The sequence below is a fragment of the Lissotriton vulgaris genome, chromosome 5, assembly GCF_964263255.1.
Source record: "Lissotriton vulgaris chromosome 5, aLisVul1.2, whole genome shotgun sequence".
NCBI lineage: Eukaryota > Metazoa > Chordata > Amphibia > Caudata > Salamandridae > Lissotriton > Lissotriton vulgaris.
The window spans coordinates 1,542,796,324-1,542,940,502 of NC_141693.1; the positions used below are offsets into that span (position 1 = coordinate 1,542,796,324).

Consider the following 144,179-nt stretch of genomic DNA (forward strand, 5'->3'; position numbering starts at 1 on the left):
CCTGCCTGGAAATTGTGTGAAACAAAGTGAACAACAGCCCTATTTATTTATTTATTCAACATGTTTTATATGGCGCTAGCTGGACCCGGGGATATCAGAGCGCTTTACATGAGTATACATTGTAATATAGCAACATTTACAATGAGGTAGTATTCAGAAATTAATACAGATGATAGGAAGCAATTTAAATATTACACAATCGAATTAAATGAAACAAGTTGCCAAGGGTTACAGCAAATCATGAGGGAATAGGCTAGAGAGAGAGGGAAAGGATGTAAAATAGGGAGGAAGGGTACAATGTAAAGTAGGGGGATAGTTAAGGCAATTTCAAACAGCTATCAACGAGGTGGGCAACACGCAAAGTTCCACCAGTGTAGCAATAGTAGCATAACACAGGTGTGGAGTATAGCCAGCCAAAACGCCATTAAACCAAATTTGGTGTTGCCAAGTTGCGAGCGGAACTTCAAGAGGCATGTAAGGGCAATAGCCCACAGGAAGGGCCGTGCAGTATATTCATGAAACAGATTATCTGTCCCGTTAACTGCCGTAAATGTGACTCAAGAATAAAACACCTTGAAAGGATAAGCTGCGTTCGCCTTAACCACAAAAATGAGCGCAACACCAGCATCAGGGACTCCATATTGAGCGAAAAAGGCTCCGACAGCAGCCCTATTTTGCGGAGGAATATTAACAGCTGCCATGCTCAAGAAATAGAGAAAGACAACTTACGCGTGGCAGCACGATAGTGAGTATAACAAGTAAATGATAAGACCTTTTAAAATTCAAGCTTGAAAAACCTATAAAAGCGTTTACTATAGGAGGATACCCCGTCACAACTGTCTCCGGAAACAGAAGTGAAGGGATTGTGGGCAAGGGCGAGCACTACTCAAGCGTATTGCAGATAAGAACCAGACCAAGCGTTGGCGGCGCCATGTTGCACAGATTCTGCACATATACAGAACTATGCGCAGGAAACCAGGACCTCGGTGTTTAGTGGTGTGCCAACCTATCACCTTAGTGCCCAAAAATCCCAAAAACCGACTAGCTATAGTGTCTCATTCATTCTCCGACAAATAGCGAAGCTACCAATGATTAGACAACCCAGAACACAAACCTCTAGACTCTCTCAGGAATCGAGGTAGCAAGACAACTATTTTGCTCACTCACTCATACTTGTCCACAATAAGAGTATCAGAGTCACTGTATAGTTTAAAATGTTGATTTTAACTAGCGTGCTCTATGGTGCAGTACACGTGCCATTACTAGCAGCAAAATGCAAAAACATAATACCATCAGCATTGTTAAAATTCCATAGAACACAAAAGGGGATGTCATTTTATAAAGACAGTGAAAAAGGGCTATAGTACCTAACCACCGTCCCCGTGATAAGATATAGTTTATTATAAAAAAGAAGACCTCTGGACTTTGTCAGCAGACCTCATACCTCAAGGCTTAGATGAAAGATTTACATCTCGGGACCAGCACAGCTCTTCTCTCTGGAAAGGTATCACTCCAAGTGTGTGTATAACATGCATCTCTGCAATATTAAAAGCACTGGACTTTCAGTAGTGCAGCTGTGTGTCGTGTTATGTCTAAGTGCGAGGGACTGACCAGAACAGAATAACAAGGGGCATTGTTTATCGACCTTGTACATCGTGTGCAGAAAGTGAAAGGCATACAGTTCTCATGTGAAAGGCACAAACATTGTTTTGTAAATAAAGGTGTTTAGTCATGTGCGTAAAAGCAGCCTCATGTCAGCGAAGCTCATGCTAACTTAGCAATGTCGACAATAAACCTACCAGCTGTACCACAACTAAATAAAGCAGGAAAGTATCAGCATTGTAGAGATTCTGTAGAAGTTCTCTAAAATTAGGACTATTTCATAGCATGTTGCCACTCAATGGAAATATAGCAAAGAGGTCTGTGCCCCTCAAAGTCTAAAAGGAATCTGCCCAACGCAAGAGTGTGACCCCCATATAAATCTCAAAACAGAATTTGAGAATCCCACTCCACGTGTTTGAGTACTTTTCCACCTTCTCACAGTAAAGCTTGGCTGTTTCATCCGATTCTCCCTTCTCTTGGTCTGTACATCATAATGTCCCTGGATTCCTTCCGTCTCCATGAATCAGGGTCCTGACGTTGTTCGATAGTGCCTCTCGTCCTTGCCAAAAGTTGTTCTCTTAAACCTCACTATCACTCATACTGAGTGACTTTCACTAACTATGAGACTATGTGAATGCACCTGCAAATAAGAGAAAAATTTAGCGTTTAAAAGCATGGTTATCTATACACATACAATTGTAAAATAAATGCAGGATACTATTCGAATGAATATGTGATTATATAGGAAATACCTATCTTATTAACACCACACAAATGCAGATATATATGAGAACTGCAATTTATTGACACTATAAGGAAAACATTAGTATGCACACTCATTTAAATGTTGGGACTATAAAGTAAATGCACTTTCAGTATCTGGTCAAGTGCATCACTTAACGCTAATGACATTCAATCACACATATATATACATGTACAAATATATATATATGTTACGGTCAAAATTTAAAGGATGGACTTTGGAGCCAAAATTGCGCTGCTCAAAAAAGCAAAGTTCTCAATTTCATATCAATTCAATAATTTCGGAAAAACGTTCAAGATTGAAACCAGAATCTCCACAGAAAGCACATCTCCAAACATTGCATACTCTAAAACAACTGCACATACAGAAAACGCACTACTCGCTAGCAATGCCGAGGTCAACGGACGCCCGGGCAAGCACACCATGAAGCATGCGCAAAAACAACCCAAACATACAAAAAATACACTACTCGCTAGTAATGCCGAGGGCAACGCCCGTGCAAGCACACCATAGAGCATGCGCAACAAAGGAACGTTTCACTTTCAAGTTTTTTTTTCCGAAACACAAAACATTAACACTTCTATAGATAATACCTTTAATACAGTATCTCTCATTTAGCAACGATGAAAACGCCTTAACAATAAATTATAAAATGCTGAGTGCCGGGGCTCTGCGGACTAAAACAACAGGAAAAAGCAGACGTCGACATTGTCGACAGCGCCAAATCCCTTGGTGTCATACTAGACAAAAAACTTAATCTAATTCCCCACATCAATTCCATTGCGAAATCAGCTCGATACCAACTGCGCCTTCTTTGGGGAATCCGTCGCTTCTTCGCGGAGCGGGACCTTATAACCCTGGTGCAAGCACTGGTCCTCTCCAGACTCGACTACTGCAATTCTCTTCTTACTGGCCTCCCCAAATCCCACTTGTCCCCACTTAAGTCTGTTTTCCACTCAGCAACTCGTTTCATTTATGGGGCCAAAAGAAGCGATCACATCACACCGATGTTATCTACCCTCCGCTGGCTTCCCTTTGAGGCTAGAGCTATCTACAAGACCGCTTGTATCACCCACAAAGCCCTGCACTCCTCTTCTCCTCTCTACCTGGCGAATAAACTGAAACTCTCTGGAGGTTCTAGACCTTCACGCAATGCGGAGAATCTACTGCTTGAACCTCCCACTTTCAAGAAGGAAAGAACGATGGCCCAATCCTTTTCAGGCAACGCAGTGAGAATCTGGAACTCATTCCCGCCTCAGCTCCGGACCACCGCCTCCTCCCAGGCCTTTAAAAGGGACCTCAAAGCTCTCCTCCTCCAGAGACACCTCCAAAAGTAACTCTCTTTTATCTGAAGGAAGATCTCCCACTACTGATAATTTCTACTTCTCATGTCCATGGAAGTGCCTTCCCAGTGTGTTCTTGCGGTTAGAGTGTTTGCCTTTTATTGCAGTATTATCCATGTACTTGTGTTTGGTACCCTCTTGCAACTTGCACTCACCACTTTGCCCCTGCAACACACGGTTTGCTTCCTCTCACATGTTTTTTACCTTTGATACTTGCACAAGTGCCACTTTTGCCTACGTAATCGTTTGTTCTTGTGCTTGAGTGTCTAACATATATTGCAGTATTATACCGCAAATTATACTCTATTTTCTCTTGTAGCCTGCACACTTGTCACTTTTTCCTCCTGTGCACTTTTTACTACCTCATGTATTTTTGGTAGCCCACATTTTTACTACCTCATGTATTTTGTTTGCTCACAAGTGTCACAATTACCTTGTCTACCTCATGTATTTTTGGTTTCTCACAATTTTTACTACCTCATGTATTCTTGTTTGCTCACAATTATCACTTTACCGTATGTAACGTAACGTATGCCGCTGCAATCTGTTGCTCGTGTAATGTTCTCAGTTTGTATCTTTTCTGTTCCTATTGTGAAGCGCTCTGACACCTTCGGGTAAAGTCCGCGCTATATAAAATTGCATGAATAAAATAAAATAAATAAATTAAATAAGACGTTATCAAGTGTCGCGGAACCGCACCGATCAGTGTCTCTCACAGTGCTGTCTGAGCATGTCCTTCAGAGAGCTGTTTCTGCTTCTGGGCATGCGCAGTCGGACAGATGATGGTTGCCACCCGAACAACATTCTTGTTACTACCGGTCAACAGGAAGACGTTATTTAGCAATTAAGCCCAAACATTTTACCCTGTTATAGGACTGAAACTGAACTTACCTCTTTAAAATCGCACTCAGAAAAGAAATGTTCAAGCAGATCCCAAATAAGGTGAGTACACAGGGTGCCTGTGCTCTATTGTGCGGGTACTTCCTGGTTTACCCATGATCTGAACATATACGTATTTGAGGCTAAGACCATGTTTTGGGGTCCCTGTCTTGTGCGCTCTTCCCTCGTTCCAATTTCTGTTCGTCATGCTTTGCAGGTATATAATGACACTTTTAGCAGTTATTTATGTGAGTGGGGAGAGAATGCCGAAGTTTTAGACAATTGTGTGTGGGTGTAGTATATGGCAACCTAAGGATGTGCATATAGTTAACTTTAAATTCAAAGAACACATTTAAACTAACCATTTCGGCAATTTAACTTTTGTTTGTATTATCGTGAAATATTTTGTACCCTCTGTATTGGGCAACTTAATTGACGATAGCTAGTACATATTCTTCTAATTGTTCATTTTACTTATCGTTTTTGCACATTTCCATATTGTTTTTTCACTACGACATCTAGAGGTAGTTCCAAGGCCTTTCAAGTAATGCTAAATGGACTAACCGGGAGTCAAATGTTATCAATAGCAGTAGACTGTCGCTGGACACAGGATTGGCAGCTATGTTGCAGCCCAAAAGCCTGGCTAAAAAGGTATCTCTTGAGCCACTTCCTCAATCTTAGAAAACAGTCTTCTGTGCAAAGACGGAAGAGATTTCCATTGGCATGAGCCTTGAACATGAAGGTCAGTGTACAACAGGGTTCTTGGGTTTTTAAATCAATCCTTCATCTTTAAGATATTACTGTAGCGAAATTTGGTCACCGCGTTTCAGGGCAAAGATGAGCCACACTTTTAAAGCTTTGGGCTATTTGAAGCTTGTTCCCAGCAAGCATCTGTCACTGTGAACACGGCAAACACAGTTACAATTCTTTAGAGAGAAGCTAGCTGAACAGGATATAGTGGGTTAGGCTTAGCATCTTTGGCATGGTTTCTCCTGACTTTTTGCTTCTACCCCCTTTGTTTTTGATGCTGTTCTGGATTTTGTTTTTGCTGGCTTAGATGCTTTGGGCACTTTTTCTCCGTTGATCAGTTTCAAAGTGCAAGTGCACTCTGTTTAAATTACTACTGCGATTGATTATCCATGCTTGGTATATTTGATTTACTGATAAGCCCCTAGTAAATTGCACTAAGTGTGCCAGGGCCGGGGAGGAGCCAAGCTCGTGACTGTGATGGCCGCACTGTAGCTCGGCTTCGTCAACCTTCCTGCCTGAACCGTAAATCCTGTACTTTATCCTGCCCCAAGGAGACACATTCGACGGAATATGGGAATATGAAAGGCTGCTTGCACTCACCGTTTGTCCCGGGAGCTCCTGGGTGCCGCGGATCTTGAGCTGTGCCCTTGTTTGCTCCGGAGCCTCCGTGGCGTGCAGACCGGGGACTCGCCTGCAACGGTCGGCCGGAGCGGGGTATCGAAGCCGACCCCTGGTGGAGGAGAGGAGTCGGCTGAGGAGGCCATTGTGCGGTTGGACCGGTGGCGACTGACCGGGCCAGGTCTGGTGGCCCGGGGGCCCAGCTGCTGGGCGCGGCCTCCCTTGGACGGGGGTTGCCCGTGCAGGAGGCTTGTACCCCCTTTGTTCTCCTGCCCGGCCATCTTGAAGCCCCTCGCCCGGAATCGGCGGGCAGCGCCCATGAGACGGTGGCGCCGGCTACCCCCTGTGTCTTGGCGACCCATCTTTCTGCACCAAGATTGCCATTAGCGGGACCCGGCGGGACTCCGCTGGGCCTTGTTTGATGGCCTGGACCGGGGTTGAGGAGCGGAACGGCCTTGTTGCGTCGACAAAATGGTGGTTGGCGCCCTGGGTCTCGGACCCGTTGGGGGCGGCGAAACTGGTCTGTCGAACTGCACGTTGGCTGAAGAGTGTGGGAGTGAGCCCACGATTGGCGATGTCTTCGCCGCCCTGTGTTCCTGGCGCGCGACCATGGCCTTTGCCGCAGCTGTGCAAGATAACGGCTCTGCTGCCGGGCCTGCTGGGCCGCCCCCCATGTATGCGGCCCGGCCGAGGGAATGTGCTGCTTTGCCTCTCCCGGTTGTTGAAGGGAAGGCGACCGCCGTTCATCTGGGAGTTCGTATGTCTGTTGCCTCGAGTCTCCAGGAGGTTTTGCTTGAGGTGGAAGTGGGAGAGGGCCCCACGCCGGGGTCCGTCCAGGTCAGTGTTGCTGGGGTACCCGGTGGCTTTTTGACTCGAATTGCTTTGAGGGGGTCCCATGGTTGTTCCGTGGGGGACACCTCCCCCGCTTGGTCGGCGGGACTGCACCCACGCTGCCTGCTGCTCCTGACGTTGCTCCTTGCCAGCTTGATCCGCGGCCGCCATTGTTTGTATTGCTGCTCGAGACTTGGATCCCCTGTTCTGCACCCTTGGCCTGCCTTGTTCCGATACTATGTACTCTCCGTGCCTAACTGCTTGCTGTATTCTCCTTTACTGTGTACTAAAGTGGAGATCAGGAGAGGATAGGGGTGAGATGGACTCGCCTCGGCGGACTGCTAATTAATGTGTGGAGATGAGGACTGCTCGCAGCTGTAATAGTATGACCAATTCCTCTTCATGTTCCTGATGTTTGAGTTTGTGTTGATCTCATCTCGATGTGGGTTCTAATTGTGTTAAGGCGGGAGGTGGGAGCTGAAGGTTCGATTGCATATCTACTCTCCCACTGTTTTTTTCTTCCCCCTTTCCTTCCTATTTTTGTCTGTTGTCTACTTAGGGCGACAGGCACGCTGCCGGGGGGGGGGGTAGGCCGTAGCCTTCTGCAAGGGTGCAGGGTGGTGTGGGTGGGATGGGGTCTGTATATTGTTTGTTTCTTCTTAGTTCTATGGCTCTTTTGTATCCTTTTATCGGGACGCTGTGTCCGCACGCATACTCCATGGGGTGTTCGCTTGCAGTGTAGGACATGACTCCTTCGTGTTAATGATAATGATAGCACACTTACACTTCCTACTTGCCTCGACCCCGATTGTGGGTCTTGAGTATTGTTTGCCTTATTTGCCATGGGGCGCGTACTGCGGCGCTGCGTTCTTTCTTCATTGTTTTTCACATTCCTTCTTCTACCCTTCCTCTTCTTTTTCCCTTTCTTTGGGTTAGTATAGCGGATGGCTATCTTTGTGTTGCTGTTCTGACTCCTTTGATTGGTACCGGCACATATTCAAGTGGTGACGGGTGGGCGGTGGGCAGCGGGGGGAACTGATTTGAAACGGGGGAACTATGCGTTGCCTTGTCAACTGTTGCTATTATTTCTGATTCTCACTGCTCCCTTGTACTTCTGCTTCACCAACTGCCCGCCATGGGGATTCGGAAATTAGTAGTTGCAATTGTTCCTGCTATACTTCCTACTATATTATAAAATTAACCTTCTCTTATCCTACTCTTAGCGGTTATATTGGGCCTTTTAATGTTTACTGATGTTCATAGAATGCTGAGTAACTGCTGGGGACTCTCTATCCTGATTTTGTGCGCCCGTAATGTGTTGTGGCCGGCCTGATTGGTTGTAGGCCCGTATTTGTATGCTTCTGCTTGCACAATAAAGGTTTTAAAAAAAAAAAATAGTGTGCCAGGGCCTGTAAATCAAATGGTACTAGTGGGCCTGCAGCACAGATTTTGCCACCCACATGAGAAGCCCTGAAGAGGTATTCAGGCCTGCCACTGTAGTGTCTCTGCGCAGTTTTAAACTACCATGTCGACCTGGCAAGTGCATCCACTTGCCAGGCCATATCCAGCCCTTGTTTTACAGGTAAGGCACCCCTCAGGGAGGCCGAAGGTACTCCCATGGGCAGGATGTAGTGTATGTAAAAGGTAGGACATATACTACTGGTGTGTTTTACATGTCCCAATAGTGAAATATTGCCTATTTCGTTTTTCACTATTGAAAGGCTATCTGTCCCATAGCCGAATAGGGGAGCTACTTTGTAACATCTTACAAGCATAACTTTCCATTGAGACGAGGCCGAAAAGTGGAGTTTAGGTTTTCTGAACTCAGAATTTAATAACACAGCTTTTTAAAATGTTGGTTTTTGAATTGTGTGTTTGAAAATGTCACTTTCAGAAAGTAGCAAACACAAGGATCCGATAGACCGAGCACAGAAACTTTTCAGACTCTAACCTCCAGTCACAGATCAAGGTTGAATTCATCACCGTTCTTTATCTCACTTCGCCACCCCAGTTTAGACCCAGTCATATGCAAATCAATCTTGGCCCTGTCCCTCATGAGAGTAGTCCAGCCCGAAGCTCCAAGCCAGGTCTTCCCTGGACAGGAAACAAGCATCCTTTGACTGGTCTCGGGGCAACACCCCTAATCTGCCTGGCTAGCTTGAAATCAGTGACAAGGTGAGCAAGGGACCCACGTCTGGGCATACCCTGCCAATTTAGGGCAATCTGGGTGGACCTGGCCTGGCAGTTCAGGCTGGACTGTTCCCATGGGCAACAGGGTCAACTGATTTGCATATGGATGGGTTTAAACTAGAATGGCATGGGGAGCAAACAAACGATGGATTTAGGCCTTGCTCTCTGTACTGGGGTGAATGTTTGACATTGTTATGCATTCTGTCCAACAATTGTTCTTTTTGCATATCTCACCTCAAGTGGGACGGGTATGCCCAGACGTGGGTCCTGTGCGCTCCATGAAATTATCCTTCAAGAAGGCCCTAAACAGCCCATAGGGGAGGGTGCATTGTATTGAAAAGTAGGACACATGTTTTAAACATCCTGATAGTGAAAACTTCTACATTTGTTTTTCACTACTGTAAGGCATACCTCTCCCATAGGATAACATTGGCTTACCGTATTGCATTTAAAAAGTGGTAACATTTGATTGGGAGCATATAAAATGTCCTATTTGGGCTCTAATTGTAATTTTAAATCCTCTTTAACGTTAAAATTAGATGTATGATTGCAGTGCCAACTTTTGAGAGTTGACATTTTCCTACCCTAAGCTTTTTACGACCTTCAAAGAGTTTCCAGCTGCTTGGGCCTTTAATTTTCTCCCCCATCCGGAATGTGCATTGGTCCTAGACAGTGAACAATAGAATCTAGGTGTAGCTAGGAGAGGGCAATGCACCCAGCATGGGAAGGGTGGAGCTGTTCCCTGCCCCACATGCATTTAAAATTAGCTGCCTCAGCTCACTCACAAAGAACTTGGCGGTAGGCTTTTGTCACCCCAGACATCTTGTTACCTGGGCAGAGAGGAAGGAAATTTTTGAACCATCTTTTGTAGGGCGGGTGGGGGAGGAAGGGGACCGTAGAAGTTTCAAAGCTGCGACCAAGTATACATAGTGTACACTAGACCAACTCTTCAGTACACTCCTAGACCTGCGGAATACTACAAAAGGACTGCCTTGTATTGCAGAGGAAAGCGCTGCTGCTTGTGGCCTGCCTTGTTGTCCTGCTGCTTGAGTTCTGCCTTTTGTTTCTCAGAGGACTGCTCTGCTGCTACTAGAGGACTGAACTGCTGGTTGAAAACTGCCTTTTTCTTCGGATGACTTACCTTCTACTTGAAGCCCGTCTTGCTGCTTGACGGAGAGCGCACTATCTCCTTTAATCCAGGACTACCAGAAGGACTCTGGTCATTTGGCTGACCTCTTGTACTGAGCTACAAGACCACAACAAACTCCAGAAGCCGCCCTGCAATTGCCTTCCTGCCTTGCTGTAATTGGACAGACCCCCCAGGATATAGCGACATTTATTAACAAATTTAGCGGCACAAAAATGGAAATTTAGCGGCACAAATATGGAAATTTAGCGGCAATTTAGCTGCATTTTATTTGGCGGTTTTTCCTACAACAAACACAGATATCTTCGTTTTTTTTAGTTGTTTAACAACATGAAACTATGTATATTTGGTTTATTTACAATGTAGACACTTTGTTTGGCTTCAAGGCTGCATATAGGACATAAACATGATAATGAATAAATGCCCCAAAAGCAACCCCCCCAAGGCGAGCCTCACACTGGGCACGCGACAGAATTACTTAGAGTGCTGGTGAGTGGAATAATATTGTAGAGTGGCATAGAGTTGAGTAGAGTGTTATAGAGTAGATTTTCCACCCAGACTGTGAACAGTGTCTAGTACCACACGTGCATAATTAAGTGTGCCAGGTTGCGGTCATGAGCTAGTAGGGCTGTCTAGCTTTTCCCTTCAAAATAAAGTTTTGAGATCACCTATAGTAATATGAATAGCCATCTGTGAGGGCGTTATCAAAAAGTAAAGGGGCAGGAAACACCACCAGTGTTAACCAACTCATTCATCCATTTGTGGTCTGTGTGTTTTGGTCCCTGGTGTGTTTTATGGTCTGTGTGTGTTGTTCCCAGTGTGTTTGTGGTCTGTGTGTGCTGGGCTCCAGTGTGTTTGTGGTCTGTGTGTGTTGGTGCCTGGTGTGTCTGTGGTCTGTGTGTGTTGGTCTCTGGTGTGTTTGTGGTCTGTGTGTGTTGGTCTGTAGTGCGTTGACGCCTGTGCCGCCGGGCACTGATGTTTTCCTTTTGTCCTTGAACTATCTGAAACTGCTGCTGTCTGCGGACACTGAAGTCCCCCCTAGGGCACTCAGGGGCCCTGGCAGTCCACGTCTCCAGACAAGGGCCCATCCGGGAGCCAGGAGAGTGAAGCAAACCTCCAGAAGGGCTGGGGCAGGGTCAGGCTGGGGCCAAGTCAGGCTGCAGGCAGGATCGGATCCCGTGGCCTGCAGCTGCATTGAAAGGGGTCTGGATGTCTAGATTTCGCGGGCACTTTTGTAAAAATCCCGCCATTTTTACAAAAGTGCCGATTTCGCGGCAAACCCCGAAATCGCGAAATCCTGGAGGGTCTGTATCTTACAACAGCTTCATGGCCAACTGGGTCTAAAGGAGAATAAAACATACAGCACACAAACCAGAGATATTGAGTTCTATAAATTTCAAAGGATTTCTTCAGGCAAATCTTGCAAGTAGAATTATGCTGCCCAGAACATATTTTGTACATTACTATACAGTAACAATGCAGTGCCTTTTGACTAGGTTTGTGCTGTACAGATTCCACATGCATTCATACAGTTTGTCAACCTGAACAATAATAATGGGGCATACAACCCAAACCAAGATAAAGATCTGATAATATTTGTTGATCGATAAATTCTGTGTAACCTTCTAGGCTACATCTGAACCATTAAATCAGCAGAAATGGCCTATGCTGGAGTATTGGTTAAACCAAGCAGCAACTAACTCAAAATACCAGACTGCCTGTGCTAATGTCTCAGGGTCGCGAAGGGGGTGGTGGAGAGGGGTGCACCTAGCCACTTGTCCAGATACCACTGTTCAGCTCCTCTCCATATCAAGTGGTCACAATGTATAGAGCTATAGACACTTTCACTCTTGGTCCCACAACTCTTTCATAGCATTTTAAATGGAAATGCAGTGATCTTTGATAATGCAGTCCAAAGGCCGAGCCAGCCATATTAATTTAAGAGAACCAACTCGGCGAGTGAACCAAAATAAAAAACAATTGTACTGCAAACCTACCCTGGGGGGTCCCACAGAGCTGCCCCTCCAAGGCTTCCCAAAGCTGTCACTGCCTCCACAGGCATGAGATCGACCAGATGGCTCTTCCCCCCCCCCACCCCTCCGCAGACCCGCCCCGCCACCTTGAAAGGGGTCTGGATGTCTATATTTCGCGGGCACTTTTGCAAAAATCCCGCAATTTTTACAAAAGTGCTGATTTCGCGGGCCCTTTTGTAAAAATCGCTGCCTTTTTACAAAAGTGCCGATTTTGCGGCAAATCGCGAAATCCTGGAGGGTCTGATTGGACCTTCTCAAGCTCTGCTCACTTCTACTACAGGAGTTCCCGATCCCCAAGAGGTCGCTCCCCTGGTCCTGGAAACTTGGCTGGCATTAGGCAAACTTTTCCTGGGAAATTCTGAAGTTTTGAAGTCTACACACTGAACTTTGAGAAGGTAACTTTTTCAGCGAGACTGACCTGGCTCTTGTATCTAGCCGGCAGTCCAGTGCCGTCAGCCTGACCTTGTGACACTGTCCCGGTCTAGCGCAACCAGATACCCACAGTTTGTGATTTATGCTTCTTTGCACTATTTTTACTTAAACATTTAACATTTCTTATCTCCTGGTCTACTTATTGGATTTTTTTCAGATTCATTTAATTTTATTTATTAAATTTCACTCTATTTTTCTGAATTGGTGTGGGAGTTTTCTTGTGTTGTGTTTTCACTTTATTACTGTTTGTGTGGCATAAATACTGGACACAGTACCTCTAAATAAAGACTGCTTTTGTGCCAGGCTACCAGAGGGTTAAGCACAAATTCATTTAGTGACTTTTGCGGTTCACCCTGACAAGAATTGTGGTTGTTGTCTGAGTTGGGTTTCCAACTCCCCCAACCAATGATCCAATTTCTCACAGTGTCCTGTTCCACTCAATCCTCTAGGAGGAATCCTTGAATGATTAACTTTACTGCCCTGTTAAAATAAAGCTTAAAAAGGATGTACTCAGCAATGCGCTGAATTTGCAGCAGAACCTGTCTCCTGTGTTTGTAAGGGCAACAACCGTACATCTTGCAAGGATTACCTAATTGCCCTTGAGCTAGACTGACCCCAGAGAACTGTCCTGACCAGATGCGAGTCTTGTAGTATGTCACTGCTGTAGCTACTGATTGGGACGTATTAATAAGCGAAGATTTCGGTATCCTATATTCCCTATAATTGTCTTTTAAGAGTAGGGTAAAGATTCATGGATGAAGAGAACCATTTCTTTACTTTGGATTATGGAAAATGGGTATAGTGTCAAGCTTCAATCCTCAACTTTAGTCATTTGTTGATGAAGTGTCTTCACTGATTACCCTTAGTTAAATGTTCCTGGGGCTGTGCAGACCATGTTCATACACACATTTATCTTTGGGTAAAGCAGTTTTGTGCATGGAGATACAATTTCTTACCAGATTTGGAAACAAGGAGGGAAAAGCGGACGGTTATGGGTGTCCGTAGGTACCCATATAGGTAAGAGCAGAAAGTGATACCAGGTGTAACATTATTGTATTGTTAGTAAATATTAAAGTTGACTGCTTCATTGCCATAAGCGTATGACATACATCTTTGTGTTCCAGGTGCCAGGTACTCTCTCCGATGCTGCGACCTATTTCCCTGAAGAAGAGTGGAAGCTTTTACATGAGTGGCAGAAGGAACTTTACAGGAATGTCATGAATGAAATTCATCAGGCCTTGATTTCTTTAGGTAACTTTATTCCAGGGGGCTGGAATTCTATGAAGAGCTTGGCCTAGAAAAGTAGAGACGTGTTCAGAATTTATATTTTTTGAATTAATTTGACGGTCATTAAGTATGACATGAACAGTGGTTTACTGACCACATAATATATAACACAAACATAAAGCAAGCATTAATTCACTTATGTAACAGTGCATGAATAGTTGCTCACCCTTTCTATCCCTTTTTGATACTCTCTGTTCAGATGCAAATTGCACCTGTAATGTAACTCCATTTGTAACAAAAATGGTGTTAACAAACTTTTTTTGCTTTTTATAGTAATTTGTATTTCATTTGAGCCCTTCACTTATAGTTCAAACTAAACCGAACTAAAATAAATGCATTGAAAATAAAATACACTTGCAGTCTAGACTCGCAGCTTCTGCAGACATGACTTTTGCTAACTTTCTGCTCACATCCAGGGATCTCTAAAGTAGTTTCAGTTTATTATAGACATCTCCAGCCATTCTAGGTAGTCGGGGATATAGTTTCATCTGTTGTGTGGATTGGCAGTTTAATCGTGATGCAGTTGCATACTTTTTATCCACTGGTTTTACAGCTATAGAATTGTACTTCCTTCATTTAGCCAATCAAAATTTCAAAGCCAACACTCATTATGGCCAAACATCAACCCTGGCAGTAGATGTCTTCATCCTGGATTCGATGTGGGCAACATGAACGTTTTCTGGGAGTTCGGAAAAATCTAAGGTGCCACAAAGAGTAAAATAAACATTCATTTACTTAACCACATGCTCGCTAGCGGAATTCCGCTCCTACGCTGAGATTTTCAAAAGCGCATGTTACGTGACGAGCTGGGCTCGTCATCAGCGTGCGAGGAGGCTACGCCATGACGAGCCCAGCTCGTCATCAGCGTGGAAGGGGTTAATGGTCTAAACCGGAGCTAGGCTTTCAAACTTCTAGTGTATTTTGTGTTTGGAAATGCTTTTAAGCCTAAGCAACTTCCTATCTTGCACACTGTTAAATTGGGATTAACCAAATCATGCAAATGTGGGTATTTTTTTTAGAGTGGTTATCAAATCTGAATCAGCATTATCAAGCGTGAACTGTGCAGTTGCAGCTTGGTTTTCTTTTGTGCCTGTTGTTAAGTCGCAGTATCAATTTTGAACTTCCTTCATGAGATTCTTAGCCTGTCAATCGATCAATCATAGAACTTGTAAAGCGTACTACTCACCCGTGAGGGTCTCAGGGCGCTGAAGGGGGAAGGGGGGCGGGAGGGGGGGTGGTGGCTGCTGATACTGCACGAAGAGCCAGGTCTTGAGGAGCTTCCTGAAGGTGAGCAGGTCCTGGGTCTGCCGCAGGTGGGTGGGGAGGTTGTTCCAGGTCTTGGCAGCGAGGAAGGAGAAGGATCTGCCTCCAGAGGTGGTACGCTGGATTCGTGGCAAGGGCGAGGCTGGTTGAGCGGAGCTGGAGGGCGGGGGTGTAGAAGTTGAGTCTGTTGTTCAGGTAGGCTGATCCGGAGTTGTGGAGTGCTTTGTGTGCGTGGGTGAGGTGCTCGAAGGTGATCCTCTTGTTGATGGGGAGCCAGTGAAGGTCTCTGAGGTGGGGGTGATGTGGCTGTGTCGTGGGAGGTTGAGGATCAGGCGGGCCGAGGCGTTCTGGATGTGTTGTAGTCGCTGTAGGTGTTTTGTCGGTATTTCTGTATAGAGTGCGTTGCCGTAGTCCAGCCGGCTGCTGACGAGGGCATGGGTGTTGAAGGCACCAGGATTGACAAGGTGCCCAGCACGATTATTCCCAATCACCTTGTGCTGTGTAGAGACATTTGGTCTTGTTCCAGTATATGGTCCACTCCTTGTCAAGGACATTGTTTGGGGGTAGTTGGCCATGGTTTACATTTTTCTTATTTTTATAATTTTATTGGCTTTCTGGGCATATAGGTAATGCCCAAAAGCTTGTGGTACAAACTCAGAGTTTGGTAAATTATTTTGTTATGGTGATGAACAGGACAATCGCTTATAAACAGCCACTGGATCATTCATGCAACGGCCTTTTAGGCCCAGTTGAGAAGCCTTCTTTTGAATATCATTGACCCATATATTTCCAACAACAGCCTCCAGATCGCTCTTCTACTTTTTCCGGTAGGTATATCCTTAATAAAACTCCAAACAAAAGTAAACGGGTATAACCTTGATAGTAAATGGGTATAACCTTTTAGAACTCACTCCTTTACATGCGCTTCTTACTCATTTATATGCACTTCTCACTCATTTACAATCATCCAATCTTTAACCCATTCTCGCATTCACCTATTTACCCATTCACCCAAACTGCAGACCACATCCGTGCAAAAACACTAATTTGTTTGAAAAAGGCAAACCTATTACCTGTGCAGTGCTTTTTTTAAATTGTTTCTACAGATCAGTTTCCAGTCTGCACTGCTTTTTTACGCTATTTCATTGAAGTTACAACCTGTTGACAACAAAGCTTCTTGGGCCATATGTATCATTCCAGTTTGCGATCGCAAACGCAGAAATTCGCAGAACTTCGGCGTTTGCATTCGCAATTGGGCTCAGTGGTATGTATGAAAGAATAAAGGCCTCGCAAAATAAGGAATCACAAAATTTACGATTCCCTATTTTGCAATTGCATTTAAGGAATCGCAAATTGCTATTCCTTAAATGCAATGTAAGAAGCATAGAAAAAGTGCAAATTGGCCTTAAGGAATCGCAAGTTACCTCAAACTTGAAGTTGGTGGTAATTTGCGATTTTCTCTGAAAAATGCACTTTTTTGCATTTCTCAAAGTGCCTTGTGGCGCACATACATTCCCCTAGGGCATGTATGTGCGCCACATGTGCACACATGCACATTTCAAGGGTGCGACAGGGTGTTCTTTTGACACCTTGGCACCCTTGAAATTGCATTCTCAATTTGCGATTCTCTAATTGAAGTCGCAAATTGAGAATGTCTTCCCATTCATTCCTATGGGCCTCTAGCCCCTTAGGAATGAATTGGGGAGGTTTTCCTTAATTGCGATTCGGAATTAAGGAATATGTAGAATTCGAAAAATTATTTGCAAATCCTGCATACATAGCGTTTTGCAAACCTCAAATAGCGATTCGGAAAAAAATCGCAATTTGAGAATCGCAAAAGCAGAGTTTGATACATATGGCCCCTTGTCTCTGGTGTTTCGGGCATGTGTACATTTTCAGCCACCAGTGTAAACTTTAGAGCAAACACTTTATATTTTGTTTCATATCTTAGAGGTGCTTTGCTAATGGTTCCCCTTTCTGCAATCCTGTCTTTCTGACTTACTGAAGCTGTAAAATGTGACCCTTAAGTGAAATTTAGTTACAGCATCATGTATGTAATTTTTGAGGGTTGGTTAATGAATGCGATAATACTGAGACCTTCATGACGAGTTTACTGGATTTTGATGCAAGGATACAGGGGTGCAGGAATCCATGATGCTGAATGGCGCCCCACACAAAAGTTTGGAAGTTACAAGATGTTGTTCTTGAAAAGAGGAAGAACCACACAGACCTAGGTCTTTCAGAGCAGTCAGCAAGGGGCAGCTGGGTTGTGTTGGGTTAAGCCTGGTCTAACTTGTATGCTCCTCTGTTCCCCGTGGTTCAGATGTAAGACTGGGACCAAACTGTGCTCCGGCCCCACAGACTGCCCCTGTTCCTGCAGTGGTTTCGCTGGGTGCGCACTGTCACCTGGTGAAACAGCACCAATAAATATAAGGTCCGGAGACACCAGTGTGCACGGAATGACCCAGGACAGTAATACCCCCACCCCCACTCCCCGGAGTTAATGTGCCGGGTGGGATACCACTACTGGTAATGAAGGCTTCAGTATATTTTTAATCATTTTACTCTAAATGTGTACTATACAGTACAGCTTGCTTTTTTGACTGGGAACTGTGACTATCGTACTGCGAGCATTGATTTCCCATTTACTATTTCGGTGCTAACCTATGAATTGATTCCTGGGATGTATGTGGACTGACTTGTGTCCTGTGCATTCATACTGTAGACTATGACCGTAACGTCTGCACTAGAAGTCTTTCTCTACACTTGTTCTCTTTCTCTACTGGCATCTATGCTGCCTTGTCTAAATATTGTTATCTGCAATGATTTCAATTCTCCTCCTCTTTTCTCTTCTTGAGCATTTCGTATGAGGGTTGGTTAGAATGCATAGAAAAGTTTAAGAGTTGCTATTTTCTTACCTTAAACTCATTAGATTGCTGTTACAGCAAGATATAGCGCGACCATCAGTTGTATTTTTACTCATTGCACATGCTGTTATATATTCACTGTTTCTCCCCATTTACTTTTCATGCCAGGTCCTCTGATTGCCACCACAGTCTTTTCATTAAGAGACAATGAAAAAGAATCTGCGCGGCCTGTGGTCAGTCAGGACTCTGAAGCAATACAGGATGATAACCATCCTTCAGGTGAGAGATAAGGGAGTGGATGGGTACGTGAGTTCATGTTTGCACCTATAGCTGGGTTATCACCACGGTGACATTTTGTTACCTTTCACACCATTACGAAAGTCTCCCCTATTAATTCTGCATTTTTCTAAAATCTTGGTTTGCATTTCAGTCAAAATAAAATTTCCCCTTGCGGCATAGTGATTATAACTCACACAGAGTAATGACAACCCTCCCTCATTTAATAGTTTGCTGTAAGCACTGAACATTTGAGTCCAGTGATTGAACTGAAAGTATTCTTTTTACATTTTTTTAAATTATATTTATTGATCGATTGCACACGTTACACATCAATGCCTCTCTGCCAGTACACATTGTTAGATAATAAGTGCAAACTATTTTTTTCATGTTTCAACCACAGCCATTCCCCCCTCCATCCCCCACCCCAACATCCGAAGGTCAGCAAGTACAGTGATAAATAGAAAAAACATAATGTATGTTACTTTATACCAGAGGTATTCACACATTTCCAGGTTGTGCCCCCCCAGCTGAATTCCCCCAGATGTTGGGCCCCCCCACCACCCGACCGAAACCTCGGGAATCCGGCATGCCACATGATCGACTGCAACGCGCACACCACGGGCCATATCCGGCAAACAATGCTCAACACAACAAGAGTGCCTAGCAAACTGCAGGCCTGTGAGTGGGTGTGGCGAAATGACAGAGGCGTACCACACAGCTCAAAACACAATCCTCCAAGGCAAAGGAAGTCATCACAACCCTCCCCATTCATCATGTACACCTTGTCATCCACCAACTCCCCCACCATTCATTCCGTCCCTCCATCTGTGCCCCATCCACATCCAAACCCCTTCAACCACTTTCAAACCCATCCACCATCCATCCATCATCTCACCCACCCATCCCTCCATCCACCCATCATCTCACCCATCCATCCCTCCATCCACCCCCTCACCCATCCATCCATCATCCATCCACCCCTTCACCCAATCCATCCCCTCACCAATCCATCCACTCTTCCACCCATCCATCCAACCATCCAACCACTCACCCCTTCACCCAAGCTATCCTCCCACTCATCCATCCACTCCTCCATTCATCCATCCACTCTTCCAACCATCCATCCACTCACTCTTTCACCCATCCATCCACTCACTCATCCACCCATCCATCCATCCACTCACTCATCCAACCACCCACCCTCTCACCCATCCAGCCATCCCCTCACCCACTCATCCATCCACCCACCCACCCATCCATCCCTTCCGCTCTCCACCCTCCCCCACTCATGCATGCACTCTCTGACCCATCCTTCTCCATGCTCCTCTCCTCACCCATCCATGCACACACCTGCCCATCCACTCTGCCAATCATTCATCCATGTCCTCACTCATCCATCCATCCACCCTATCTTTCTCCATTCCCCCCTCACCCAGCCACCCATCCCTCCAACCACCCTTCACCCATCCACCCACTCATCCATCCACTCATGAATCCATCCATTGACCTCTCACCCACCCCTTCACTTCTCCATCCTTCCCCCCGTCCATCCACCCTCCTCAATCACCAATCCATCCCCACATCCACCCCTTTACTCATCCATCCATCATCCATCCCTTCACCCATCAATACATCAATCCATCCATCACCTCTCTCATCCATCCACCCACCGACTCGTCCACCATCCACCCCCCCATCGATCCATCTACCATTTCACTGACTTGTCCATCCTCTCTCCCACCATACATCCACCCCTTCACCCATCCATCCATCCCCTCACTCATCCATGCACCCCTCACCCATACATTCACCATGTCACCCACACATCCACCATTCCACCCATCACTCCACCCATACATCCACCACTCCACCCATACATCCACCACTCCACCCATACATCTATTCACCCACATGGCAACATAACGGACGTCTGGTGGCCGGCTCCACCCGACATCCCTCACACATTTGATGATTCAAATTCGAATCTGCAGACCAACATCCCTGAACACAGACACTTTGGTGCCCCAAACAAAGATCCTCATTAGTTGATGACCGCAGACCAGAGCGGATGCTTAAATATTGCTTCATAAACCTTCTAGCTTTTCCATGAAATTCTTAATATAAAATGCATAATTTTCACCACTTTTTTCAAAATGTTCTCTGTGTGAGAAAACCCCTGAACCCTTCTTATGTTTGTCGGGATTGGTCACTTCGTTTCCTCTCTACATAAAAACTCAGCCTCAACTTTTACGCCCACCACTTTAAAACAACATCAGCCACCAATCTATTTCTACGTGGCTCTTCTGGAAGTTGCAAGAAGTGCTTGATGCTCACTTGACCTCTGCTCTGCCTGTGTTTGGCTCTTTTGGTGAGCAGCTCGAGAAATCTTAAACCCTGGACATTGTGAACTATACATCTCAGCTTCGCCCGGTCACAGAAAATCAACTAAATACAAGGGGCGGGATTCTGTGTTAAAAAGCTTGTGCTCCACTGCCCCTAGACCAGGGTTCTTCAAACTGTGGGGCGCTTCATGGGCCAAACCCGGATTGCAACCTCTCCCTCCCTTCCCAAAATAACTGAAGGACTCCCGGACCCCCCCTTTCCCCTCTCCCCCTCACTCCCACCCCCCTTGAAAGGCTGGGGCCCTGGGCCAGAGCCCACCCCGCCCGTGCCTCAAACCCTCTCCGGAAACCTTCTCTCCCTTCTGGGAAGAGCTAACTCTCCCAGGAGGGGGTTAATTCATAGAGCTGACAGCTTCAGCTGCAGTGGGAGGCAAGGAGTTTCCTCTGCTAAAACCGAAAGCGTGTCTGTTTGTTTGCTTTAGTTTTTAGCAGAGGAGACTCCTTGCCTGCACTGCTGTCGACTCCGTGAATTGGCCCCCTCCTGGGAGAATCACCCAGACAAAGGAACGTGCACAAAGGGAAGATCGGAGTGGAGCGCGCGACCCCCCCTGGGATGGTGCCGCGCCCCCCCAGGGGGGCGCGCCCCACAGTCAGAAGAACCCTGCTTTATACCTATGCTGGTGAAATGTGGCATCGTGGATAATCATTCAAGTACAGAATATGTACATCATCACGTCTCCTGCAGGTCTGGATTTTGTAGCAGAAACAAAATCAATGGTGCCCTGAAATCTTTTAGTCTCGATGCTATGGGCCCCTCCTCTGCATATGTGCTCCTCTTTTCCTTACAATACACCAGATCTCGGACCCATTGCCGGGTTGTTGGGGCAGTGCTAGTACCCCAATGAATTGCAACTGCTAGCTTGGCGAATAGTGTGGATATAGCAACCAGTCTTCTTTAACATGGTTTCACTCATTTCATCCAACCCAGTAGACATACCTCAGGAGTGCATGGAACCTGCTCAATAATAATGTCTGATATCATACGAGTGACCTTGCCCCAGAATACATTAATGGGAGGACAATTCCATGCCATGTGCAGGATGTCTGCCACCTCCTGCCGACATCTGGTGAAGTCTGCCTCTTCGTGCAACCCACATTTCTTAAGCTGACTAGGGGTATAGTACAACTGATGTAGGTACTTGAAGTGTATAATCCGGAGATTACTATTTGCTGTTAGCCGACCAGTCAAATCACAAGAGGCCTCCCAAGTCTCAAGCGTCATCGGCGAGGCCAGCACATTATTCCATTTTGATAGCAACGGGAGGTGTAGAAGTGCATTTTCTAACTGAGAAGCCCTATAAAGCTGGTTGATCAACCCCTTACCTTTCTCCCCAGCCAGCACCACCTGCAAAGCTTTAAGGACCGTTGGCTCGGCAGGAAACCCTTGGTAAAGGGATTGCAGCGCTTGGCGCACTCTTAAAAATGTGAGTCCCAGCATAGTATTATCTGTGCTCCCAGCCTGGAAATCGGCCTAGGACCTGAAAGTCCCATTATGATATAAGCCTCCTATTTTTGTGACCTTTGCTTTCCGCAAAACCCTTAGAGCTCCCTGTTCTTGCACAGCGGAAATGCCCGGGTGCACCGCAATTGGGAGTTCCGGAGCATAAATACATTCCAGTCCCGCTCTCCTGGCGAGTCTCTTCCAGGCCCACGCTGTACACTGCACCGTGTTCATTTCCTTTCTGATGGCACCATCCCCACCCTGCAAAGTCATTGCTATTCAAGTGACTCCGATCCTCTCTGAATCCACAGAGATCAGCTGCGGAGTCCCCCATTGTTCCTCCCTGAACCCCACCCTCTTCAGCGTCTACATGGGCCCCCCTCGAGACCATTGCAGGAACTATGGACTTAACATCCTCCCCTCACCAACAAACCAACAACCGCCAGAAACAACTTTCACACAGGAATGAAAGCCATCGCCACTTGGATGAAGAGCAGCTGCCTCAAGCTGAATTCGAGCAAGGTCGAAGTCCTCATCCCAGAACCCTCACCTTCCGCTTGGAACGACTCATGGATCCCCACCCACAGACCATGCCCGAAACCTCTGCATCATACCTGACTCCTCGCTCACAGTGCATCATCAGATGAAAGCCGTCACCTCATCATGCTTCAAACATTCAGATGGATTCCAACCGAACCAATTAAAATATAGGAAGAGCGGGTGGTTTCACTCATTTAGATCATAAATCTCGATATCATTTTGGTAAAGGCCATACAAATTGAGTGGACAAAGTACTCAGAGGGGCTCAGCACAGCATTGGCTTGTCTGATGCTTTAGGTAAGCCATGTGACTGTTTCATGAGTCTTCTAGCCACTGTGTCGAAGAATTTTGTTAGTCTACAGTTTAATTGAGTCTCTTCAGGATTAAAACACAGCATCACAGCCTGCCTACACCTTGTTATGCCCTTTTGGTTCTATAAGACCCGAAGTAGGGATCGCCTTATGTCCCTGAGGTTTGTGCAGATACAAATGATGTGTATAAGGTCCTCTTTTCCTGATGAACACAGTCTGCAACGGTTTGCTGAGCTTTCCCTTTTCCAAGGTGCCAAGTGGGGTTGTATAGGTATGATGCCGAGGCGCAGGTTTAAAAACTAATTTTTTTCGTCTGCGCGAGGCCCATTTTTAGATATTCTTGCGGCTTCAGAGCGTTGTAATATTTCAGCACTGCCGATCCACTTAGCCAGGGTGTCTTTGTCCTCTATAGATGAAATCATCTTGGTTACTTTCGTTACCACTTTTTTGAAGGTTTTGAAGTCTGTCGGTGACTCCGAGGGATTTGTTAACCCCAAGGTCTCCAGTCATTCTTTTAAGTACTTCCATGCGGGTGAGTTATCTCTGGTAGATAGTTCGGTCCAAAGTTGGGCGTTTAAGGATCGTTGGTCAGCATCTCTGATTTTTCGCCAGCTTTTTATGTATGCGCCTCTTCTCTCCACCGTTTCTTTCTGTAGGCCAAATTCGAGGCGGATTTGAGCAGGTGAAGTGTAGGTGGGTAGATGGAAAATTGCCCTGTATGCTAGACTGATGGTGTTGTCTAGTGTTGTGGCGTCTTTTCCATGCATGGATTCGCTGCCGTATGAGAGCTTGGGCTGTAAGCACGCTCTTATCACCTGCAGAAGGGAGTCCAGTGACCGGTCTGGGAGAGCTTTCTGCAAGGGCTTTATCGACAAATAGAATGTGTGCCCTTCCGACAGATGGCCTCTAGTTGGTGTTTAAATGAGCCTCTACTGTCTATAAGTACGCCTAGGTATTTGTAAGTGGCTACCTGGTCTAACCTCTTTCCGTCCAGAAACCATACGAGTTTCCTTGTTTTGTTATAATTCATTGTCATGACTTTTGTTTTATTTAAGTTGATCTTTAATGCATTGTTTATGGAAAATGTATTGGTAGTGTCCAGAAGATGTTGGAGACCGATGGGGGACCAGCTGATGAGGATCAAGTCGTCCACATGTAGGAGGTTTGAGAGTGCGGTGTTGCCCAGCTGCGGAGCATGAGATTTGGCTTTCTCCAGTTCACCAGAGAGATCTGCGAGAAAAAAGCTGAACAGCATAGGGGCTAGGACGCAGCCTTGTTTCAAGCCTTTGGTGGTATTGATTTGCCTTGAAAGGTGCGTACCAGAGCCCAGTTTGATCTTGACCCAGGTGTTGGTATGTAGCATTATCAGCTGCTGTAGGAGTGGTCCTGGAATCCTACATTTTTTTCAACTTCTGTCAAAGTTTACTCCTGTCTACATGGTCGAATGCGGTGCTATAATCAATGAAGCACAGAAATAATGAGCTCTTAGTAGATTTTACCGCGTCTGTCAGAAGAGTTAGCGCCATAATGTTAATCGTTTAACCCTGGCCTCTTTAGAATCCGGTTTGGGTAGCTGGCATGAGGTGCTTTGCGGTTGCCAAGGATGTTAGTTCCTCGAGGATGAGGCCCGCATAATACTTTGCCTCAGTGTCAATTAGGGCTATAAGTCGATAGCTGCTTGAAGTGTTCCTTTCACCCTTTTTATAGATCAGGCTTATTATGGAGCCTCTCCAAATTGTTGGACTTGTTACTTTTTCAATTATTTCCTGGAAGACTGGCGCCAAGGTGTTACTCCAATAGTCAGCGTCTTGCTTGTATATTATTGACAGGATCCCATTAGGGCCGGGGGCACCCTCGAGTTTGCCTTTTGAAATTTGTGTCCTGATCCTAGCCGCTATTTCTGAGTGTGTTTTTTCCACTCTGTTTACAGATGGTGTGAGTTTTGTTGTTGCTTTCTCGTCCAGAGATGCGATGTAGTGCATGGGTAGTTTCCTGGTGTAGTCGTTGATCGCTTCATTATTGAGTATGCCGGTTTTGTCGGAGCTCTGTTGCATTCAAGTTGTCCGGGCTCCACCTCTGGGCGAGTACCCCTCTAGGTTTTCGGCATTGAAATGATCTGTTAAGTAGTTTGCCCAGTCGAATTCCGATATATTAGAGTCGATGCCTTTGTGACCTGGCCGTTGGAGGCTATGGATTGATTTCCAGAATCTGGAGCTGTTCTTCTGCTTTGAGTCATGTACAATTTTTACCCAGAGTTCGTTGTTCAGTTGCATTTTCCTTTCCCAGGTCTTCTTCTTTAGCTGTGCATTTAGAGTGCGCAGCTCCTTTTGTGGAGCATCATTGTTTGGATCTTTACGGAGCTGCCTAAGAGTCTGGTTTATTTCCCATTTTAGGGTTTTTATCTCTGGTGTTGTTACCTTTCCGAATGTGTTGCACGGTGTGTTCCCTTTTTGGGTTTTTAGCTCTGTGGCATGTGTTGCTCCGAGTTCCATTACGAGTACTTCCCAGGCCTCTAGTGGGTTTTTGTTTGAGCTGGTTATCTGGTGCATGATTGTTTTTGCACTGGTTGATAATTCCTCAGCTTTGTCAATCTTACACCGTATTCGTCTGTAGTTAGTGGTGTAATCTGTTTGGATGTATCTTCTTTCTGCTACTGTATTCCTGCAGGACATGCCTAGTTTCACTTTTAATGACAGATGGTCACTTTGGCCGCTCTCTCCTACCTTAAACAAGCTAATTAATTCAAACACTGGTAGTGTCGCGAGGATGAAGTCGAGATGGGAAAGTGCTTGAGGAGAAATATGTTGGTGCTGGTGGTATGTCCTCTGTGAATTGACCGTTGAGTACTCTCAAGTTTAGCTGCTCAAAGTCTTTTAATAGTTGATTTGAGCATTTTGTATGTTTATTTGGAAACGGAATCGATTGGTTTGGTATTTTCCACGCGATGTCCATTTCCTGTGTCATATCGTCGACTGGTTTCTCTCCAAAGAGGTGAAGGTTGAAGTCACCTGCCACGAGTATGTTTTCCTTTCCCCCATAAGTCTTGCCAGTTCGCTTACAAGTTCCCTATCCCCTGTTTGTCTATACTTCGGATGGATGTATGTATGTATTTATAATGTATAATGGTTGAGTGACCTGATTATTTATGGTTGTTATAGCTGGTGCCTGTATCGCACTAGGGGAAGTGATTTTTACTTAATTTTTTTCCATTGTTCCGATAGTTGATATTGAGGCGAGTGACGCTAGGCCACCTGAGCTGTGGCCATAGGAAGAGCCTCTGGTTGCAGGATGGATTTGAGTTGTGTAGCCTTGTAGGGGTATTTCATTCTCTTCCCAGGTTTCTTGGAGTAAGATCAAGTCAAATGATTTTAAGTAGTTTGATATTTCAGTGTCCTCCAGTTTTTCTAAGAGACCGTTGATGTTCCAAATGCATATTTTATTTTGGGTGTGTCAGCTGTCATGAGGGTTGGGGCTGATGCTCTTTGTCAGTTAGTATCTCCTGCGGGTATTGTCCGCCGTATTGTTGTCCTGTTTGATTCAAATTGGTGAATTATTAAATGTTGTAGGTGTGGTGGGTTGCTGTCAAATCCTGGGGAGTAGCTACGTGCTCCTTTCAATATTGATTTGACTGTTTGAGAGCGTTCTTGTTTCCTTTCTTCTAGGAGCGGGGTTGGATAGGCTGGCCTTTTTCCTGCTTCGAGCTTTATTCCCCACTGGGAGAATCTAAGTGTTGACTGGAAACACCCCTAGATCAACCCTCTGCTAAAGAAACTATCCACTGACCCGACAGACTTCAAGAATTTCAGACTGCTCTCCTTCCCAGCCAAGGTAATCGAGAAGGCCATCAAAGCCCAACTTTCCAAGTTCATTGGAGCAAACCACGTCCAGGACAACTCCCAATCTGGCTTTAAGAGCAACCACAACACTGAGACTGCACTCCTCGCTGCCACCGACGACATTCACTCCCTCCTCGACCAAGGCAAAGCTACAGCCGTCACCCTCCTGGGCCTCTCAGCCGTCTTCGAAACCGTATCCCACTGCATCCTAATCAAGTGACTCCGATCCTCTCTGAATCCACAGAGATCAGCTGCGGAGTCCCCCATTGTTCCTCCCTGAGCCCCACCCTCTTCAGCGTCTACATGGGTCCCCCTCGAGACCATTGCAGGAACTATGGACTTAACATCCTCCCCTCACCAACAAACCAACAACCGCCAGAAACAACTTTCACAAAGGAATGAAAGCCATCGCCACTTGGATGAAGAGCAGCTGCCTCAAGCTGAATTCGAGCAAGGTCGAAGACCTCATCCCAGGACCCTCACATTCAGCTTGGAACGACTCATGGATCCCCACCCACAGACCATGCACGAAACCTCTGCATCATACCTGACTCCTTGCTCACAGTGTATCATCAGATGAAAGCCGTCACCTCATCATGCTTCAAACGCTCCGCCAGCTGCCAAAGACATTCAGATGGATTCCAGCCGAATCCAGAAAGACACCCACGTACTTATCAGCAGCAAACTCGACTACCCTAATGCACTCTACTATGGCGTCACCCCGAAACTCCTCAAAAAACTTCAGAACATTCAAAACGCTTCAGCCAGACTGATCCTCGACATCCCTTAGCGGGGTAGGAAGCGTAGTGTCCACTTACACAGCTGTGTGGGGCAGAAACATTTGGGGGTAGAACAAGTAGTGCAAATACTGGGCTTGTGTGCATAAATAATATAGCCGAAGATCGGGTGCCTAAAATCCACCTCGCTCAAAAGGCTGCATGAGCACTTTCCAGCTACATCTCGGCTTTTTCCCAGCCCTCACCAGGGACAGCAAGCAAGACTGAAGGGACCTAAAAAGAGCTAAATTAAGCCTGATCGGGCAATTAACAAATAGATATAATAGCTTCAGTAGAATAGTCATCTTTACAATGGCAATCCTATCTGCGAGTGAGAGAGGGAGACGAGTCCATCTAGCGACCTGATCTGCGATTTTAGAATTTAAAGTATTCTTTGGCTGTCTGTATATGCATTAGGTATAAGATTTATATGAATTTTGGAATGTGCCAGTGTGTGTAACTTTAAGTTATGTGCATCTAGAATTTGGCAAGACGGTTAGCTATAAGAATGCAATATTCCTCTGCACTATCAACTGCTCTATCAAGACTGCCACCTTCCCCGTTTGAGGTTTGTTTATTGTACGGTTAATAAAAACTCACAATGTAAAACTTACAAATATATAAAAGGAAAAACCTTGAATAAAATATAGGAAGAGCGGGTGGTTTCACTCATTTAGATCATAAGTCTCGATTTCATTTTGGTAAAGGTCATAAAGATTGAGGGGACAAAGTACTCAGAGGGGCTCAGCACAGCATTGGCTTGTCTGATGCTTTAGGTGAGCCATGTGACTGTTTCATGAGTCTTCTAGCCACTGTGTCCAAGAATTTTGTTAGTCTACAGTTTAATTGAGTCTCTTCAGGATTAAAACACAGCATCACAGCCTGCCTACACCTTGTTATGCCCTTTTCGTTCCATAAGACCCAAAGTAGGGATCGCCTTATGTCCCTGAGGTTTGTGCAGATACAAATGATGTGTATATGGTCCTCTTTTCCTGATGAACAGAGTTGGCAACGGTTTGCTGAGCTTTCCCTTTTCCAAGGTGCCAAGTGGGGTAGTATAGGTATGATGCCGAGGCGCAGGTTTAAAAACACATTTTTTTTCGTCTGCGTGAGGCCCATTTTTAGATATTCTTGCGGCTTCAGAGCGTTGTAATCTTCCAGCACTGCCGATCCACTTAGCCAGGGTGTCTTTGTCCTCTATAGATGAAATCATCTTGGTTACTTTCGTTACCACTTTTTTGAAGGTTTTGAAGTCTGTCGGTGACTCCCAGAAATTTGTTAACCCCAAGGTCTCCAGTGATTCTTTTAAGTTCTTCCTTGTTGGTGAGTTATCTCTGGTAGATAGTTCGGTCCAAAGTTGGGCGTTTAAGGATCCTTGGTCAGCATCTCTGATTTTTCGCCAGCTTTTTATGTATGCGCCTCTTCTCTCCACCGTTTGTTTCTGTAGGCCAAATTCGAGGCGGATTTGAGCAGGCGAAGTGTAGGTGGGTAGATGGAAAATTGCCCTGTAGTCTAGACTGATGGTGTTGTCTAGTGTTGTGGCGTCTTTTCCTTGCATGGATTCGCTGCGGTATGAGAGCATTGGCTGTAAGCGCGCTCTAATCACCTGCAGAAGGGAGTCCAGTGACCGGTCTGGGAGAGCTTTCTGCAAGGGCTTTATCAACAAATAGAATGTTGTGCCCTTCTGACAGATGGCCTCTAGATGGTGTTTAAATGAGCCTCTACTGTCTATAAGTACGCCTAGGTATTTGTAAGTGGCTACCTGGTCTAACCTCTTTCCGTCCAGAAACCATACGAGTTTCCTTGTTTTGTTATAATTCATTGTCATGACTTTTGTTTTATTTAAGTTGATCTTTAATGCATTGTTTATGGAAAATGTATTGGTAGTGTCCAGAAGATGTTGGAGACCGATAGGGGACCGGCTGATGATTATCAGGTCGTCGGCATGTAAGAGGTTTGAGAGTGAGGTGTTGCCCAGCTGCGGAGCATGAGATTTGTCTTTCTCTAGTTCACCAGAGAGATCTGCGAGAAAAAAGCTGAACAGCATAGGGGCTAGGACGCAGCCTTGTTTCAAGCCTTTGGTGGTACTGATTTGCCTTGAAAGGTGCGTACCAGAGCCCAGTTTTATCTTGACCCTGGTGTTGGTATGTAGCATTATCAGCTGCTGTAGGAGTGGTCCTGGAATCCTACATTTTTTCAACTTCTGTCAAAGTTTATTCCGATCTACATGGTCGAACGCAGCTATATAATCAATGAAGCACAGAAATAATGAGCTCTTAGTAGATTTTACCGCGTCTGTCAGAAGAGTTAGTGCCATAATGTTAGTCGTTGTACCCTGGCCTCTTCAGAATCCGGTTTGGGTAGCTGGGATGAGGTGCTTTGCGGTTGCCAAGGATGTTAGTTTCTTGAGGATTAGGCCCGTGTAATACTTTGCCTCAGTGTCAATTAGGGCTATAAGTCGATAGCTGCTTGGATTGTTCCTTTCACCCTTTTTATAGATCGGGCTTATTATGGAGCCTCTCCACGTTGTTGGACTTGTTACTGTTTCCCTTATTTCCTGGAAGACTGGCGCCAAGGTGTTACTCCAAAAGTCAGCGTCTTGCTTGTATATTATTGACTGGATCCCATTAGGGCCGGGGGCACCCTCGAGTTTGCCTTTTGAAATTTGTGTCCTGATCCTAGCCGCTATTTCTGAGTGTGCTTTTTCCACTCTGTTTACAGATGGTGTGAGATTTGTTGTTGCTTCCTCGTCCAGAGATGCGATGTAGTGCATGGGTAGTTTCCTGGTGTAGTCGTTGATCGCTTCATTATTGAGCATGCCGGTTTTGTTGGAGCTCTGATGCATTCGAGTTGTCTGGGCTCCACCTCTGGGCGAGTACCCCTCTAGGTTTTCGGCATTGAAATGAGTTGTTAAGTAGTTTGCCCAGTCAGATTCCGATATATTAGAGTCGATGCCTTTGTGACCTGGCCGTTGGAGGCTATGGATTGATTTCCAGAATCTGGAGCTGTTCTTCTGTTTTGAGTCATGTACAATTTTTACCCAGAGTTCGTTGTTCAGTTGCCTTTTCCTTTCCCAGGTCTTCTTCTTTAGCTGTGCATTTAGAGTGCGCAGCTCTTTTTGTGGAGCATCATTGTTTGGATCTTTACGGAGCTGCCTAAGAGTCTGGTTTATTTCCCGTTTTAGGGTTTTTATCTCTGGTGTTGTTACCTTTCCGAATGTGTTCCACGGTGTGTTCCCTTTTTTGGGTTTCTAGCTCTGTGGCATGTTTTGCTCCGAGTTCCATTACGAGTTCTTCCCAGGCCTCTAGTGGGTTTTTGTTTGAGCTGGTTATCTGGTGCATGATTGTTTTTGCACTGGTTGATAATTCCTCAGCTTTGTCAATCTTACACCGTATTCGTATGTAGTTAGTGGTGTAATCTGTTCCGATGTATCTTCTTTCTGCTACTGTATTCCTGCAGGACATGCCTAGTTTCACTTCTAATGACAGATGGTCACTTTGGCCGCTCTCTCCTACCTTAAACAATCTAATCCTACACGGTCGCTCCCATACGCTCCCTTGCTCAATAGATTTGCAGCACCTACAACGCAGCTGAAGCCCCTTGCACCTACAGACCTACAGACTGCGCCTGGTATTGTAGCGCCAAACAGATAAACCGCGCTTAGAAGATATTGCTGGTGTAGCGTTTTGGATACTTTTGTATCATTCATTTTACCGCGCTTTGTGCTTGTAGCGCTGTGATTACAACAGCGAGTATTGTAGCTGCATTGGATACTTTGTATCACTCATTTTATCGCGCTTTGTGATTGTAGCGCTGTGATTACAACAGCGAGTATTGTAGCTGCTTAGGATACTTTTAAATCAATCATTTACATCGCGCTTTGTGCTTTGCTTGGTGAATAGCGCTTTTAGTGGAGAATTAGTCTGCTGTACCTAGGAGCCTTAGACTGCTTGCTGGCGTGCATTGTGCTGTGCCCTCGCAGTTTTCACTTTCGTTTCTGCCCTCCATTTTGGTGTTGTGATATCCCCTGACCCGCCTCCACGATCCCGCCTCCCAGCTGACCCTCCCACGCTCCGCCCCCTCCACCATCCATTAATGGCCAATGTCCCCACGCGCAGCGTCCACGCCGAAGGTGCGCCAAAGGTAAGCCCGTCTACGCCTGCCCGCGCCCAGCGCCATACCCCCTGGTCCTCGTAATGCCCGCCCCTCCCACATTACCTACGATGCCACCACCCTCCTAGCCCTTAACCCCGGCCGCTCCCCCAACTGCGTCCAAGCCGCTCCTGGACACACCCATGGACCTTTCTCATGCTACTCCTGCAAATTCATCGGCACCGACAACAACTCCGCTACGACCACACCACAGATTCCCGACCCCAACCACCTACAATGCATCTTGCTCAACACCCGATCGGTCCACAGGCACGCCATTGACCTATGGAACCTACTAGACACCATCTCTCCGGACGTCGCCTTCCTAACAGAAACATGGATGAACGCCTCCTCCGCCCCAGACATCACCATTGCCATCCCAGAAGATTATAAGATCATACGCAAGGACCGTACCGGCCACACAGGAGGAGGAATCGCTATCGTCCATAAGAAATCCATCCACATCTCAACCAGCTCAGACGTCAATCTCGCCAACTCTGAACACCTTCACTTCCAGATCCACATCGACCCCAAGACCACACTCAGAGGCACCCTCCTTTACAGGCCACCAGGACCCCGCGCACAATTTAGTGAGGACATCACGGACTTCATAACTCCACACGCGCTCCCCTCCAAAGATTACATCCTTCTGGGAGACCTCAATTTTCACCTTGAAAAGAACAACGACCGCAACTCCACCACCCTTTTGGACAACCTCGCCAACCTCGGACTTAAACAACTGGTCACTTCCCCCACCCACATCGCAGGTCACACCCTCGACCCCATCTTCACCTCCAGCAATCATGTCTCCTTCAGCCACACCACGGCTCTCCTCTGGACTGACCACAGCTGCGTTCACTTTACCTACAACAAGCCCAAACCCAACAACCACCCCCTACCAACTCTGCAAAGAAACTGGAACAAAATCACCATCGACCAGATCTCCTCATCGCTTCTTCTAAACCCCCCAACTCACTCCTCAAACCCCGACCAAGCCGCCACCAACCTCACCCTATGGTTATCCAACAGCGCCGACATCCTAGCACCACTGAAAAAACGACAAAGCAAACTTGGCAGCAAGAAGGCCTCATGGTTCAACGATGATCTTAAGAAATCCAAGAAAATCTGCCGTTCCCTTGAGAAGGCCTGGAAAAAAGACCCAACCACCAGCACCAAGGACGCCTTCAAAAACGCTACCCGCATACACCACCAACTGATCCGAAAGGCCAAGAAAACCGCCTTCAAGGACCGACTAGATAACAACGCCCACAACAGCAAGGAACTTTTCAACATCGTCAAGGAATTTACCAATCCCTCGGCCAACTCTAACGACATCACCCCCTCTCAAGCCCTCTGCGACTCCCTAGCTTCATTCTTCCACAACAAAATTGCAGACATCCACAACAGCTTCGACAACCAACCCGGAGACCAACCCACCCAACCATCTGCTGGACCTTCACCCCCCTCGAACATCCTTAATGACTGGAACCCAATCTCCACTGAGGACACCATCCGCCTGATGAACTCCATCCACTCAGGATCCCCCACAGACCCTTGCCCTCACCACATCTTCAACAAAGCAGACTCCATCATAGCACCGCACCTCCGAGACGTCATCAACTGCTCCTTCAACTCCGCCACCTTCCCGGAAAGCTGGAAACACGCTGAACTCAGCGCCCTTCGGAAAAAACCCACAGCGGACCCCACTGAACTCAAAAATTACCGCCCCATCTCGCTCCTTCCATTCCCGGCCAAAGTCATCGAAAAAGCTGTCAACAACCAGCTCGCCGCCTTCCTCGAAGCCAACAAATCCCTCGACTCCTCACAGTCCGGCTTCCGAGCAAAACACAGCACTGAGACCGCCCTCATCGCAGCAACAGACGACATTCGAACTCTACTGGACAATGGAGACACAGTCGCCCTCATCCTCCTCGACCTCTCCGCAGCCTTCGACACAGTCTGCCATAGCACCCTTCTACAGCGCCTCAGAAACATCGGAATCCAAGGAAAAGCACTAGAATGGATCACCTCGTTCCTCACCGGAAGAACCCAGAGAGTCCGCCTTCCACCATTCAAGTCAGAGGCCACTGAAGTCATCTGCGGCGTACCACAAGGATCTTCACTCAGCCCCACCCTCTTCAACGTGTACATGAGCCCCCTCGCGGTCATCGCACGCCAACACAACCTCAACATCATCTCCTACGCGGATGACACTCAACTGATCCTATCACTCACCAATGACCCTAGCACCGCCAAAACTAACCTACACGAAGGAATGAAAGAAGTAGCCGAATGGATGAAACACAGCCGTCTGAAACTGAACTCAGATAAAACAGAAGTCCTCATCTTAGGTACCTCCCCCTCCGCATGGGACGACTCTTGGTGGCCAGAAGCCCTTGGAAAAGCACCCATCCCGACAGACCACGCACGGAACCTGGGCGTCATCCTGGATTCCTCACTATCAATGAACAGACAAGTCAACGCCGTCTCCTCATCCTGCTTCAACATTCTTCGCATGCTCAAAAAAACATTTCGTTGGATCCCCACCGAAACTAGGAAAACGGTCACCCACGCTCTAGTCACGAGCCGACTGGACTATGGAAACACCCTCTACACCGGGACTACCGCTAAACTCCAGAAAAGACTCCAACGAATCCAAAACGCCTCAGCCAGGCTCATATTAGACATCCCACGTAAAGAACATATCTCTGGTCACCTGAAAAACCTCCACTGGCTTCCCGTCAATAAGAGGATCACTTTCCGGCTCCTAACCCACGCACACAAAGCACTCTACGAAATCGGACCAGAATGCCTCAACACACGACTGTCCTTCTACACCCCCTCCCGCCAGCTACGATCATCCAACCAAGCCCTTGCCACTGTACCTCGCATCAACAAAACCACCATGGGAGGTAGATCCTTCTCCTACCTGGCAGCTAAAACCTGGAACTCACTTCCCACTTACCTTCGCCTTACCCAGAACCACCTAGCATTCAGAAAGCAACTTAAAACGTGGATTTTCGACAAGTAATTCCCCACCCCCCCTCTAGCGCCTTGAGACCCTCTGGGTATGTAGTGCGCTATACAAATTCTCTGACTTGACTTGACTTGAAACAGTGGTAGTGTCGCGAGGATGAAGTCGAGATGGGAAGAAGTGCTTGAGGAGAAATATGTTGGTGCTGGTGGTATGTCCTCTGTGAATTGACCGTTGAGAACTCTCAAGTTTAGCTGCTCAAAGTCTTTTAATAGTTGATTTGAGCATTTTGTATGTTTATTTGGAAAGGGAATCGATTGGTTTGGTATTTCCCACGGGATGTCCATTTCCTGTGTCATATCGTCGACTGGTTTCTCTCCAAAGAGGTGAAGGTTGAAGTCACCTGCCACGAGTATGTTCTCCTTTCCCCCATAAGTCTTGCCAGTTCGCTGACCAGTTCCCTAGCCCCTGTTTGTCTATACTTCGGATGTATGTATGTATGTATTTATAATGTATAATGGTTGAGTGACCTGATTATTTATGGTTGTTATAGCTAGTGCCTGTATCGCACTAGGGGAAGTGATTTTTACGTAATTTTTTTCCATTGTTCCGCTAGTTGATAGTGAGGCGAGTGACGCCAGGCCACCTGAGCTGTGGCCATAGGAAGAGCCTCTGGATGCAGGATGGATTTGAGTTGTGTAGCCTTGTAGGGGTATTTCATTCTCTTCTCAGGTTTCTTGGAGTAAGATCAAGTCAAATGATTTTAAGTAGTTTGATATTTCAGGGTCCTCCAGTTTTTCTGAGAGACCGTTGATGTTCCAAATGCATATTTTATTTTGGGTGTGTCAGCTGTCATGAGGGTTGGGGCTGATGCTCTATGTCAGTTAGTGTCTCCTGCGGGTATTGTCCGCCGTATTGTTGTCCTGTTTGATTCAAATTGGTGAATTATTAAATGTTGTAGGTGTGGTGGGTTGCTGTCAAATCCTGGGGAGTAGCTACGTGCTCCTTTCTATATTGATTTGACTGTTTGAGAGCGTTCTTGTTTCCTTTCTTCTAGGAGCGGGGTTGGATAGGCTGGCCTTTTTCCTGCTTCGAGCTTTATTCCCCACTGGGAGAATCTAAGTGTTGACTGGAAACACCCCTAGATCAACCCTCTGCTAAAGAAACTATCCACTGACCCGACAGACTTCAAGAATTTCAGACTGCTCTCCTTCCCAGCCAAGGTAATCGAGAAGGCCATCAAAGCCCAACTTTCCAAGTTCATTGGAGCAAACCACGTCCAGGACAACTCCCAATCCGGCTTTAAGAGCCACCACAGCACTGAGACTGCACTCCTCGCTGCCACCGACGACATTCACTCCCTCCTCGACTGAGGCAAAGCTACAGCCATCACCCTCCTGGGCTTCTCAGCTGTCTTCAAAACCGTATCCCACCGCATCCTAATCAAGTGACTCCAATCCTCTCTGAATCCACAGAGATCAGCTGCGGAGTCCCCCATTGTTCCTCCCTGAGCCCCACCCTCTTCAGCGTCTACATGGGCCCCCCTCAAGACCATCGCAGCAACTATGGACTTAACATCGTCCCCTACCCCAACGATACCCAACTGATCCTCCCCTCACCAACAAACCAACAACCGCCAGAAACAACTTTCACAGAGGAATGAAAACCACCGCCACTTGGATGAAGAGGAGCTGCCTCAAGCTGAATTAGAGCAAGGTCGAAGTCCTCATCCCAGGACCCTCACCTTCAGCTTGGAACGACTCATGGATCCCCACCCACAGACCATGCACAAAACCTCTGCATCATACCTGACTCCTCGATCGCAGTGTATCATCAGATGAAAGCCGTCACCTCATCATGCTTCAAATGCTCCGCCAGCTGCCAAAGACATTCAGATGGATTCCTACTGAATCCAGAAAAACACCCACGTACTTATCAGCAGCAAACTCGACTACCCTAATGCACTCTACTCTGGCGTCACCCCGAAACTCCTCAAAAACTTCAGAATGTTCAAAACGCTTCAGCCAGACTGATCCTCGACATCCCTTTGCTGCAGCCACATCACTAAAATCATTCGAGAACTCCTCTGGCTCCTAGTCAACAAAAGTATCACCTCCAAGCTACTCATGCACACCTACAAAGCCCTCCACGACACAGGACCAGCATACCTGAGCCACCGTCCCTGGATCCATAAGACAAGTTTCAGAGAAAGATCCTCCTCCTACCTCGCTGCCAACACCTGGAGCACCCTGCTGACCCACATCAGACTATCTCCCGTCGCTGACCCAATTCAGGAAGGACCTCAAGACCTGGCTCTTCGACTGAACACCATAGCAGAGACGGTTCAGCAGCCCTCCTATCCCAGCTCCTTGAGACCCTGACCAGTGAGTAGCCACGCTTTGAAAACCCTGACAGATTGATTGATTGATACTGTTATTGAGCTGTAAAAATGAATCCTTTATTCGTGAATATAGTTAGACTTTATAATCAGTTACTGAACTATTGAAAACTAATATCCAACGAAACTGTGGGCCTTGGAAGATTTACATTTTCAGTAAAGGGATACTTAACATTTGACAATTTACTTCTTGACTCATAATTCTGTTATTGTGATCTACATAATAATTATTCCGTGGTTTGGAATCTATTTAACTATAAATCTGTTGTGTCAGGAACGTCTTTTTTTTCTTCTTTCTAAATTGACTTTGCAGATGTGATACATTTATCATGGACTATTTAGACATTATTCAATAGAAGAACACATAGGTTTAACTTTTTTGGTCTCACTTGTACAAAAAGCGTAATGAATTTATTAAAATTGTGATTGACAAAAGTTAATGAGGAGCTACAATTGTTTATGACAGGACTAAGCTTTCGTAATACTACTAAAATGAGATTACATTTGGATGGTATACAAGATTTACAGTAATGTGTTGTAGTCATAAATTGGGTAAGAACATATTAGACAATTGATCCAGTAATTAAAAGTATTTATTAGGTGCACCCTGGCTTTCCATCTCTTGGATCAGTTCTTCATAACACAACTCAAGTGCTACTCCAAATACTTCTCAAAACACTTAAATAAACCTGACAATTGAACAATACAAAAACAGTGGTTCATGGAGGGGTCGTTTGTAAACAATAATATAATTTTCTTTAGGCGAATTTTATTTAAAAAAAACAGTTAATAGAAACAAGAGAGTTTAAAGGTTGTTGGATCAAAACTTGTCCAAAGAAATGGATATTCTTTTTTTAAACGAGCCTTAAGTGGACGATTGTGCTTGTAATCGGCTTCATTGGCTCCAAAATTCAAAATATGCTGTCTCATTTACAAACACTGCATACTTCACCCACAATCTCAGTCAGTTATAATTTCCTCTGAAGGAAAGAACTCGTTCCACTTGGAAGCAATGTAATTGAGGACTTCACAAGCGTGGACTTAATCATTCACAGTCATAGCAACAAAATTATGTAACTCACTTCCAGGCAAAATATGATCTTTACTCTACATTTTTATCTTTAGAAAGCATGTAAAATATTTATTGCAGCTTTACCTGAACTGTATTTAATGTTATGTTATATGTTTGATCACATCAACATGCCTAATGAGTATTTGTAAAGTGCACTAATACTTCCTCTGGTGCAGAACCTATTAAAATACATTGAAAGATAAAGTACAGAAATGGCCAGACAAAATGAGTGAATTGGGGTTTACTCATACGACCATAAAATAAAGCTGTGATGGTTCTAAAAGTTAGGAAGACCAGTCCCCTTCATTGTCTTTTGAAAGAGGCAAGGAACTCCAGACACGCTGAGTCATATGTGGACTAGGCAACTCTCACTAAAGTAAAGGAATTGATTTCTGTCTTTGGTTTACAGTAGGCGTGGCTATCGGCCCAGAGGAGTCCTTGGAAGTCAAAATGGAGACAAACCAATGTCTGAAGAATCGCAAGAACAATAACAAGAGGCGAAGCTGTGATTATCCAAGCATTGGTAAGGCATTAACGTTGTGAAAAGGCACACACTGAGAGAGAGCTAGTGCAAATGAGGCAAAGAATTAGAGAGAGCAATGGACACAATGACAGGAGTGAAGACTAGAGAGTCGGAAGATCTAAGGGACTGAGCTTGTAAAATTGAGGAGGAGAGGCTATGTGATACAGCTGAGAGAGAACAAAATACTTTTCCTTATTCAGCTTCAGCAGCCATCTTTTGATTTTTGCAGTCTGGCTACAGACGGCTTCAACTGTCTATCACAGACAGCATTGTAACCAGTACTTAGATTAGATTAGATTGGGGTTTGGATCTGCCCAATGCTCATGATTGGATGGCGTTCTTGTCCGTTTCAGTTACCTGCCCCGAATTTGGACTCTTTCTCTCCCTATTCTTGTGTTTGTCTCACCATTGAAGCATTTAGGTATTACCTCATGCATTTTGATTGAGAATATCCTTCTGCTGTTGCTGTTATGGAACTACTTTTGTTTTGGCTTTCATCTATGTGTACCATTTGATATGAAGCGCTCAACTGATGTGCTTGTCCTGCTCCCGAGTCTCTTCTTCTGTCTTTCATTTCCCCCAACTTCACTCTACCCACTTCACCTCCCCATTAATCTTTTACTGCTCCCGCCTCCCTCCTTCCACTGTCTCAGTATTGCTGTCTCTGAGACCAAGCACTGCTATGGCTCAATGTCCTCCTTACTTTACTCTCCCAACCTCACTCTCCCTACACACCGCCCACTACAACAGTTGATTTCACCAATGCTTACACAAATGCACCGGCAGCGACAAATCCAATAGTGGAGGTCAATTAGCTTGGGAAGTTATTTTCTATAATTCCAAAAGGAAAATCGCATTGCATGCTGATTCAAAGTGGTGGCCATCTTGGATGTATGAAAAGTAATGGACAAAGATGGCTTTCCACAGCTATTGACTTTGCAAATACTTGCAATTAGCAATTTTACAAGCATTGGCAACATTGCATGAACATTTTGAAACATTGTTTTCTAGATTTCCAAAATGTCAACCATATTGCATTTAGATGCAGCATATTGGTCATCTTGGGAGGATAGGAAAAAAACAAAATGAACAATTCAATGCTTGCCCTACTTTGGCAAAGTCACTACCTGCAGTCAGTCAACATTAGCAAAGCGAGACCATTGGCTTTAGCAGTGCTTCTGTATTAAGAGTAGGTTAATGATAAATAAACAGTGGGTCTGACTGGTGGATATGTGTCCATGTGTACTTGGGAGTCATTTTAGACCCTAAGCTGTCTTTCGAATATCACACCAGGCAACTCACCTCTGCATGCTTACTCTTTATGAGTTGTCAGAAGAATTCTGCCATTCATCCCTTGGACATCCAAATAACTATTGATTTAATCCCTGGTTAGTAGCAGCCTGGATTATTGCAAAACTTTGTTGGTTGGCCTCCCTTCCTAGTACATAAGCTGTAGTTTATTCAGAATGCATCGGCCCGTTCTGTAAGGCTGTGTGCTTTTGTCACAAGGCTATGTTCCCCCATGGCTCGCCCTAATTTCCTATTGTAGATGTTCTCCAGATATTCTCTTACCAGACTGTTAAATATCTTGACTTTGAACTTGGTAGTTGTTCCCCACCAAGGCGCCGTTGGGTAATTGCGTGCTCTCTAAAGGAAAATCAAATTAAATCAGAATCAAAGAGGCAAACTGTTTCCAAGCACTAACTCAGAAATATTTGGTTAAATTAATTCTCATTATGCACTGCAAGTGTATAGAAGCAGGCACTTGGCTCTGGACTGAGCCAGCAAAGCCTATCATGATACAGCTCCACGTGATGTTCAGTGGTGCTCAGAAAACAACAGCAAAGAATGCAGCTGCTTGCATCAGGTCATGGGTGAGCAGGCAGCCCTGTGCAAAGCATGAGCCTATGCCCTGACTAACTCCAGCAGCTTCCACGGCCTGGTGTTGTTCACATGAGAACTGAACTGTGATATTGAAGGCATGATTAATCTTTTCTTATAGAAACACTTTCAAAAGTAAAATATTGGGGCTTGTTTTCTCCTTGAATGTAGTCAGTCCTATATAGAGTGCAGCTCTGGAAAAACACAACATATTGCTGAACAAACAGCCTGCCAAGTGATTCCTATTGGTTTGGCAGGGAATGCATTAACCTAAGATTGCAATGACTACCCCATCATGAGGTTCACGTGAAGGCCATCTTAGAAGATAAGATGGTCCTCCCAAATAAATGGAACTCACCAATGGTCTGTATAAGTGACTTCTGGTATAGCTTTTCATGTGACTCACAGCTAACAAAGCCAGCACATTGGTACACCATTCAGCTATATCACAAGAACATAACAAGTGGCAAGCAACTTCATTGTAGCTCTCTTTGACACATACAACGGCAGTGCCCAAACTGCACCTACACTTTTTAAATGCCATTTCGCACAAGCACTGACTACAAAATTGCTGACCCAACGAAACTAGTGACTGAGGATTGACCCTGATTACAAGTGCACAGATCTGGGGTAACAGTAAAAGTGCATGTCATTTTAGCGTTACAGTTCAGTAATTCTGCACTAGTTCTATGCAATTTAAGTAAATCCCCAGTTACTCTTTGGGACTTATTGTTTCAGTCATGAAAGCACACACAGAATTCCCAATTCTATAGGTTTTTAATGCCTACATATAACACCTTCTCTGAGTAAATTTGGATGTGAAAAAAACGACCAACTCTGAATCGGCAGAGCGAAATTCCAAGCTCTACTTTTGCTGCTCGAGCCTCGGACCGGCGTGTATTATTTTGGTGTTTATTATGTGAGTTAGAGCAGACCCACAAAGCTGTCTGCCACCAATCCTTAAAAGACCGACGGAGCGAGACATTGTGGATGTGCTCTGCCTTTTCTACAGGAAAATCGATTTACAAAAGGGGGTGGTGATGAACAGAGTGTCTGAATTGAGCAGACCACTCTTACCCAGTCCAAAGATCAGGGCTTGATCCATCACCGTTATTTATCTCACTGCCCCATCCCAGCTCAGAACCTGGCTATATGCAAATCAGTCTGTCCCTGGCCCAGTGCATCATGGGAACAGGGCAGACTAAACTACCAAGCCAATTCTTTACCAGAAAGGAGACAAGCTACCGGGGACCGGTTTCTGGCATTTCAGCCTCTTCGGCCCGGCTTGCTTGAATCCTGATGGAGCAGTGAGAAAGGGACTCATGTCTGAGTATACCCTGCCACACCTATAGTGGCCAAAATCGATTTACAAAAGGGGGTGGTGATGAACAGAGTGTCTGAATTGAGCAGACCACTCTTACCCAGTCCAAAGATCAGGGCTTGATCCATCACCGTTATTTATCTCACTGCCCCATCCCAGCTCAGAACCTGGCTATATGCAAATCAGTCTGTCCCTGGCCCAGTGCATCATGGGAACAGGGCAGACTAAACTACCAAGCCAATTCTTTACCAGAAAGGAGACAAGCTACCGGCACTGGGACAGGAACAGACTAATTTGCATACAGCCAGGTTCTGAAACTGGGATGGTGCAGTGAGCTAAAAAACGGTGTTGGATCTAGCCCTGATCTCTTGACTGGGTGAGAGTATTCTGTTTAATTCAGAGACTCTGTCCCTCACCACCCCTTGTTGTAAATATTTTTGTCCACCCTAAGCGTGGAAGGGTATACTCAGATGTGAGTCCCTTGCTCATTGCACCATCAGGATTCAAGCAAGCCGGGCCGAAGAGGCTGAAATGCCAGAAACCGGTCCCCGGTAGCTTGTTTCCTTCCCAGTGTAAGAATTGGCTTTTGTAGTTTGGTTTGCCCTGTTCCCATCATGCACTGGGACAGGAACAGACTAATTTGCATACAGCCAGGTTCTGAAACTGGGATGGTGCAGTGAGCTAAAAAACGGTGTTGGATCTAGCCCTGATCTCTTGACTGGGTGAGAGTATTCTGTTTAATTCAGAGACTCTGTCCCTCTCCACCCCTTGTTGTAAATATTTTTGTCCACCCTAAGCGTGGAAGGGTATACTCAGATGTGAGTCCCTTGCTCATTGCACCATCAGGATTCAAGCAAGCCGGGCCGAAGAGGCTGAAATGCCAGAAACCGGTCCCCGGTAGCTTGTTTCCTTCCCAGTGTAAGAATTGGCTTTTGTAGTTTGGTTTGCCCTGTTCCCATCATGCACTGGGACAGGAACAGACTAATTTGCATACAGCCAGGTTCTGAAACTGGGATGGTGCAGTGAGCTAAAAAACGGTGTTGGATCTAGCCCTGATCTCTTGACTGGGTGAGAGTATTCTGTTTAATTCAGAGACTCTGTCCCTCACCACCCCTTGTTGTAAATATTTTTGTCCACCCTAAGCGTGGAAGGGTATACTCAGATGTGAGTCCCTTGCTCATTGCACCATCAGGATTCAAGCAAGCCGGGCCGAAGAGGCTGAAATGCCAGAAACCGGTCCCCGGTAGCTTGTTTCCTTCCCAGTGTAAGAATTGGCTTTTGTAGTTTGGTTTGCCCTGTTCCCATCATGCACTGGGACAGGAACAGACTAATTTGCATACAGCCAGGTTCTGAAACTGGGATGGTGCAGTGAGCTAAAAAACGGTGTTGGATCTAGCCCTGATCTCTTGACTGGGTGAGAGTATTCTGTTTAATTCAGAGACTCTGTCCCTCACCACCCCTTGTTGTAAATATTTTTCTACAGGAAACACAGCAGGGATCACATAGTCTTCTTGGATTCTTTTTTTTTAAAAATATTGTTTATTTTCATTTTAGTTGGGTAACAACACTATACAAGGCTTATACTATTGGGGCACATGCAGATGCAGATAAGCACAACAACAGCATTGTCAGTTCTTGGAGTGCGGAGGGCAAAACAACAGGACGCATTTGTATACAGGATAGTTCACTCTCGATCAATGGTACATGAATCACACCTGCTTCCTCTGGAGCCACCCAGATGTCGTCGTCGAAGAGATGACAATGGCAGTCATTGCAGCGCAGTATACACAGAGTGAGGAAGCCCCATTAACGTCCACCATATTCTCAGATATCCCCATTAGCCATGTCCCCTGTGCACTTCATTTCACCAGATCATTAGTGGTAAGCAGATAGGAGAGCAGAGGACCCCATATGTTTTTAGGGATGTTGGTGTGGGGTAGAGTGCAAAAATCGGTGTCTAGTTTTCCTGACAGTGTCCCATATTAAGAAGCCATTCCCTGACAGTGGGACTCTTGTCCCTACCCCAGGTACATGCCGACCATTGTGAAACTAGCAGTAGTGCAATAGTGATGTTGCTGCAAGCTTAACTCTGTATCTCAACTGTGTGGCCCAGAAGCGCCACCAACTGACAATTTTGAAGTGACAGTTCCACCATCCTCAAGAGGGCCTTGAAGACCCCCACCCAAAAATCATATATAACCGGGCACTGCCAAATTAGTTGCATCAAGTCCGCATCCCTGGCCCCACAGCGTAGCCAGCGAGAGTCAGGTCTCATTCGGGACTAGAGAGACCAATTAGTGTACAATAGAGATATGCAAACACTTGAAATGTAGAAGACGTAGTCTGCCATTCGGAGACAACTGTCCGATGAGCCCACAGCAATAGATCCTCATTTTGTCAGGGATAGCTCCCCAAAATCTGTTTCCCAAGCAATCCTAGCCTTATGGGTCTCTTTCAGGGTCTCAAAATTTGGTGGGTCAAAGCCCCCCTCTCAAATGGCAATGTGTGGATGTCCCAGCAGATCTGCAGCTGCTTACTAGCCCATGCAAGTGTGGTCATATGTGAGCTTAGTGTAAGAAAGAATCGGTTGGTCGGTATTACAGGGACTTTATACAAAAATAATAGCCTGGTAATATTACTATTTTCCTAAGGGCAATCTGCCCCATTAGCAAGAGAGCCAGGTGTCGCCATCTCTCCACATCTTCTGTCTTGTACATGGCTACCCAGTAGTTCTCGGACAAAACTAATTTTTATCTTGGCCAAAGCAAACGCCAAGGTACTTCAGTGATGAGCTGCATCAAGGAATGGGGTACTCCAGTGCGGTCTCCAGCGTGCTGGAGGCAAGAGGGAAGATGGTCAATTTGTTTCAGTTAATGGTAATGCCCAATAGCACTCTAGACAATGACAATTCACTGATAACCGGACTGAAATTGCGGGCAGTGTCACATCTTCAGCATGGAGTGAAATGAGAAGGTTGCAAGACCTGAAGTTTAGTCTGCCTTGATCATGCATTTGCCACAATGTGCAGCAAGGGGCTTAGAAGCTATGGCATATAACAATGGTGAAAAGGGGCATCCATGTCTGGTTCCCCTGCTCAAAAGTATGGGATCTGACATTAGTCCATTCAATTTTACCCTAGCAATGATGCCCGTGTAAAGTAGCTTTAATCCAATTTATGTATTTGCGGGAAGGCCCATCCTCCCAAGAACAGCAGATGGAAAGGACCACTCCAAGGAGTCAAACGCCTTAGTGGCATCGAAAAATATGCCACAGAAGGCAGTTGTGGGTTCATCTGGTGTATAAGGTCAAAGAGGGTACGGAGGTTGTGAGAGGTAGATCGGTTGGGGATAAACCCCACCTCATTGACAGTACCACATTATAAGGGGTGCCAATGTATGTAAAGCAGACCTACTGGCTTTGTCACCACATTATTAGAATCAGCAACATGTCATTTTTTAACCTGATAGCTCCATCAAAATCAGTAAATGCAGTATTATTAATTAATAACATTGATTATAATGATGGACATTCATTATAATGATGAACGTTCTCTGTTCAACATCCATATTGTCAATAAAGCATTCAAATTCATAATGGCCTGTGTTTCGGAGTTTTTGCTCACAATCAACAGGCAGCAAAAGGGAATCCTAGGACCAACCACAAGGAGCAGCTCAGAGAGCTTTACATGTAAATGAAACCTCTCCCAGGGTCATGTATGCTTCTCCCTGATAGTTAGGGTGTCATATTCCAATTACCTTCCCTCTGGGCAGCTGAACATCAGGCAGCCTACAACAGCACTGGGACATATCGTTGGTGTCTTCCCACCCCCTCCTTAGGGCAGCACAAGACAATATGAAAATGAGTCCATGTGGGGCATTATAAGGGTCTCCCATGACGGAGTTATACATAAATAGTTAGTGGGGTTGCCCGCTTTGCTAGGGCTTCTGCTGCCTCTCCCCACAAGATTTTTTCTTGTGATTTTTTTCTTTTTGTGGGGGACAGGGAGAGGCCCGCAGTCCCAGCCGGCTTCCCACGTGCAGCTGCCCTGCACAGGAACTGGCATCTTCTGTTCTGCTCCTGTCACGCAGGAGCAGCTACTCTTTTGCTCCTGCATTACCCCCTACAAATGGGGAGCATGGGCATGGAGTCCGGAGCTCGGGATGACCCACACACCACCCCTGCAAAGACAAGCACACAGGAGTGAGCAGCACCACCAACCAGGCCTCTCTACGGCTCCCGTTATGAAGTTGAAAGCTAATAATGAAGCTGCAATATAAGGTCTAAGACATAGGTTGAAAACAAAACCAGAAAGCAATTATCGATATAATATGGGATTCAAGATAAAGAGGATCTTTGTACCCAACCCAATGATTAATTATATACCTCAGGGTAGGACAAGTTGGATTGAAAGGGGGTGTTAGTGTGACTATGTGGTGACAGCCAGCATGAGTGATTCAAATAACACTGAGCTTTTATATGGGATTATGCCAATCCTAATATGCCACATCAGCCCTCCAAAACTGTGCCAATCCTCATTCTCTGACACTCCAGAATGGTGACGTAACGTTTTCTCTGGAAGGAGCTCCTCTGATAGCCTCAGCTCCACCCCTAGCAGGCTTCACTGCCAGATTCCTTCGCACCAAACGTAAAAAGTGAGCGTCTCCTATGTTGTCTCCAGAGACCTGGTCGCCTTCCTTTGTCCAATGGGCCTGTGCTATCCCAGCCCATGTGCAGTGTGACAAGCTAATTATCAGATACAGATTTCCTCCCAACCCCTTCCATTCCTGAGGATTGCTCCTTTTGTGTGGGGAGGCCTTTGTACCCTCTGCTGGGGAGAAGAGTAATTTACTTGACCCAGTAGGTGTGGACCAAGGTCTAGAATATGATTGTGGGCTGAGCAAGAGAAAACTGATAAATCCCGAAGTCACATAAAATGTGGGTTATTTGGAACTCCAAATTCAAACTGAATGTGCATGTAGTACGCCAGTTTTATACCTTGCTGGACTCTAAAGGCCAAAGTGAAGCAAACTGTGCTTTTGGGCAGATTTTGCCTATATGTAGTAAAATTACTACAACTTTTCCAATAAGTCCACAGATCTACATTATGAATGCCCCTTGTTGTATAAGGCCTATCTCAGGTGACTACCAATCCTTTCAGAGCCCCTGCTGTGATAGGCTACCTGTGTGCAGATACCGGGCTGCTCCTGATGACAGCCTGACAATTGCAGCCCACATACATGTGTGAGCACATGTTCATTTGTAACCAGCCATAGTCTCTTACGCTTACTGCAAAACAAAATCCTTATTATAAAAGGCAGACACTGTCATTAACATGCTCATTCCAATTCCTGTGAATGAGGCTCAGGTAGTGAGATTCGCTTACAGTAAAAGTCAAGAATAACAAGCACTGGCGTTGCCAATAGGTCTCGCAGTAGGAAAGTTGGAGCTATTGGTTTTGTAAATGACAAAGCCCTTTATGTTTTAAAAATGAAAAAAAAATAAAAGGCATTGTTATTTGCAATTGTAATGGCTCCAACTTTCCTACTGCGAGACCTATTGGCAACGTGAGTGGTGTTGCGTGTGTGAGTGGCGTTGCATGTGTGAGTGGCGTTGCATGTGTGAGTGGCGTTGCGTGTGTGAGTGGCGTTGCGTGTGTGAGTGGCGTTGCGTGTGTGAGTGGCGTTGCGTGTGTGAGTGGCGTTGCCTGTGTGAGTGGCGTTGCATGTGTGAGTGGCGTTGCATGTGTGAGTGGCGTTGCATGTGTGGCTTGCTTTGTATGTGTGAGTGGCGTTGCATGTGTGTGTTGTGTTGCGTGTGCGAGTGGTGTTGCGTGGATGAGTGTGGTTGCGTGGATGAGTGGGGTTGCGTGGATGAGTGGCGTTGCGTGTGTGAGTGGTGTTGCTTTGAGTGAGTTGCGTTGCTTTGAGTGAGTTGCGTTGCATGTGTGAGTGGCGTTGCATGTGTCAGTGGCGTATCATGTGTGAGTGGCGTTGCATGTGTGAGTGGTGTTGCGTGGGTGCGTTGCGTTGCATGTGTGAGTGGCGTTGCGTTGAGTGGCGTTGCGTGGATGAGTGGTGTTGCGTTGATGAGTGGCGTTGCATGTGTGAGTGGCGTTGCATGTGTGAGTGGCGTTGCATGTGTGAGTGAGGCTGCATGTGTGAGTGGCGTTGCGTGTGTGAGTGGCGTTGCATCTGTGAGTGGCATTGCGTGCGTGAGTGTCGTTGCGTGCGTGAGTGGCGTTGCGTGTGTAAGTGGCGTTGTGTGCGTGAGTTGCGTTGCGTGTTTGAGTTGCGTTGCGTGTCTGAGTGGCGTTGCGTGTCTGAGTGGCGTTGCGTGTCTGAGTGGCGCTGCGTGTCTGAGTGGCGCTGCGTGTCTGAGTGGCGCTGCGTGTCTGAGTGGCGCTGCGTGTCTGAGTGGCGCTGCGTGTCTGAGTGGCGCTGCGTGTCTGAGTGGCGCTGCGTGTCTGAGTGGCTCTGAGTGGCTCTGAGTGGCGCTGCGTGTGTGACTGGCGTTGCTTGTGTGAGTGGCGTTGCATGTGTGAGTTGAATTGCGTGTGTGAGTGGTGTTGCGTGTGTGATTGGCGTTTCGTGTGTGAGTGGCGTAGCGTGTGTGAGTGGCGTAGCGTGTGTGAGTGGCGTTGCATGTGTGAGTGGCGTTGCGTGTGTGAGTGGCGTTGCGTGTGTGAGTGGCGTTGCGTGTGTGAGTGGCGTTGCGTGTGTGAGTGGCATTGCGTGTGTGAGTGGCGTTGCGTGTGTGAGTGGCGTTGCGTGTGTGAGTGGCGTTGCGTGTGTGAGTGGCGTTGCGTGTGTGAGTGGCGTTGCGTGTGTGTTTGGCATTGTGTGTGTGAGTGGCGTATCGTGTGTGAGTGGCGTATCGTGTGTGAGCGGCTTTGCGTGTGTGAGTGGCATAGCGTGTGTGACTTACGTTGCGTGTGTGAGTGGCGTTGCGTATGTGAGTGGCGTTGCGTGGGTGAGTGGCGTTGCGTAGGTGAGTGGCCGGAAAAGAGCCGAGACTATAAGACTATTGTGTAAACCTAAATATCGTGCCTTTAATCATTGCCCGATTTTTCTGTAACACCTCAAATAACGTGCTATGATTATGGAACCTCTTGAGTTCCAGAGACTGGCAGCATCGCAGTAGTACTTCTGTCTCAAGGAAACAGAAGTCTGGCCTTTTGGAGCGCACTGAGCCTCGCACGTGAAAGAGCGTTACATCTTTACAATCAGGAGAGACTTTAAGAGCACCTGAAGTGAGCAGCCGAAAGTGCGCGTGCACTGATCACTTCGAATGCACCCCTAATTTCGATTCAAATACCTTGCCACGATTACACTTGCAGACGGCTTTCTTATGACTATCGAAATCCAGATGCCGTTTAAAAAGAACAGCTGGCAAATGAAAATGCATGTGCATTTAGGAGTTTAAGAAATTCCGCTCCTGCTCAAAAGCCCCGGCAGTGGCAGCCTCCTGTCGACTGTGCAGGCGACTGGATCTCCCTCGGAGCCTCCCATCATTTTGGTTACGTTTTTCCGCTTCGATTCAGCGCCTTCGGGTCTTTTTACGAGTAACTGACCCTGCCTAATCCATCTTTCAGGTAGGCAGGCGGAAAAGATATGTAATTAGTGGTCTGCGGGGAGGGGGAGAGAAGGGAAAAACAGAGAGAGAGGGGAGAACATGGAAATTGGTGGAGAGCTTAGTACAGAACCCGAGAAAAGAGTACGGAGAAGACAGACAACGAAACAAAGATGTAAAGAGGAGAGAACAATAAGCAATCTAGACTACGTTGGAAGGAAAAATAAGTAAAGTGATGGCACAGCAGATGCAGACAAAGTGAGTGGAATCACAGGGGAGGAAAACAAAAAGGAGTGGGAAATAAACAGTCACGAGGATAAAAGGAACTGGCAAGAAGTCAAAGGAGGGGAAATTCGAGACAAATAGAAGGAAAAAGATGCATGGGAGTAGAGACCAAGAGAAGGAAAACGATGCATGGGAGTGAAGAAAAGAATGAAGTGGTGAGAAGAGAGTGAAGTGGTGAGAAGAGAGGTAAGTGATGAGAAGAGAGAAATGAGATACACAGATAAAAGTCGAGACAGGGAGATGCGAGAGAAAGCAGAGACGCAGAGGTGAAGAGATTGGGGTCAAAGGCGAGACGTGGAGGGGGAAAGAACTGGAGAGGGGAAACAGGCGTGGAGCTGGAGAGAGGCAACGGCAACAAGCATTGAATGAATAAATGAAAAAAATTAATAACAAGCGTTGGCAAAGCAGGCAAGTCTTCCGTGCTGAAAGTGAAACCAGCCCTCGGCATTGGACACAGCAGGGAAAACAAGTTAAACGAGTTAAACAAGTTAAACGAGGTCTGGCAGGGAACAGATGGCCTGGGCGTGAAGCAGGGGGCGGGGCAGCACTGGGGAAGCCTGTGGGAGGGTGATTGATTACTTTGATGTGGGGAGGGAGGAGAGCCTTTTGCGAGCCTGCTGCCGATGCGCGTGCATGTTTAATCACGTGGTTCACGTGAACTGCATGAAAACCGCGGGGCTGAAAGCCCTTGGTTTGACGATGTTTTCGCCACTTGAATTCTCGCTCCGCTCGATGCGCTTGCGCACATCGATAGGTCGCGAGACCTAAAAACAGGTAGTCAATAGCAAAAAATCTTGGTGGACTAAATGGGTGGAATCCACTTGCTACTAGAAGGCAATCCAAAAGTTGTCATTTACGAGATTTATCTGTGTAATCAACAATCTGCATAGTTGTTTTTGAGTTTGGCTACAGACTGCTTTGGTGACCTTTTTAATTTCCATATTTTCACCTGTACATAGAGTGGGCTTTGGCCTGGCCAAGAGAAACATTTATGCTATTGGCTGTTTGTGTTTGAGTCCACCTTCTTTTGAATGAGTGCTTTGGCATATATGAGGTACTATAGTACAATCTCTTTTTGTCATACAACCATTTTATACACAGATCAATCACTTTTTATAATATTTCCAATGCAACAGCCTTTTTTAGGTCTGGTCTAGAGAAGGCTTTAGTTTGGCCACCCTTATGTAATGAAACCATGCATGCAGAAGGCCATGAGACCCAGCAGCCTCAGTGTTCGTCTCACCGAAATCCAGGCTAGAGGATGGAACATCAGAATCATAGCCTGAATATCCCAGACTCACTGCTCCGTAGGATAGGCGCAGAACTGCACTGTGTCCAGGATGGCGCTAATAAAAGGGAACATCTGGGAAGGAGTCAAGTATGAGTTCGGCATGTTGATAATGAACCCCAGCAAATGTAAAAGGTTTGCCGTATTCTGGAAGTGAGCGACGCCTGCCTGAGGCAAGCCCACCTTTAACAGCCAGTCATCAAGGTGAGGGAAGACTGGAACCCCTGGCCTCTGCAGATGTGTGACAACCACTGCCATCACTTCCATAATTGTGCGTTTTTTAAACATACGTATTTATGTTGTTCAAAGGCTGCGTTTCTGCTTGCAAATTAACAGGCATTTGCAATGCAATATGTCTAGCATTTGTGAGAGTTTAAGCTATTAGTATTGTAAATAACTTACAGGTAGATTCATCAATGTCCCGATTTGCGAGTCCTTAATAGCGATTATTAAGGAATCGCTATTAAGGACTTGCAAATCGGGATTCATGTAGAAATCGCTAATTAAATTGTGATTCCTACAGCCTCCTTATTTGCGAATAGCAAATTGCTAATCGCAAATAAGGAATGACTCCCAATTCATTCCTATGGGCCTAAAGGCCCTTAGGAATGAATGGGGAGTCATTCCTTATTTGCGATTAGCAATTTGCTAATCGCAAATAAGGATGCGATTTCAAGGGTGCCAGGGGTGTCCAAAGGACACCCTGTAGCACCCCTGAAATGTAAACTACATTGGTGTTGCGCGCACACATGTCCAAAGGACATGTGTGTGTGTAACATGCAACTTAGAAAAATGCGTTTTTCTAAGTTTTCGCTATTTACCACGAGGTCTGACCTCGCGGTAAATAGCGGCTCAAAATTGCGATTTCGCAATTTTAAAATGGTTCATGAATTGCATTTAAGGAATCTCAAATAGAGATTCCTTAAATGCAATTCCTCGCAAATGTGCGAATTCTTTAATAGCGAATTTTGCATTTGGGATGAATCTGGCCCTTTGCGAGCGCAATTAAGCTTGATGAATCTGGCCGAATGCCTTTTATTTATGTTTTAAAACCTGAAACATAAATAAAAGGCATTGCCATTTACAATGCTAATAGCTCAAACTCGCGTGAACTGGAGCCCTATTGCATTGCAAATGCTTGTTCCTTTTAGTCTTCCAACACCTGCTAGCCCCTGGTTCAAGAATGAAGCATTTTGGCAGGAAGGATAGAAGGAGAAGCAGATAGTGGCTACCTCTTAGGAATTTTTTTGGTACATAATTAATTATTGGACTTTCATAGTACATAGAATTAAAAATGTCTGTCCGAGAGTAATCTTAAACCCAAAATTGACTAACTGACCAAGGGTATATACTACAAGTGACTCAATTGCATTAGGCCTTTTTTCATACTATTTCAGTGCTGGACAACAAACGACCTTACCTGATAATTAGCACTGCAACATTTATGTGCACCTATTTATGTACAATTTATAACATCATATATATCTGTATATACATTATATGTTTATCTCCTGATATTTACAGGGCAAGCCGTTCTCTGTTCTGATACTTCAGTTAAAATTACTAAAAGTAAAGGGACACGCGTCTGGGAACCTGTGGGATCAGAAAGAACATCTATCAATTCGTCCACCTCAGGTATGTTTAAATTCGTAATATTGAAGCAAAAACTCTGGAAAATTAATGAGATTCACAAATCAATAAGGCAAGCCATAGCTGGTAGAGATACATTGAGGAAATCGATAACTTTCATAAAAATTTGAACCTTCTAAAACCTAGAAGAATAAAATAAACCAGACATGGGAATTAAAAGTGCACTAAAACTTCCCAGCTGAGATTAAGGGCCAGAAAAATATGCTGTGCCAAAATGTACAAATCACCATGCTTTACTGTTGTGTGTAACAAAGTATAATAAAAATAAGTTGAGCTAATTCCACTAGAAGAGGTTTAATTTCTCTGATTTATATATTTTTTTAAATTTACCAATGCATGATCGCTTAGAATAGTAAGTGTTACTACTTGTTTAATATATCAAATTTAGACTGGCTTTATTGAAAAAATGTAATGGTAATGGCCATGTGAGATAATGGTGCCATAATAGATTTTTGTTTTGCCTAAGAGCCCGCAATTGTAGGCATTTGTCTTGAATTCATTGAGACCGTGCTTCTAAACATTTAAGAACCACATCCCTTATTTTATTTATTTAAAAAGACAAACTTGCACACCCCACCTACCTTAAATGGACATGAGTCAGCGCGATTTTTATGTGTGACTAAAGCATTATGTAGTAGCACTGTCATTTACAGACCGCACATTTTACATTGAAATTGCCACTTACTGTGCACTGACGTACAGTTTTACTGATAGAACTATAGTATACAGCACACAAATGATATTGTATAGAAATCAGGTTCCCTTGAATATTTATAATTTATGCATAAACAAAGTATATTGATGTTTTTCAATCCTATTAAAATATGTTACCAGCACACTTCCGTAGTGCAAAAATGTGCTTAATTAATAATATCATATTTCATAAAAGCAGTCTTAAGAAAGCAGCAAAAATATCTTAAAGTAAATAGCAATTTCATAAAATGTGTGAAAAACTACTTTAAAAAAACCTCAAATATTTCACTCAGTTTTCTTAAATTTAAGAACAAAAGAACGCGGAAAATGTAGGGTTTATTTTCAAATTAAATCCGAAAATGCCCTACAAGCTTACAATAATTGGGTACGTCTGAGAACCCAACGCATATAAGGATTAGAAATACACTGTAGGAAGCTGGCTCTGTATATGGTATACCCAAAGTGTTCAGGGCTTAATGTAAACCCAAAGTGCTCTATAAGTGGTAGTGTAGTTGAGCAGCCTTAGGCCTAACACAGAGGAGTGTAAGACATTTACTGCACAACATTACCCAATAAGGGACCCACAACTCAAAATGGAGATCCACATCAATTTTTATACAAGAACGCTTTTCTCATGTTTTATTTTAAGACCAAGACTTTCGTAAAAAGGTAAGTACAGTTTCCAGGAAAAATACTTCAGTCTTTTAAAAGTCAGCACTTTTCAAACAGTTCAATGTTATCCTATGGAGGACAACAACAATGCAGTTTCACGGGTAAGTACCCAACTTACAGTTCCTGTCTTCAGGATTTTAGATCAGCAGAAGGCAAGGTTCAGGTAAGCACAAAGTCTGCACCACTAGCGGCACAGGGGCGGCATGGTGCAGGGTGCAAGTACAGTGCTGGGCGCCCAATGCTTTTAAATGGAGAACTTGGGTTGAACAAACAGCCTGCAGGCGTTGCACTGTAAGTTGCACGATTGAGACCAATGACCGCAGAGGTGACTAGAGATGTAGGGGTTCGTAGGGGCACTGGTGCTCTTTAGACATGAGTCTTCTTACCGAAGCCGGTCGCGGTCCGGGGTAGCCTCGGGATGTTATGTTATGTTATGTTAGGTTGGTTTTATGTAGGGCTCAGCTACTCCGAGGAGGGATTCAGGCTGCAGGCATTGTCGTGGAGTCCAGGAGGGATCAGCCAATGCTGGACTTGAGGTCATGATCACTGGTGAGCCTGCTCTGGGTTGGTGGTTCACTGGGAGATCGACTAGAGGTGTCGGGTGCAAAGTGGGCACGAGTCGCAGTTCCAGCTGTATACAAAGACCCTGGAGTTGGTTTCTGTGGGACAGAGCTGCTGTTTTTGGGGGTTCTGGTCTTTGTTGAAGTCCAGGCAGTCTTTCTCGGGTTTCTGGAAGTGGCTGGAGAGGTGTCCTCTTTTTCTGCAGGTTCTTTAAAGCTGGAGACAAGCTGGTAGGGCTGGGGCCAAGTCAGTAGTGTGCAAAAAGAAGAATTGATGGACAGAATGCAGAACAATGTCATACATTCACCCCAGTACAGAGATCTGGGCCTAAATCCATCGTTTTTTTTGCTCACCATGCCATTCTAATTTGGACCCAGCCATATGCAAATCAGTCTTGACCCTGCGCCCAATTGGAACAGTCCAGCCCAGACTGCCAGGCCTGGTCCTCCCTGGACTGGAAACAAGTATCCAATGACCGGTTTCGGGCTTTCAGCCCTCATCAGCCAGAATAGCTTGACTCCAGTGGCATGGAGAGCACAGAATCCACGTCTGGGCATACCCGTCCCACTCGGGGTGACCAATGCAGAAATAACAATTGATGGACAGAATGCAGAATAATGTCATACATTCACCCCAGTACAGAGATCTGGGCCTAAATCCATTGTTTTTTTGCTCGCCATTCCAGTATGCCATGTCATTCCAGTATGCCATGCCATTCCAGTATGCCATGCCATGCCATTCCAGTATGCCAAGAACAGTGCAGCCGTGAAGGCTAACACCCAGCAGAGGCCACGGACGATTGTCAGTGCCCAGAACCATTCCTTTAGCTCTTCACTGGAAGGTGAAGGGGCTAATTTACAGGCTTCTTTGGGTTCAGGTTGCCTGTCTGCTGATTTTAGAGTGGGGGGTCACCACTTTTGTTAGTGAGCACTCTTCTTCCACTTGCCTTTCCGTCAGCTGAGGAGCCACCAACTAAGGCTGGAGGCTGGATAGCTGCCTGACTAGTCAGGTCTTTTTGTTAGTCAGGTAGGACTTCACCAGTGCCAACTTTGGAGTTCTCTCCTATTAGTGCAGAATCTCCTTGGCCCACACCTGTGGCTATCAGTGGTCCACCTTTCCACACTTACTCTTCTTTTTCTTTTGGGGCCTACCTACACTGGTAGCAGGTTCTGACCCCCCCCCCCCCTCCCTTCCCCCAAGGTTCCTTAGGTGAGGCCTGGCACTGGACCAGTGCCTCACTTTGGCTCAGACCAACCTCTTTACTGACTACCACCCTTCTCTAACTAAGGGACACTCCTATTTCTAGGGACACTCCTATTTCTAGGGACACTACTATTTCTAGGGATGCTACTATCACTGGCCTAACAATGACCTGCCCTGGGATAGATATTTCTCTTTTGTCTCCCCTGGCACATACTGGTTTGAGACTACCAACCTGTCATGCACCACAGTGTGACTGGCACAGGTACCTCCCAGGGCAGTAGCTTGGATTTGACTGGGATTCCATTCACCAGTGTGTGGTGGAAGTGTCTACTTCCCTCTTGAATCTCACGCCCACCTGTTGGGCTCTTTTTACAGGTAAACGCTAGGAGGACATCCTCATCTGGAGGATTAAACCCATAGGCTACACTGGCAACCCCTGGAGCTACACTAGGGATTTTGCTTTGAGGACAGCTAGGGTCCTTGGAGTGGTGTCCTGTCTTTTGACAGTTGGGACACTATGCCTAATTGGATCCCAATTTTGACCTTGGTACCCATTTATGGTTTGTGAGGTGTCTCTGGGCCCACCCTTCTCGATAGGTTTATGGGGGCCTACATGGGACTCCTTACTTTGATCTCTTTTCAGAGTGGTCCACAATTTTATCATGGGGGCTTTTTGGCCTATGTTTTTTGTCTCCCTCCCCATAACCGTTCTTTTACACTCTGGTTCTTACCCAATGGTAACCTTCCTCCCCAACTCTTGGGGAGAGACTGGCCCAAGGTCTACTATGTATTTGTGCAACCTTTATTGCACACATTTACTTAACAGTTGTTCTTTCATTATCAAATTATAAAGCCCATTATAATCAAATTATGAAGCCCATCATAATCTTGCACATTGTTACCATATAACCAACCACTTAGTGTTTTCACTGAGTAATCTAGGTTTTCATAGCCTCGCCGAATCTGATCCTATACTCCTCAGTGCTGAATCCAAAGCCCTCAATCAGGGTCTCCTTCATGAGGTCATGGGATTTAGCATCTTTCTCATTGTGTTTCAGTAGTCTATCCCTGCACTTCCCTGAGAACATTTCCCACAGGATGGCACTCCACAGCTTCCTGTGGACCTGTCTACCAAAACAGGCTCTTTCAAATGCAATGAACCACGTTGTGGTATCATCACAGTCAAAAGAAATTAGGGACAATTCCTTTGGGGATTTTAGAGTCGAAAGATTCTACCTCACTATTTATTGTTTTGCTGCTAAAGAGAAGGGTCCTATGTACATCTAAGCTCTCTTTTTCCTTTGGCCATGAGTTTAGCCTCTAAGGATATCCTCCTGGCGAGTTCCCAAAGATCTACATCTTCACTCTCTCCCTCATCTGAGATATCGCCGGGGTCACTCCCACAAGTGGAGTTGCTATCTGAGGGGTTAGTGATGGAGTCAGAGTCCTCCTCCACCACTTGGGAATTTTCATCTTCTTTCCCCATTGGGTGAAGTTTGATTTTCCATTGCCTTGTCATTTGTTGCCAGCAACTGTTGGAGATGGCCTTTTGTGGGTTTAGGGCCTATTGCAATTTTCCATGCTTTGCTCATATATTCAAGTTGGGAAACTTACAGAAGTGCATAAGGGCCAGATTGAGCTCCTGGCTGGTCGCTGGATTTTCAGAAATGTTTTTTAAAGTAGTCAGGGTCTTATTAAAGGCTATTTTTCTAAACATAGGGGGACTTAGCCAAGCCCTTACACTAGTTTATTTAATTTGACAAGCACTTGAAAATCGATTACATTAATTCATTTTAAATAAATACAATTTCGGATTTCCTCTTTTGAAATCAGTTATTAATCAAGTGGTACACATGTCAAAGTATTGTATCCCACCACTGCACCACCAATGTAGGAAGTTGGCTTTGTTTATGGTATACCACATGGTGGGTATACCGTGCACTGAGTCCAAGGATTCCCCGGAAGTGTAGAGGGCTGAATGTAAAATTCAAAGGGCTCAGTTAGTAGTAGTGTGGGCAAGCAGCCTTTGGCCTAACACAGAGGAGTGTAAGAAATGTGTTGCACAACATTGACCAATAACTGACACACAACTCAAAATGGAGATCCACTCCAATTTTATAAAAATAAGCTTTGCTTGTGTTTTATTTTCAGACCAAGATCATTGCAATAAGGTGAGTAGGTTTTTAAATAAAAATACTTTTCACTTTCAAAAGTCACAGTGCAATTTCTGAACAGTTCAGAATTATCCTATGGCGTACACAACTTACAGTTCTGGCATTCCTGACCAAAGGTCAGCAAGGGACAAGGGTCAGGAGAGTACCAAAACTGCACCACCAGCAGCACAGGGGTGGTCAGGTGCAGAGGTCAAAATCGGAGTTTGGCCCAATGCGTTTAAATGGAGCGTCGGGGTGCTTGAAGCCATGCTGCTTGCAGGTAAGTAGGTAAGCTGTTGCAGGTGCCAAGGTTTGGGGGTAGGAACAAGCACTGAGGGGGAAAAAAGCAGCACCAAACTTGCATCACCAGTGGCACAGGAGCGAACGGGTGCAGGGTGCAAATTCAGCTTCGGGCGCCCAATGCTTTCAATGGAGAACTGGCTACGGACAAAAAGGTTGCAGGCTTTGCACCGGAGGTTGCTGTAGGGAGACCAGCAGCTATAAGTAGAGATGTAGGGGATGGAAGGGGCACCATCCGTTCAGCTCACCAAGGCCAAGAGGCTTCGGGTGCAGGGGTGCCTTTAGACATCAGTCTTCTTCCCGTAGTCTGTCGCAGTGAGAGAGAGCCTCAGGATTTATTTTTATTTTTTTATTTTGAAAGTTTTATATAGCGCGAACAAGATCTTTGCAGATATCAGAGCAAAAACAAGGGGTAAGAAAATCAAGAGAGTGTTTAACATACTTTTTGAGCACAGATTAGCTGTAGGTAAGAAATGGGTAGCAAAATAGGGTAGGTAAATCAAGGAGCATAGTTGATCAGACAAAACAATTAGTACAAGTAGGTGCAGAGTCTCAAATAAATCAAAAGTAAACGTTTAGGTGAATTTAGCCATGAGGATAGCTTTTACTTCCTTCTTGAAAAATGCAGTGGAGGAGATAAGTCTGGTTTCTGGCGGGAGTGCATGTCAGATCCTGGGTGCCATTCCTGAAATGAGCGTTTATAAGTTTTTTTCCTTCCGGAATCTTCGAGGTTTCAGAAGAAGATCTTTTGTGCTTCTAGTGGCTCTTGAGCCACCTGAGATTGTCAGCTTCTGAGTGAGGTAACTGGGCGAGTTGTGGTGTACAGCCATGTGTGTCATGCAGGCGATTTTCAGATGGATTCTGGCTTCAAAAGGCAGCCAGTTCAGGGATTTTAAGTCAGGGGAAATATGCGAGCGTTTTTTTTATCCAGTGGTAAGTCTCGCTGCAGTGTTCAAAGAGGCTCTTAGGGGTGCGGTTGTTGATAGGGGGAGTCCGCAGAGGGCGACGCTTCCGTAGTCTATCCGAGGAATGACTAGGGCTTTTACTGCAGTTTGGAAGTCCTTAGCTGGGAGGAAGGGTTTAAGTTTCCTCAAAGTATTGATTTGGAAATTAGCTCCCTTAGTTGCCTTGCTGATATGATGTTGCATATTGAGATTGTTGTCAAGGGTTATGCCTAAGGATTTCGCGGAGTCCACGATGGTAGGTTGGACATTGAGTGCAGTTAGGTGCTTAAGCCATGTTTGAGTGGTGGAGATTTTCGCGGGAGGTGAGATCAGAAGGAAGTCAGTTTTCAGAGCATTGAGTTTGAGGTGATTTTCGGCCAGCCATGATTGGGTGTTTCTGAGCGTTGAGTTCAGAAGTTTGATGTCTTCGGGGGATTGTAGTTTGAGATAGAGTTGGGTGTCGTCAGCGTACATGTGAAAGTGTGCATTAGATGCTTGTAACAAAGTGGTGAGTGGCTCCATGACTAGGTTGAACAATGTTGGGGATAGGGAAGATCCTTGTGGGACGCCTAAAGTTACAAGTACAGGTGGGGACATCAGGTTGTTGCTCTTGAATTTCTGAGACCGGTTATGCAGAAAGGAAGTAAACTACTTGAGTACTGTCCCTGATAGACCCATTCTGATATTTAACAGCTCGAGTAAGTTCTCGTGTTTGACGGTGTCAAATGCTGAAGAGAGATCAAGTAGGATGAGGAGGCAGGTATTGTTCTGATCTAGGATTTGGAGGGCGTCATCAATTATGTGTGTCATAGCTGTTTCCGTACTGTGTCCTGCTCGGAAGCCTGATTGATGAGAGTTGAGGAGGTCAAACTGATCAATTTGTTTTGTCAATCGGAGTTGTACGCATTTTTCCAATAGTTTGGCCAGGGTGGGGATATTGGAAATAGGACGGTAATTGTTTAGGTCAGTAGGGTCAGCTGTTGATTTCTTGAGTATAGGCGTGACTTGTCCCACTTTGAGGGAGTCGAGGATGACTCCTTGTTGCAGTGAACTGTTAATAATTTTGGTAAAGTGGGAGGAGCAATGGGATGAAGTACTTTACAGCGTTAGCAGGAAGGGGGTCTGTGAGGTGATTTGAAGGTTTCAATGTACTGAGCAGTTTGCCAATTGTTTCTTCTGCGTTGGTTCAGTGGGTGTTATGCTGTGGGGGCTAGAGTAAAGGCTTACGTCATTGAGGAGATCGCTCCTGATGTTATCAGTCTTTAGATTAAAGAAAGCAGAGAAGTCTTCACAGGATGGTATATCGCCCATTGTGCTATGTGATTGTTGGGGTTGTTCCTTGGATTGTGATTTAGCTCAAACAGTTTTCTTGGCCGTTTTTTTGCTTGGTCGAGTTGGAGGCTAAAGAAATCTGATTTTGAGCGTTTGATTTTCCTAAAGTAGGCGTTTCTCTTTTTATTAAGAGCTTTAAGGTGCAATGCCGAAGGGGCTGATCTCCAGGTGCGCTCTGCCAGTTGCATGGCACGTCTATCTTCGTTGAGTCTACCATCGTACCATGGGTTTGAGTTCTTAGTGGAGACTCTCTTCAGTTGCAAGGGGGCGGCCTCATTGATTATTGAGGTCATAGAGTTGAGGTAGTGGTCGGTCAGAACTTGAACGTCTGAGGCGCTGGTAGGGGGAAGGAGGAGATTGCAGCTGGGGGAAGGTAAAGAGTTGGGGTTGAGTTTCTTCAGCTCCATTTTCCAGACCTTGGATTTGGTGAATTGAACCGGGTTAAATTTAACTTTTTTCTTGATGAAGAATGTGATAATGTGGTGGTCTGACCAGTCACAGGGTTGGATTGACCCAAGTTGGGTAGAGTCCTCTTTGGAGATGATAAGGTCGAGGACAGAGACTTTGTCATGGGTGGGGCTATTGCAGATTTGGGTGAGGTCAAGAGCGTTGAGAAAGTTTTTGAGACTATTTACCAACGCATCATTGTGATTGTTCCAATGGAGATTGAAATCGCCAAGGAAAATTTGAGTGTTTTGCCATCCGGAATTGGTTGTGATCGTGTCCATGGGTGAAGATGAGGTTGTCCCTAGGGGGATGGTAAATGATGTGTAGAGAGCATACAGGTTTGCCCTCGCTGTTGACATCGAGGCAGATGTATTCACAGGAGGTAAAGGAGGGGGAAGTGACTCTAGTAACTGAGAGGTTGCTCCTATAAATGCATGCGTTTCCACCGCCTGTCTTGCCAGTCCTGTCAAGTCTAACGATGTGATAGTTGGGGGGGAACTAGAATGTCCATGATTGGTGTAGAAAATTCTGTTAACCAGGTTTCAGTGAGAATGGTCAGGTCAAGGTCCAATGTTTTGATGAGATCAGCGATGTCGGAGGAGTGTCTAGGGGCTGATCTGCAGTTGAGTAGTGTGCACTTGAGCCGTGGGGTGATAAGGGAGGTAGAGGGTTCTAGAGTGAGGGGGACTTTTTTAAGGTTATGAGGGACGGAGCCTCTGATATTGTGTGTGGAGGGCCTAAGGGGGTTTGAGTGAATCGTGGGGATGGAAAGGTGTGTGGTGGCTATGTGGTTTTGGGGAACTGGGTCATATGAGCGGAGGAGGGTGCGTATGTCGTGTTCCGAAAGTGTATCAATGGTACTTTCGAGGGCGGTTGATGGGATTGCGAGCGGGGATTGAGGTCCAGTGTGGAGAGTTTTGTGTGAGAGGGTGAGTAGGATGGATGGGGGACTTGTTAGGAGAGAAAGTGGTGGTGGGTAGGGGGTGTCTGGGGTGTATAAAGAGTAACTCTTTGAAGGTGTGAAGATCCTCTTTGATTTGGAGGAGGGTGGACATAATCTTGTCCAGCGTGGTAAGGAAAGGTGTTGGAGATGGGCACTGAGGGTGAGTAAGTGTCAAGGGTACTGGAGTGGGGGGGAGGGGTGTGGTGGTGTTAGTGCAGGGGTTGGTGGTATTAGTGAGAGGGTTGGAGGGGGAGGGAAGTTGGGGGGAGGGGTGTGGTTGGATTAGGGTGGAAGTTGCTGGTATAAGTGAGGGTGTTATGGTAGGAGAGGTAGGAACGTTGGGTGGAGGGGTGTGGTTGGATTAGTGAGGGGGTTGGTGTTAATGTGGCGGGGGTTCGTGGTAGGAGGGGGTGGGAGGTTGGGGGATGAGTGAAGGCTAGGAGTGGCGGGGTGCAGGTGTGGTAGTGGGGTCTGAGAATGGTGGGGAGATGGGATGGGAAATGGTCCTGTTGAGGGGAGGCGGAGTGGAGTTAAAGGAGGTGGGGAGTTCTGAGAGTCCAGTTGGTAGTGGGAGGGGAGGGTTATGGTGGAGGGCGGGGAGAGTGAGGGTGGGGTAGATGTAGGAAGAGGAGTGAGCTACGCCTTGGATTGAGGGGTGTGAGGTTACTGTAACGGGTGGGTGAATGACTAGAATACTGGGGGGAGGGAGGGTGGTGTGTCGTTCTGATGCTGTTCTAGGTTAGTAGGAGGGAGGGTGGGGGAGGATAGGCGATTAGTGGTAGGAGGCGCTGTGGAGTCAAGGGTGCTAGGCTTGGAGGTCGGATGGATTGGAGTCGGAGGGTTGGAGATATATTCTTTGAAAGTGGGGAACAGGTTGTCGAATAGGTTAAGGTTCCTGTCTGTGGATTGAATTAAGATAATACCGTTGTTGTAGATGGTGATGGTTGCTCTCGCTGGGAAGAGTTGGGATGGTGCGGTGGAAAGTGTTAGGCCATGAGCGGATTTCCTAGTGGCGGAGATAGTGAGTAAGGTGAGGAACGTTTTTCTCCATTGTGCTCTACGTATAGTGTAGAGGATAATATTGGTGCTCTTGGCTCCATTGTTTAGTGAGAAGTAAGTGTCCACAAAGGGAGTTTCGGGGTGGGACTTCAAGAAGTTGTGTTTAAAACGTTTGGCGGTTTTTTTGGGGAGCTCGGGGGGGGGGGGTAATTAATTTTATATGTGTGTTTGCCCGTGGGCTCCATGTTGAGAGTAGAGGTGTAGGTAAGTTAAGGAGGTTGTGTGGGTAGGTGTAGATAAGGGCTATAGTAAGTGTGTGTGAGGTGTGGGTGGTTAAGCTAAATAGTGGGCATGAAGGAATAGAGATTATGACTAGTCTAAAATGGCCGACTCCTTAGGCATGGTTAAGTAATGGGGAATGACTAGTCTAAGATGGCTGAAAAGTTGGGGAGAAAGAGAATAGCATTGTAGTCCTCTGTTTGTTTTTATGCTTTGAGACCAGAGGAGTAGACCAGTTTTGTTTTCTATTCCGGGGCGGATCGAGATAGTCCAGTTTCTAGCTTGCTAAGTGGGGAGGACAAGTCCTATATCTATTTTGGTGATCCCAGTGCCAGGCAGGGTTGTTGTTCAGCCTTGTGAGCGTCTGGTAGTAATGGAGGCGATTTATTGCTGCAGTTTATGGCCCGGCCATTTTGGGCCATAGTTCTCAGAGGGGTAAATGGACAAAAATCAAAAACAAAAACGAACCACAGACAATACCTTGTTGCAGACCTGTGTAGCAGGTACGCTGGTGTCATCGGCATTTTACTGCAATCATCGTGATTAAGCTGGAGGGAGCGCTGCAGGACCTTGGTAATGTTGTTGTGGCAGTAGTCAGAATGGGAGAGGATTTGATTTGGACTGTGTTATGTCCGTTCTATAGTCCATAAGATCTGGTCCAGTGAGGGAGGTTTGACAACTTGAGGAATAGGTGAAAGATCATGGCAGACATCACTTATTTGCGTGGGCTCTTCAGGTGGGGGGCGGTGCTGCACCTCTGGCTCTCCCTGATGTGTAGCAGGTCAGGTTCACTTTTCGGGGAGCTCGGCCGTCACGATGTCCACACTGTCTCGCCGAGATGCGGAGCACTCTGTGGGGGACATCGCTGCTGAAGGACGGGCGGCCGTGCAGCAGAGCAGCTGAGAAGTGGGACGTCCGTTCCTCGGCACCAATGCGGGTATCGAGCTTTCGCGGTAAAGAGCTGAAAGGAGGGGCAGCCACTGCCGTGCAGGCATGGAGGAGCCGGGCCGCAGCAGAAGGGAGGCTTGGGATCCCGTCATTTGGCTCTACGGAGCAGAGGGCGATCCTCGGGAGCCTGTCACGTCAGTACCCAGGCAGATAGCGTACATCCCCTGCCACCGACAAGGCGTATCCGTTGTTTCAGATCTAGGGGTGAGGGTCAGCAGGGAAAGACCGTCACGCCGGCAGCGCGTCGTCTCAGCGATGATCGAGCTGAGAACGCCACGAACAGCCTCCGCTTCAGGAGGGGGGGTCAGCCCGCTGCACCGGACCTTTCGCTCGCGATAATCGTCACTCACAGTCCCCAACGATCCTGAGCAAGGGGTCCTGGGTTCGCTCAACAGTGATGGCGGCAGCAGCTTCACGGATGTCCCTTTTGTCTAGAGACGAGCTCCGATGCCAGAGAGTCCAGTGCGCCGAAATGTCAAAAAGAATATGTAAAGATGGTAGGGCTCGACCAGTTACTTTTTAAGCGATTGGTTTCAGGTGGTGATTGCTGCTAACAGGGATATGTCCAGGAGGGGATCCCAAGCGCTTGGAGCTCCTTCCCAGAGCTCCTACCAGTCGCCTGGCGTTGCAGTGCTGCAGGCACTGTTGTGGAGTCTAGGACGGATTAGCCAACGCTTGACTTGAGAACTAGATCACTGGGCCAAAGGCGTCGGTTGCAGAATGGACAAGTCTTTTGGTTTCAGTTGGATCCACAGTCCTTGGAATTAGTTTCTTTGGAGCAGAGCTGCTGACCTCAGGTGTTCTGGTCTTTGTCGAAAGCCAGTTTTCCTCTAGTTTCTGAAAGTGGCTGGTGGCAGGTTATGAGTAGTGTTTTCCTCAGGTTCTTTAAAGCTAAAGGCAGGCCGGTGGTGCTAGAACCAAGTTAGTAGTAGTCTGCTAGCTTTGCTGCATGGCGTCTTCTTCGTCCTTCTTAGGTTGCAGGAAACTAGTTTCAAGGTCTGAGGGGAGCCTCCTAAATGCTAGATTTAGGGGCGTTTTAAGGGAGTAACAGGTAAGGCCAATGGGCACCTCACCTGGGATGAAAAGACACTCTATTATGCCACCCTCATCTGGTAGGAGTGCATAGTCCTTGCCTGAATTGAAGGGACCCCCTCATCTTGAATAAGGAGGAGACTGAAAAGTGTGCTTAACTTTACTTCCTTCACATGAGGGGTGGAGTTAGCAAACATGGGCACTTCTCCTTGTCTTTCTAAGCTTTCCCACCCAAAGTGGCTTCCTGGCTGTAGATTAATAGGCAATCAAATTGGAAAACTTTAAACTAATTCTCAGATTGATCGCATCAAAGGATAAAGGCTTCAGATTTTCTTTTAAGGACAGCAAGGGGATAATCTTTTGCTAAATGACAGAGCTTTGTGAGTCGTCATTTGACAATTCTTTTTTTGGAAGAAACCTCTGGTGACCCTTTCGGCATTTCGCCTTTTTGTATAACTGAGGATGTTTAGAGCTTAATGTATTCAAAAACCGGAGCAAGATGGAGTCAGCATGAGCGATCGCGCTGCTTGGCTGCTCACGCCAGACGTGTGACCGATCGGCTAGCCGCCCTGTGTCCCTGCAATGCCGGTCTGGGGAGCGCGGAAAACGCTAAGGCTACCGTCAGGAGGACACGAGAATCCTCGATCTCGGCGCAAAGGCGACATTTACCGCGAGGCAACCAGCAGCATTTCCGTGTCCATTCCTCATACTCCTTGGATTCTCCAGCTTGGCCTGCTTCTGGATTTATCGCTGCCCTAATTAGGATTTTGCCCTTTAAAGCGTTGCTTGCTCTAGAAATTGATCACGGACTAAAAAAGACACGGCAGTCGATTTCTCTGCCCATCCACAGCTTTGATATGAGTGCTCGGGGGGGCCGGAAAGGCGGCAAAAAGAAGACAACAGCAATTCCTGAGCCCAGAGAACCGAGGGCTGCCATCTCTACAGAGGGGACAAAATCTAAACATGAGGTCAGTGATAGTAAAAAGCCGCAGGGCAAAGCAGGGAGGGGGGCTGCCAAAAGACTCTGCAACCATGCCCCCCCCCTAGCTAAAATGTTTATGGGATGGGAGCCAGCGCGCATTCCTCTGGTATCTATCCCAAAACTAATGTGCTTCCATCTGAAGGTGCTCCTACTGTACCTCTAACCCTGCTACCAACCTTGCCAATTACTTCAGCACCCCCACTAGGCTCACCACAGACAGCCCGTTTAGTAGCCAGCCTAGAGCCTGAGCCTGCCCTGATTAATAACGCCCTTGGGGGCATCATGTACTAACCCTGACTCCGGTATCAGCGGCACCTCTGCTGGACTACTCGATCTCACTACTGTTTCAAGCACACATCTCTTTGCATCAGCCACCAATCTTCCAAATGGGGCAACAATGCAACCAGCACCATCAGCTCTGTCCTCTGCTGCACAGGAATCAGGGGATGTTCCTGACCCTACTAGCCTTGTCACCATGTCCAGTGCACCTGAAGCGCAGATGGCAGACACAACAAACTTTATTCAGAACTTAGAGCTCCCCCCTGGAGCGCAGGCCCCCTGGACCCCGGAAACTGCGATAGAGCATTTTTACTCAGTATCCGACAGCACTCTAACTTCTTTGGGCGAAGGAGGGTCTGACACCAGTGAAGGAGACAGCGAGGTTTCTATTAAAGACACTTGCACAGTCCAACGATCAAAGAAGCCCAGAAGCAAGAGCAAGCGGCGGAGCCAGCTGAAATGGGACTTCTCAGATTCCCAGATGTCCTATCCTCCGATGAGGATGACCCTAGCATAACTCAGTGGGGGTACACAACAAAAGCCCGGCACAAAGACACAGCTGAACCATCCCTAGCATCCATCTTCGCCTCCATCAAAGAGTTTCAGGAGGAGGTCCAGGCAGATAACCGCGCAGCTAAAAACGCTGCCAAAAAACTTCAGGGAGGCCTAGGACGGCTGAATAAAACCTGCACCGACATAAGTGATTGTGTCTCCATGGTGGAAGCACGAACGGAGCACTTGAAAACGGAATCCGCGGCAATCCAGCAACAAATCGAGTCTAATACTTCCTGCCTGGTAGACCTAATGTCTAAAATGGAGGATCAGGAAAACCGCCAGCGCAGGAACAATCTCCGCCTGCTCGGTATTTCAGAGGGGAAGGAAGGAGACGACCCTAGACGTTTTATTGTCAAACTTTTGCAGGACTCCTTTCCTGACAAACAGGGATGGGACTGGGATCGCGAGGTCCAGAGGGCACATCGCTTCCCCTTCAACAAAAGACCACAGCGCAACTGCAACACTACCGAGGGGCAGCCAAGGGTATTCCTAGTCTACTTTGGCGACTTTCTTCTCAGGCAGTTAATCTATGATCAGGCTCGCCACAACTCCAAGAAAGGGGCCAACGGGATAACTTTTTTCGCCAAACCCGATTTCTGCCACCAGACATTAGAGCGGAGGTGGCGCCTGAGACAACTGATTTCCCCATTCCAGCAGTTGGGAGCTGAAGTCAAACTAATGAATCCTGCCAGACTTAAAGTAATCTCCAACGGGGTACCAAGGTTTTCCTGCCAAAATAAAAGCTGGAGAATACTTGGAAGAATTGAAAACCAGGAAAAGCTCGAGATAAAAAAAAATGTCAGCAAAACATGACCTTACTATTTTTCCCTGTGCTTACTCTCTCGCTTTGATAGGTTTTACACCCCTTTGAACCCCCTGGGATTGGGACAAAAGTAGCATTACGGCGGCTCTTTGCGAGACTCATAACCAATGTAGTAGGCTGCTGCATGTTTTCTTTTATTTTTTGAATGCCTTTTTCTTCATTTCTTTAAGAATTTTTCTTTTCCTCCCCGTAAAATAGAGGGAAAGCAAAAGGGCGACTAGCTGATTGAAAATTTTATATTGTCTTGCTTTGGCGTGGTCGTCAGCCGGGGCTCATGTCTGACCACCATCATTCAGGTTATGCCTGATTGCTCAGAAAGAGGTCGGGGGATGGGCCGGTCTCAAAAATGGCACAGAAAGTTCTTATGGCACTTTTTGACATCTATACACTTTTGTATTCATTTAGTAAGATTTTGGGTGAGGCTAAATGTTTCTTCATAAGCTCTAGATGGCTAAGATAGATTCACTTAGGCTTGTCTCCACCAATATCTGCGGTCTGAATGACCCCACAAAAAGGCAAAATGTTGCCCAAGGTCTACGCTCTCTAGGGGGCAGTATCCTCTACCCCCAGGAGACCCACATAGAGGGTTCACAGAAGCATCTATTGGACACACTGGGGTTCAAAGTCTTGGGGGCTACCACGTAGGGTGCCAAGACTAAGGGAGTAGGAATTTTGTCTGATGGAAGATTATCTCTTAGCAATCCCTGTGTCAAATCAGACCCACTGGCCAGATGGGTAATAGCCGAATGCCACCTCCCTTTACCCTCTGCTCAATGTATGGGAGCAACATAGATGACCCAGGAATCCTCAACTTGGTTTCAGGGGAGCTAGCTCAATGGCCTACCCCAATTATTCTATGTGGCGATCTCAATATACATCTGCGCAGTGACTGAAACATTGATAATAAGTGGGACTACAAGGGCAGAAAACCCCAAGTTTTTCAAGCCCTAATTAACGTAATCCAGGTTAATGGACTAAGCGATACTTGGGCTAGCCTAAATCCTACACAACCTGGCTATACTTTTTTCTGCCCCGCATCACACACTTGTTAGATTAGATTACTTTTTTGTTTCAACCTCACTCCTTAGCAAATGTACCTTAGACACTGCACCCCGTTTTATGTCTGATCATAATCCCCTCATTCTAAACATCAATGGACTTGGAAATTGGAAGGAGGCTCCGAGATGGAGCTTTGAGAAAGCCTACCAGACGCATATGCAAAATTGGATCCAGGAATTCCTGGAGATAAATGTCGGTACTGCCTCGGTAATGACCGTCTGGGATACACTAAAGGCGGGGATCAGGGGTGAAACTCTAAGGTTCTCAGCCAGGAAGAACCAGAAAGACAAACTACTAATTAGCGAGTTGCAGGGGAAATTAAGGAGAGCCGAAACTAACCTGTTACAAATGGTCAAAGCAGGGCAAGATATTGAAACTGTGCAAAAATAAGTGGTTCTAGCTAAAGCAGAAATCGGAGCAGAAAAAACTGTGGCCAAGTGGGCAACCCTAAGGGAAAAAAACTATGAGTGCAGTGACCGTATTGGGCACCATCTGGCCGTCAAGATTAGACAACAGTTCACAAGCAGTGAAATGCACACAATCAAGCTGGCCATCGGGAATGAGACCAATGACTCTAACGCAATATTAGGGGGGTTTCAGGAATTTTACTCTTATGTTATATACGGAGGAGAAGCCTGTCTCAACTAATTCAAGTGAAAACGAGACCGCTAGCTACCTAAACAAGATTATTCTTAGACACCTTGACCCGATAACAGAGAGCTGCTTATCCTTAGCCAGTCTGCCAGATGGGAAAGCCGCAGGTGTGGACTGCATCCCGGTGGAATTTTACAAGATTAATGCCCCCCAAATTAAATCAATTTTCACTAATGTGGTAACCTCTATTTTTAACAGGGCTCCTCCCCCTGCCTCATGGTCCAATGCCAGAATTTCTATTTTTCCTAAGAAGGGTAAGTCTCCTCTAGAAATGAGCTGGTACAGACCCATCACTCATATCAACTGTGACTCCAAAGTCTTCTCTTAAATACTGGCATCTAGAATTTCATCTGTCATCGAGTCCCTGGTCTCAGAATGGCAGCATGGTTTTATTCCAAAAAAGGAACTACTGAACATGTCAGGCGGTCCATTACCCTGTTTGATGCCGCTCAAATAGCAGGAGACCCGATGTCACTAACATTACTAGACGCTGAAAAAGCATTTGACCGGGTCTCCTGGTGCTTCCTGTGGGCTCTCATGGGCAGGATGGGCTTTGGACCTAGACTCACACAGGCGGTACAGGCTCTATATTTAAAACCAACGGCTTGTGTCTCCATCAATGGGCGACTCACTGACCAATTAAAAATCTCCCGGTGCACCAGGCAGGGTTGCCCCTGCTCCCCTCTATTATTCGCCCTCAATTTAGACCCGTTTATTAAACAAATAGAAAGGAATCCTGACATCCTGCGAATAATAGCCAAAATACCTTGCCATTACCTCTCCAGATCCCAAGAACTCTATAATGGCTCTGGAGCTAGAGGCACAAAAATTTGGGAAAATCTCGGGCTATGCCCTGAACAAAAATAAAACTCAAATAATTATGAACAAAGAGATCACCTGAACTGATGCCAGGGTAGTGCCAAAGTCCAAATACCTGGGAGTTTCTATATCTGCCAACATTGGTGACATTGTAACCAACAATCTAGTCCCTCTCGCTGCCGACACCAAGAAAGCCCTTAAACAAATGACAATCTACACTCGACTCTTGTTGGCAGATGTAACATAATAAAAATGACATACTTTCGCAAGCTCCTTTACTTTTTTCGCACCATACCCCTGGAATTTAGCAAAAGTAATCTACAGAGATTTCAGCAAATATTCACACAGTTTATCTGGGCTCACTCACAACCAAGGCGGGATGTTAGGCAACTATCTCTTCCAAGAGATCAGGGTGGGTGGGCCTTCCCCAACATTATGTTGTACTACTCGGCATCAGTCATGCAATATAGCTCTGAGTTGGTACGGGACCTCTCTTTCTTTTCCGTATCTGGGCTACCTTCCCCTTTCCAAATCCTATTGGGTGAAGAACATTGTGGCTGTCTCCTCCGAGAGATCTCGTGCGGATATTACAACTGTGTGAGATTCAAGACCTTAATGAATTCATACAAGGTCTTTCGCAACATCCGTAGAATATTTGGACTGGGAAGATTTAACTTTTACTCTCCCATCATTTCAAATTGCAATCCCCCGCTATTTTTGGCAGGTCCTACCTCTCTGATTGGCACAGGGCAGGAATCACGAAATTAGGCGACCTATCACAAACAAGGGTGTTAAAACTTTCAGAAACCTACAATTTAAATATGGTCTGAAAAGCCTAGATGCCTTTAAGTATCTCTCCATACAGGATTTTCTTTCCAGAAAGGTGGGGGGCACCGCAGGGTTTGTAGAAGTGGAACTTCTTAGCACACTACGTAACACCACGGTCCTTCGAATAGGTCTTCTGTATAGCATATTGAATAGACAAACCCCAGATGACTTACAGACAATAGCTGACAAATGGCACACCAAACTTGAAGCTCCACATAGTATCTTTTTTAACTCCTTGGCTCTTTCACAAAACATCTTGCTCTCAGCTAAACTGCAGGCAAAACACTTCAAGACCATCTTCTTTCTCTACATTACCCCGAGTAAGATCTCTAAGTGGGGAGTTGTCAAAGGCACACTCTGTCCCCGGTGTTCGGAGTTTGGCGCCAACTCAATTCACATATTTGCAACCTGCCCTAAACTTGCCCCAAGCCTCCTTAAGGTTCAGGAATGGCTGCGGAAAGTCACCACTAAGCCCCTCATCCTTACGCCGACCGTCATCATGCTGGAGATCCAGTCAGAAACCATTAGGATTAAAAATGAGGAAATAATTATCATTGCAGTGGCAGTCTGGAGGATCTGTGTCGCTTCTGCATGGTTGGATACCGATTCCCCTTCATTCCCTTCAGTGGCTGGCCAGGCTAGTCGCTACGTATCACTTAAAGAAAGCCGTCTATGCTAGGAAAGGGCGTAATGCTCGGGAAAAGGGCTGTGAGGTTTGGGAAATGTTAACATCTTGATTGGAACAGTCGAGTTAATCTGGCCTGTGTTCTTTTTCCTGCCTTGATTTTTTCTGTTTCTGCCTTTTATTTTATTCTGTTCTCGCTCACTCTTTCTTTTCTCGCCCTCAGTATTATTTTTTGTATTCTTGACATTTCAGTGCCATGTATAACCAAGTTTCTTGCTTTCTTTTTTAGGTCTCGCTCTCGAGACCTATTGTCGTGGAGTTGCCTCTCAAGGGAGACAGACCGGGGCACGCATGGCGATTCTGGTCTGTGGACGCGCATGTCCAGCCCAGCGCCGTGCACATCTGTTGCTCCACATTCACACTCACGGAAGCACACACACACACGCGCTCGCGCACACACACACAACCGCACATACATGCACGCACACACATAGAGACATACACGGCCCCCCACACATATCCTGGTCACGTTCCCCAAGCTGTGTAGTGTGCAGAGCAGCACATCTTCTAAAACACTGGCAGTTTTCATTGATGCGTTTCAGAGCATAAGGATAAATGCTTCAAATAACTTAGCCGTTGTAATGCTGGTTCCTTATTTTGTTTGCTATTTGTGTAATTGAAAGGGCTGGTTGCCTGTGGCGATTGAGGTTTACGCCCTATTTAGGAAACGTAGTCCGACGCATTCCAACATCTTGCAATATCTACTTTCGCAAAACTGGCTATCATTCTGGTTTCGTTCCATGTGCATGCAATGTCTTTAACTCGTTTGTATATATTATTGAGACAGGGCCAATTACATATTCCCTATTTGCGCTAATTTACCTTGACCGCTAAGATCTCTGTAAAAATGAAGCCGGTCTTGTTACATCTGCCACTATCGATCCCAGCCATATATTATCCAGTTACAACCTGACCTACTGCTAAAGTACTGAGGCAGAGGGATCGAGCCCTGAGATAAATCACATTAATATTTCCTATTAATTCCACGGCCCCCCACACATAGACATACATGCCCCCACGCACGCACATACACACACACACACACACAGGAGCACACACATACAGAGACACACACCACCCTCCCCTGCCCCCGCCTCCGCACACAGGAGCTCACAGAGACACCCCCGCCGCACGCACAAGCGCGCAGAACCCCCGCCGCACACACGAGCGCACAGAACACAACCCCTCCACCGCACACACGAGCGCACAGAGACAAACCGCCCCGCCCTTGAAGCCCCACTCACCTCATCGGCGCAACTCTAAACTTCAGCCGCCACCGCTCCTCTGGCCGGGCACTCCGTGGGCGCGGGCTTCCAGCAGAAAACGGAAGTCCCGCCCCACAACAGCTTTCGGCAAGGCACGCACGCGCGCGTCTTGTTTTGTTTTAGGAAGGCAGCCGTGCTGCCAGCTGGATGGAGACTAAAGGGGCAGGTAGCTCCCACGCCTATATCTAATTGGAATTGGGGAGGAAACCGGGTAGTGTCTTGGAGGAGGGGTGCTAACACGCTCTCATGGAAGAATCGGTGGGTAGTGTGACTACCGGTGGTGGAGGCCATATTGTCCTGAGTCAGATTAGGTGCTTGAGAGACGTTGCATGGAAGAGGAAAGCCCGTCTCACAGAGACGTGACCGGCTGAGAAGAGATAGTAAACATATAGGCTTACTTCTTTTGAGTCCGTGTCTGTGGGGATTAGGGCGTCCTGTGAGAGTGCGAGGCATCTGCCGGGACCTGATATAAGTAGTAGTCGTGAGCGCTCCTGGTGTGGCTCTGTCCACAGCGTCAGAGTGCTCGGAACCACGAGAAATGTCATCCGTGATCCGAAGGCTGTGTAATTAGGGTCAGTGCTATGCCTGTGTTCGTGCGATGTTACAGAACATGCAATATATTGTCCTGTGTAGAGAGTGAGAAGGGATTGTCTCAAGTTAACAACAAAAGGAGGTTTCTTTTTTTTGTTGCTTTAAATCCGAAATGGAAATTATCCTAAAAATAGTTAATCGCTTATATTAGGCAAAGCTGACAAAATGTACGTATGAGCACAAGAGAAGGGATGTTAAAAACATAGCACTGACAAAAGGGGTAGGAAGGAACTTTGGGTGAGGGAGAATCATGAAGCTGGCCCACCTACCTGCAGTGTGGTTTATTAACATCCCGAGGTGTATCACACCCACAGCACCGCTGACCTGAAGGATGCCCAATGCAGCAGCTGTGTGGTACATGTCTACGTTTTTGGAGGAGTCAGAAGGAAGTGCATAGATTAGTACAAGCAGCACAATGTGATTTGCGGCTGGTACTCACACAGCCTTGCCCTGAACACGCATGAGAATGCAGCAGGTGAATTTTGTCGGCCGCCCCTGGACAGCACATGTGCTATAGACACTCCGGAAAGCAGAGCTGGGCAGGACCCGAGGGGAAAAGCGACAGTTCTACAACTAAACTCACCGATTCACGCTGGAGACTCCTGATTTCAAGCCAAGTGAATGTTTCAAAAACGGCTGAGAGCCAAGTAAGTGTTCAATGCTAACAAAAGTGCAGGTGTCATTTTAAAGCAGGACTGCGGTTTGTACAAAGCCATGCACATAACTGCCTTTATGAAAGTTCATCTCATTTTTACATGATATACATGCTAAACATTTTTCGGGCTGGGCTCGTGCACATGCTCTTAGAGCCCAGGAAGACCCCTGGCCCGACTCACTGTGACAATTTTTTTACTTCCACCTCTACATCTATAGAGTTTGTCTGGGGGGACTGAGTTGTTCTAGACTCATCAAATTACACCTGATTGTTTACAGGATTCATGGGACAGGTAACAGCACCCACGGCCAAAGGTCACAAATCGGCCATCTGTTGACTATTTTGTTGCCTTTCACCATGTACGGATCTACTCTGTTGTCTTTTTTTCCCCTACCTTCGCGCTGCATGAATACCATACACAAGCTTTAAGACACGCACACACACTACCCAGCTGCCACAGCTCTCTCTCTGCCTCTCTCTCTACCTCTCTCTCTGCCTCTCTCTCTACCTCTGTCTCCCTCTCTGTACCTCTCTACCGCTCTCTCTCTATCTCTACCTCTCTCTCTCTACCTCTCCACCTCTCTCTCTACCCCTCTCTCGCTCTACCTCTCTCTACACCTCTCTCTCTACCTCTCCTCTCTACTTCTCTCTACCCCCCTCTCTCTCTCTCTCTCTCTCTCTACACCTCTCTCTCTCTACCTCTACCTCTCTACCTCTCCCCACCTCTCTACCACTCTCTACTGCTCTCCACCTCTCTACCTCTCTACTGCTCTCTTTCTACCTCTCTAACTCTCTCTCTGCCTCTCTCTCTACCTCTCTCTCTCTCTCTCTCTACCTCTCTCTCTTTACCTCTCTCTCTCTACCCCTCGCTCTCTCTACCTCTCTCTCTCTACCTCTCTCTCTCTCTCTACCTCTCTCTGCCTCTCTCAACCTACCTCTACACCTCTCTACCTCCACCTGTCTACCTCCACTTCTCTACCACCACCTCTCTACCTCCACCTCTCTCTCTCTCTCTCTCTACCTCTCTCTCTCTCTACCTCTCTCCCTCTACCTCGCTCCCTCTACCTCGCTCCCTCTACCTCTCTCCATCTACCTCTCTCTCCCTCTCTCAAATATGGCTGCGTCTATGTCGGATGCAGTGGACTAAATGGCAGCCGGAGCTGATAGCACTGCTTGTTTTTTTATTCCGCACTCCCCATTGCTCTGTTACTAATTGTGGACATTGCAGATTTTTTTGAGGTCTCGCTTGGCAGCTGCCATTTGCTACCATGTGCTCTGCCACAAGAAAAGTGCGTTCATTCTCTTAAATTTTTATTGTTTGCATTATTGAAATTTACGATCTTAGTAATGTCCATCTTGGATTGGTCAATAAAAAAAAACATAGGCAACAGCGCCATTCTGTAGGCGTGCATAGTAACGCATGCAGGTTTAAGTCATAACACATGCAGGCCATACAGCACAAAATGACTAGCTGTCAGTGCACACTTCCACCAGGCACACACACCACCAGCCGGCAGTGCACACTTCCACTAGGCACACACACCACCAGCCATCAATGCACAATTTCTACAGGCACACACACCACCAGCCATCAGTGCACACATCAAATGTTAACTCATCCACAATTAACTATTGTAGCAATCGCAGTATGGCGCTCTTTACTTTTAAACATATTCATCTAAAGTGCAGCATGGCACAATTGCTACAAAAAAATAAACATTTTTTTGGGCTACAATTTATAGACTTTTGTTGCAATTGGTGTTGCAATATTTAGCAATGCCAATAGCTCAAACTTAATTAATGCGAGACCTATTGCATTGCAAATGCTTGTTTTTTTTCTTTCTCTCTTTTGTGCCAAATATATATATTTTTTTTTTATATCGCTGTTTCACTGATTGGGAGGTGGGGGTGAGCTTAATGTCTTACCACTCTACTATTTTTGACATTGCTAAATAAAAACCTTTTTTAAAAAAAAATAATAATAATTTATTCACAAACCTTAGTTGTTTAGTAATGTTTTAGGAAGTAATGACAATATATTGAGCAGTCACCTCTATGTTTTTATAATCATTGGTCTGTATGAAGTCTGTAGAGGAGGGGGAAATGTAAAGATAGTTGTACATTTCATCCTTCAATCTGAATTCTTGTGGAAGCACTTATTTGGGCAATTGGTCTTACTGAAGTGGGCTTACAAGAATTAATAGATGCAATGTTTCTTTCATTTCCTAAACCTTTAGGGTTTTGCTTTGCGGCTGTCACAGACCAGGACAATTGGATCATTTCAGGGTTAGTCATGTCCCTCATGTTTTGAACCAACCACTCACCAGAATCTTTAAAAGAAAACAAATTATTTGTCCATCAGTCATGGGGAGGCCTCTGATGTTGTCCATGACGACCCGTCCCACGCTAAGATGTATAATTTGCCAACCTTTTCAAGGTTTGTCATTAAAAGTATTCTGATAACTAACATGTTTCAATAAAGGTCATGTAGGCAGGGGAAACCCGTCTAAATTCTCCTGGCATATATTGAGGAATAGCTTCGATTGAAAATGTTTTAAGTATCCACATTTCATTTTATATATCACAAATGCTGTCTACCTTTTCCATCTATCTAATAAATTAATGTAAAACGACACATGTGTAGTCACATATACAAATGAAGAAAATATCCATTAGAGGCTACAACATACAAAGAATATCAATAGAACATACAGTGAGCAAACCTTGCATGATGAAGAGTTTGTTGTCAGTGTGTAGAAATTGGATAAAGTAACTGGGTCATCAACAACAAATGCGTTGAACCATTTGGCAGAATTTGGAAGTACTGAAAACTGGAAAGAATCTGCTTTGAAAATCATAGATTTTCTTGAACTGTGTTAATCTGGGCTAATGCTCTAATATCGAATGAGCTACACTTGATTTCTAGGGTGTCAGAATCTTTAATTTTACAGAACCACACTATTAAAAAGTTGATTTTTTGCTGAGTTAGTATCAAGTTTCTGTCGTCTCTATCATATTAGGTTTTTTAAAAAGAGTAAAGTGACATGCTATGCAAAAGAGACTGGAGTGATGACATGGGCATAATGATTTAAAATAATATACGGAGGGAGATTAAAGAAAAGTCTCTAGCTAAATCTACAAATTTAGCCTTAAATCTGGTACCGCAGAACATTGAATCTCTGATGCAATACCTTGAGATATAGGAGGACTAATGTTGGACTTTGACTGGTGAGTAATAGTGATGTTATATATGTACCCATATGAGGCCTGAGCGATAAAGGCTAGTTTTTTTGTGATTATTGCAGTTAAATATTGTGATATTTCAGCATTGCTGTAAATTTACAGGGCAACACTTGGAAGTAGAAAGTCTATAATGTGAATTCTGTTAAGTTACTGCTCAAACATGCTCCCATGTGGACGGGTATGCCCAGATGTGGGTATCGTGCTCACCATGCCACTGCAGTCAAGCTAGCTTGGCTGATGAGGGGTGAAACCCCTAAAAACGATCCTAGGATACTTGTTTCCAGTCTAGGGAACACCTGTCTTGGCAGTTCGGGCTGGGCTGTTCCCATGGGGATCAGGGTCGGGACTGATTTGCATATGCCTGGGTCTAAACTAGAATGGCATGGGGAGCAAAAAAACAATGGTTGTATGCCCAGATCTCTGTACTGGGGTGTTGTATGACATTGTTCAGCATACCGTCTATCAATTGTTCTTTTTGTCCATGAGAAATGCAACATCAGCCACATATCTAACTAATAATTTATTCTCTGAGCAGACATCTATTCTCCAGTCCACCCAGACATCCTTCAACAGATTGAGGAACAGAAAGAGCTGCTTTGCAGAGATTGGTCAGACTTAGACAGAACAAAAATCAATAACCCTCCTAACAAAGGTGAGTTAAATGTCTAAATGGTAGTGGATATACGAGTTCTTCCTTTTCTAAGCCTTGTGAACAAGTTCTAAACCATGATCCTGTCACAAGGAGTTCTATGGAATACCATTGTCTCAATGTGTAAAACAATGTGTCTCCAACAATACTACTGAGAGACACAGCTCGGATATTACTGCTGTATTTTGCCTATCCTGCATGTCTAATTCCCATCAGACCCCCCAGGATATAGCGGCATGGATTAGCAAATTTAGCGGCACAAATATGGAATTTAGCTGCACAAAGATGGCAATTTAACAGCATTTTTGTGGCACCTTATTTTACTCATAATCATTCATTTTCACCTGAAAGAAATGATTTTTACCCTTTTAGGTTTAAATTCCTTTTTTAATCTTTACTTCACAGGGAACCGGTAGCTTCTCAGACATCTTAAAATGATTTTTGTTATAATTTACCACTAGCATACCACACCAAAATGCACAACGTGTTAGTTACTTGAAATGATAACTAGAATACTAAACTATTGCAAATGAAACAATCCTTGGCAGAGCCAGACATACTAGCTTTGCCAACTGCACTTCAAAACAAAATTCGAATTCGGAAGAAATAGTTTCAGGCCGCATTTCAGGAAACTGAACCAAAGTGCACAGAGCTCTTAGGAAGCGATGTGGAGAGCAAAGGGTTTTTGTTCTTCATGTCAATGCGCATGTTAGGTCGCAACGATAAGAATACATTTCCAGTTTTTTAATCCTTGTTATTCTTTCTTTTAGCCGTTGGCAGGTGAAAAACGCTCTCCACCCTTCTAAAATAAGAACTAGGCTGCCCTACCAAACCACAGCATGGTACATAAACGAGCATATCCTACAATAGTGCTCTCATAGGCAACCTCCATAACAGGACACAATCTTGGTGGGAAACGTGGCGTTGGGATTACACCATATTGTAAACTATGCTTGGTGATCCTTCACAATGCTAAAAGTTGTCATATACTGAAAATTGGATGATGGTCAGAGAACCAGATGGCATTCAAGCTCTCCCTTTGCTGGAAGTAGGCAATATCCTTGTCAGTTGGGCTCCCGCAGGCAGAGAAGACAATATTCCAGCCAGTCTTGTCCAGATCTGTGTTGCATCAATGCTGCACAGACGGCGACTGACACAGACTGAGACTAGGATGGTTGATATCCTACCTCAGCACTGGACCGACCACTCCCTAATCTACTTCGAGATCTCCATATCTACTGAGGGGAATAGAAGTGAACGACCGGTAACCTATAGGAAGGGACGGAACTGGTCTAAATTACCGAAGGATAAAACAAAGCCTATTTTCATGAGCAATGTTTCCTATGATCCAAAGGAATCGGTAGACCTGAACTATCAAAAATATTGTAATTACATCATAAAGACCCTAGATAGACTTGCCCCTCTGAAAATTATAAAAAATAAGACGAAACCATCTGCCCCCTGGTTTAATGAGGAGCTGAAATCCCTACGCAATGCACGCCGACAGGCAGAAAAGAAATGGCGTAGATATTATTCAGAGATGGACAAAAAACTGCTGAAAGTGGAACAGGCTAAATACAAAGGAGCCATCGCCAAAGCTAAGGCTCTCTTCTATGCCACTACTATTCTTCAGTCCCCTAACAGTACTAAAACCCTTTTTAACATAATAAGGGATCTCTCACATCCCACCTGTACGAGTAATAAGGTGGTTGCTACACAAGAACTTTGTGATGAGATTGCGACCTATTTTCAGGAAAAGATCGCTAAAATTGTGGGAGGGCTGAATGAGGAAAGGGATAGCTGCAAAGATGCAGAGGCACAGACAGAAGAAGAGGAACCCTCACCAATATTGTCATCACTGGAAAATTTCACCCCTCTCACAGAAGAGCTCTTTCTTAGACTGGCCCAGAATGTATCATCTGGGTCCCCTTTAGACCCTCTTCCGCACAGGATCTGGAAAGAATATGGGCCAGAGTTGTTCCCCTGGATGCATCAGATCTGTCGCCAATCTCTTGAAGAAGGCATAGTGCCGGAAGCATGGAAACAGGCAGTGGTTACCCCCCTGCTTAAGAAGCCTTCGCTTGACCCTACTATCCCGGCGCATTTTAGACCCATCTCCCTCCTGCCCTACCCGATAAAAATTTTGGAGAAGGTGGTCAGTAGATCCTTGTCAGGCTATCTGGAAGATAACTGCCTGCTAGATAAGGACCAGTTCGGCTTCCGCCCTGGCCACGGAACAGAAACTGTATTAGCAACCATGCTGGACACCCTTCGAATGCGCGCCGACAATGGCAACTCCTCAGTCTTGGTGCTGTTGGACATGTCGGCCGCATTCGATACGGTTAGCCATGCAGTTCTGCTAAACAGGCTGGAAAAACTGGGCGTGAAGGGCAAAGCCCTGAGGTGGATACAATCCTACATGACAGGGAGACAACAGATGGTAACCCTAGCACCCTTTTCATCGCCCAAGTCCCTGGTCAGTCATGGAGTACCTCAGGGCTCCTCAATCAGCCCTATTCTTTTTAATCTTTATCTGCAGCCCCTGATCCCCATGATCAAATCCTTCGGTATAGATCTGATAAACTACGCCGATGACACACAATTGGTGTTTTCTCTAGAAGGAAGACAGGCGGTGACTATGGAGACCTTCCAGAACTGCATGAACAAGGTGTCCAGGTGGTTGACAATAAACTCCCTTCAATTTAATGAGGGGAAGACAGAGGTTGTCTACTGTTCGTCAGCCAAGCTGAGTCAACAACCCTCCCATGAGATCAGGCTCGCGCCGGGAGCAGAACCCTGCATCCCAGTTAAGACTGTGCGCAATCTAGGGGTACTGTTTGATGCGGATCTTCAAATGACCTCTCAGACCAATAAAACCATAAGTGTCTGTTATGTATTGTTGAAGGCACTCAGACAGATTCTGCCCCTCCTGCCTGACGAATCTAGACCACTAGTAGTTAGGAGTGTGATTCTGGCCAGACTGGACTATTGTAACTCGCTATATCTAGGGGCCCCCTTATATATCCTACAGGGGCTCCAGAGGGTCCAGTCTATAGCGGCCAAGCTGGCACTTAAAAGACCACGCAGTTCTTCCACTACGTCGGCGCTAAGAGATCTACACTGGCTGCCAATCGGGAGTAGAGTTGCCTTCAAGTCCCTATGTATCGTGTAAAGAGCCCTGCACAACACAGGACCTATCCCTTTACAGGAAAGGATCTCCTGGTATAGTCCGTCCAGGTCCCTGCGCTCTGCTAGCCAGAGTTTGGCAGCAATTACCAGGATCAGGAGATCAAGGATGGGAGGCAGAGCGTTCTGTACCTCTGCCTCCAGGCTGTGGAATGAGCTTCCCCAGAACATCAGACAAATTGACACCCTACTGGGTTTCAGAAAGAGCCTGAAAACCTGGCTGTTCGCCAAAGTATAATCCCCCTGACTCTATCTAATAGCTTTGGCGGCTGGTTTATATGTCATGACAGCTAGTGTATTGTATACCATCTGATTACCATCTGACTACTTCCTGTTGGGCGCCAGGATACCCGTAGGGTGACAGTTGCGCATTACAAATAATAAATACAATACAATACGGCCCACTAGGATGAGTTCTAGGGTAAGATTAGTGCACAGGTTGGGGTGATAGTATGCTATTTTTTTAATCGTCTGGAAAGTGACTGTGCCTTTAGGGGAACAGCTGAATAGTTGTCATTTTTATGACCTTCCTGAGAGGCACACTTGTGGTGGCAAATTCCTTGACATAACCAGAAAAACAGAGTTCCATTCAAAGAGGGATTTCAAGTTAGTGATTTCAGTGGGCATATCTTGCGATGTTGGCAATCTTGTCTGGGTCCGGTTGCATATCCTAATTGGACAAAACTGTGGCCAAAGAATGTGAGTTCCGATTTGCTTAATTCACACATGTCCTGCATGTTTATTTGCTCTGTGTTCCCTGTGGCATGACGTCTCTGTATCTCTCTTCAGGTAAAGACCCACACACTACAGTACAAGAATGCTTCATCTGATGAAATTCCATCACTGGTCTCCATCTTGTGGGTGAGAGGAACAGACCGGTCTCTTTTCAGACGGCCTGCTTCTCCCTTTAAAGATTTAAGCGTTTATTACATTATGTACATTAGGATCAAACAGTAATGTGGTAAAACACAAGCTTTTTTTTTTTTTTACAAAAATGCCTATTTTGCAGGAATTTTTTCAAAAGTCAGTTCAAGGGGGGTGAAGGTACGACAGAAGGTTGGGTGGGTTGGTCTCCGGGTTGGTTGTCGAAGCTGTTGTGGATGTCTGCGATTTTGTCGTGGAAGAACGAAGCTAGGGAGTCGCAAAGGGTTTGAGAGGGAGTGATGTCGTTGGAGTTGGCAGTAGGGTTGGTAAACTCTTTGACGATGTTGAATAATTCCTTGCTGTTGTGGGCGTTGTTGTCAAGTCGGTCTTTGAATGCGGCTTTCTTGGCAGTCCGGATCAGTTGGTGGTGTATGCGGGTGGCGTTTTTAAAGGCGTCCCTGGTGCTGGTGTTTGGGTCTTTTTTCCAGGCCTTCTCAAGGGAGCGACAGAGTTTCTTGGATTTCTTAAGATCATCGTTGAACCAGGGGGCGTTTTTGCTGCCTAGTTTGATTTGACGTTTCTTCAAAGGTGCTAGGTTGTCGGCGCTGTTGGTTAGCCATTGAGTGAGGTTAATGGCTGCTTGGTTGGGGTTCGAAGAGTGGGCAGGGGGATTTTGAAGAAGCGATGAGGAGATCTGGTCGATGGTGATTTTGTTCCAATTTCTTCGCAGAGTAGGTTGTGGTCTTTTTGTAGACTAAGTGAACGCAGCTGTGGTCCGTCCAATGGAGAACTGTGGTGTGACTGAAGGAGATATGTTTGCTGGAAGTGAAGATAGGGTCGAGTGTGTGACCTGCGTAGTGAGTGGGGGTATTAACAAGTTGTTTGAGTCCGAGGTTGACGAGATTGTCCAGAAGGGTGGTGGTGGTGGTGTTGCTGTCGTTGCTCTTTTCCAGGTGAAAATTGAGGTCTCCCAATAGAATGTAGTTCTCGGAGGGGAGGGTGTGTGGGGTGATAAAGTCAGTAATGTCTTCACTGAATTGTGCACGGGGTCCTGGTGGCCTGTAGAGGAGGGTGCCTCTGAGTGTGGTCTTGGGGTCGGTGTGGATCTGGAAGTGAAGGTGTTCGGCGCTAGCGAGGTTGACGTCTGAGCTGGTTGAGATGCGGATGGAATTCTTATGGACGATAGCGATGCCTCCTCCTGTCTGGTTGGTACGGTCTTTTCGGATGATCTTGTAGCCTTCCGGGATGGCAATGGTTATGTCTGGGGCTGAGGAGGCGTTCATCCATGTTTCTGTTAGGAAGGCGACGTCCGGAGAGATGGTGTCTAGTAGATTCCAAAGGTCGATGGCGTGTCTGTGGACCGAGCGGGTGTTGAGCAGGATGCATTTTAGGTAGTTGGTGTCAGATCTCTGTTTGGTGTTAGTGGATGAAGAGTTGGTCTTGGTGCCGTCATACTTGCAGGAGTTGCATGTGAAGGGTCCATGGGTGTGTCCAGGAGCGGCTTGGGCGCAGTTGGGGAGTCGACCGCGGTTTAGGGCTTAGAGGGTGGAGGCGTCGTATGTAATGCGGGTGGGGTGGGTGGGACGGGGGCCAGGGGGTCTGGCGCTGGGCGCGGTCCAGGCGCAGACGGGCGTAGACGGGTTTACCTTTGGCGCACCTTCGGCGCGGCAGCAGCGCGTAGACGCTGCGCGTAAGTCCATCTGTCCATAAATGGATAGTGGGGGGGGGGGCAGAGCGTGGGAGGGTCAGCTGGGAGGCGGGAGCGGGGAGGAGACACGGGGACAGGTAAACACCAACAACAACAGCAAAATGGCGGTAGGGTAGCGCGATCCAAAGCAGGGGCACAGTCGACCTTCAAATTGCCTAAATACAGTACACGCGCTATTGAATAAATAATAAATAATGTTACCACTATGCAGGAGCACTGAGCACAAATTAATAAATTAATTAATCAGATGAAACGATACCAGGCGCTATACAGGAGCAATGAGCACAAACGATACCATGCGCTATGGAGCTGCACTTTCTCTGGACAGGCAGGGCTCGAAGAGGAGCGAGTGGGAGCGACCGCTGAGTGCGAGAACCAGACGGTCACAGAGGCAGAGGAGGACGGGGCCTGCAGAGCGATGCTAGTGTGTGGGAGGGTCAGCTGGGAGGCGGGAGCGGGGAGGAGACACGGGGACAGGTAAACACCAACAACAACAGCAAAATGGCGGTAGGGTAGCGCGATCCAAAGCAGGGGCACAGTCGACCTTCAAATTGCCTAAATACAGTACACGCGCTATTGAATAAATAATAAATAATGTTACCACTATGCAGGAGCACTGAGCACAAATTAATAAATTAATTAATCAGATGAAACGATACCAGGCGCTATACAGGAGCACTGAGCACAAACGATACCAGGCGCTATGGAGCTGCACTTTCTCTGGACAGGCAGGGCTTGAAGAGGAGCGAGTGGGAGCGACCGCTGAGTGCGAGAACCAGACGGTCGCAGAGGAGGACGGGACCTGCAGAGCGATGCTAGTGTGTAGGAGGGTCAGCTGGGAGGCGGGAGCGGGGAGGAGACACGGGGATAGGTAAACACCAACAACAACAGCAAAATGGCGGTAGGGTAGCGCGATCCAAAGCAGGGGCACAGTCGACCTTCAAATTGCCTAAATACAGTACACGCGCTATTGAATAAATAATAAATAATGTTACCACTATGCAGGAGCACTGAGCACAAATTAATAAAGTAATTAATCAGATGAAACGATACCAGGCGCTATACAGGAGCACTGAGCACAAACGATACCAGGCGCTATGGAGCTGCACTATCTCTGGACAGGCAGGGCTCGAAGAGGAGCGAGTGGGAGCGACCGCTGAGTGCGAGAACAGCCTTACTTAGGATCCATCCTAAGTTGTTAATTAGGAGTGGCTAACCCAAATCCAGCCAGGGAACAATCTTTCAAAACCCTGCTGCCACAATTTTAGCCTCAAAACAAATATCATTCAGAACAGTTATGCATCTCCCAGGAACCAATGCATCATGTATAGCCATGGTACCTCATGCCAAGCTCAATATGCACCCTCTACAACAATGCTTAATGCAATGCAACAATGGTCTCAAGCTGAAGGTAAATTGGAGGATCTAGTGTAGATCATCCGTCAAGCTTGTCACTTCCAATGGTGGGACTCCAAAAATCTAGTTCAAGGAGGGCCGTTTATAGACCCGAATTCTGCAAACACCATAACGGATGCATGTATGACTGTATGGGGAGCACACTCACAGGAAAGGACTGTTTATGGGCACTGAACACACAGTCAATCCCTTCTATATATTAATCACCTAGAGATGCTAGCTATTTATCTAGCGATAGAAGCACTCTATCCTCACCTCACAGGCATGGTAGCCTTAATCAAAATAGACAACATGACTACCATGTACTATCTGCAAAAACAGGGGGGGGGGGGGGGTGGCAGATCTTCACCGTTGTCTCTCCGAGCACAGAAAATTTGGAAGTTTGGTCTACAGCACAACATCCGGTTTTGCGCACATACATTCCAGGAGTAGACAAATACTTGGCAGATCTCCTCAGCAGGTTTATTATGTGATGAGAGGAGCACTCAAAGTTTTACCTTCTTGTCTCTTGTTTTTTTACTATTTATTAAGTTTAAACTAAAGCGTGCAGCTGAGGTGGCACGTCTGCCCTAAAACGTGCCTAATATTCAAACAACCTTATCTTAAGTGTATGCAACACTTAACCTTAGCGCACTGTTGCTGTATAGCGGAACCCGCTAAAAAAATATAAACACTCTTAAGTACGTATTCAAATGAGTTTTAGTCTTTTTACAAATGAATGTTTTCAAAGCAATTTACAATTAATCACAACATAATTTTGTTATTTGTTCAACACAAAAAATATTTTCATCATAGCATTTCAAAACTTGAATGTCAGTTTTTTTGAAAATTTTAACATTTCTTCTGTATGTGCCCAATGCATTTCGAGCTCTATGCAGCTCTTCGTCGGGGGCCTGTAAAAATGAAATATAAAATACAATCACTCAACATCTTCTAATACATGTAGATTCCATATAATGAGGCACTCAAATGGTTTTTAGAGAAAACGGTAACATTACTGCAAAATGAAACCTTCACCAACACCTTAGTGCATGTGAAAATACAAAAACCGAAAGAAACTTACTACAATCGCGCTCCTCAAGAGCTTAATCCTTCTGAAAAAACAAAACACACACGCAAACCAATCTACCTGACCTTATTTACGGGGTATATCAGAACCCAAAAATAAACACACTGAGCTGAGAACTTCCTTACCTTGAACACCAGGAGGATGAATACAAAAAGAACCTGGACTTGCAACACCAACGCTATAAAGACAGAGGCTATCCCGAGGAGGTGTTGAAGAAAGCTAGAGATCGAATTGAAACTTACAGCAGAGAAAACTTGCTGATTCAAAAACCTAAAAAACTTCTGGACAGACAAGTGTTTGTATCCAAATTTTCAACCACATCACAGAAGCTGAAAACCATAATATATAAACACTGGGATCTCTTAAAAAATGAAGTGGATTTTAACGGGATATTTAACAACAAGCCCATCTTTGCCTACAAACGATCAAAAAACTTGAAGGAACTATTAATGACCCCCACCAGGGCGATAGAAGAAACCAATAGAGGCATGAAGAAATGTCAAAATTGTGTACATTGCTCGAATGTGATTGTAGGCAAATCGTTACATCATCCACAAACTGGCAGAGAGATAAAGCTACATTACAATGGAGACTGCAATTCTAAAAACCTGATTTATTACATCAAATGTCCTTGTGGAAAAATTTACACAGGCAAAACAGAAAGAAAACTGAAAACGAGGATTTCAGAACACAAAAGTACGATTAGAAACAAGAACATAAAAAGCAACTTAGCTAAACATTGGAATGACAACAATCACAGCATAGCCCAGATTAGGTTTTCCATTCTAGAGGTAGTTAAAACTCATGAGGGGGTTGATCTCACCAGATCCCTCCTCCAGAGAGAAATTCATTGGATCAAATTTTTAGCTTCACAAGAACCTAAGGGTCTTAATGAAAAAGTCGATTTATCATGTTTCTTATGACCCCCCTTTACTCTGTTTCTGTATCGAGTACGATGTCTGTAACTTGGATTAATTTACAGAGAATAATATTCCATCTTTGGTAACTACCACTGTATAACTTTGTGCTTTCTCTTAATTTCTCTTCACATTTTCTTTTTCACAATCACTTTCTGGTCTTTATTTTGCTATTCCAAGATGGCGCTGGTTAGCATTTTTAGTTTTAGATCTACTAGTCCGTTTTTTATGTTGATCGGCAGTTCTCCGCGTATAGAACCAGGTGAGGCGAGTCACCTCGCATCCACTGTTCCCAAAGAGTTACGGTTGTGAGCGGAATAGAGAGTTGGTCGTTGTGGACGTTGAGTTTGTATAAGAAGGTGAGCGTGTTGCGCGTAGCAGCGCTGTTTATATCTTTTCATCAGGGTAACTTATCCCGGCTGACAGGTGATGGTTTCTTCGTTATTTTCAGGTAGAAAAGCGAACCATTGGGTACACGATACTATTGCTTGAATACTGGTTCATTGGTGTTCAAGGTAAGGAAGTTCTCAGCTCAGTGTGTTTATTTTTGGGTTCTGATATACCCCGTAAATAAGGTCAGGTAGATTGGTTTGCGTGTGTGTTTTGTTTTTTCAGAAGGATTAAGCTCTTGAGGAGCGCGATTGTAGTAAGTTTCTTTCGTTTTTTGTATTTTCACATGCACTAAGGTGTTGGTGAAGGTTTCATTTTGCAGTAATGTTACCGTTTTCTCTAAAAACCATTTGAGTGCCTCATTATATGGAATCTACATGTATTAGAAGATGTTGAGTGATTGTATTTTATATTTCATTTTTACAGGCCCCCGACGAAGAGCTGCATAGAGCTCGAAATGCATTGGGCACATACAGAAGAAATGTTAAAATTTTCAAAAAAACTGACATTCAAGTTTTGAAATGCTATGATGAAAATATTTTTTGTGTTGAACAAATAACAAAATTATGTTGTGATTAATTGTAAATTGCTTTGAAAACATTCATTTGTAAAAAGACTAAAACTCATTTGAATACGTACTTAAGAGTGTTTATATTTTTTTAGTGGGTTCCGCTATACAGCAACAGTGCGCTAAGGTTAAGTGTTGCATACACTTAAGATAAGATCTCCTCAGCAGGACACGCCAACAAGTCCACGCGTGGGAACCCAATATACAAGTCTTACACCCATTCTTCCAACAATGGGGACAACCAGACGTAGCAAATTGCCAAATCTTAGCCTCCAGGTTCCAACACTCACATTCCAAAGGCAATGCACTATGGATCAATTAGTCAGGGAAATTTGCTTACTCTTTTCCACCTGTCTCCCTGCTTTCATTTGTAATTCTCAAACTGAGGGAGACATCCCTGACACTCATCCTATTTCCTACCACACGGGCCAGACAGTACACAACATTACTAGAGTTGCCAGTAGTACCCCATCAACTACTACCCTAAAGACAAGACCTCCTCACTCAGAACCTCAGCACTGTAAGACCTCCAAATTCCATATCACTCTATCTTGCTATTTTGCTCCTGATGTCTTAGAATTTGGATACCTAAATCTACTACAAGAGTGTATGGATATCTTAAAAGAAGCAAGAAGACCCACAACACAGACATGCTTTGCAGCAAAGTGGAAATGCTTTGTTCATTAGTGTCACACCAAAGATATTGTGGTATATGCATTGTGTGTGTAGCTATATACTAATATATATATATATATATATATATATATATATATATATATATATATATATATATATATATATATATACTCCAATCGCTTCCGTCAAGAGACGTATAACGCACTCCAGGGGTAAGGGGCAAGATTTTATTTCAGCCCACAAACTTGTGCAACAGACGCGTTTCGGACACAGAGTCCTTCGTCAATGTTTACATTCTTGACCGTCTGCCAGCATAATATATACATTATTCACATGTAACTGACAAAGGACAATTACCTCATTGCGGCTCGAGATTATGGGGTGCGTAATATGATAGAATTTGTAATGTTAATTCCTTTAGGAACCCTTAGCCACACCTACAACCCGAACCGCTGTGGACTCACACCAAGGCAGATGTCAGTTCAAGGAAGTGCATTTTGCTTATTTGGTGTAAAGCTTTTCAGTAGTGTTTGAGAAATTTAAGCCGAAAATGATCTGTGGCCGCGGATATTTTGCAGTGGTTTCGCGTGTAATCGCAAATGCACGCACCAATGGAAATCCTCTGATTGGCTGGACTTAACCTGAAAAGAAAGGTGCAGCCACCAATCTAGCGGAAATGGTTCTCGGGGCTCAAAGTTTGTGTGAAAGCCCATATAAGGGGGTCCGGGTCGAGATACTCTGACCCCATGGTCGAGAAATGGGGGTGCTAGCGACCAGTTATATGTCCAATTTTTAAAATTTTTATTGCGTATGATCGAAAGAGATATAAGAATGGGTGTAAGACTTGTATATTGGGTTCCCACGACTGAGTTCCCAATTTGCCTAACTTCCATACTTTCTTGAAGTCTTTAGAGGTAATGGCATTTGTCATTAGCAACCAACATTTATATAGTCATGTGTTTTTTTGAGTAAATAGGCGTTGACGTCTTCAAGGGTTTTATGTTTGTTTTATAGTTGCAGATCTCCCTCATTTTATAGTTGATGTTTTTTCTTCAGTTTGCTTTTTCGATCTGGCAAGCTCTATCAAATCATATTCATTTGTATTAGAGATATTTGGGCAGAATTTATTGTTGGGCCTGCCATATTCTTCAAAGTTGCAACCAAAAATCTTTATTAAGTTTTTATACTACATAATTATACATTGAATTAGTTAGCTACTTTAAGATGGGAACACTGATAAAGGTTTAGTTATTTCAGCTGGGTACTGTTAAGTTAAGTAGTAAGCCCGTTGGGCACAGCTCTATCAATGGGTTGACAAGTTTGGTTTGATACGGGCATGTAATGACAAAAGATCACTTCCATCATATTTCAACCAAACCAGGATGTAAGTGGCCAATAAATTTATGAGGGTAGAGCACCAACTTGACATATTGCCAGGAAGAAAAAGTTGTAAGAATGTTGCAGGCTATGAGAAATTAATCCAGAGAGTAGTCAGTGGATACCTGGTATAATCGTAGAACGAAGTAATAGCTGGTTAATTGTTTTCTCATTTTTTAAAAGCTTCCAATGTTTTAATTACATCTGAGATTGAAATGTAAATATGGATCAAAATCTGTCATGGTATACTAATTATACTATTATATACATCTTGCACAAGGTATGTTGCCGGTCATGCAGGTTTTCAGCTCTGCTCTCACTACTGGTGTTAAAATGCAGGACAAGGTTCCTAGTTTCTGCCCGTTGGTGGAATTCTATTGAATCTCACAGTTTTTCTGTAACTCTGGGAGTCCCGCCTACCCCGGGTGTATTCAAATTAATGAACATCAAGGTTTCTTCTAAGTCAGAGGAACACCAACAATTCAGACACAAGTAAACTAATCCTACTAAGCAAACATCAGAAAGGCCAAATTGTTCTTTTGGAGGCTATGAATGGAAAAATGGTGACCAGGCTCCCATAAGGATTTCAGTGAGGGATGTGTTAGGAAGGAGATGCTGATTACTTTTTTTTACTGAGCATTGTAGGTTTGGTAAACTGGGTGAGACTGCTGTTTCTATTAATCATGTGATGTTTCTAGGCAGGGCCTTCCCTTTGTGTGTTGAATTACTGCTACAGGAAGTGGAATGCCTGCAAGATGCTGGATCTTACACTTCAGTGTGCTTACGTTGTGGGTGCGCAGAATGCAGAATCCCCAGTGCACCCCTACTCTGAGAAGTGTTACTTTACACAAACACACTAAACCAGATTCTGCACTCCTTAATCCTGCAGAGTAGTAAGCAGGCTCCTACAGCTGGCTCTTTATGTGATATAGCAAGAATCTAATATACCTTTTAAAAAGTCCAGGGTTTCCCTTATGAGTGGAGGAGGGCTTACTTTGTAACACCAAAGTGCTCTATTACGGGCGAGGTCAAGCAGTCTTAGGCTACATTTGTAAATACAAATTATGATCAATAAATGACACACACAACTCCAAGAAGTAGATCCACACCAATTTATAAAAAAAGCAAGTATCTTTATATATGTTTAGGCGTTAGAGAAAAATCGTTGAGGTAAGTAAGTTCTTAAATATAAATTGTTTTCATTTTAAAACACTGTGCAATTTCTGAGTTCTGCAGTGTAATCCTGTGGAAGGAAGAACAGGTTCTGCAAACAGGTATAGTACAGCTACTTACAAGACTAATCTACAGGAGTAAGGTGAGTGGTGCGCAAGGTCAAAGACAGCACCAGCAGTACAGCACCAGCGGCACAAGGGCAGCCAGGTGCAGGGTGTTAAACAGCATTGGAAACCCAATAGGTTGCTATGGAGGTCACTGCTGCAGGTTCTGGCAGGAAAGCCAGTGGGGCTGAACCAGCAAGTTGGGTCAGGTCTTGCGATGCTCGGAGAAGGGAGGACACCTTTGGTACTCTTCTCCAAAGCCCTGGAGCGATCAGTGTAGGGGTGTCCTTAGGTGTCTGATTTTTCCTTACTGGAGCATTTGCGGTTGGGGGAGGGGCTTTGTGCAGAGGTTGCAGACGACGTCTTAGAGTCCAAGAGGGATGAAGCCATTATGGACTCTAGCTCTGGAGGGGTGAGGGACCTTAGTGGCACCAGTGGCCCACTTCAACTTGGGCTGGAAACGACAGGTGCAGTGGTGGCTTAAGGTGTTGGGTTTTGGTAGTTCTGGTGACCTCAGAGTTTTCTCTTTTGGAGTCTTTCCATAACAGGTCCACTGTTCACAGGAGGTCTTGAATCTCATTTGAAGGCAGGCAGAGTTCCCAAGTTTCTGGAGTCAACAGCTGCAGGATGAGTCAACTAAGGCTAAGATGGCACCAGGTCAGTTGCTTCTTCTCTTCCCTGCTTTTGAGACTCTTCGGTGTCCTCGCTCTTCTTAGGTCATCAGATCTGCTTTTTTGGTGCCTGGTGCTCCCCAAATACAGAATTCATGGGTGTTAGGGAAGTGCAGGGTAGTAGCCAAAGAGCTACTGACCCTTGGGTTCACTATGCCCCCTATCTAACCACTAGAATGCCTAAGTATGTCATCACAAAGATGGCTACTTCTGAAAAATCATGTCCACCTCACAGTGGCCCACTTTAGGATTGGTACTAGCCTGGAGGTGACACACCTACCCGACTAGCTAATTTTCCTACCTGTCTAGGTGCCAAGAGGGCCATGGACATATGGGTCAGCTTCCTCACCTGAGAGGGGGATCCAGATTTGCATTTTCAAAAGCAGCACCCCTTAGACTTGCCGCCTAAGGAAGGCTAATCATCAGGTCATCCTGTGGGAGGGGGTTTGTTGGAAAACAAGGCAGTATCTGTGAGGCATGCACAAAGAACATGACCACATTTGTCCTTCACTGGAAACAAAGCACCCCATTGTAGAGCTAGACTCTCAGAGGGTAGTGTTGCAGAGCCGTCTAAGGCTTACTCAAGGGAGGTAGTGTGGGCTAGTAATCGCCATTTACCAGTACGCAGAAATAACACTCAATAATTGATTGTCCAGTCTGTACTTTGCTTTATAAAAGGAAAAGTACATTTATTAAAGACGCACACTGCTCAATACTATGCATCAATTTACAAATATACATGAGCTGTTGGAATTACTTTGTGACATTGCATAACATTCCCACCCCTCCCGCAAGGGAGGGTGGGGTCTAGTACCACCACTCCAATGCATGCATATCATCTTGCCCCCAATGCAGTGGGTTGACCAAAACCTGGAGTTAGGGTCTTGCCCACTGGCCCCATCCCATGGGTGACCCACCCCATTATCTCAACAGCATTTAAAATGGGCACACCTGCCATGGAGACACTAACCCTGAGTGAGCATCTCAAACTCACCATAAAGTATATGTTGGACCTGGCCCTTTTGGCAGGTTCACCCCGAGACTTTTTTCTTTTTCCTAGCCAGTTTCTGTGACCTGGTGGTGGTGATTTTAGGCCTCTGCGCACTTTTTCACTGTGGTACAGTGTAAAGTGCGTGAGCTCTCTGTGTATGTGTGGTGAGTGACCTGCCCTCCCATCGGAATGAATGGGGAATATGTATGCCCATGGTAGTTCCTGATGTGTGGGGAGTGCAGGGTCGAGTTTGGTATGTGCGAACTCGTGAGATTGAATGCTGCGCAATGGTATATGCGGCATGATTGTGTCTAGTGTAGAAGTGCCACTTCTAGAAGTTGGCATATTTGTGTATTTTGCGTCTGGCGTGTGATTGGCTGAGGCTGGCTGGTGAGCCCGGCTCCAAGAGTCTGGAAGGGCCTGCCCCGGTGGTGAATGGAGTGTGTAGCATGCTGATGTGAGGAGAGGATTGAGCCTGGGCCTGCTTGTGGATTGACCGTCTGGTTTGAGGGTCCTGAATTATGCTGGGTTTTCCCCACACAATGCTGGCTCCACCCCCTGGGGTGCGTCTGATGTCCCTAGCCTGGCCAGTGAATGGAATTCCCTATAACCAGTACTAGCTGGTTCTCACACTGCCTGCACCCTGCTAGACAAAGGATTTCTCTGTATAAAATGGGGCTGTGTCCCCTTACAAAATGTTCTTGTTTGTGACTTAAATCTGCCAGGGGCGGGCTCTGGCCAGCCCCTGGATGCCTGGAGGATTTCTGGGGGACTTTGCTTTGCCCTGGATACCTGATGGACTTGTCTTGGATACTGAAGGACTTTGCTGGACTTTTTGGCATTTAAAGCGCCTGGGAGCGCTGTACTTCTGTTCCTAGCGCTTGGGAGCGCTAGCGATTACGAGCGCTTTATTTCACTTATAGCGCTGGGAGCGCTGTAATTATCCCCTTTTCTGAATCGTAATTATCCCCTCAGCGCATGGTAGCGCTGTTATGCCCTTCCACGGCTGCCCCCGCCGCGTATTCACTTTTTATGAATTTATCTCGAGGGAGCCTACTCCTCGGATAGTGAGACCCCGCCTGCAAGTGCCTGAAGCGGGCCGCCGCACTGCCCGCAACGACACGGAAATGTGTGCCCGGCCAGCCAATCCCTGAGGCCGACCGGGAGAAGGACCGGAAGTCCCGCCCCACCGCAGCCGTGAGAGGAGGGAAGGAAGCTGCCTGCCGGGTCCCCCGGGGCTCCAGACTGAAGGGAGAGCCCCGGGGAGAGAGAGAAGTCCGGCGCGAGGGCAGCGAGGCTCCCAGAATGGAGGGAGAGCCCTGCAGCCGGTGAGAGTGAGCCGCCGCCCGAGATTGAAGCAGCCCGACGGAGGCATTGCTCCCCCTATCTCCGGTGAGTCAGGGCTGGGCCGGGCAGAGTGGGGTCATATCTGTTTTTGCTCCCCGTGGGAGCAGAAGAAGCCTAGGGGTGCCGGCGGGAGGCAGACTCAGGGCGGCCCCGGACTGCAGCCCCACCGGGTCCCCGAGCTGTGAGAAGCCCCAAGCTGCGCACCGTTTTTAGCGAGCCATGAGAGGCTCGTGGCGCCATTGTAGTTTTGAGTCCCCAGAGAAGGTGTGGTGAATTAAGGGCGGCCCCTGTTGGCAGTGGGTCGCCCCAACGTTGTCTAGAGCCCACGAGGCTCCCTGGGGGCATTTGTGTTTAGAGCCTCGAGGCTCCCACGACCACGGGGACATTATTGTCCCAAGAGCCTGTGTGGCTCCAGCATTTGGCCATGTGTGATGGCCATGTGTGATGTCCACAGCCTGTGTGGCTCCAACGTGCGCAGTTCAGAGTCTGGGGGGCTCCAACAGAGGGCGCAGATTTATTCTAGGGGCTAGTGACAGCCCCTGTCGCAGTTTTGTTTCCCAGCTGCCCAGCAATTAGTGGGAAGCTGCACCCTGACTGGCGCTGCATTGGCAGCGCGCCATGACATTCTGGACACAGGGCTCTTTAGTCCCTTTATTAGATGGGGGCTGGTAGTGATTTTATTTAGGCGCAATGTGATTATCTATGTGATGGTAATTGCCAAATGTGAGTTTTGTGCAATGTGATGTGGTGCTAGGAAATGTAATGCATTTAATATGATTACGTACCTTGATCTTACACCTCTGAATGTTTTTGGGCATCATGTGTTTTTGCGCTATTGAGTTATGTTCTGGCACCTCTGAATGTTTTAATTCATCATGAGCCTTTCTTGATTTTACACCTCTGAATGTGTTGGTTTATGCATCATGTGTTTTTTCTTCCTTACACCTCTGAATGTTTTAGGCATCATGTGTTTTCTCCGGTACCTCTGAATGTGTTCTGATGCATCATGTGCCTTGTTCTTACACCGCTGAATGTATGTTTTATGCATCATGTGTTTTCCTTCCCTACACCTCTGAATGTTGTGATGCATCATGTGTAATGTGTTCTTGCTTATACCCCTAATTGTATTGTGATACTTAGGTGGTTCTTTCTAGTCCTAGTGAGGTCCTGGTTCCCTGCGTGACATTCTCCTAAGGTGGTTAGGGTTGCGTATGTGGTACTTACCTGTTACCAGTAGTTACTGGTTGTGTGCTATACTTGCTAATTTGTGCTACAGTGATTTTATATCCTATATTCTATATTCTATGTTCTAGAAGTGCTATTTCTACTAAGTGCTGATTCTGACAGTGGCCCATGTGGCCCTGTCCTGTACATAATCTCTTGTGAATATTGCCCATGCCAGTTGGCACAATGTACATGTGTGACTTCTATCTGATGTGTTTTTACAATACAGAAGTTATTTTTATATACCCTTGTGTGGAGTTCCTTTTGTGGTGTGCCTAGTATGTTGTTGCTGGTGTGTGCTGGCGCAAATGCTTCACACATTGCCTCCGGGATAAGCCTGTCTGCTCGTGCCAAGCTACCAAGGGGGTGAGCAGGGGTTATCTAGGCATGTGACTCCCTTGCCCTGACTAGAATGGTGGTTTCTGCCTAGCTTTGGCGTCAGCCTTAGCCAACCAGAAATAGCCAGTTCTAACAGTATACACTTCTACATCTTCAGGGCTAACGGTCTGGGTTTTTCCTAACCTAATGCAGCAGCAAGAACACATGTTTAGGCATCACTTAAAATTACTGTACTTTTTGTTGTGGATATCAGATATAAGGAATTGCAATTCAATCCCCTAAAAGGCATTACCATTAGAATCACAGGATTAAGCATACACAGCCAGACACCCTAGCAGGAATGTCTAGCAACATAACCCCACTTTGCTTATGACCTCACATTACACATGCAACTTTTCTCCAGGTGAGTTGTCACGCTGCTCGGGGAGCCCCACCCCGCCCGCTCCTGCTGCTCAATGGAGGGGCCCGGTCCCACCCGGGCACCTCACTGGTCTGGTTCATTAGGGAGCTGCACGGAGAGCCTACCCCCGGCGGCTCCTGCCAGCTCCCCGACCGGCCAGCACCCTCACGTACTGCTGCAGGAGCCTGCACTTCTTTTCTGGTCTGCCTGCTCGGAAAGGCTCGAGGCTACCTCCAGTCCGGCGGGTCCTCGGGAAGGGGGCGGGGGGGGGGCATGGGGATAGTCCAACAGCACTTCCCGCCTTTCTCCATTCACGTGGGAGTGCGGTGGCACTCTCCCGTCCTCACGGTCCACATCGGGCCTGGAGTTGGGATCCCGGGCATCTTCGAAAAAGTGTAACAGCGCTCCCCGACTTGGTTTCTGAGATTAGGGGCCAGAAGTTGGGGTCCTGGTCCCCAGGGCACCTTCGCGGGGAATACAACGGCGCTCCTCGACTTCAGCAGGACCTGGAGTTGGGGGTCCCGGGCCCCTCTCACCATTTCCAGGGGGGCGTGACAGCTCTTCCCTGTCTCCATTTTCGTCAGGGGCCAGGGTGGGCTCCTGGCACCCCGCTGGGGCAGTTTTACCGGGAGCGTGACAGCACTTCCCGGCATGACTTCTTCTGGGTGGCAGTCCCTCCTGGCCTCCAAGCAGGTGAACTCAGCTGGGATCGGTCTTTACTGGCAGTGCGCCAGCTTTTCACCTGGCTCTCCTCCTAGGCCTCTCTTCACCTTGTGCAGAGGCCCAGGCTTCTGCTCACTGGTCCTGTATTCCCCTTTTGGCGCAATTCAGGGTCCTGGGACAGTCTGGGGGTTCTTCCTTCCAACTGCCCATGGTGCCAGGCTTCAGCACCAGTCCTCCTCAGCTGACCACACCCCAGAGAGAGCTCCTCTTCCTGTTCAAGACCTTTTAAAATAATTTGGAGGAGGCTGTCAGGAAGGCTCTTCTGCCCTATCCGGCAGTGACACATCACCTGTATGCCGGTTGCTCCCTTCTTCCTGCACAGGCCTCTGGGATAGTTTAAAATGACATCGTCCAGGGCTCTCATATCACATTGTCTCTGAAAAGCCCCCTTTCTGCCTTCTCTCTAGAGCAGCTTGGTGCCTGGTACCAGGTGACAGCTGCTGATGGATAACCTGCAGCTCCAACCACCGTCTCTCACCCTTGGAGAGGAGACCTTCTCCCTTGAAATGCTTGCAGTGAAGGGCTAGGCCTCTGGTGCTACAGCTTGAGGAGGAAGGTCATTAATCCAGCCTGGAAGGGTCACACCCATCCAGGCTCTGGTTATGAGCGGAGTCAGAGGAATATGAAATTTGTGGATGACCCTTAGGCAGTACAAATATGGCTTTGGACTCAGCTGAATACTTCTTTTCAGACAACTTACAGTGTACTTTGGTGCGGGTCTGAAATTTGTAGGCCCTAGGGACGTGAAACTACCCCATGTGGTCCCCATCTTCATAGGAGAATAATGGGTTGTTCCTTCAGTGTAATCATTAAAGCAGACTGACTTTTCCTTACATGTGTCTTCCCATAGTATAAAGCCTATTCAATGTCCCCACCCATTTCTGCATAATTCCTGCCACACCATTCTATCTGGACTGCGCAGTCCAGGAACAGGGGTGTAACACAGGCCCCCCGCAGATCCCGCAATGTGGGGGGGGGGGTCTCCTAGCTGCAGGGGGCCCCCTCAGCACAGTACTCAGGCCCAAGAGCTCCGAATTCGATCCGGAGCCGGGGCCCCTCTGTGTACCTGGCAGGGGAGCCCCCTCCACTATCGTTACGCCACTGCCCAGGATTCTTCCTCCGCACAGCCCCTCCACGTGTCGAGTCGTAGGTACACAAGTGTCTGCATGTAACTGGCCTGGTGCCCCTTACTCCAGCTGCAGAGCAGCTGCCTACTCTCACCAGGGGAACACCAGTAAAATCCACATGCAGTCTTTTTCATCATAAGTTCACTGTGGGTGAGTCCCAACTTATGAGGCGCTCCTACAGTAAAAGCTCAACAGTTAGGTTTTCAACAAGCAAAAAATCTGGGCGGCTCAGATGGTTAGAACCACAGTCCGAGCCACCTTCTTACAGGGTGTTACAGCCTCTTCCCGGACAGACTTTTGTTCTGAGGCTCTCACCCTAGCAGGTCAAAACAGTGTCTCGGTTCACAGGCTGGCAGAAAACAGTCAGCAAGGAACCATAAGCTGGTAAGTTTTATGGGGAAACCTCTAGGGTGCCCTCTGGGTGCATGTATTGGTAAATCCAATACTGGCATCAGTGTGGATTTATCAATACGAGATGTTTGATACCAAACATCCCTATTTTCAGTAAAGCTGTGATAGCTGAGGAACGTGTTTTCAGCAGTGTCCAGTACATGTCTTAAGATGGCTTCTATGGTCACAGCCTGCAATGGCAGCCTTGCATAGGCTTGGAGAGGGGTCCCTTAGGGTGGCACAATTTTGCTGCTGCCCCTAAACCCTCTTTTGTACCTCAGGTCCTTGGTACTGAGGGTACCACTTACAAGGGCCCTAGAGGGTGTTAAAGGTTAAGCTAATTAGGGAAAACAATTGACCCATTTTAGGTAAAGAACACTGGTACTGGAGACCTGGTTATCAAAGTTGCATCAAATACCAGGCAAAAAGTGGGGGTGTACCGCAACAATAACCCAGTTTCTGCACCTGCCCTGATCATTAGGTGGACATGGGATAATCATTGCAAGCCCAAATATTTAAAATACAAAATTCCAGTTTTGCATTTTTCTTCCATTGCATTTTATAGGAATATTAAATCATATTTTTGAATTATATTTACAATTGAGTGGTGATGGTCTGTGTGCATGCTTAAGTTCTTATGGCGAACAGTCGAATTGTATTCATGCAAGTAATGTTGTTTTCTTCTACAGTTTTTGCATGTTGCCTTTTAAGACCTGCACAATGTTTCTGAAAACAGTGCATGACCTGAACTTAAAATTTATGATCGTCGATTCTGCTTTTTCTTACAAATTAATCTCTCGTTCCTTTCCAACCTCTGCATGCCTTCTCTATGAGCCCAGTAGAGTATACAAAACGTGATGGATGGAATGCTCAATTAATCTCAGCCACTGGTTATTACTTGGGGCTACATCCCAATCCACTGTTATTTTGCACACCATCCCACCCTCAGTTTGGACCCAACTTTAGGCAAATCAGTCTTGGCCCTGCTCCAACAGGAACAGTCCAGCCCAAACTGCCAAGCCAGGTCTTTTTTCGACCGGAATACAAGCAACCCAGGACCGATTTCACCTCTCCGAGCACAACCTACACTAAGTCACATGTTTGCTTTTAGTTTAATCCTTATATTGCTTCTGTGCAAATTACCCACACCTCATTTTAAGGACCACAACCTCTGCGGAAAAAGTCATACATGTGCATTCTAGAAATTAGTAATCTTATGTAGCTAGTGCTTCCTCTGCATTGCAGATCAGACGCGCACACCTCTATAAGGACTGTTCTCCTTGCTTTTAAAATTGTATTTCATCCACTGTTCCTTTGTTTTAATCATTATCTCCTGATCCATTTACCGGTCGAGGCATGCTTCCCAGGTCCGCCGCGGCAAGTGCATTTGAGCGGAGGGAGTCAGCATCGCCATTTTAACCACACAAAACACCGGAGGTCACTTTTACTGCAGCGGCCTGCCCACTTCCTACCTCACTTAAGGAGGTGCGCCGAGCGGACGCGCGCAGCTAGAGCTTCCTCGATATTGCAGGTCATACGTGCACACCTCTGTAAGGACTGTCCTCCTTGCTTTTAAAATTATATTTCGTCCACTACACTTGTTTTAATCATTATCTCCTGGACCACTTACCGGTTGAGGCATGCTTCCCTGGTCTGCCGCGGCAAGTGCCGTTTGAGCGGAGGGAGTCAGCATCGCCATTTTAATCACACAAAGCAACGGAGGTCACTTTCGCTGCACCGGTCCCGCCCACTTCCTGCCTCACTTAAGGAGGTGCGCACAGCGGTGCGCCAAAGGCAAGCCCGTCCGCGCCAGACCGCCGCCAGTTATGATACTTGTTTTTATCAAATCTCCTTTCCTCATGGCTATCACCCAATACTCTAGTCTGGAACTTCATTCCTTAAACACAGCACTCAACCTAAGTAAGACAGCCCCTCTCCTTGTATCAGCTAATGATGCCTCCCCCGTGCTCAAACCTCCCGGAGATTGCAAACTCTCACCAGCTAGAGAAGTCACCAAACCCAACCATACTAATCAGGCAGAACCTAAAATAAACATCTGACAGGCCTCTATTGTAATGCCTGTTCTCTTCCAAAGCATGCCATAGAAATTTGGGCCTTACTAGATCTTGAAAAGAAGGATTGCTTTTTCATAACCGAGACCTGGCTAAATGAAACCTCTCAATCCGATATAGCTGTTGCCATCCCACAGGAGTATCAACTATCTAGGTTGGACAGAAAAACTAAAAGAGGGGGTGGGATCGCCTGTGCTTTTTGGGCAACCATTAAAATCCACATCATTGAGACATATCAGGCAGACTGGGGTGAGATTTGCATTTTCTCCATAGAGTGTACCAATCACAAATCCTGGCAGGGTGCTCTAATCTATCGACCTCCTGGCAACAGAGCGCATTTTTCCAGCTATCTCATAGAAGCTATTGTCGCCACATCCTGGCTGTAGACAATTACCTCTAAGTAGGGGATTTTAATTTCCATGCGGAACTTCTATCCGACCCTCACACTAGTGATCTTATAAACAGTCTCAATACTTTAGGACTTTCCCAACGTATCATTGGCCCTACTCACTCGGCAGGACACACCCTCGATTTTCTCCTGACCAACTCCTCCCTATTAGAAACTGACCCACCATTCCCTATTTTATGGTCGGACCATTATGTGATAAGGTTCCGCCTCCAGGACTTTTTAAGCCTACCCCCAACATCGAATATAAGCAAATTAAGTTGACCGTGGAATAAGATCAATTCTGATTCTTTTCCCTCCAATTTCTCCCCCAGACTTCTGTCTGAGTTAGCCAATCCCAATCACGGCGCTAGAGGTCTTGACCTCGACACTACTACACTTGATTACATTACCCCCAAAAAACAAACTAAATGCCCCACTAAACTTTCCCCCTGGTTCACTCCTACACTTAAAATCGACAAACTTGCCATCAGGAAGGCGGAACGCAAGTGAAGGCGCTCCAAGGATAGTAGTGACAAACAGCACTATAAGACCACTCACCAGCTATATATGAATCATATAGCCGAGGCTAAAAAAGAATACTTAAGCAGCAGAATCACCCTTGCAGCTAACTCGCAGAGGGAACTGTATACTATCGTCAAGGAATTCACCAATCCTCCCTCCTGTCGACCACCGCTAATTGCCTCTCAGGAGTGGGTGAACTCCTTTCTATTTTTTTTGTTGAAAAGATTAATGACATTCACAAATCATTTCCCCAATCATCAGACATTACACCCAACGGGATCAATCCTGACCCTGTATCTTTCCATACTGCCCCCCTCACTGACTTTCATACCGTTGCAGAGGTCAAAGTACTATTAACTCTTAATCGTATAAAATCAGGCTCTCCTATTGACCTGGCCTCTGCTCAAGTCCTATCCGAAATTGGCCCTGTCTTCCTCCCCCAACTCACTGCTCTACTTAACCATTCCCTGTCACAGTCCATAGTCCCCACCCTCTGGAAAGAGGCCATTATTAGACCCATTTTAAAAAAGCCCTCTGCAGATCCCTAACAGTTATCCAACTTTAGACCTTTATCCCTTTCACCATTCTTTGGCAAAATTCTGGAGTCTCTGGTTAACGGCCAACTTACCCAGTACCTGGAAAATAATAAATTAGTAGATCCCTCCCAATCAGGATTTAGGGCATTCCACAGCACCAAAACGGCATCAGACTTTACCTGGATGCCAGGCAATCAGCTATACTGGTTCTGCTTGACCGGTCTGCTGCCTTCGATACCATTTCGCATGACATCACACTGAAGTCCTGGCAATTACAACAGCTGCTAATCCATGGAGTGATCAGTTTTGGCCGGCTGAATTAGGGCCACTTCCAGAACCAGCGCCAGCAGTAAAAAGCCTCGGCATCAAAATTGATGCCCTACTATCTATGACACAGCAGGTATCGTCTGTGGTGGGCCTTTGTGTGGGCTTGATACGCCAGTTGCGGAAACTCTCCTCACTGCTGTCCTTTTCCACGATGAGGCTGGCGGTCTCCGCCTTGATTCTGGCACGGCTGGACTATGGTAACTCCTTATACCATGACCTCCCAAACAACCTTCTGGCCCGATTTCAGGTTGTAATGAACGATGCGGCCAGGCTTATTTTTAACAAACCCAGGCACACCCGAGCTACGCCTCTACTTTGCAGCCTACATTGGCTGCCAATTGCTCAAAGAATAAAATGTAAAAGCCTCTGCATTGCGCACAAGGCAATCTACGGCTCAGCCCCCAAATACATGCCAAGTAGTTCCCTCCGGTCTGCTGAGGCATGTAACCTGTTATGCCCTCGGTATAATCTTACATCCAAGGGTGGGAGAGCTTTCTCTAGCACCGTCCCCTTGGCATGGAATCACCTGCCCGTAGAACTCAGGAAGGAAACTAACCTGTTGTTGTGTAGGAAGAAGCTGAAGACTGCTTTTTGGGGAGGCGTGGGGGCCTCTGTAATTTGGCATTCTGTGCCTACTGATGTTGTGTGTCCGCTGATAGCGCTTAGATACCCCTGGGTGATACAGCGCTCTACAAGCTCATAATAACATAACATCCTACTTAATCGCCTATGCGCATCTGGTGTCGAAAGCGCAGCCCTGAATTGGCTCAGGAGCATCTGACAGACCGCTCTTCTAAAGTGCAAATAGGTGACTTCTCCTCGGAGAGACAAGTTATCAACAAAGGTGTTCCCCAGGGCTCTATTCTGAGCCCCACGTTATTCAACCTATACGTGTCCCCCCTAGCCAAACTCATCAAATCTTTTGAGTTTCAAACAGTGTCTTTCGCAGATGACACTCAACTGTTAATCATCATGGGATCAGATGTCACAGAGACCAAAAATCATTTCAAACTCTGTATGATAGCCATAAACAACTGGATGAAGAATAATCATCTTCTCCTTTATGCCAGCAAAATAGAGATTTTGCTTTTTGGGGATGCAGCCAAACTATGGAACAACGACTGGTGGCCCCCCATGTTAGGACCTTGCCCTTCACCTAAGACGTACAAAAGGGTGTGGTGATGGACGGAGCATCTGAATCAATCAAACACTCACACCCAGTCAAAAGATCTGGGTTTAATCCATCACCGTTCTTTAGCCCACTCTGCCACCCCAGTTCAGACATGGCTATATGCAAATCAGTCTGACCCTGTGCCTCATGGGAACAGTCCAGCCCGAACTGCCAAGCCATGTCTTCCCTGGACTGGAAACAAGCTTCCGAGGACCGGTTTCTGGCATTCCAGCTGTCTTCAGCCCGGCTTGCTTGAATCCAGTGGCAAAGTGAGCAAGGGACTCACGTCTGAGCATACCCTGCCACACTTATGGCGGCCAAAAGCGGTACAAAAGGGGTCGGTGATGGACGGAGCATCTGAAGCAAACACTCACACCCAGTCAAAAGATCTGCTTTATATTTGCTGCTCTACATACAACTTTCATTTGAGATTCCACTTTCATTACTATCATTCATTTTATTAAAGTTATTACTATCATACATTTAATTAAAGTAATAATGGTACCTGGTTGTATAGAGCAGTTTGAAACACAATACATATTTGTTCAACAGGAATTCCAAGCCTCAATTCTGACAATTGTTTGAGGAAGGATGACGAGCCAAATCCTCTTCAAATAGATCATCTTGGTGATGAAAGAGGCAAGCACAGAACCACTCCCAGCTCAGGTAAATTTCAAATAATTCTGAATGTTTACACTGATTGGACTGACCTTTAGAGACCAGTTTTAATTGGGGCTGTATTAACCGAAGCACCACCTCATCTCCTTTATTTGTTCTGTATACTACTTACACTTGTGCTACCTCTTGCCATGGTAGAACGCATTTGTATATAATTGGGGATTGAGACCTGTGAAACTTCACCAGTTGTATGTTGGTGATTTAAGGATCTCAACAATGTAATCAGTAAGCCTCTCTCTGTGTGGGACATTTTTACAGAATCTGAAATATTTCCTGAACCTATCAGAGATGCAGAATTTATTTTTGGCAACAGTCCTAATTGAGACTAGACTGGTGTTAAGGAGGGATTGGGAAAAACACATGTGGCGATTTACAGCACATGTGGCACACCTAAGTCAACCATTGGTGTAATTTTGCTTTGTTCCAAACATTGAAATTCAAATCTGTATTCATAAACTCTGGTTTGGTGAAATTTTACATTTGAAAAGTGTACATATGAATGTAGAGAAATCATCATTATCCATATTTACAAAGGGTGGGGGCAACAGATTTGTGGGTGTTTTGGAAGTTCCCCCTTCCAACTAGTTGTGACCAAATTCTTAAGTTTATGTGTATTCAGAAACCCCTTTGCAGATAGATTTCCCACCTTTCAATGTGCCTTTCAAAGGCTGAAATGGGGGGGGGGGGGAGCAACAACCTCATGTTTGATAAGAGTGTACGAGAAGGGGGTTCTACATAGGCAGAAATATTTTCTCCATGCTGAATAATAAAAGAAATGTGCAAATGTACATTTTCATGGGATGATTAGAGCATGGTGGGAATTCCCAGTTAAGTACATTAAACTCATGAAAATCAACAACTGGTATAGATTTTCAGAAACATCCTATGATTCTTAGTGAATACCAGAAGAGTTGGAAATCTGCCTCAAACATAAGAATAATCCTGGAGCATTACATTTATGAGTTTACCACCCATACCTTTGTGGATTGGGCCCAGGAAAAGGGCTGTAAATTATGTGTGCTTATTTTGTTTGAGTTCAAAAGAGGTGAACAGGACAATGGGGAAACGGATCTTACATTCTTTTCTCAGAAAGTACCTGGCTAAATTTACTTTTAAAGGAGGATTAGAACATTTTGGATCAGTACTATTTTTTCAGTTTAGTATAGTTTGTAATTGGATAGTTTTAAGAGAAAAAATATATACATTCAATGAATGTGGCTTATAGACGGGAATAGCGATTTTAAAATAAATGTTTTTTAGAAGAGTTCATATTTTTTATAGGTACTCCGGATTATGAACTTGAGTGAAAATAAACACTGCTTATCACTGCAGTAAAGTTCTCCATAAAAAAGAACTTGAATATTTAAAGAGTACTTTTCTATTTTTTGCTTTGAACACTTCAGTATCAACACCCATTGACTTTCACAGACCTCCTAAAAACGAAAAATGTTAATTAATCCCCATCCTACACAAATTTACATAAGATCTGGGGAGGAGATTGTTGCCTAGTGGCTACCTTTGAATGGGAAACAAGATTTGAATCCTAGCCTCAGACAACATCCTGTGATTCTGGGCAAATCACCTAATCTCCATGTACTTAGAAACATGTGTAATATAATCTGCTTCTCTGGTAAAGCACTATAAAGCCTGTGGACCAGGTTCGCACTATATCAAACTGTAAAAAGAAAAAAAAGTAAAACAAAGATCTGGAGTTTACTCTGTATACTCTCGATCCTATGGTATCAAAGCATTTTTTTTAGTACTATAGTCCTTTTACTGGAATATAGACTGCAACGGTTACTGAACTCACAATTTTTTAAAAGAGGTTTCAACCTAATATATATTTACATGGTGAGCTTAATATCCTTCCATTTCCATTATCAGCAGGCCTGGAGTTTACTTCACTCATCATAAAAGAAGAGAATGAAATATGTTCTTTGGACCATCAGGAGATTCGAAGTAGAAGAAGCATCAATCTTTCTACACGTAAGTAAACTGTTTGAAATAGCTGGGAAGGTCATCTTTAGCAGTATTATCAAATAATCTCCTAAAATAATGTTGTGAAATCTGATTGCCTTCAAGCTAAATGTTTTCATGTTTCATTTGGTGTTTTGTTCGCTTCCGAATATGTATAGGATTTTCGTTTTTTGATCAGCACCATACACTTATATATGTATGTATTAATTTAAGTATCATTTGTATAGTGGAAACCTAGCCAAACGACAGTGGAGCACCTATCCAGCTACATTGCCCTCCATGCATGAACTTACAAGACAAGGCTAAGAAGCTCAAATCAGATAATTGGGTGATGAGCAAAAATGTGGTAAAATAAGCTGTTGCCTCTATTGTAGACTACTGTTGTCCATATTTGTGGCTGAAATGGTGTCTAGCATACCTTTTTCTGAGTGCTTGACTGTGAATAAACATTTCTGCTACTGTATATTGTATCAACTCTGTAACAAAGGTGTACCTGCTTATGTACACCTGTTTTGTTATGTTTTTTTGATCCTGCGTGCTATGTACCAGCATATCAAAGTATCAAGAATGTATGTGCATTGTTAATAAAAGGATAAATAAAGGTTAAAAAAACCTCTGTAACAAAGGTACCTTTCGTCAAAGTTGTACCATCTCAAGGGTTAATAAATACATGTTACTATTATTTAATTCACTTCTATTGCAAGGCCATTATATGAAGAGCAGGAAAATAATGTACAAGACTTTATTAACATTTTTGAGTTTGATCACAAGCAATACCAGGGCGAGCAGAAATGATATAAGCAGCAACATTCAAAGTATTTTCGTTTACAAGCATTTTACTCCTACAATAAGACCATTCTCTTTACTTGCTCACAAAAACCTTCTGTTAAGTATTGTTGGTGGACGCTCAGAGTAATTCAGCTTTACTTTCATTTTATGTCCACTTCATAATGAGCATAATTGTGCTTTTACGTGAGTGTAGGAGCATCATGGTTATCAAGAATTACAGAGTATCTCAGTCCATTTCCTGCTCATCCATTAATTCTAGCAGCTCAAGATGATGCCATGGATAATTTCTCCACATCATGCTGTGAATAGCCTCTCTCGTGTACTCGTAGCAACTACTGGCAGCAGACTATTTATTACATTTCATGTATAGGTACCAAAAGAATGAGCACACAATTTAGGTGGTCAGTATTGGCAAATGGTGAAGCAGCTGCAGTTGGAGCTTGGAGAAAAGTTGTTTCAACTTTTGCCATGACATATGACAATCAATTGCAAATATTTCAAATTTAAGAAGCTGATTCACAAGGTGTTGCTCTTAGTAGTTTTCTAGAAAGATTATGTTTACATTTTTGTATTTGTTCTTACAAAAACAAGAGGAATGTTTCTTGCCCTATAGGAATCTGATGGGATTTTCTAGCGGAACAATGAAACAATATCAAATGAGACTGCTTATTACATATTTAAACAAAATTACTTGCATTGTGGGCTAAGCTTTTAAATATGTGATTCTTGCCAGGCAATTCTGTAATACAGTGTTGTATGAGTCTTTAGAAGGCATCAATTGATACCAACATTTTACAAAAATATTAGAGAGGATGAATGCTGCAAATGTTTAAATTGTGGTATTTTGATTATCAGAAAAAACATTCCACTTTTGCACAGTAAATTATATTTTGCCATGAAAGGCCACAGGTCTTTTATTTTTTAGGACTCTTATTTTAATTTTGCTTTAAAACAATTACAGTAAAATACATTCTTGTCCAATAGGTAGGAGCTATTTTTTCTAAATTGTAAACTAATGTATTTTTACACAAGTAAAAATGCACAAACCTAGGACATGTGAGGGGGCAGACTTAAATCCATCTTTATGCACGGCCTTAATACAAATTTATTGGAGAAGTGTGGCTCAATGAGTGGAGAAGTGTGGCTCAATGATTAGAGCGGCAGACCCTGATGCAGAGGTCTAGCCTGGGACCAGGGTTCAATTCCCCGCCTCAGCGGGTCTTGGGCTCAAAAATTCCACGGACCTGATCATTCTCGCCTCGGTGCCTATTCCAATCATGGAGTCCCACTCTGCAACTCTGGGCAATAGCTTGCTTAATCTCCACAACGGCCCCCACAACGCTAAGGATGCCTGGCCTCCACCTTGGGGGTGCCCAGGAGTGGACACCTCACAGGGAAAGTCAGGATGGGTTCCACAGCGGTATTCGTACAAGCGCCTTGCGACCCTTGCGGGTGAGTAGTGCTCTATACAAGTATCAATTTACAATTTACAATTTTTTATTGAACTATAACTTTGGGTGTTTTCTTCATATGTACTCTCCAACTCTTAAAAATGTAAACACTGCTCTTCCATTTGATTTCAGCTCAAGAAGAAAGTATGAACAGGAAAAGGAAAGACAGCGCCTGTACTGAACGCCTACCAGTAAACAATGTTTCATCTTGGCAAAATGACATAAATTTGCCACAAACCACTGGGGAGGAGACAGAGCCTCAAAACCAGTTATGGTCCGAAAACTACTGGGGACTTGGAGTTGAAAGAAATTCCGACTGTGAAATGGGTTTCAGTAATCCAACACATATTAATTTGCAGCTATGGACTCCTAAAGAAGGGACTTCAGACACGAGTAACATGCATTTCAGTGGTCTGAAGAAAGCATCTCTATTTCAAACCACAAAGCAAATCCAGAGACTATACTCTTGCAGTGAATGTAAGAGAAGCTTTAGTCTAAGGGGAGAGCTTATAAGGCATTTTAGAACACATTCAGGTGTTAGACCATATGCATGCACTCAATGTAATAAAAGCTTTTCTAAGAAGGGAGATTTTACCAGACACTGGAGAACTCACACTGGTGAAAAACCATACGAGTGTACCGATTGTCACAAAAGATTCAATTTGAAAGGTAATCTTGATCAACATCGTATATTAATACATTCAGGCGTAAGACCATATAAATGCGATGAATGTGAGAAAAGTTTCAGCCGGCAAAGCCACCTTACAAAACACAAAGAAATACATGCAATGACATTCCTTAGCAGCCATGAATTAGAAGGCCGATAGATGTTTCTCTTGTTATTGTTTATTGAAATGTTTTATTTACATTACGAAAAAAAATAAACTGGTTGATTTTGTACACGAGAAACATTCAACACTATCCATTTGTAAAAATAAATAAAACTGTAGACAATAAAATTGCACATCCAAAGAGCAGAAAGAATAATTTGTTTCAAATGGAATGTTTTCTTTTGACTAAGTTTAATATACCTACTGGAATGCTTACTCTGCCTCAAATGTTTGGGATGCGCACAGAGGGTGGTCAGATCAAAGGAATGACTCCACATCTTGCAAATATTAGGAAAATGGGCACATTATGGTAAAAACAAAAAAGTACAATTTCTGAAATTGAACCAGGGTAAAGAAGGGACTGTTATGCAGTAAAAGAAGAAATTAACCAGCTAAGCAAACATCATGTATGTTATATTTAATATCTACAATGCAAACTTTCACAGTCAAAACAGGATCAAAGTGGTAAGAGAAGTAGGGGAGTGCAGAGCAGATGAACCAAAACATAGGCAGGAATTACCCTGTTGACAGTGTATTTTTAGCTGATTCTCAGGGCAAGCTGGCGAAAAAGCTCCACCTCCACTTCATGTGCTTAGATTCAGGGATGCAAAGCATATCTTGGTTTGCCCATCATGGATACTTAGAAGTTTGATCATTTTTTTAAGGGCTGGTAAGTACATTTTGTCCCATTTAGCTGATGCTATTGCTGACCGGACAAAGCAATTTAAAGTGAAGCCGCACCTTCTTCTTCCTCGCGGCCAAAGCATGAAACGCCCTTCCGCTCCACCTCAGACAGACAACATCGCTCCCATCTTCGCAAGAAACCTCAAAACCTGGCTCTTCGACAGACCCCCTCCTTGATGGAATGGAACCTGCACCCCCCTCCCCCCCCCCCCCCCCCCCCCTAGCGCCTTGAGACCCTCACAGGTGAGTAGTCGCGCTTTAACAAACTCCTGATTGATTGATGGAGACAGTTATTTTTTTAACATGCTCTTTTTTAATGCACACGTATTAATGCTTACACACTGTATTTTGGAGGTTCTGCAAATTGATTTTGAGATAATTTTACACTCCCATTATGCTGTTTACGGCAAAGTCAAGGTAAGTGATCACAATTGTTAGTATTGCCTGGACCTCTAGGAGAAAGTTGATACATGCTTTTAAAAAAAGAAGTATTGATGGTAAAAGCCTTCATTCTCCACTTAGGATATTCGGCAGGCCATTATTTGTATGGTTTGCGAAGTCCAGGCTTTTAGGTAGATGGAGGCCCTTGTCTCTGCTCCTCGCTTTGCCACCTGTCTGGCAGGAATTTCTGTGCAACCCTGCCGCCACCTGTGTGATAGCTAAAGTGAAGACACTAATGGAAATGTTACTTACCTACTGTAACAAAACAATCTTCCTGGTGGATACTCTTATCTACATCCAAATTCCTCACCTTTTAAATATCCCAGGCATCTGGTTTAATCTGGAAACTTCTTTAGTAGGTCTCTACACTAGTGGGGTGCGATGGCTTCACTTTGGCACTGGAAACATCACTGGACAGACTGGCTGTGAAGAAATTATAGGAAGGCTTTGAGCGCCAGCCGAATCATCCATAGCTCCAGCAGATTTACATGCAATATCGTCTCCTCTGCAGACCTATCTCTATAGCCTCCAGATATGCTCCTCATCCTATGGTGGATGCACCCTTTACCACTGAGAAACCTGCGGTAGTGATTGGAATGGCCTCCCTTGCTTTAGGTTGCCCTTCATATTCCGCCAATTTAAGTCTCTAAACCAAAAAAAGGGGATGGGGGAGGGGGCTTTTTTTTTTTTTTTTTTTTTTTTTTAAAGAGGTCCAGTATTCCTGCTCACCTGAGTCATGCTGAACAAAAGAGATGGAAGCTGTTCCTCTGTGTGGGGCCACTCACCAGCAAGTTTAGTGGTGGTGGAGGGGAGGTTGGACTAGCACTAAGAGGAAGAGCAGTAAGTGCGTGTTTAAAAAACATGACATGTTTCTTGCCCTGTCGGTTAATGAAATACCGTGGCAATTCTTCAGGACCTATTAATGTGAAAAAGTGAAAAAGGTGTTGATATCTACACTAAATGGTGCTTCTAATAATTAGCTTCCATCCAGGAGTGACTACATCTCTAAGCTCATGTAGTCTCTGTAAGAGGAGCTAAGGAGACAAAAATATATGAAGAAAGAAGGATGACAAAAGGTATAAGTCTATCGTAATTGTTGCTTCAATCTATACAAACAGTCATCCCTTCTGGTCGTGACCTCCTGATGCATATTAGTTGTGCAGTAATATATTGGGGCATGGATAAACATAGGGTCATTAAATAAAACATTAAAATCTCTCTCATTCAAGCTCTGTTCTCAACTATGGCACAAAATAGTATCTGTGAACATGTGACCTTAAGTCAAGAACAGACTTGCATTTAACATTTCATTCTCTGCTTAAAAAGAACATCTGGGAACACCAATCATTCCCAAATATGCGAGTAATGTCACTCTGTAACTCAGCTCCCTATTAAGTGTGAGGTGCCTCAACAGGGGCGAGCAAGTCATGCAGGCGCCTTGAAGATAGGAGGCCTGTATGGGTGATAGGAAGGTAAGGTAGGGAAGGCTGACAATGCAACAATGGAGGATGGTCCTCCCTGCCCTAATGTTGGCAGTCACTTGTTCCCCATACCGGCGTGGAAGTCCGCTGTCACCCGGGGGAGACCGGGGAGGCCGGCTGCTCGTTGAAAATTAACTTCCTTGTTCCCACCAGAGACCCCCAGGCTACCACGGCTCCCCACCGGAGTAGGGCTCGAAGAACCCCGTATATCTAGAAGTGTGCACCAGTAAGCGCACATACAAGAAGGCCGTCCGGTCATTCCCCGTGTGCTTGGCCAAAAGTACTTACTTGTCCGAAGTACACTTAACAACCCCAGGGAGACGCTCCTGCAAAAGACACACCGAGACGACACTGAATCACTGACCTGTGCAATTTCATACACCCCTAATTACACATACATCAAAGGGATTATTAAGAAACACTGGGGAATCCTCAATACAGGGACATCAGAACTCCTGGTCCCTAGATTTGCCTTTAGACGAATACGTAACCTAAAAGATGTGATTGTGCACAGCAGACCTAGAGTCTAACAGAGCAACCGGCGGAGAACCCTTTGGGATCTCCCCGCTGTCAAAGGACACTATCCCTGCTGTGGCTGTGCGGTTTGCGAACAGACCCGAGTGGTGAAAAACATCACTCTGACTCCTTCACATGGATGCTGAAACACCACACGAATTGCAACACCTCTAGATTCATTTACATGATCACTTGCCCCTGTGGCGATATGTATATAGGGATGACAATGAGACCAGTCAAGACTCGAATCACGAAGCACAAAAGCAATATCGGGTGCCACAGGTTAACAACCAAGATGTACACACACTATCACGAGAAAGGACATAACCCAGTCTTACTTGAATGGCTGGTACTAGAACACCTCCCTGGAAGCAGACAACAGACACTTTTCAGAACTGAGCAGCGTTGGATACAACAACTGTCAACATCCAGCAGAGGGTTAAATGACGACCTACCGTGGGCATCCCTGAATAACAGATGAGCCAAGTTTTAACGTATGTATTACCATCTGCTTCACACGATTCCACGTACCTGAGGGCACTGAGGGTGACACTGTTCACAGATAGATCAGTGACTGATTGGCACTCACCACCTAGTACTTGTTTGTCCGTCATATGGTTTCACAGTGACTCTGAGCCTGGTTATGGATAAACCATTAAGTCTGTAAATTGGAAAATGCAGACTGTCTTTACTCTGATGGGATATACGCCCTACCAATACAGAGCCCCTATGTTTGGTATCCACTTGCATTTTAATTATTTTTATTCTGACCCACTACCAAGCGGATAAATTCCCCTTACAGAGGACCCACTATAACTTACAACCTGCTTTTTTCACCCAATACCACCGACCTTGGTGTAGTGAACTGGCTGGCTTACAAACACCACCCAGATATACACTCTGTGGAATTATACACGCCAAGACAACTATAGTTCCATGAACAGAGCCATTCCTTGGTTACAGGGTGTCTAAGCAATGAGTGCTATAGTAAACAAGCGCACTCCAAGATGGCCGCCAGAGTAGGCCATGAACATGTGATGCCCCGGTTGCATATACTGTCCCGGAAGTAACCTGCTGTGGACACGGCCCCACCTGTGCGCACGCTCCCAGGACAAATCTATTGCCAAACCAAAATGGATGCGGCCCCCACGGTCCAGGGACGGGCAGCGAGGGTAGGTCATCACAGCGTGGACTCTAGTTCGGACAAGTAAGTACTTTCGGCCAAGGACACGGGGAATGACCTGACGGCCTTCTTGTATGTGCGCTTACTGGTGCACATTTCTAGATATACGGGGTTCTTCGAGCCCTACTCCAGTGGGGAGCCGTGGCAGCCTGGGAGTCTCTGGTGGGAGCAAGGAAGCACATTTTCTGCTGTCACCCCGGTCTCCCCGGGGTGACAGCAGACTTCCACGCCGGTACAGGGAACGAGCGACTTCCGACATTAGGGCAGGGAGGACCATCCTCCATTGTTGCATTGTCAGCCTTGCCTACCTTACCTTCCTATCACCCATACAGGGCTCCTATCTTCAAGGCGCCTGCACAACTTGCCCGCCCCTGTTGAGGCTCCTCACACTTAATAGGGAGGTGAGTTACAGCGCGACATTATTCGCATATTTGGGAATGATTGGTGTACCCAGATGTTCTTTTTAAGCAGAGAATGAAATGTTTGTATAGATTGAAGCAACAATTAAGATAGACTCATACCTGTTGTCATCCTTCTTTCTTCATATTTTTTGTCTCCCTAGCTCCTCTTACAGAGACTACATGAGCTTAGAGATGTAGTCCCTCCTGGATGATAGCTAATTATTAGAATCACCATTTAGTGTGCATATCAAACACCTTTTCACATTAATTGGTCCTGAAGAATTGCCACGGTATTTAATTAACCAACAGAGCAAGAAACATGTTGACCCAGAGAGTAGAGCATAATAGCAAATGAATGCCCCCCCATAGGGGAATTGCCACTCCAATACATTTTTTAATAAGGTGAATTACCAGCCGGAATAAAAATGAATTAACTTGGAATATCCAACCTTTTTTAAGCACGCACTCACTGCACCACACTATATCTACACACTCACGGGCCACACACCCCCACTTCATCATACAGCTAAGGAACAAAATATTTCCGACAAAGAGCCCCTTTGCGGGTGCCCGTTGGGCATTGCAGCGCCGACCCAACAAGGAGCAGGTCCAAATGATGAAGCATGACACCCTGCTTGCTGGGTGTGTGAGGACCCTAGTTCTGCAAAAGCAGGATCCCCCCATCACTCTTCCTCCTAGTGCTAGTCCAACCTCCCCTCCACCACCACTAAACTTGCTGGTGGGTGGCCCCACACATAGAGGAACAGCTTCCATCTCTTTTGTTCAGCCAATTTAAGTCTGCCACAATGTCCCTTGAGATCATTACATAATATGACAGAATGCAGGAAGCTAGCAAATTAAGCGTATGACAATCAGGGCTGGAACTTGTACTCTATTCTGATACCTAGCCTGAATATCCTTCATCCTATGAGGAAGAGGTACGTCTTATTTCAACAGTGTCCAGTACAGCCCCTCATGACAGGGTATGCTGAGAGAGCACCAGGTTGATGGCAGAGCCCAGCTACAACAGCAGAGTTGCTGTTACTTACAGGAGCTCCAACACCATCTCCGGGGACTCAGCCCTGAGGAGTGAGTTGTCCAGAGTATGGAAACCACACAGAGCTGCAGTGAAGCTGAATGGAAGGACTGGAAATTCATAATACATTGAATTAGTATGTGAAATTGTGTTCTTCAGGGCGACATTTCAATTCAGCCTTCTGCATCCAGTGTGACCAACACCTGTGCCAGCGACTGCATCTTGAATTTCTCTTTTCAAAGAAACTAGTTCAAGAACCCTAGATCTAGAGGAGGTCTTGGCTCCAAGGGTTTGCAAGCTGTTTAATTATGTTTACAGTTCAGAGGGTAGGGCTCCGCCATCGTGGAAAGAGTCCATAATAGTACTTATCCTAAAACCGGGGAAGGACCCTCGTAAGGCAGATTCCTATAGGCCTATCTCCCTGCTAAACGCGGATTATAAGATCTTCACCAGCGTTTTGGCAGGGAGACTGGCTAAGTTGGCCCCACAACTCATTAGTTCTGACCAAAAGGGCTTTGTCCCTGATAGGCATATCCAAGAGTTAACTCTGCAATTAATAGGCAGTATTGATTTAGCGTTGGCGCGGTCGGAGCCCTTGTCAGTGGCTGCGTACGACGCTGCGAAGGCCTTCGACCGTGTCAACTGGGGCTTTCTATGGGAAGTGTTAAGAACTATGGGTTTTGGTACAACCTTTATTCAAACACTTAGAGGGTGCTATGAGGGCGCATCTGCTGCTATACTTTTAAATGGCCTCCTGACACCGCGTTTTAACATAAAAAGGGGAACTAGGTAGGGATGCCCTATCTCGCCCCTTTTGTTCGATCTCTATATTGAACCTCTGGCGCAGGCGTTGAGAATGGACGATTTGATCACCCCTTTAGAGTTAAGGATTACAGCTGTAAGTTGGCCCTGCACGTTGATGATTTGCTGGTGTATACCAGGAATCCAGCAGAGGTGTTACCTAGAGTGGAGGATGCTCTGACTGAGTTTAACTTGTACTCTGGCTACTTGATTAACAACTCTAAAAGGTAATGTGATTGGGGGGGGGTGGTCGATAACTACTGGGCGGGGGTTCGAAGCAGTCAGTTTAAGTATCTAGGGATAACAATAACACAAGACCTTAATAGCATCACTCAGACTAACATAAAGAAGGTGGCTAAGGAGATTGATCATCTTTTTTCGAGATGGCAGAACCTCCCCCTGACAATATATGGCCGCGTGAACTTGGTCAAGATGCTAATCTTGCCCAAGTTGACGTACCTGTTTAGTACTATACCTCTGGTATTTCCTGAGAAAATCTGTGGGAAATCCAGGGGAAAATAGGCAGTTTCATTTGGGCAAACAAAAACTCAAGGATATCTTGGATAAAGCTAAAAAGAAAACTGTCAAAAGGGGGTCTAGCGCTCCCAGATGTCCTCTGGTACGCATTTTCTTTCCAGCTAAAAAATATTCGCTGCCTCCTCACTAGCCTTGACGCCTCCAACTGGGGGCGGATCTTGACTATAATGGTCGACCTTGAGGGGGCTGGTACTGGCTTTTTGTATAAGTTCGGGGCGCCAAAATTCTACAAAAAAGTACGTCTTAGGGTATTAAAACTAGCTCTTCTTGTTTGGAATAGAGTCAAAGGGAGATGGGGTATAAAATACTATTCCAACTTTGCCCCAATTTGGGAGTCCCCAGGTTTACCGCTATGCCTTAGGGATAGTTTATCTCTTCCCATTAGGAGAGCAGGGATTAAGGTATGATCGGATCTAGTAACATCGGAGAGGTTTTCCCTTGGGAGTGCTGAGGTTAAAGATTGGGGACTCTTTCGCCAGATTTAAATATATACAACTTTGTTCTTGGTTCTTGGCTGAGAGAGAGAATATTGGCAGCAATTGGGATATAGAGCATGCTCTCCAATCCTCTGACCCCAGGAAGAAAGAAGTGGGATTTTGGTATAGAAATCTGCTCGATGCTGAGGAACTACAGTCCCCCCCCCCCCCCCCCCCCCCCCCCACTGCATCTAGTCTGGAATTCTTCTAGGCTGGAGGATGCCTCAGTTACTCTGTATGAGACATCCCTCCGAATTTTGTATAAGTTCGTTAGGCCAGCCTCTCTCAAGAAAAACCATTTCTATGTCATCAATAGGCTTTACTATACGCCGAAAAAATTGCAAAGTTTGTGAGTCCGTCCCCGCTGTGCCCCAGATGTGGACTAGTTGAGGCGGATGATATTCACATCTTTTATGATTGTCCTATCTTGGGTCTCTTTTGGGCTAATGTAGAGATGGCTGTGGAGGGTATTTTTAAAGCTAAATTGAGCCTGAATATAGCTAGAATATTGTTTGGTTTAGACGCTGATCTCTTAAGGGGGCTAATGGTGTCACAAGTGGCCTTGTTTTTTAGTTTGATTCTTATTGCCCGCAGAGAGATCTGCAAATTATGGAAGGATGCTAGCCCGCCTCTGTATGAAAACTGGATGCGTGCAGCATTGGGTATTGCGCGCTTAGAATCTGGCACGGCACATAATGTAAATAGCACGGTTTGGGAACCTTTGACAGTGTGGGGCAAAGAAATGAGGTTGCTCGAAGGCCTTGAAAGGTCCTATGATTACACCATGCCTCAGACACAGGGGCAGGCCGGGCCGGCTCCAAGTGAATGCAAGAACATCAGCCCTGGGCGCCCAGGATGAATTGGGGTTTAAAGTGTTCATTTGCAGATACCAATGGTGAAATGAGGACAAAAAAAAAAAAAAAGATCTTGAATCTGACAAATACTTTAGTCCTGTTCCTGCTCTCGCACCAGTTCAACCTCCCCTTTTCATAGTAGGATCTCTATGTCCTGCTGAAGTATGGGTAGCTGGTATGCTGGAGGGGCAGGTTTACTGGGGGAATGGATGGAGGAGCCTGTTGGAAGGGTAGGCCACGCCACGATCTGTGAATAGGCTTTTATAGAGCGCACTTACACTCCAGGGAGCATCTTGGCGCTAGACATCACTGTCCCGACAAAGAAAGAAGTAGGGATGCTGCTTAAGGTAGATCCTATTTATAGATCCTGGTCTATGAGTAAAGTGTGGGTTAGATTTACGCTAAGCAGAGTGAGTCTTCGATTTTGAAGATCCATGTTTTGAGCATTTTACGAAACAGTTTTTCGGAATGGATCAGGCGCATTTGTGGTGGGAGCTTGTTCTAGGCTTTGGCTCCCAGTACTCCGATGGATTTTCCACCTTTTGTGGTTAGTCTGAATTTGGGGACTGCGAGTAGGTTTAGGTTGGATGATCTGAGTGACCGTGGGGGAGTGTATCTTCCAAACCTTTGGGACAGGTATGTCGGTCCTGACTGGTGGTAGGCTCTGAACGTAATGAGCAGGATTTTAAATAGCACTCTTTTGTGGATGGGTAACCAGTGCAGGGTTTTGAGTGCTTTTGAGGCAGATGATTTCCTGGGTAGTCTTAGCACCAGGCGGGCGGCGGCGTTTTGAACCATCTGCAATTTGTGCAGAACAGCTCTGTTTGAGCCTGCATAGATGCTGTTGCAGTAGTCTAAGCGGGATGTGATGAGGGCTACTGCCACAGTCTTTCTAGCTGTTAGGGGAAGGAGGTCGAAGAATCTTCTAAGACCTTTAATGATATTGAAACAGGACCCTGCCACTGTACCTGCTTGTTGCTTAAAGGATAAGGCTTCATCAAACCTTATCCCTAGGTTACGAGCCGAAGTGATGGTATTAGGGGGAATTACGGCGTCTTGAGGCCACCAATTGGAGGGGGAAAAGAGGTTGTTTTGGCCGAAAGGGAGGATTTCAGTTTTACCTGAATTACATTTGAAATGGTTCGTTCGCATCCAATCAAAGGTTGCCGTCAGACAGTTTCGTAAATTTTCCTCTGCTTTGGAGGAGTTGTTATCCAGTACTAGGATAAGCTGGGTGTCGTCAGCGTAAGATATCGTGCTGATGTTAAAGGATGTGATGAGTTCTATCAGTGGGGTCATATAAAGGTTGAACAAAACCGGGCTCAAGCTTGAGCCTTGTGGTACCCCTGTTTTTATGGTTTTTTCATCCGAGCAGTAGTTTCCTAGCACGGTTACTTGTCTCCTATGGCTTAGGAAGTTTTTCAGCCATTCGAGGGCGGTTCCTGCTAGCCCTGACTCTGTCAGGCGGCCTATCAACACGGGGTGTGAGACCGTGTCAAAGGCCGCCGACAGGTCGAGCAGGATCAGGACGGCCCTTTTCCCTTGGTCCAGTGCCATCTTGAGGGTCTCTACAGTATGTAGGAGGGCTGACTCCGTGGAGTGTTTTGCCCTAAAACCAGCCTGGTTTGGGTGGAATAGGTGGTTTTCCTCTAGATGTTTTGTCAGCTGTTTATTAACTGCCGCTTCGGTCAGTTTAAACAGTAGTGGGAGCAACGAGATGGGGCGAAGGTTGGAGAGCGTGGTGGGGTCAGGTAGGGGCTTTTTCTGCAGAGGCTTGACTGCAAGGCCCATTGATCTGAAGTCAGTGCCCTCCAGGCCTGGGGTAAGGCAGATACCCTTTCTCCAACTGGCACCTTGTGTTCCAACACGAAGGAACTAGCTACGCCCCTGCAGTGACTGGGGGCGAGGGAAAGTAAGAGATGGGAGAGGCAATGTAAGACCCCTTACCTTTGCCTTGATATTTCCTGTACTACAGATCATGTTGTTGCTGGTGTAGGGAGCTCTCTGCTTGTAGTCTACCCTGCAAGGAGAGCACTTGAAAAGCCCCAAGATTACTTGTACTGTTGGTAGTCCCGCTGTTGTGTCTCTAGACCAAGCGATCTGGTAGTGGCCTTGCTCTCTTTAAGTTTTTTGAGATCTGAATCTGCTTTTGCACCAAAGAGGTGTGACCCATAACATGAAAGATCGACAATGTGGATTGTAGATCCATTGAGAATCCCAAGTTTATTAGCCAAGCATGGTGATGAAGGGAAGAAGATGTGCATATGGCTTGTTCTACTAAGTCAGCTATTTCTAGGCCTAATTGGATGATTTGCTTTACTATAGTCTGTCCGACCCTCAGCAGGTTTGTGAAATGTGTCTGGAGTTGTACTGGCAAGTTTGAGATTACCAGTTATGTCATATCCCACGGAACTTTGGCATAATAGCTCATGAGGCATTTGGCATCCATGCTACCTGCTGAAAAAATATGTATTTCTTAACTGTTCAATTGTTTTGGATTCTGAGAGTGTAGTACGAAAAGTACCTGTTTAGAGTTTTGCTGAGCAGATAGCTTGAACGACATGACTTTCTGGTGGTGGATGTGTGGATGAAAACACTGAGTCTCTAAGACTCTGGTCTATGCATTCTAACCACTACTCTCTTGACAACAGGAGATGTAGTGGGTTTCTCCCAAGCAGCAGGAATGGGTGCCGTTAGAGTTTCATCGAAGGAGTAAGGGTGCAGAAGCATGAACAGTTTGATGCAGTACCTCAGTTATGAGAATAGCTTTGTTCTTTGTGGAGGGAAGAGGAAGGGGAAGGACTTTGGGAGCACTTTATAGTCCTGGTCTAGCGTGACGCTATGGTGTCTGGAATGGGATCCTCAAGTGGGTTGGACTCCACAAAGAAGTGGCTTTCTCCCATGAGGCATTGTCTCTCTCTTCTTGATCTGTGGACTGGTGCTGAAAGCTACGCTAAGGGGAATGGATCTGGGCCCGAGGTCTGTTCTGGTGGTTCTGCACCAGCTCCGGTGGTGCCAAGGAAGGTTGATCCTACGTCAATGGAGAAGAGCCAGCGTAGTTAGCAAGTGGGAGCATCATTGGTCATGGTTCTGGGGCCTCCCCTGAGGCAGAAGTCGGCATGAGAGTCTGAGTCAGAGCCAGAGTTATGTGCAGCAGTGAGGCAGTTTGAGCGAAAGGAGCAGGAGTAATGCCTGATGGCGACATACCAAAGGCAAAACCCGTAGGACCCATGGGACCCAGAAGACGCTTCAGAGGGCATCATGGCCCTGTGGAATAAGTCAAAAAAGGCATTCAAGAATAAGGCAAGATCCATTCCACGGGGCTGGAAGTTCAGGGTATTGCTGATCGGGTTGAGGCCTGTGTGACGATACTGCAGGCACCAGCTCCTAAGGGGCAGCAGGCATGGGACCTTCTGGAAGAAGATAAGTGAGCTCTAGCTACCATTGGGAATCCTGAGGTGAGAGAGAGCATGTTACCTTTCTATGTTACATCAGTTCTTATGTTTTTTTTGGGGATGGCTCGGACTATGGTAGCAACTCTGCTGACTTTGTTTCGATTCTTTCTCTTGGCTTAGTGATCATCATGAGCTCGCCATGAAGAGTTTAATTTCCCTTTGTGTTATTGCCTTGGGGTGACATCTCTGTACTTGAGGATTGTAGGGCCACTTTATGGTTTCAGTGACCTGATGATTGCACCTTTCCAGCCCTGAACTAGATCCAGTGCTCTGTACCGTAGTGGATAGGTATCGAATAGTTACTAGATTCAGTCGTATACCTGGGCTATTCAAAAGGTGAGGAATCTGCTGGCAGGTAAATGCTGATCGAGCCGTATGTTTTGCTCCCTTAGAATTCTCTTTTTGTTTATCTAAAACAAAACCACAAAGGAAATGTTTTTAAAACAAAACTGCCATACCCCGCATACCTCATATGACAGTCCTGGACACAAAAATACAGTTTACACTTTTCAAGCCCTAGGTTTGGCAGGACAAGCAGAAGGCCCTGTGGTGAATTGGTTTTCAATGATGGAGACAGTTTAGACTTTTCTATTGGAAACCCGGTGGTTTCCGCACTTCTAAATAGGGTGTTGAAACCATAAGTTTGACTTTAATTGCAACTGCCATTTTGGGGCAGATACTCTACATGCTCTAAATTTTAAGTGACAATTTGGTCTTTCCTAGACTGTTTATGGTCCATCAGTAACCACAGTTTGTGACCTTTAAGGCAGGTGTTTGATTTGGGATTTCTATATGGACCCAATTTTTTTTTACTTTTTTTGCGAACAGGACATACTAATTGATATCTGCTTTACCGGGATTAAATCTTAGGTGGTTTGAGGAAGTCCACCTAACTGAATTTTTAATAGGTGACCCCCAAAATAAGTTTTGCCACAAAGGTCCAAGGCATGTTGTTCAGAGAGAGCTGAGAATCATCCACATAATTAAGCTCCCTCTGGACACCACACACTAGCGGGCTCCATTTCAATGAGAAAGATGCAAGTCTTATTGACCGTGTTCTCAGAATAGAATGAGGTAAAATAGGACAGAGCAGTATCCTTCAACCCCATCGTCTGCCAGTGTACCTTGTAGTATAGCATGATTGCCAAGGACTGCTGGCATATATACTTTCAACAAAATCAGGGCTCCAAGGATGATCTACCTTTATAATATATTATAATATAGATCTGGAACTCCGCTTTCACTCATTGCTCAAGAAACTTGGAGAGGTACGAAATATTGGAGATCGTTTTGCAATATCGGAGATCGTTTTGCAATATCTAGTTTGCCAACCGGCCTAAGAATTGTTGAAGAGAGGGGTGATCGCAGCACATTTCATAGTCCATGAGGGAAGGAGACACTATACATCTATTCATATCTGAAATAGGTATTGGTGTGAACTGGGAGAGAAGGTGAATAACATATTTGTTGGGACTGTTAAGGTTCACAAAATAGAATTAAACCTGGAGTGCAGTATGTGTCATGCAGGTTACTGCATACATAGAAGAAAAGGAAAAAACATATGAATACGTTCACAGCCCTCATGGCATAACTGTAATGAAATGCATAGGAATAGATACAAATCTTGGCAGTGAATGGGAAAAACAGATGTCACTTCTCATTTCCAAATGTAATTGCGTGACTGATAAAAAGCATCTGAAACGATGCAACAATATAGCCCAAAGGATGTACTAAAAGCTTTGTAAGCTCACAGTATGTCAGTAACAGAGAGACAATGAAACGTTCAGGCTTAGGAACTAGAGATTCAATAGAGTTGTGATATTATGGGATCTTTCCAGCAATGAATAGTTTAGATTGGTCAAACCATACAGGAAGCATTAAGTTACTAAAACATTACTATGCAGTTAAGACATGAAATAGCAATAACCTTTCCGACGCTCATTAGGCACAGTGGAGCTGTGCTCATGACGAGCTGAGCTCGTCATATGAGCTCGTCATAACGGCCGTGGAACGCCCACACGGGGCTAATTCCCCTCCTGTGCAGGTGTTCCACGGGAGTGGGTGGAGTCGTGACTAGCTCAGCTCCACTGTGCAGCATGACGAGCTGGGCTCGTCACGAGCGACCCTCCGTCCCCGGGGGAATTAGCCCCGCGTGGAAGGGGATAAACATCAGTTATATGCCAATAGCAGCAACAGTTCTCCTTTGATATGGATATGAACAGGTGCCTATAAATATCCATGGTCACATTAGTTACTGCCCCTTGAGGAGCATCTTAGATCCTCCGGTTGACTAGGAGAGGAACAAACAGTAGGTTAAAAGGAGAGGTTGAAGCTTTCGGGGTATGACTACATATTTGACTTAAATACAAAACAAGTAGATAGACACTCAGCAATATCAAGTGAAGAAGGAGGTTCACCTTCTACCTCTAGCAAAGAAAAACAATTCTGAAAATCACAGATACAATCAGGAATGCTATCACAACATTCCTAAGTATGTAAAACAGAGAACACAAATTTTTAAAGAAGGTAGATGGGAAGTGTTAGACCTGGCATCTTTTGGCATATTTCCCCTGTCTTTTTCCTTTCTGACCTCCCGGGTTTGACTCTGTTTCTGCTGGTTTAGTGTCTCTGCGCACTTTCTCACTGCTGTTCAGTGTTAAAGTGCAAGTGCTCCTACTGTAAATTATGTTATGGACTGGTGTTTCCATGAATGGCATATCTGATATACTAGTAAGTTCCTAGTAAAGGACACTGAGTGTACAGTGAGCCTGTAATCAAATGCTGATAGTGGGCCTGCAGCACTAGTTGTGCCACCCATTCAATCAACCTGTAAAGGGTTCTCAGATCTGTCACTGCTATGTCTGCGTTCAGTTTGTAACTGCCAAGTCGACCTGGTTAGTGAATCCACTTACCAGGCACCAATCTGCCCTTTTCTTACATATAAGTCACCCCTAAGGTAGGCCCAGGGTGCCCCTGTGGGCAGGGTGCCGTGTATATTAAGGGTAGGATATGTGCGGATGTGTGTGACCTGTCCTGGTAGTACATTACAGTGTATTTCGTTTTTCAGTAGGGAAAGGCTATCTGTCCATTAGGAAATAATGGGAGTTTACTTATAACATCTTATAAGCATATCTTCCCATTGGGACAAGATGGGGAAATAGGGTTTAGTATTCAGAATATAAAAATGCATCTTTTAGTGAAGATGATTTTTGTGGTCTGTGTTTGAAAATACCACTTTTGGAAAGTAGGTATTTTCTTGCTTATCTATCCTGTGTGCCTTTGCTGGGTTTGTGGATTGACTGTCTGGCTTTGGAGGGACAGGGGCTGGGGATGTGCATTCTCTTTAGACAGCCACTGGGGCGAGGTTTGCGTGTGTCCTACCTTTCCTTGATGTGTCAGGTCTGGGCTGCATTGAGAGTAGTGGGAGAAGATTACCTTGCACCTTCATGGGCCTGGGCTGCCTTGGACAATGCTGGCTCCAACTCCTGCCAAGTAGCTGGACCAGAGAGGACAAAACTGCAAAGAGAATCTTAGAGTATAAATATTGGCCTCCAGAACTTTAGAACTTGTTGCAATCAAGGAACCTGCCAAGGAGAAGAGCTGGAAGAACTCACTTTGCCACTGGATTCAAGCAAGCTGGGCTGAAGACGGCTGGAATGCCAGAAACCGGTCCTCCGAAGCTTGTTTCCGGTCCAGGGAAGACATGGCTTGGCAGTTCGGGCTGGACTGTTCCCATGAGGCACATGGTCAGACTGATTTGCATAGAGCCATGTCTGAACTGGGGCGGCAGAGTGGGCTAAAGAACGGTGATGGATTAAACCCAGATCTTTAGACTGGGTGTGAGTGTTTGATTGATTCAGATGCTCCGTCCATCACCACCCCCTTATGTACCGCTTTTGGCCGCCATAAGTGTGGCAGGGTATGCTCAGACGTGAGTCCCTTGCTCACTTTGCCACTGGATTCAAGCAAGCTGGGCTGAAGACGGCTGGAATGCCAGAAACCGGTCCTCGGAAGCTTGTTTTCGGTCCAGGGAAGACATGGCTTGGCAGTTCGGGCTGGACTGTTCCCATGGGGCACAGGGTCAGAATGATTTGCATATAGCCATGTCTGAACTGGGGTGGCAGAGTGGGCTAAAGAACGGTGATGGATTAAACCCAGATCTTTGACTGGGTGTGAGTGTTTGATTGATGCAGATGCTCCGTCCATCACCACCCCCTTTTGTACCGCTTTTGGCCGCCATAAGTGTGGCAGGGTATGCTCAGGCGTGAGTCCCTTGCTCACTTTGCCACTGGATTCAAGCAAGCAGGGCTGAAGACGGCTGGAGTGCCAGAAACCGGTCCTCGGAAGCTTGTTTCTGGTCCAGGGAAGACATGGCTTGGCAGTTCGGGCTGGACTGTTCCCATGAGGCACAGGGTCAGACTGATTTGCATATAGCCATGTCTGAACTGGGGTGGCAGAGTAGGCTAAAGAACGGTGATGGATTAAACCCAGATCTTTTGACTGAGTGTGAGTGTTTGATTGATGCAGATGCTCCGTCATCACCACCCCCTTTTGTACCGAGTATCTCCAAGGGATTGAAGTAGAGCCTGCCTCCTATTCTGAAGTCTCAGGGACTGCAAAGACTGCACTGACCTCTGGGTACTGCCTCTGGAATAGTGGTTTCAGTTGCCACAGAGGGGGGGAAGCAGTTGACTTTGTGTCCTGAAGCACCACAGAGGGCTCCACCCCATCTCGCACTACAACCTTGGTCTCACTGACGATGCCTCCACCAAGCAGCTTCTTGCAGCGTGACCTTTGGAGACTGCGCTCCGCTCTGCCTCGCTTCAGTTCGCCACCATGCTCTCACCCGCGTTGCTGCCTGCTAATTCCGACACTCATGGCCGCACCGTGGCTTGAGGGCACTGCTCTTAAGTCTCATAAATCACCACTTCGTCCCACATCACAGTCGTGACTGGACGACGCCAGCTCCCCGCAACTGGCTCTGTTGCCTGCACCGTGATCTGTCAACACCACAAGCACTGCCTTCACTCTGCATCCCAGCCCTGGTCTCACAAACGCCGCTGGACAACCGTCACCAAGCCGCTGCCTGCACGGCACTTTAAGGGCAATGCACGGTTCACAGGTTCCACGGTTCACGGTTCACTGCTACATTTCACATTGCAACCGCGATGGTTGTCACAAATAACTTGCACCAACATGTCAGCTGCAATGAAAACAGGTTTTTGAATCAGCAAGTTTTCTCTGCTGTAAGTTTCAATTCGATCTCTAGCTTTCTTCAACACCTCCTCGGGATAGCCTCTGTCTTTATAGCGTTGGTGTTGCAAGTCCAGGTTCTTTTTGTATTCATCCTCCTGGTGTTCAAGGTAAGGAAGTTCTCAGCTCAGTGTGTTTATTTTTGGGTTCTGATATACCCCGTAAATAAGGTCAGGTAGATTGGTTTGCGTGTGTGTTTTGTTTTTTCAGAAGGATTAAGCTCTTGAGGAGCGCGATTGTAGTAAGTTTCTTTCGTTTTTTGTATTTTCACATGCACTAAGGTGTTGGTGAAGGTTTCATTTTGCAGTAATGTTACCGTTTTCTCTAAAAACCATTTGAGTGCCTCATTATATGGAATCTACATGTATTAGAAGATGTTGAGTGATTGTATTTTATATTTCATTTTTACAGGCCCCCGACGAAGAGCTGCATAGAGCTCGAAATGCATTGGGCACATACAGAAGAAATGTTAAAATTTTCAAAAAAACTGACATTCAAGTTTTGAAATGCTATGATGAAAATATTTTTTGTGTTGAACAAATAACAAAATTATGTTGTGATTAATTGTAAATTGCTTTGAAAACATTCATTTGTAAAAAGACTAAAACTCATTTGAATACGTACTTAAGAGTGTTTATATTTTTTTAGTGGGTTCCGCTATACAGCAACAGTGCGCTAAGGTTAAGTGTTGCATACACTTAAGATAAGATCTCCTCAGCAGGACACGCCAACAAGTCCACGCGTGGGAACCCAATATACAAGTCTTACACCCATTCTTCCAACAATGGGGACAACCAGACGTAGCAAATTGCCAAATCTTAGCCTCCAGGTTCCAACACTCACATTCCAAAGGCAATGCACTATGGATCAATTAGTCAGGGAAATTTGCTTACTCTTTTCCACCTGTCTCCCTGCTTTCATTTGTAATTCTCAAACTGAGGGAGACATCCCTGACACTCATCCTATTTCCTACCACACGGGCCAGACAGTACACAACATTACTAGAGTTGCCAGTAGTACCCCATCAACTACTACCCTAAAGACAAGACCTCCTCACTCAGAACCTCAGCACTGTAAGACCTCCAAATTCCATATCACTCTATCTTGCTATTTTGCTCCTGATGTCTTAGAATTTGGATACCTAAATCTACTACAAGAGTGTATGGATATCTTAAAAGAAGCAAGAAGACCCACAACACAGACATGCTTTGCAGCAAAGTGGAAATGCTTTGTTCATTAGTGTCACACCAAAGATATTGTGGTATATGCATTGTGTGTGTAGCTATATACTAATATATATATATATATATATATATATATATATATATATATATATATATATATATATATATATATATATACTCCAATCGCTTCCGTCAAGAGACGTATAACGCACTCCAGGGGTAAGGGGCAAGATTTTATTTCAGCCCACAAACTTGTGCAACAGACGCGTTTCGGACACAGAGTCCTTCGTCAATGTTTACATTCTTGACCGTCTGCCAGCATAATATATACATTATTCACATGTAACTGACAAAGGACAATTACCTCATTGCGGCTCGAGATTATGGGGTGCGTAATATGATAGAATTTGTAATGTTAATTCCTTTAGGAACCCTTAGCCACACCTACAACCCGAACCGCTGTGGACTCACACCAAGGCAGATGTCAGTTCAAGGAAGTGCATTTTGCTTATTTGGTGTAAAGCTTTTCAGTAGTGTTTGAGAAATTTAAGCCGAAAATGATCTGTGGCCGCGGATATTTTGCAGTGGTTTCGCGTGTAATCGCAAATGCACGCACCAATGGAAATCCTCTGATTGGCTGGACTTAACCTGAAAAGAAAGGTGCAGCCACCAATCTAGCGGAAATGGTTCTCGGGGCTCAAAGTTTGTGTGAAAGCCCATATAAGGGGGTCCGGGTCGAGATACTCTGACCCCATGGTCGAGAAATGGGGGTGCTAGCGACCAGTTATATGTCCAATTTTTAAAATTTTTATTGCGTATGATCGAAAGAGATATAAGAATGGGTGTAAGACTTGTATATTGGGTTCCCACGACTGGGTTCCCAATTTGCCTAACTTCCATACTTTCTTGAAGTCTTTAGAGGTAATGGCATTTGTCATTAGCAACCAACATTTATATAGTCATGTGTTTTTTTGAGTAAATAGGCGTTGACGTCTTCAAGGGTTTTATGTTTGTTTTATAGTTGCAGATCTCCCTCATTTTATAGTTGATGTTTTTTCTTCAGTTTGCTTTTTCGATCTGGCAAGCTCTATCAAATCATATTCATTTGTATTAGAGATATTTGGGCAGAATTTATTGTTGGGCCTGCCATATTCTTCAAAGTTGCAACCAAAAATCTTTATTAAGTTTTTATACTACATAATTATACATTGAATTAGTTAGCTACTTTAAGATGGGAACACTGATAAAGGTTTAGTTATTTCAGCTGGGTACTGTTAAGTTAAGTAGTAAGCCCGTTGGGCACAGCTCTATCAATGGGTTGACAAGTTTGGTTTGATACGGGCATGTAATGACAAAAGATCACTTCCATCATATTTCAACCAAACCAGGATGTAAGTGGCCAATAAATTTATGAGGGTAGAGCACCAACTTGACATATTGCCAGGAAGAAAAAGTTGTAAGAATGTTGCAGGCTATGAGAAATTAATCCAGAGAGTAGTCAGTGGATACCTGGTATAATCGTAGAACGAAGTAATAGCTGGTTAATTGTTTTCTCATTTTTTAAAAGCTTCCAATGTTTTAATTACATCTGAGATTGAAATGTAAATATGGATCAAAATCTGTCATGGTATACTAATTATACTATTATATACATCTTGCACAAGGTATGTTGCCGGTCATGCAGGTTTTCAGCTCTGCTCTCACTACTGGTGTTAAAATGCAGGACAAGGTTCCTAGTTTCTGCCCGTTGGTGGAATTCTATTGAATCTCACAGTTTTTCTGTAACTCTGGGAGTCCCGCCTACCCCGGGTGTATTCAAATTAATGAACATCAAGGTTTCTTCTAAGTCAGAGGAACACCAACAATTCAGACACAAGTAAACTAATCCTACTAAGCAAACATCAGAAAGGCCAAATTGTTCTTTTGGAGGCTATGAATGGAAAAATGGTGACCAGGCTCCCATAAGGATTTCAGTGAGGGATGTGTTAGGAAGGAGATGCTGATTACTTTTTTTTACTGAGCATTGTAGGTTTGGTAAACTGGGTGAGACTGCTGTTTCTATTAATCATGTGATGTTTCTAGGCAGGGCCTTCCCTTTGTGTGTTGAATTACTGCTACAGGAAGTGGAATGCCTGCCAGATGCTGGATCTTACACTTCAGTGTGCTTACGTTGTGGGTGCGCAGAATGCAGAATCCCCAGTGCACCCCTACTCTGAGAAGTGTTACTTTACACAAACACACTAAACCAGATTCTGCACTCCTTAATCCTGCAGAGTAGTAAGCAGGCTCCTACAGCTGGCTCTTTATGTGATATAGCAAGAATCTAATATACCTTTTAAAAAGTCCAGGGTTTCCCTTATGAGTGGAGGAGGGCTTACTTTGTAACACCAAAGTGCTCTATTACGGGCGAGGTCAAGCAGTCTTAGGCTACATTTGTAAATACAAATTATGATCAATAAATGACACACACAACTCCAAGAAGTAGATCCACACCAATTTATAAAAAAAGCAAGTATCTTTATATATGTTTAGGCGTTAGAGAAAAATCGTTGAGGTAAGTAAGTTCTTAAATATAAATTGTTTTCATTTTAAAACACTGTGCAATTTCTGAGTTCTGCAGTGTAATCCTGTGGAAGGAAGAACAGGTTCTGCAAACAGGTATAGTACAGCTACTTACAAGACTAATCTACAGGAGTAAGGTGAGTGGTGCGCAAGGTCAAAGACAGCACCAGCAGTACAGCACCAGCGGCACAAGGGCAGCCAGGTGCAGGGTGTTAAACAGCATTGGAAACCCAATAGGTTGCTATGGAGGTCACTGCTGCAGGTTCTGGCAGGAAAGCCAGTGGGGCTGAACCAGCAAGTTGGGTCAGGTCTTGCGATGCTCGGAGAAGGGAGGACACCTTTGGTACTCTTCTCCAAAGCCCTGGAGCGATCAGTGTAGGGGTGTCCTTAGGTGTCTGATTTTTCCTTACTGGAGCATTTGCGGTTGGGGGAGGGGCTTTGTGCAGAGGTTGCAGACGACGTCTTAGAGTCCAAGAGGGATGAAGCCATTATGGACTCTAGCTCTGGAGGGGTGAGGGACCTTAGTGGCACCAGTGGCCCACTTCAACTTGGGCTGGAAACGACAGGTGCAGTGGTGGCTTAAGGTGTTGGGTTTTGGTAGTTCTGGTGACCTCAGAGTTTTCTCTTTTGGAGTCTTTCCATAACAGGTCCACTGTTCACAGGAGGTCTTGAATCTCATTTGAAGGCAGGCAGAGTTCCCAAGTTTCTGGAGTCAACAGCTGCAGGATGAGTCAACTAAGGCTAAGATGGCACCAGGTCAGTTGCTTCTTCTCTTCCCTGCTTTTGAGACTCTTCGGTGTCCTCGCTCTTCTTAGGTCATCAGGTCTGCTTTTTTGGTGCCTGGTGCTCCCCAAATACAGAATTCATGGGTGTTAGGGAAGTGCAGGGTAGTAGCCAAAGAGCTACTGACCCTTGGGTTCACTATGCCCCCTATCTAACCACTAGAATGCCTAAGTATGTCATCACAAAGATGGCTACTTCTGAAAAATCATGTCCACCTCACAGTGGCCCACTTTAGGATTGGTACTAGCCTGGAGGTGACACACCTACCCGACTAGCTAATTTTCCTACCTGTCTAGGTGCCAAGAGGGCCATGGACATATGGGTCAGCTTCCTCACCTGAGAGGGGGATCCAGATTTGCATTTTCAAAAGCAGCACCCCTTAGACTTGCCGCCTAAGGAAGGCTAATCATCAGGTCATCCTGTGGGAGGGGGTTTGTTGGAAAACAAGGCAGTATCTGTGAGGCATGCACAAAGAACATGACCACATTTGTCCTTCACTGGAAACAAAGCACCCCATTGTAGAGCTAGACTCTCAGAGGGTAGTGTTGCAGAGCCGTCTAAGGCTTACTCAAGGGAGGTAGTGTGGGCTAGTAATCGCCATTTACCAGTACGCAGAAATAACACTCAATAATTGATTGTCCAGTCTGTACTTTGCTTTATAAAAGGAAAAGTACATTTATTAAAGACGCACACTGCTCAATACTATGCATCAATTTACAAATATACATGAGCTGTTGGAATTACTTTGTGACATTGCATAACATTCCCACCCCTCCCGCAAGGGAGGGTGGGGTCTAGTACCACCACTCCAATGCATGCATATCATCTTGCCCCCAATGCAGTGGGTTGACCAAAACCTGGAGTTAGGGTCTTGCCCACTGGCCCCATCCCATGGGTGACCCACCCCATTATCTCAACAGCATTTAAAATGGGCACACCTGCCATGGAGACACTAACCCTGAGTGAGCATCTCAAACTCACCATAAAGTATATGTTGGACCTGGCCCTTTTGGCAGGTTCACCCCGAGACTTTTTTCTTTTTCCTAGCCAGTTTCTGTGACCTGGTGGTGGTGATTTTAGGCCTCTGCGCACTTTTTCACTGTGGTACAGTGTAAAGTGCGTGAGCTCTCTGTGTATGTGTGGTGAGTGACCTGCCCTCCCATCGGAATGAATGGGGAATATGTATGCCCATGGTAGTTCCTGATGTGTGGGGAGTGCAGGGTCGAGTTTGGTATGTGCGAACTCGTGAGATTGAATGCTGCGCAATGGTATATGCGGCATGATTGTGTCTAGTGTAGAAGTGCCACTTCTAGAAGTTGGCATATTTGTGTATTTTGCGTCTGGCGTGTGATTGGCTGAGGCTGGCTGGTGAGCCCGGCTCCAAGAGTCTGGAAGGGCCTGCCCCGGTGGTGAATGGAGTGTGTAGCATGCTGATGTGAGGAGAGGATTGAGCCTGGGCCTGCTTGTGGATTGACCGTCTGGTTTGAGGGTCCTGAATTATGCTGGGTTTTCCCCACACAATGCTGGCTCCACCCCCTGGGGTGCGTCTGATGTCCCTAGCCTGGCCAGTGAATGGAATTCCCTATAACCAGTACTAGCTGGTTCTCACACTGCCTGCACCCTGCTAGACAAAGGATTTCTCTGTATAAAATGGGGCTGTGTCCCCTTACAAAATGTTCTTGTTTGTGACTTAAATCTGCCAGGGGCGGGCTCTGGCCAGCCCCTGGATGCCTGGAGGATTTCTGGGGGACTTTGCTTTGCCCTGGATACCTGATGGACTTGTCTTGGATACTGAAGGACTTTGCTGGACTTTTTGGCATTTAAAGCGCCTGGGAGCGCTGTACTTCTGTTCCTAGCGCTTGGGAGCGCTAGCGATTACGAGCGCTTTATTTCACTTATAGCGCTGGGAGCGCTGTAATTATCCCCTTTTCTGAATCGTAATTATCCCCTCAGCGCATGGTAGCGCTGTTATGCCCTTCCACGGCTGCCCCCGCCGCGTATTCACTTTTTATGAATTTATCTCGAGGGAGCCTACTCCTCGGATAGTGAGACCCCGCCTGCAAGTGCCTGAAGCGGGCCGCCGCACTGCCCGCAACGACACGGAAATGTGTGCCCGGCCAGCCAATCCCTGAGGCCGACCGGGAGAAGGACCGGAAGTCCCGCCCCACCGCAGCCGTGAGAGGAGGGAAGGAAGCTGCCTGCCGGGTCCCCCGGGGCTCCAGACTGAAGGGAGAGCCCCGGGGAGAGAGAGAAGTCCGGCGCGAGGGCAGCGAGGCTCCCAGAATGGAGGGAGAGCCCTGCAGCCGGTGAGAGTGAGCCGCCGCCCGAGATTGAAGCAGCCCGACGGAGGCATTGCTCCCCCTATCTCCGGTGAGTCAGGGCTGGGCCGGGCAGAGTGGGGTCATATCTGTTTTTGCTCCCCGTGGGAGCAGAAGAAGCCTAGGGGTGCCGGCGGGAGGCAGACTCAGGGCGGCCCCGGACTGCAGCCCCACCGGGTCCCCGAGCTGTGAGAAGCCCCAAGCTGCGCACCGTTTTTAGCGAGCCATGAGAGGCTCGTGGCGCCATTGTAGTTTTGAGTCCCCAGAGAAGGTGTGGTGAATTAAGGGCGGCCCCTGTTGGCAGTGGGTCGCCCCAACGTTGTCTAGAGCCCACGAGGCTCCCTGGGGGCATTTGTGTTTAGAGCCTCGAGGCTCCCACGACCACGGGGACATTATTGTCCCAAGAGCCTGTGTGGCTCCAGCATTTGGCCATGTGTGATGGCCATGTGTGATGTCCAGAGCCTGTGTGGCTCCAACGTGCGCAGTTCAGAGTCTGGGGGGCTCCAACAGAGGGCGCAGATTTATTCTAGGGGCTAGTGACAGCCCCTGTCGCAGTTTTGTTTCCCAGCTGCCCAGCAATTAGTGGGAAGCTGCACCCTGACTGGCGCTGCATTGGCAGCGCGCCATGACATTCTGGACACAGGGCTCTTTAGTCCCTTTATTAGATGGGGGCTGGTAGTGATTTTATTTAGGCGCAATGTGATTATCTATGTGATGGTAATTGCCAAATGTGAGTTTTGTGCAATGTGATGTGGTGCTAGGAAATGTAATGCATTTAATATGATTACGTACCTTGATCTTACACCTCTGAATGTTTTTGGGCATCATGTGTTTTTGCGCTATTGAGTTATGTTCTGGCACCTCTGAATGTTTTAATTCATCATGAGCCTTTCTTGATTTTACACCTCTGAATGTGTTGGTTTATGCATCATGTGTTTTTTCTTCCTTACACCTCTGAATGTTTTAGGCATCATGTGTTTTCTCCGGTACCTCTGAATGTGTTCTGATGCATCATGTGCCTTGTTCTTACACCGCTGAATGTATGTTTTATGCATCATGTGTTTTCCTTCCCTACACCTCTGAATGTTGTGATGCATCATGTGTAATGTGTTCTTGCTTATACCCCTAATTGTATTGTGATACTTAGGTGGTTCTTTCTAGTCCTAGTGAGGTCCTGGTTCCCTGCGTGACATTCTCCTAAGGTGGTTAGGGTTGCGTATGTGGTACTTACCTGTTACCAGTAGTTACTGGTTGTGTGCTATACTTGCTAATTTGTGCTACAGTGATTTTATATCCTATATTCTATATTCTATGTTCTAGAAGTGCTATTTCTACTAAGTGCTGATTCTGACAGTGGCCCATGTGGCCCTGTCCTGTACATAATCTCTTGTGAATATTGCCCATGCCAGTTGGCACAATGTACATGTGTGACTTCTATCTGATGTGTTTTTACAATACAGAAGTTATTTTTATATACCCTTGTGTGGAGTTCCTTTTGTGGTGTGCCTAGTATGTTGTTGCTGGTGTGTGCTGGCGCAAATGCTTCACACATTGCCTCCGGGATAAGCCTGTCTGCTCGTGCCAAGCTACCAAGGGGGTGAGCAGGGGTTATCTAGGCATGTGACTCCCTTGCCCTGACTAGAATGGTGGTTTCTGCCTAGCTTTGGCGTCAGCCTTAGCCAACCAGAAATAGCCAGTTCTAACAGTATACACTTCTACATCTTCAGGGCTAACGGTCTGGGTTTTTCCTAACCTAATGCAGCAGCAAGAACACATGTTTAGGCATCACTTAAAATTACTGTACTTTTTGTTGTGGATATCAGATATAAGGAATTGCAATTCAATCCCCTAAAAGGCATTACCATTAGAATCACAGGATTAAGCATACACAGCCAGACACCCTAGCAGGAATGTCTAGCAACATAACCCCACTTTGCTTATGACCTCACATTACACATGCAACTTTTCTCCAGGTGAGTTGTCACGCTGCTCGGGGAGCCCCACCCCGCCCGCTCCTGCTGCTCAATGGAGGGGCCCGGTCCCACCCGGGCACCTCACTGGTCTGGTTCATTAGGGAGCTGCACGGAGAGCCTACCCCCGGCGGCTCCTGCCAGCTCCCCGACCGGCCAGCACCCTCACGTACTGCTGCAGGAGCCTGCACTTCTTTTCTGGTCTGCCTGCTCGGAAAGGCTCGAGGCTACCTCCAGTCCGGTGGGTCCTCGGGAAGGGGGCGGGGGGGGGGGCATGGGGATAGTCCAACAGCACTTCCCGCCTTTCTCCATTCACGTGGGAGTGCGGTGGCACTCTCCCGTCCTCACGGTCCACATCGGGCCTGGAGTTGGGATCCCGGGCATCTTCGAAAAAGTGTAACAGCGCTCCCCGACTTGGTTTCTGAGATTAGGGGCCAGAAGTTGGGGTCCTGGTCCCCAGGGCACCTTCGCGGGGAATACAACGGCGCTCCTCGACTTCAGCAGGACCTGGAGTTGGGGGTCCCGGGCCCCTCTCACCATTTCCAGGGGGGCGTGACAGCTCTTCCCTGTCTCCATTTTCGTCAGGGGCCAGGGTGGGCTCCTGGCACCCCGCTGGGGCAGTTTTACCGGGAGCGTGACAGCACTTCCCGGCATGACTTCTTCTGGGTGGCAGTCCCTCCTGGCCTCCAAGCAGGTGAACTCAGCTGGGATCGGTCTTTACTGGCAGTGCGCCAGCTTTTCACCTGGCTCTCCTCCTAGGCCTCTCTTCACCTTGTGCAGAGGCCCAGGCTTCTGCTCACTGGTCCTGTATTCCCCTTTTGGCGCAATTCAGGGTCCTGGGACAGTCTGGGGGTTCTTCCTTCCAACTGCCCATGGTGCCAGGCTTCAGCACCAGTCCTCCTCAGCTGACCACACCCCAGAGAGAGCTCCTCTTCCTGTTCAAGACCTTTTAAAATAATTTGGAGGAGGCTGTCAGGAAGGCTCTTCTGCCCTATCCGGCAGTGACACATCACCTGTATGCCGGTTGCTCCCTTCTTCCTGCACAGGCCTCTGGGATAGTTTAAAATGACATCGTCCAGGGCTCTCATATCACATTGTCTCTGAAAAGCCCCCTTTCTGCCTTCTCTCTAGAGCAGCTTGGTGCCTGGTACCAGGTGACAGCTGCTGATGGATAACCTGCAGCTCCAACCACCGTCTCTCACCCTTGGAGAGGAGACCTTCTCCCTTGAAATGCTTGCAGTGAAGGGCTAGGCCTCTGGTGCTACAGCTTGAGGAGGAAGGTCATTAATCCAGCCTGGAAGGGTCACACCCATCCAGGCTCTGGTTATGAGCGGAGTCAGAGGAATATGAAATTTGTGGATGACCCTTAGGCAGTACAAATATGGCTTTGGACTCAGCTGAATACTTCTTTTCAGACAACTTACAGTGTACTTTGGTGCGGGTCTGAAATTTGTAGGCCCTAGGGACGTGAAACTACCCCATGTGGTCCCCATCTTCATAGGAGAATAATGGGTTGTTCCTTCAGTGTAATCATTAAAGCAGACTGACTTTTCCTTACATGTGTCTTCCCATAGTATAAAGCCTATTCAATGTCCCCACCCATTTCTGCATAATTCCTGCCACACCATTCTATCTGGACTGCGCAGTCCAGGAACAGGGGTGTAACACAGGCCCCCCGCAGATCCCGCAATGTGGGGGGGGGGGTCTCCTAGCTGCAGGGGGCCCCCTCAGCACAGTACTCAGGCCCAAGAGCTCCGAATTCGATCCGGAGCCGGGGCCCCTCTGTGTACCTGGCAGGGGAGCCCCCTCCACTATCGTTACGCCACTGCCCAGGATTCTTCCTCCGCACAGCCCCTCCACGTGTCGAGTCGTAGGTACACAAGTGTCTGCATGTAACTGGCCTGGTGCCCCTTACTCCAGCTGCAGAGCAGCTGCCTACTCTCACCAGGGGAACACCAGTAAAATCCACATGCAGTCTTTTTCATCATAAGTTCACTGTGGGTGAGTCCCAACTTATGAGGCGCTCCTACAGTAAAAGCTCAACAGTTAGGTTTTCAACAAGCAAAAAATCTGGGCGGCTCAGATGGTTAGAACCACAGTCCGAGCCACCTTCTTACAGGGTGTTACAGCCTCTTCCCGGACAGACTTTTGTTCTGAGGCTCTCACCCTAGCAGGTCAAAACAGTGTCTCGGTTCACAGGCTGGCAGAAAACAGTCAGCAAGGAACCATAAGCTGGTAAGTTTTATGGGGAAACCTCTAGGGTGCCCTCTGGGTGCATGTATTGGTAAATCCAATACTGGCATCAGTGTGGATTTATCAATACGAGATGTTTGATACCAAACATCCCTATTTTCAGTAAAGCTGTGATAGCTGAGGAACGTGTTTTCAGCAGTGTCCAGTACATGTCTTAAGATGGCTTCTATGGTCACAGCCTGCAATGGCAGCCTTGCATAGGCTTGGAGAGGGGTCCCTTAGGGTGGCACAATTTTGCTGCTGCCCCTAAACCCTCTTTTGTACCTCAGGTCCTTGGTACTGAGGGTACCACTTACAAGGGCCCTAGAGGGTGTTAAAGGTTAAGCTAATTAGGGAAAACAATTGACCCATTTTAGGTAAAGAACACTGGTACTGGAGACCTGGTTATCAAAGTTGCATCAAATACCAGGCAAAAAGTGGGGGTGTACCGCAACAATAACCCAGTTTCTGCACCTGCCCTGATCATTAGGTGGACATGGGATAATCATTGCAAGCCCAAATATTTAAAATACAAAATTCCAGTTTTGCATTTTTCTTCCATTGCATTTTATAGGAATATTAAATCATATTTTTGAATTATATTTACAATTGAGTGGTGATGGTCTGTGTGCATGCTTAAGTTCTTATGGCGAACAGTCGAATTGTATTCATGCAAGTAATGTTGTTTTCTTCTACAGTTTTTGCATGTTGCCTTTTAAGACCTGCACAATGTTTCTGAAAACAGTGCATGACCTGAACTTAAAATTTATGATCGTCGATTCTGCTTTTTCTTACAAATTAATCTCTCGTTCCTTTCCAACCTCTGCATGCCTTCTCTATGAGCCCAGTAGAGTATACAAAACGTGATGGATGGAATGCTCAATTAATCTCAGCCACTGGTTATTACTTGGGGCTACATCCCAATCCACTGTTATTTTGCACACCATCCCACCCTCAGTTTGGACCCAACTTTAGGCAAATCAGACTTGGCCCTGCTCCAACAGGAACAGTCCAGCCCAAACTGCCAAGCCAGGTCTTTTTTCGACCGGAATACAAGCAACCCAGGACCGATTTCACCTCTCCGAGCACAACCTACACTAAGTCACATGTTTGCTTTTAGTTTAATCCTTATATTGCTTCTGTGCAAATTACCCACACCTCATTTTAAGGACCACAACCTCTGCGGAAAAAGTCATACATGTGCATTCTAGAAATTAGTAATCTTATGTAGCTAGTGCTTCCTCTGCATTGCAGATCAGACGCGCACACCTCTATAAGGACTGTTCTCCTTGCTTTTAAAATTGTATTTCATCCACTGTTCCTTTGTTTTAATCATTATCTCCTGATCCATTTACCGGTCGAGGCATGCTTCCCAGGTCCGCCGCGGCAAGTGCATTTGAGCGGAGGGAGTCAGCATCGCCATTTTAACCACACAAAACACCGGAGGTCACTTTTACTGCAGCGGCCTGCCCACTTCCTACCTCACTTAAGGAGGTGCGCCGAGCGGACGCGCGCAGCTAGAGCTTCCTCGATATTGCAGGTCATACGTGCACACCTCTGTAAGGACTGTCCTCCTTGCTTTTAAAATTATATTTCGTCCACTACACTTGTTTTAATCATTATCTCCTGGACCACTTACCGGTTGAGGCATGCTTCCCTGGTCTGCCGCGGCAAGTGCCGTTTGAGCGGAGGGAGTCAGCATCGCCATTTTAATCACACAAAGCAACGGAGGTCACTTTCGCTGCACCGGTCCCGCCCACTTCCTGCCTCACTTAAGGAGGTGCGCACAGCGGTGCGCCAAAGGCAAGCCCGTCCGCGCCAGACCGCCGCCAGTTATGATACTTGTTTTTATCAAATCTCCTTTCCTCATGGCTATCACCCAATACTCTAGTCTGGAACTTCATTCCTTAAACACAGCACTCAACCTAAGTAAGACAGCCCCTCTCCTTGTATCAGCTAATGATGCCTCCCCCGTGCTCAAACCTCCCGGAGATTGCAAACTCTCACCAGCTAGAGAAGTCACCAAACCCAACCATACTAATCAGGCAGAACCTAAAATAAACATCTGACAGGCCTCTATTGTAATGCCTGTTCTCTTCCAAAGCATGCCATAGAAATTTGGGCCTTACTAGATCTTGAAAAGAAGGATTGCTTTTTCATAACCGAGACCTGGCTAAATGAAACCTCTCAATCCGATATAGCTGTTGCCATCCCACAGGAGTATCAACTATCTAGGTTGGACAGAAAAACTAAAAGAGGGGGTGGGATCGCCTGTGCTTTTTGGGCAACCATTAAAATCCACATCATTGAGACATATCAGGCAGACTGGGGTGAGATTTGCATTTTCTCCATAGAGTGTACCAATCACAAATCCTGGCAGGGTGCTCTAATCTATCGACCTCCTGGCAACAGAGCGCATTTTTCCAGCTATCTCATAGAAGCTATTGTCGCCACATCCTGGCTGTAGACAATTACCTCTAAGTAGGGGATTTTAATTTCCATGCGGAACTTCTATCCGACCCTCACACTAGTGATCTTATAAACAGTCTCAATACTTTAGGACTTTCCCAACGTATCATTGGCCCTACTCACTCGGCAGGACACACCCTCGATTTTCTCCTGACCAACTCCTCCCTATTAGAAACTGACCCACCATTCCCTATTTTATGGTCGGACCATTATGTGATAAGGTTCCGCCTCCAGGACTTTTTAAGCCTACCCCCAACATCGAATATAAGCAAATTAAGTTGACCGTGGAATAAGATCAATTCTGATTCTTTTCCCTCCAATTTCTCCCCCAGACTTCTGTCTGAGTTAGCCAATCCCAATCACGGCGCTAGAGGTCTTGACCTCGACACTACTACACTTGATTACATTACCCCCAAAAAACAAACTAAATGCCCCACTAAACTTTCCCCCTGGTTCACTCCTACACTTAAAATCGACAAACTTGCCATCAGGAAGGCGGAACGCAAGTGAAGGCGCTCCAAGGATAGTAGTGACAAACAGCACTATAAGACCACTCACCAGCTATATATGAATCATATAGCCGAGGCTAAAAAAGAATACTTAAGCAGCAGAATCACCCTTGCAGCTAACTCGCAGAGGGAACTGTATACTATCGTCAAGGAATTCACCAATCCTCCCTCCTGTCGACCACCGCTAATTGCCTCTCAGGAGTGGGTGAACTCCTTTCTATTTTTTTTGTTGAAAAGATTAATGACATTCACAAATCATTTCCCCAATCATCAGACATTACACCCAACGGGATCAATCCTGACCCTGTATCTTTCCATACTGCCCCCCTCACTGACTTTCATACCGTTGCAGAGGTCAAAGTACTATTAACTCTTAATCGTATAAAATCAGGCTCTCCTATTGACCTGGCCTCTGCTCAAGTCCTATCCGAAATTGGCCCTGTCTTCCTCCCCCAACTCACTGCTCTACTTAACCATTCCCTGTCACAGTCCATAGTCCCCACCCTCTGGAAAGAGGCCATTATTAGACCCATTTTAAAAAAGCCCTCTGCAGATCCCTAACAGTTATCCAACTTTAGACCTTTATCCCTTTCACCATTCTTTGGCAAAATTCTGGAGTCTCTGGTTAACGGCCAACTTACCCAGTACCTGGAAAATAATAAATTAGTAGATCCCTCCCAATCAGGATTTAGGGCATTCCACAGCACCAAAACGGCATCAGACTTTACCTGGATGCCAGGCAATCAGCTATACTGGTTCTGCTTGACCGGTCTGCTGCCTTCGATACCATTTCGCATGACATCACACTGAAGTCCTGGCAATTACAACAGCTGCTAATCCATGGAGTGATCAGTTTTGGCCGGCTGAATTAGGGCCACTTCCAGAACCAGCGCCAGCAGTAAAAAGCCTCGGCATCAAAATTGATGCCCTACTATCTATGACACAGCAGGTATCGTCTGTGGTGGGCCTTTGTGTGGGCTTGATACGCCAGTTGCGGAAACTCTCCTCACTGCTGTCCTTTTCCACGATGAGGCTGGCGGTCTCCGCCTTGATTCTGGCACGGCTGGACTATGGTAACTCCTTATACCATGACCTCCCAAACAACCTTCTGGCCCGATTTCAGGTTGTAATGAACGATGCGGCCAGGCTTATTTTTAACAAACCCAGGCACACCCGAGCTACGCCTCTACTTTGCAGCCTACATTGGCTGCCAATTGCTCAAAGAATAAAATGTAAAAGCCTCTGCATTGCGCACAAGGCAATCTACGGCTCAGCCCCCAAATACATGCCAAGTAGTTCCCTCCGGTCTGCTGAGGCATGTAACCTGTTATGCCCTCGGTATAATCTTACATCCAAGGGTGGGAGAGCTTTCTCTAGCACCGTCCCCTTGGCATGGAATCACCTGCCCGTAGAACTCAGGAAGGAAACTAACCTGTTGTTGTGTAGGAAGAAGCTGAAGACTGCTTTTTGGGGAGGCGTGGGGGCCTCTGTAATTTGGCATTCTGTGCCTACTGATGTTGTGTGTCCGCTGATAGCGCTTAGATACCCCTGGGTGATACAGCGCTCTACAAGCTCATAATAACATAACATCCTACTTAATCGCCTATGCGCATCTGGTGTCGAAAGCGCAGCCCTGAATTGGCTCAGGAGCATCTGACAGACCGCTCTTCTAAAGTGCAAATAGGTGACTTCTCCTCGGAGAGACAAGTTAGCAACAAAGGTGTTCCCCAGGGCTCTATTCTGAGCCCCACGTTATTCAACCTATACGTGTCCCCCCTAGCCAAACTCATCAAATCTTTTGAGTTTCAAACAGTGTCTTTCGCAGATGACACTCAACTGTTAATCATCATGGGATCAGATGTCACAGAGACCAAAAATCATTTCAAACTCTGTATGATAGCCATAAACAACTGGATGAAGAATAATCATCTTCTCCTTTATGCCAGCAAAATAGAGATTTTGCTTTTTGGGGATGCAGCCAAACTATGGAACAACGACTGGTGGCCCCCCATGTTAGGACCTTGCCCTTCACCTAAGACGTACAAAAGGGTGTGGTGATGGACGGAGCATCTGAATCAATCAAACACTCACACCCAGTCAAAAGATCTGGGTTTAATCCATCACCGTTCTTTAGCCCACTCTGCCACCCCAGTTCAGACATGGCTATATGCAAATCAGTCTGACCCTGTGCCTCATGGGAACAGTCCAGCCCGAACTGCCAAGCCATGTCTTCCCTGGACTGGAAACAAGCTTCCGAGGACCGGTTTCTGGCATTCCAGCTGTCTTCAGCCCGGCTTGCTTGAATCCAGTGGCAAAGTGAGCAAGGGACTCACGTCTGAGCATACCCTGCCACACTTATGGCGGCCAAAAGCGGTACAAAAGGGGTCGGTGATGGACGGAGCATCTGAAGCAAACACTCACACCCAGTCAAAAGATCTGCTTTATATTTGCTGCTCTACATACAACTTTCATTTGAGATTCCACTTTCATTACTATCATTCATTTTATTAAAGTTATTACTATCATACATTTAATTAAAGTAATAATGGTACCTGGTTGTATAGAGCAGTTTGAAACACAATACATATTTGTTCAACAGGAATTCCAAGCCTCAATTCTGACAATTGTTTGAGGAAGGATGACGAGCCAAATCCTCTTCAAATAGATCATCTTGGTGATGAAAGAGGCAAGCACAGAACCACTCCCAGCTCAGGTAAATTTCAAATAATTCTGAATGTTTACACTGATTGGACTGACTTTTAGAGACCAGTTTTAATTGGGGCTGTATTAACCGAAGCACCACCTCATCTCCTTTATTTGTTCTGTATACTACTTACACTTGTGCTACCTCTTGCCATGGTAGAACGCATTTGTATATAATTGGGGATTGAGACCTGTGAAACTTCACCAGTTGTATGTTGGTGATTTAAGGATCTCAACAATGTAATCAGTAAGCCTCTCTCTGTGTGGGACATTTTTACAGAATCTGAAATATTTCCTGAACCTATCAGAGATGCAGAATTTATTTTTGGCAACAGTCCTAATTGAGACTAGACTGGTGTTAAGGAGGGATTGGGAAAAACACATGTGGCGATTTACAGCACATGTGGCACACCTAAGTCAACCATTGGTGTAATTTTGCTTTGTTCCAAACATTGAAATTCAAATCTGTATTCATAAACTCTGGTTTGGTGAAATTTTACATTTGAAAAGTGTACATATGAATGTAGAGAAATCATCATTATCCATATTTACAAAGGGTGGGGGCAACAGATTTGTGGGTGTTTTGGAAGTTCCCCCTTCCAACTAGTTGTGACCAAATTCTTAAGTTTATGTGTATTCAGAAACCCCTTTGCAGATAGATTTCCCACCTTTCA

At 45.8% G+C, this 144,179-nt stretch overlaps 2 protein-coding genes across 4 annotated transcripts in view; both read left to right on the plus strand.

Annotated features, from left to right (window-relative positions):
- Positions 1-4,448: 4,448 nt before the first annotated feature.
- Positions 4,449-109,811, plus strand: LOC147712981 (uncharacterized). 3 transcript variants are annotated; one of them, XM_086923602.1, is made up of 9 exons: positions 4,449-4,650; positions 13,713-13,839; positions 18,174-18,284; positions 38,596-38,709; positions 52,578-52,688; positions 78,183-78,299; positions 104,485-104,598; positions 106,495-106,596; positions 108,960-109,811. In XM_086923602.1, exons 1-9 carry the CDS (start codon positions 4,627-4,629, stop codon positions 109,652-109,654), a joined length of 1,515 nt encoding a protein of 504 aa, XP_086779728.1. In that variant the 5' UTR covers positions 4,449-4,626; the 3' UTR covers positions 109,655-109,811. The 3 variants fall into 3 exon arrangements, with proteins under 3 accessions (XP_086779728.1, XP_086779730.1, XP_086779729.1); XM_086923604.1 differs by having other exon boundaries at positions 4,467-4,650; positions 106,498-106,596; XM_086923603.1 differs by having other exon boundaries at positions 4,479-4,650; positions 38,599-38,709.
- Positions 109,812-141,829: 32,018 nt separating this feature from the next.
- The window catches only part of LOC147712982 (uncharacterized), a 6,889-nt gene continuing 4,539 nt past the window's right edge, over positions 141,830-144,179 (plus strand). Inside the window, exons 1-2 of the mRNA XM_086919765.1 lie at positions 141,830-141,875; positions 143,402-143,515. Coding sequence (XP_086775891.1) covers positions 141,830-141,875; positions 143,402-143,515 — 160 coding nt within the window. The remainder of the gene's footprint in view (positions 141,876-143,401; positions 143,516-144,179) is intronic.

What these genes read in the sequence shown, in the direction of transcription:
- LOC147712981 (XM_086923602.1), top strand. Translation starts at nt 4,627, where the DNA reads ATGTTCAAGCAGATCCCAAATAAG. An exon ending in TATCAATTCGTCCACCTCAG is followed by an intron (nt 52,689 to 78,182) that starts GTATGTTTAAAT and finishes TTCTCTGAGCAG; the next exon opens with ACATCTATTCTCCAGTCCAC. An exon ending in CAATAACCCTCCTAACAAAG is followed by an intron (nt 78,300 to 104,484) that starts GTGAGTTAAATG and finishes TTTGTTCAACAG; the next exon opens with GAATTCCAAGCCTCAATTCT.